This window comes from Acanthochromis polyacanthus, chromosome 5 (genome assembly GCF_021347895.1).
Source record: "Acanthochromis polyacanthus isolate Apoly-LR-REF ecotype Palm Island chromosome 5, KAUST_Apoly_ChrSc, whole genome shotgun sequence".
Classification (NCBI taxonomy): domain Eukaryota; kingdom Metazoa; phylum Chordata; class Actinopteri; family Pomacentridae; genus Acanthochromis; species Acanthochromis polyacanthus.
In genome coordinates, this window is record NC_067117.1 from 2323353 (window position 1) to 2467531 (window position 144179).

General features: G+C 39.3%; 1 protein-coding gene and 1 long non-coding RNA gene across 6 annotated transcripts; one reads left to right on the forward strand and one right to left on the reverse strand.

Annotated features, from left to right (window-relative positions):
• Positions 1-5156: 5156 nt before the first annotated feature.
• dag1 (dystroglycan 1) lies at positions 5157-89946 on the reverse strand. Its single transcript, XM_022206100.2, has 5 exons — positions 89809-89946; positions 54435-54490; positions 40349-40852; positions 12439-12900; positions 5157-10320 (listed from the first exon to the last, which is right to left on the reverse strand). Exons 3-5 carry the CDS (start codon positions 40694-40696, stop codon positions 8494-8496), a joined length of 2637 nt encoding a protein of 878 aa, XP_022061792.1. The 5' UTR covers positions 40697-40852; positions 54435-54490; positions 89809-89946; the 3' UTR covers positions 5157-8493.
• On the forward strand, positions 60856-62997 carry LOC127534122 (uncharacterized). Of its 5 annotated transcripts, none has more exons than XR_007942087.1 (5): positions 60856-61026; positions 61539-61602; positions 61667-62050; positions 62307-62370; positions 62499-62997. It is a non-coding gene; the product is annotated as an uncharacterized LOC127534122 (long non-coding RNA). The 5 variants fall into 5 exon arrangements; XR_007942091.1 differs by having other exon boundaries at positions 61987-62050; XR_007942089.1 differs by lacking the exons at positions 60856-61026; positions 62307-62370 and adding an exon at positions 61046-61218.
• Positions 89947-144179: the final 54233 nt, after the last annotated feature.

A 144179-nucleotide genomic window follows, 5' to 3' on the forward strand; every position in this document is an offset into this window, starting at 1 on the left:
GCCGACCTGAATTTCTGTCACCAAAGATCAGAAAATATCTGTAAAATTAATCGCACGCTATCTCAGCCAGACTCAGAAATACTCATCCAGGCTTCTGCAGCAGCATTTTTATCTGTAAAAACCCTCCAACGGCTTCAGTTCGTTCAGAATACAGCAGCCCGACTGGAACCACACACAAAAAAATAATAGTTCAGCCACATCTCCACAGTCCTCAAACAATTCTCCAGCCTGCCTGTTCATTACTGGACTGACTTTAAGCATCGAAGGCTGAATTTTTTTTATATTTGACAGTTTATCAAACATCTCTCAGGTTACAGGACGGCCGTTACCTGCAACTTCCAAAAGCTTCAGTCAAAAAACTTTCACCACAAAACCCGACCTGGTAAATTCAAGCTGACAAGCTGAAGACATTTCCATTTCCGATGCCAGTCTGACATCTACTATGTGACACAAAAAAAGCACAAAAAGATGTCTAATGTCTAAAACGAGAAATAAAACAACCACAAAAACATGTCAATTGACTAAAATTAGACACAAAATAACCTCAATGGATGCTAGACTACCAAAATATGACCCAAAACAAACAAAACCAACAAGACAAAGGTGTCAAATACCTAAAAGTAGACATAAAACAACCATGAAGGATGTCTAAAGGCAAACATGACTGAAAACAACCACAAAAAGATGTCAAACACCCAAAACTAGACACAAAACATCCTCAAAAAGATGCTAAACTACCAGCATGTGACACAAAACCATCACAAAAAGATGTCTAATATCTAAAAGTACACACAAAATAATCACAAAAAGATGAAAATTGACAAAACCAAGACACAAAACGACCACACAAAGATGAAAAATTTACCAAAATGTGACAAAAAAAACACATCAAACAACCAAAATTAAACGTTCTAACTTTGAGAAGTTGTAAAAGGACCAACATGTGACACAAAACAACCACAAAATGATGTCAAACGACCAACATTCAGGATTCATTTTCTCTGTAAAGCGCTTTGAATCGAGACATTTTGCCCAAAAGCTAAACTTGTGTGCTATTTATTGACAGATATTTATTGACAGAGGTCATGTGTGCAAATTATTGGTCAGCAACACATCAAATCATCATGTGACATTTAGCCAACAAGCATCACTTCTACAAACCATTCTGTCGTCTTCTCATCTCACATTTCTGCTTAAACTCATCAGAATATTTCAACAGTCAACACATACGCATGGTAGGAATTAGAACATGATCAAAATCGCAACATTGGAAAGTGTAAGATAAAAAATAACTGAGGTGCTACAGAGAAATCCCAGCAGATAAATCACATTCTCCACCAAAAATCTGATTTTTCATGAATATTCCCTGTAAAACTGTGACTCACGCTGCAGTGTCTGGCTGAATTAAAAACAAAATGACAGTGTTAATGTGTTCCCAGCACCTGAACCCAACAACAGCTGATCAACAACAACACAACGATCAGCGTGTTGAGCATCAGACGGCTGCACTGCTCAGTGAGATTAACGGGTTAGTAGGAGTGCAGCGTGAACATTTAGACTTCTCTGGAGCTGCTGCTACGAAGCCAGGTCGCCATGGTAACCGATGCTGGTCTGGAGGAGGTTCTGTTCAGAGCTTGGGATTTAAATCAGCTGGAAGACGCATCTTCATTTCACCAGTCCTGTCAGATTCTCAGCTGTGGATTTTATCTGTGAACCTGTTGACTGAACAATGTTGCTTCAGTACCGCCACTCTCAGCGCTGTGTTGCCACGGAAACCAACACGATGCTTAAAATACAATATCTATAAAAAGTAGAGAAAAAGTACAAATATCCAAGTTCACCGTGGTCAAACTGTACTTATTTACTGTGTTTAAATCAACAAAAACATTGTTTTTTTACAGATATTTGCCATGAAGAAAATCTTGAATACTGATGATTAAAATATCACAAAACTGTACATAATGACACTACTAAAAAGTATTTTTTAAAAGATAAATATATAGATACATAAATGGATACGTTATTTATGGTATCCAGCAGCTCACACATATTTCATTTATGAAAAATAAGGAAAATTCTGACTCTAAATTCAGATTCTCGTGTTAATTGTCGATTAACTGAGGTTGTAGGATTTATTGAGGCAGTTAGCATTAAGATATGTTAAGGTTCAGCGGCCTGTGGGCGGACCGTTTTGATATCTGCATGAGCATTTTTCGAAATAGAAGGACACTGCCAACGCGATGATTCAAACACTATACACCGATAGAAAGCTTAGATTCTCATGAATCCGCTGGTATAAACCACTTTCAGATGTGATTACCACAGCGGGTAATATAAACACATTTCTCCAACAAACAACAAAAATTTAAAGGGCACATAAAGGGCATAACTCACCTTTGGACGCTCTTTTACTGGTCAAAGATGAAAATAATCCATAAAAACCAGCCAGAATCCAAGCTTCGGTATCCAGACAATACTATCAAGTACAATATTTTGTCCAAAACATGTCTAGAAATAAGTAAATAATCCACAAATAGCTCGGCTCCATGTGCGCACACACAGCGCTGCACGTTTCATATTCACCGTATTTATGCCCATATTTTTATTCAGCGTGCAGAAATCCATGTGGTCTAGGACTCAAAATGGCGACTGAAGTCTTACCTTTATGTTTACACCGCGTTTCAACCAATCAAGTGACTCTGGCCTGCCTCCGAGCCCTAAACGGCCAACCGTAGCCGAGACTGACCGATCTGGATCCACCTCATGTCGTCAGTAAATTCTGAGCAAATCACGTCGGAGGAAACGTTTGACTGACAGGGCTGGTAGCCAATCAGCCTGCTGAATACCAGACTATAAATACAGCCTCTGCCAGCAGGGTTGTGTGACGTTTCACACCTCGGCTCCGGCTGCAGATGGAGCCTCTCTGTCTCCCTCCCAGTATCTGCTTCTGATCCACACTGAAGTGCCTTTTTTGAGTTCTTTATGAGTTTTTGGAGTGAAAATAATGTGAAAACGGGCTATAAAACGAACATATACCATTTCTGCCCAGGGTGTACAGAGGGTGTCCAAAATTGACAGCGCCTGGCCATAGCAGTACAAATACATGTGTGAAACACTCATTTCTTGTAGTATTGCTCTGAAATTTTGACCTGAACTATGTAAGACCCCAGGCTGTTGCCTTTTTGTGTTTTCAAGCTGTCACAGTGCTGCCACACTTATTTTCAGGTGTTTTATTAGGGAAAAAATTTAGGCGAGAATAAAAGTCATCCTAATTCAGTGTGTTCCAACATAAAATACTCTGTGCCAGTAGCACCCAGATTAATTCTGACTGCACTGGGTGACAATTCAGGTTGTCAGCTTTCAAAGGAGACCCCAACCATGCCTGTACTCCAAACAGTTCAAGAACAGCATTCAATTTACTTTCCGTACATCTTCAGTAGAAATTTCGGGCGGAAATTGCCTGTACTTTATGGGGTTGATATTGAGCTATTTTCATAGGAAACCCCTTTTAATGAGTTTTAAACACAGATTTAGGTCATATTACTCCTTACATTTACTGTTTGTGTCGCGTGGTTTAATTAGCACTGTTAGCTTCTTATCATTTCCAGCATATAATCCACTGCGGGCTAACATGTTTAGCTATGCTAGCTCACACAGCTAGCTAAACATACAAAACGCCGTTTACAGCTCACACGTAAAAGAGTAAAAAACAACTAGAATCCAGAAGATTAACTAAGCATTTAACCAGCGCTTAGTGACTCTAACTAGCGATAACCGTTAGCACTTGTACCTGTTTATGCTAATCGCCGATGCTAATTCGGTTATGCTAACCGCTAACGCACAGTTCCAGCACATAGCCACATCCCAGCTTTGTTCTGACCGAAAATACCAGCAACCAAAACACATATTTCAGCACTTCTGAGCAGAATTCTTACCTGTGCTTTGATTTCTACTCATGCCTGTGTTCCTTTGACAGGTGTACTTTTCAAACTATGATACATGCCATAATGTTCATGTTCAAAGATACACTTTTCAGTCATCTAGGACATTCACAAATGTTTTTTGACAGTTTTAATGTGATTTTGGTTCATTTTTAACTTATTTGGGACAATTTCTGAATCATTGTGAACAAATCGAGCCATTTTAAGCCAGTGTAAGTCATTTTGATCAAGTTTTGGGTGTTGGGACAATTTTGTCTTCATTCTGGGAACACTTTCATCATTTCTGGAAGCTCTCAATGTAGTTTGGATAATTTGGAGGTATTTTCGACTATTTTAGGCTCATTTTGGACAAATACAACACAACAAAACATCCAGGGTACCAATGCTTGATTTGATGACTTAGTTTTGTTGTTCAAACTATGATATGATATGAACAATATTGTGCATGATGATTCCATTTTTCCCCCAAATTTTGTCAAACCTTTATGTTTTCTATTTTGATTATTTATGACTTTCTGTTGCTTCATTCTGCACAGGAGACATTTCTGGGTTCTCTCTCCTTATTTTCATGGTTGTTCTGTTTCCATAAAGGTTCAGGACTTTATAAATGCAGTAAAAAATGAGCAACAGTGAGGAGAAATGTGATCGGAGCAAAACCGCCCAGAAACCGCTCAGAGTTCAGAGGGTTAAAGATCCACATGAACAAACATTTGCTGCATGTTCTGGCTAATCCACAGGGGATCCGCATGAATAGCACCGTGAATGATTTCATTGGTTTGGTTAGTCTGCTGCTTTCCATCACCAAGTTATTCTGAAGGCCCAGATGAAATGAATTCAGTCCCCTGTTACGTTTCTTCATTTGTTAAACCTGTAGTTGGTTTTCGACGTATTGGTTCAACCTTTATCAGTGTGCTGCTGGTTTTCATTTGGAACCCCAGAGTCGTGTCATATCGTCAGCAAGTCGCCTCGATCAAACCCAGATCAATCCTCCATTAATCTTCGTCATCGCCGCGATCCGCTTATCCGTTTCAGCAACCGGCGACGTCCCGGGAACGCATCCATCATCGGCTCCCCTGCCTCCAAATTAAACCCTGTCGTGAATTATCATGGCGGTGCAACAGAGCCGGCAAATTGTTTACATCTAATCAATAGCCTAAGCAATCAATGCAAATTATCTGCATGCATCGTGCGGAAAGACAGACCGAGCTGAGAGAGTGTTTTCACAGCGTAGACTTTTTAATGGGCAGAGCTTTCAAACTGAATCGTCCAACTAGTCATTCAATAGCAGAATAATTTAGTACAAAAAGGACAGCAGTGCAACCGTTCCAAAGGACACCGGAGACGGTTGCTAGGCAGCAAGCCGTCGGCGGAGGTAAAACCTCTCGTGGACCTCGGACAGATTGATTTATCAATTCAAGGCTAAGTGGGAGCAGTAGAAAAGTGACAGTGACCAAAAACCTCATCCATAAACATCAGCCGGGGTTTGATCGGCGACTATGACAGGATGAGGGAACTCCCGGCGGAACCAGGAAGTCAAATCAGACATGAATGAAGACGGGATGGGGATTCTGCTGTTTTAAGGTACCAGTTGGTTTTATTATTACAATGCACACTCGATAAGCAAAAAAGCCTTGGCATCCTGCAAAAACCAACAATATTATGACAATACGAGTCACTCGCTTGAGCCTGCATCGGCCGGTCGCTGAGCGGACCGCGCCGTTACATTATTATTGCAAAGGGTCACTTTCAAGTTGAAACTCATCAGCAAACGTAAAAGGACATGAAAATAAAATCAGTGATTACATAAAGTATGGGTCGTTCCATCTTTGTATGGTGGGAGATACATTTGTAAATGCAAACACACACAGTAAAATAAAACACTGGAAACATGTGACCCATGACAAACAGAAAATAAAACCCAAAAAGAATACATAATTGAATCATAATCTAGGCTAAAATTTTACAAATCACAGAAGACTAATCATTAATCGTGTTTTATTGTAATAATCAAACAATTTGAGGCTGTATCAAAAACTTTGTAAAAAAATTAGAAGGAGATTTTCATCGAGCTACAATATACAGCAGAAGTAAATACATCCCGGTGCAATGTCACTTTAAATATTTAATGATTCACACTTGTACCACCTGCAGAACAACTGCATTCATTTTCAGTTGAACAGTTGAAGCTTTGCTCGCATAAACAATAATAATAATAAACTTTAGAAAGACTACTGAAAATCAGACCCCGAAACAAAAGTGAGTCCACCTGCATGAACATGGTTCTAAAATGAGCTCTGAACAGCAGAACATACTAGTTTTGGACCTGTGGACTGTTTATGTCAGCATCATGGCTCCAAGTGGAAAAGAGTTGAACAGAGCAAGTGAAAACTCTCACTGTAAGACTTCACAAAGATGGAAAAGGATCTAAGGAACTACAAATCAGTGATGAACCAGAGTTATAGGAGTGATCAGGAGGTACAGAAGGAGTCACAGTACCACTAATCATGACTGCAGCAGTCATCCTCCTGAAATAACCTCACCTACACTGAACTACTTTTACAATCTAGCAGTAAAAAACAGACTGCTTCAGACTTGGCACAGGAGTTATCAATGAAAACCAGAGTTGGTGTGAAGCTCAGGACACTTCAGAACATCAACCTCTGTGGACGGAGGACAAGAAACAAAACCTTTGCTTCTCCTTTGGCACAAAACTGCAAAATGAAACTCTGCTAAAGAACAATAAAATAAGCCTGATGCATGTTAGAAGCAAACTATTTGGTCAGATGAAGGTAAATTAGTTGGACTCAGATGGAGTCTAACCTGACCAGCACTACCACAGTGAATGCATAGTCCTGACAGTGAAGTACGGACGGCTTTTGTTGGTTTCGGTGGTAGTTTCGTCTCTCCTTGTGCTAATTTTTTTTATCTCTTTGTGTATATTTTATGTCTTTGTGTACATTTTGCGTCTCTCCAAGTCAGGACTACCACAGTGAATGCATAGTCCTGACAGTGGAGCACGGAGATGGATGAGTACAAAAGACATTTTCAAAAGTCATCAAAAACAAAGGTGGACACACTAATAAAATATTTTAATCTCCGTAATTAAAGGTTGCATTAAGTTCCTTCTGTGGGGCTTGAATTTTGAATACAGTAAATCTAAACATTTGAGGATTTTGAATCATTTGACACTTCAGTGACATTACACAAAGATGTCCTCACTTCTGTTATACACTGTAATTATTGGAAACTCATTTTTTTCCATCCGAATCTCTGTCGCCATCTCATCCGCGATCCTCTCCTCAGTGACCTCTAAAACGTGAACATCTGTACATACAGTCTCCATGGCACACAATGTGTCAGACTGGAGAGACGAACTGCCTCGTTACATAAAAAAATAATTATCCCTGGTCCAAAATAAACTGCAGGGGTGTTCTTCCTGCCGTGTGCGTGTAGAAACCTGGTTTTTCACTGTAGATGTGTGAACCGCAAGCATCCATCCGAACCGAAATCAAATCAAATGAACTGAAATTCATCTAAGCTATACAGTTTGCATCCAAATCAAACTTTATCTGGTAATAAAAACAGTAGTTTTCTTGCTGCTTATGTCTGCTGATGTAACAGAAGGTCCATCCGATGTGCTGTGATTTAATGTTCATGTAAAACAGGAATAAAAACCTCCCGCAGGTTATTTTAGCGAGGCAGTCCCCCCCCCACCCCGATTTCTTCCACCACCAAAAAAATATAACAATCTATCAGAACGTCATCCAGATATACAGTGAATTTTAAAACCAATGAAACAAACAAAATATTTATTATTCATCTCTAAATCTTTTTTTTAGGCTACCTTGTTATTCTCAGCTTTACTAGACATTGTGAATAAGGATAGAAACAGACAACAAGTGTTAAAAGGCAAACCGTATTGAATCTGAATAAACACACTCACTCATTCACACAACTCCACCGCCCATTCTCTTGTGTCGTCTGCAGGGGTGATTGGAGATCCGTGCGATAGTAGCTTTTTCTTGTATTCGAAGGGATCTCACTTTTAAAAACTGCTGCCTGCAGTGGTCTGATGACAGTTCACTGGATTATTCAAAAGCAAGACAGAAGAAGAGTTGTTAGGCTTCAGTCCAGAGAAAAATCGGGGGAAAAAAGCTAACAATCTCGGGGTAAAGATGGAAAGGACAAAAAAAAAAAATCAAAATCAACTGAGAGAAAAATGAAATGCTGGGAAGGGAGAGCTCATCTCCCAACTGTCGCTTCTGACCAACCGGTCAAACCGAAAGCCAGTGTGACGAGAATTTGTTTGTCTTAGGCCACTGTAGTCGCTGGGCTACCGCTGAAACAGTAGTCCCTCCCAGCTGTGTCGATCGATCGTCCCATCCCAATTCATGACTCCCCATCCCAAACCAAAGTCCCCTGTAACTGTGTTGTACTTTAGCACCTCTTGTTGTCGCTCCCTTTAAATGTCCAGACAGACAAAACACCAGAATGGAAACAGTTCCTCAGGCGTCCTCACCCTCCGCCTGACCAGCAGAGGGGTAAACAAGTCTTAGGGCGGCACGTAGGGAGGTGGAGATCTGTAGGGAGTCATGTTCTTGGGACGGGAACCTTTGCCCTCCATGGGAGTGGTGAAGGGAGGTGGTGGCTGGTAGGGAGGCGCGTTAGGGTCCTCGTCTCGTAGGGCCGTGTACTCCCCCAGCAGCTCCTGGTTCAGGGGGGTGGTCTCCGGCGTGGCCATGTTGGGGTACTCTGGAGGTGGAAGAGGGGGTTTCTCTTCCTGCAGAATCAGGGGCATGCTGGAGGAAGGAGGCGGCTTTGAGTCATCAAGTTCGTCCGCAAAGATAATCGGCACGCCCTTCTTGATGAAGGTGGCCTGGTCCTCGATGGTCAGCTTGCCCTTTCGCTTCTTTCTGTAGCAGATCATCGCGATGATTCCTGCTATTAACAGGATCGCAGCCACCACCACAGCAGGTATCACCGTGTGGAGGTAGACGTCATCTGTGCTGTGTCTGCTCGATCCCAGACCCGGAGTGACCGCCGGAGGTTCTGGTATGTTGATCTCCTCTGGTGGGATGAAGGAATACGCTCTGCAGCTCGCACGACCCTTCACACTGACGCCCAGTGGCCTGAACTCAGGCTCCATGGAGTACCTGAAGGTCTGAGAAGGTCTTCCATCAGCATCTGCGAGTGTCCTGCTCATAATTTGCAGCTGTTCCTTCGGACACGGATGCTGTGGGAGGCTGGTGTTGGTCCACTCAACCACAATAGATCCTTTGGTGATGTTGCGTAGGCTCACGGTGCTGCTGTTGCGGTCGCCCAGTGCGTAGGCCAGCTTTTTCACCAGGAGGATCTTCTTGTGGATGTCGCTTGTAACCAAACGTGGCTCGCCGTCGAACCGGGCTCTGAATATCACAGGGGTTTTGTCATTCGCTGGCCAGCGGTTCACATGGACCTCGATAGCATCAAATACATTCAGGCCACCTTTGTCGGTCGCCTGCATGAAGTACTCATGTTTTCCAACATGATCGACATCAGGCAGGCCATAGAGGAGCTGGCTGGTGGTGTTGAACTGGATCCACGATCCGTCTGCAACCACCTCATTGTGATTGTGTCTCAGGGTCAGACGCAGCTTATCTGTAGTTCCATCCTCCTTATCGAAGAAGGTATCCGAAGGGATCTTGACCTCGAAATAAGTTCCCACCAGCGCGTTGACCTGATCGATGGGGTTCCTCAGGACAGGCTTCTCGTTGTACGGATCCGGTACCAAACCAGGTGCTGGTGTCGTGCGCCTTGGCGGCTTGGCTGTGGAGGTCTTTGGTTCTCTGGACACCGGTGTAGTTTTGGGTCTCTTGGGTTTCTTGGTGGGCCTTCTGGTTGGTGAGGGTGGCGTGGCGGTGGCTTCCACATATGTTGGCCTGGTCATGGTGGGCTGGATGGGAATCGTGCTGGTGCTCTCCAACACCTTTGTTGGTTGGGGAGGTCCCAGGGTTGGGGTGTGGGCAATCGGGTCCCGGACTCTGATGGTAGGCTTGCCTGGAAGGGGTACCGGGCCTCGTACAGGGGGAGCGGAGCTTTCGGTTGGTGCAGCGATAGAAGGTGAGGAGAGGGTCGGGATGATCCTCCCCGGCGGCTCCACCACAGTTGTTGGAGGAAGCACCGCCAGAACAGGCGTCGGGGTGTTGTTTAACTGCCGTCTGACCCGCTTCGGGACGTGGGGTTTCTTGTTGGCGATGTGCCAGCCCACCACTGGGTATCCCAGCATGGCCGACATGGCGCCTTCCTTTGCAGGACCCTGGACGCTGTTGATGTTTGGGACGGTGCTTTGGTCCAGCGAGCAGCCGAGCTTCCAGGACAACAGAGCACCGTTCTCCACCACCTGGACAGACAACAGATATCATTAATTTGATTATACAGCATCAATTTGCGGTATCAACAATAAATTTTTTCTTAGACCTCGTTAGACTCATACTAGAACTAAAGATTTACAGTAGACTTCTATTCAAATTCCTTTAAATCAATTAGTGAAGTACTAGAATTCGAAGTCAACACATTCATGTCATTTTGACCACTTGCAATTCTAACTAATGATATCAACTAATACATTTTCACTAACTCAAAATGTTCATGTTAATTCTTCACATCAACAATTAATTCCTTGCGTGTATAAATGTTATTATTGATAATCAGGAATTTAAATAGAACTCACCAACCTTTACCATAGACTTCTATTCAAACTATAAACTCTAGTTCTCATAAATGACATCTGTGACACACTTTGCCTGTCAAACTATTTAAGATTTCTCTACTCTGATAACTATGAATCAATTCTGACTATTTCTTAAAGGAACGGTAATTTTTATCAGACAAAAGCTTTAAAATATCTTCAGTGACATGTCTCAAATTAGTACTGTAATTAGTCCGACATACCCAAAATGTAAATATTTCAGTCACTGACAAAAAACTACATTGAAAATTATCAGCTGACAATCCTATCTTTTACGACAAAAAAAAAACAAAAACTAAATTGACGATTCATTAATCAATGAAGAAAAACTATACAACATTTTTAATGAACTAACGAGTGTCTTAATGTGTTTTTTTAATGAGCTGCAGCTCCTGGATAATGCAGTTATGCAATGTGATAATAATAAACAGCACAATGAAGCAGAAGAACACCTGTCACCATGGCAACCGCATACAAACATGGCACATCTGTGGCCTCAAGTGTTAGATGACATAAAAACTAAAAGAAATGATTCCAAAAAAAAGGCACTGATGAAAACTAATAACAAGCACATGACAAAAACAAACTAAGAAGAAATAACGTTAATGTGTCAGACGTATCGGAAATGCAACGTGTGGGAATTCAGATGCAGATATCTGTAATTTTTCTGGTGCGAAAGGAAATTAGTGATGTTTGTGATTAAATTAAAGATGTTCATAAGTCAGTTTGGTGATCAGTTTCTACTTTGAAATGTGTCACAACAGGTTTACAGATATCCTAAATCTACATTACGCCATTATAGATAATTGATATCGTAATGTCACACACAATAAAATATACAAACCGTTGTGAATCTCAGCCCAATTACCAAACTAATTTCAGATATGTCACTGAAGATATCTACAACTTACTGGAAACTTCAATTCCAGCTTTAATTTGTCAGAATTGATTTACAGATATCAAAAATGGAGATATTTGATCATAATTGTTTTGTGTATTAATGCACTTCTCACTCGTTCTGACATTCACATCTATATTAATAATTACATTTTGAGCTGTCATGGCTGAATGTTAAATGTCATTCCATTTATAATATCTGCAACGTCAGAACGATTGTTCATGTCAGCAATTTACATTTTGATTAGTGACTAACTGAGCTGTAGATACTATTTTAAAAAGCGCAGCTGTTCATTTTGATGTCAAATTCCTGTTTTTGATCCCAAAATGTTAGTTTGGACGAAATAAAGCAAACAATAAAGTAGATATCTTCAATATAACTGTTACTACTGCAAATGCATTTCTAACTGGAGCTGTCAGATTTCAGAGATATGAAACTAAATTCTTACTAGTTACAGTTTTAGTGAAAATATTTCTTAGAATTAGTCAAAATGACATTATGGACAGGTCAACTTGAACTCCAATTACAGATATATGAAATTAAATTTGAGTGGAAGTCAATGGTAACGGATGATTAGCTGTAATTAAATTCAGGATAAAAATCAACCAAAATCCAGAGAAATTCACTGGATTTTGTTTGACTTTTTCCTGAATGTTCTTAAAGAAACATTTTTTTAGCATTTCTTTTTTTTCCACGAAAAAATGTTCAAAAATTTCCCAAAAATGTGGACATCAGAAGTTTCACAGGGAAAATCTAGATATTTTTTCCACATTTTTAAACTTTAAAACGGGTCGACACCAGGGCTAAACTACCGCTCAGCTCCACTGATTGAATGCTGAAAGCCCTCATTGGTAGTCGGCCCCGTCGCCCACCTTCTTGGCGTTCCCAGGCCCGGCCATGAAGGCAGACATGTCGAACAGTCGGTTGTTGACCACCGGGAGGATCTTCATGTGCTGCAGCTCGACGCCGGAGAAGCTCCTCATGCTGTCCAGCAGCTCCACCCGCTGCTCGGAGCTCATCTTGGTGAGGTCGGCGTCCAGGATCACCGTCAGCACCGTCACCGGCTCCTCGTTGGCGCACATGAAGGGCTGGACGTCGTCCTCGGCCGACGCCTGGTTGGACGCCGTCTGGGCCGAGTCCACGTCCGGGTGGTCCTCGGGGTGCACCTCAATGGAGAAGACCTCCGAGGAGGACGAGGACTTGGTGTGGTTGGAGATGGAGACGGAGATGTAGTGCACGCCCTTGTCCTCGTCCAGGGGGAGGCCCTGAAGGATCCGGCTGCCGGCGTCCCAGTGGAGCCAGGAGGGGAGGGAGTCCTTCCCCATCTCCGTGATCTGAAACAAAAACATGGAGGGAATGAACCAACGCTGCCACATGTAGGAGGACAGCTGATTGTTGAAGAAATGCACAAATAAACCTTTAAAAAATGATTCAAAGGCAGATTGAAGGGAAACCGTGGCCATGGAACACACTTAGGAACACATTAAAGCTCACTTCAGTCATTTCCTGTCTTATTTTTGTAATACTTTGTCTTGTTTTTGTTGTTTTTTGTCGTTTGTCTCATGTTATTGTCGTTTTGTGTTTCATTTTTGTCTGGCTTGTGTTTTTTCATTTTATTTTTGGCATTTTGTGTTGACCTTTATTCATTATTTTTCCTGTATTCTATTTGTCATTTTGTTTCACACCTTTGTCTCATTTTTGTCTCATTTTTGTCGTTTATCCATTTTCTGTGGCTATGCAACTCTTGTCTAATTTTTTGTCTCTTTTGTTTTGTTTTGTGTCGTTTGTCAAATTTTTTGTTGTTTGTCTCATTTTTAGAATATTTTGTCTTGTTTTTGTTGTCTTTTTTGTCTGACTTGTCGTTTTTCTCGTGTTTTTGTCATTTTGTTTCTTGTTTTTGTCATTTTGTTTTCTTTTTTCTCACTTGCATTTTTGTTGTTTTGTTTCCCGTTTTTGTCTCATTTGTCGATTTTTTTTGTCGCTTTGTAACTTTTTCATCAAATTTTTCACCTCATTTGTTTTGCTTTGTGTTATTTGTCTCTATTTTATCATTTTGTTTCTTGTTTTTGTTTTTTGTCTTTGTTGTCAGAATTTTGTCGTTTGTGTCATGGTTTTGTTGTTTTGTTTCCTTTTCGTCTCTCGTTTTTTTATCTAATTTTGTAGTTTTGTTTCTCGCTTTTGTCGTTTCTCCGCTTTATAACTTTTTTTGTCTAATTTTTGATCTCTTTTATTTTACTTTGTGTCGTTTTGTGTCTTGTTTTTGTCGTTGGTCCATTTCTTGTCGCTTTGTAATTTTTTTGTCTAATTTTTTATTTCTCTTAATTTACTTTGTGTTGTTTTGTGTCTAGTTTTTGTCATTTGTCCATTTTTTTGTCGCTTTATAACTTTTGTGTCTAATTTTTGATCTCTTATTTGACTTTGTTTTATTTTGTTTCTCATTTTTGCCGTTTTGTTTCTCATTTTTGTCGCTTTGTGTCTCATTTCTGTAATATTTTTTCTCAGAATTTTGTCGTTTTGTCTCGTCCAGTTATCCTGCCGGGGACGTCCTCGTGGTGGCGGGAGGCTGACGTAGAGAAATGGATCTGCACACATAAATCCAAAAACAAGAACAAATGCTTCGCACTCTCGGGCCTCCTGCAAGTTAATTCTGCGGCTAATAAATCGCGGTTGATAAATTATGTAGAGGCAGCGCTCCCCAGACGCATCATTAATGCTCTAACCAGCACACAGGCAGCGCCGGGGGAAAACACACACTCATAAACACACAACCAGGCGACAAAAAGCGACAACACGAGGCCACACATCACATCCTGGATCACGCGAATCACACGGCCTCACAAACCTCCTCAGAACCTCACAAACTGTCTGGTGATCGTGTTTCTGCCGTTTCCTCCCCTCCTTCTTCTTCTTCTTTTTCTCTCTGCTGTCGTTATTTCTAAAATGTCATCATCAGAAGCCGACAGTCTCCTTTCACCGCCAGATTAAAGCTCATTTCTGGGGCGAGACGTCACGATTCCAAACTCAAATCTGCTGCAGGAGGAATTATTTACACATCAGCCCACCTGGATAATCACACCTTCAACAACAACATCCCATCATCTCCTCGTATCCGTTATCCACCTCCAGGAAAAAAAAATGTTCAGGCGGAGGCTCGTCTAACTGAGGCTGATTTCATTTGTCGCCTCTGGTTTTGGTCGTTTGCATTTATTTTGGACACTGAGTGCCTTTTTGTCATTTTGCATCTTGTTTCAGCCACACTGCATTTCTTTTTGGACATTTTGTGTCTGGTTTTAGTCATTTAGAGTGGATCTTCAGTCATTTTGCGCTTCTTTTTGGGCATTTTGTACCTTATTTTGGTCATTTCAAGTATATCTTCTGTCATTTTATGTCTCATTTTGCTCATTTCGCATTTCTTTTTGGACATTTTGTGTCTAATTTTAGTCCTTTTAAGTGTATCTTTGGTCATTTTGTGTCTGGTTTAAGTCATTTTGTAGTCATTTTTGGATATTTTGTGCCTTATTTTGGTAATTTCAAGTATATCTTCGGTCATTTTAAGTGTATTTTTGGTCATTTTGGGTCTGGTTTTAGCCATTTTCCATTCTTTTCAGACATTCTGTGTCTTGTTTTAGTCGTTTTGCAGTTGTTTTGGGGTATTTTGTGGCTTGTTTTGGACATTCTCAGTGTTTTGTGGTTTTTTTTAGCTATTTTGCATCTTGTTTCGACATTTTGTGCCTGGTTTTAGTCATTTAGAGCGTATGTTTAGTCATTTGATGTCTCATTTTGCTCGTTTTGCATTTCTTTTTGGACATTCTGTTTCTGGTTTTAGTCATTTGCATTTGTTTTTGGTCAATTTGTGGCTTGTATTGGACATTCACAGTGTTTTTTTTGTTTTTTTAGCTATTTTGCATCTTGTTTCGGCCACACCATTTCTATTTGGGCATTTTGTATCTTACTTTGGTCATTTCAAGTATATCTTCTGTCATTTTATGTCTCATTTTGCTCATTTCGCATTTCTTTTTGGACATTCTGTGTCTGGTTTTAGTCATTTTGCATTTGTTTTTGGTTAATTTGTGGCTTGTATTGGACATTCAGTGTTTTTTTTTTTTTTTTTTAGCTATTTTGCATCTTGTTTCGGCCACACTGCATTTCTATTTGGGCATTTTGTATCTTACTTTGGTCATTTCAAGTATATCTTCTGTCATTTTATGTCTCATTTTGCTCATTTCGCATTTCTCTTTGGACATTTTGTGTCTAATTTTAGTCCTTTTAAGTGTATCTTTGGTCCTTTTGTGTCTGGTTTTAGTCATTCTGTAGTTATTTTTGGATATTTTGTGCCTTATTTTAGTCATTTTGTGTCTAATTTTAGTCCTTTTAAGTGTATCTTTGGCCATTTTTGTCTGGTTTTAGTCATTTTGTAGTTATTTTTGGATATTTTGTGCCTTATTTTAGTCATTTTGTGTCTGGTTTTAGTCCCTTTAAGTGTATCTTTGGTCATTTTGTGTCTGGTTTTAGTCATTCTGTAGTTATTTTTGGATATTTTGTGCCTTATTTTAGTCATTTTGTGTCTAATTTTAGTCCTTTTAAGTGTATCTTTGGCCATTTTTGTCTGGTTTTAGTCATTTTGTAGTTATTTTTGGATATTTTGTGCCTTATTTTAGTCATTTTGTGTCTGGTTTTAGTCCCTTTAAGTGTATCTTTGGTCATTTTGTGTCTGGTTTTAGTCATTCTGTAGTTATTTTTGGATATTTTGTGCCTTATTTCGGACATTGTGAGCACCTTTTTTGTCGTTTTGCATGCTGTTTTGGCCATTTTGCGTTTTTTCAGAGGCATTTTGTACCTTATTTTAGTCATTTTGTGTCTGATTTTAGTCTTTCTACTGACTGCAAAGTATTTACTTTATTGATCGCTGACGAGTTTCACTAAAAGCGCCTCTGGAGTTCACCGCATACGGCAGTTTTAAAAGCTGTGACATCAGAAAAACAAGCGACAGAACGTACGCAGAGGCAACAAACAGGAAAACAACAGCAGCATCGTCATCCACTGCCAGGCCTGTACATCAAACAGCAGAAACGTGCGTTCAGACGGAGGCTCCTCCAGCTGAGTTTGATTTAATTTGTCGCCCGGCCTCCGAACTTCAAACCCAGCGCCTCGTGACAAATGAAATCACGGAGAGACAATGAAGGACGAGCGATCTGTCAGGCGGTAATCATCGTCATCGCTGTCATAATTGGTCTGCGAATTAGTGGATTTACGTCCCGAGCGCTCGGAGCTGCAGATTAAACACGGGGGAAAAATAAATGACGATTACATTCATCAGGTCGGATGAGGTGCAAATGAATCACCGCCCCAAAATGAGGTTATTTATAAGAGGAACAGTCGAGTTTGAACAATCAAAAACAAGAACTTTAGAAGACTGGATTGAAAGTTCAGGCCCCAGAATGGAAATCTAACAAAGTCCACCGGTGATTTCCAAGCAGAAAAACAAACATTTCTCAGTTTGGGATCTATGGACCGTGTCTACGTCTGCATCAAGCGCTGCCACAAGAACCGAAAAGTCCAATTTAAGGATCCATGAAGATCAACTAAAAGTCAGTCAAAGCAGCAGGAATCTGGAGATCCAGAAGGAGACGTAGCACCACTAATCATGGCTGCAGTGTAGAAGAAGTCATTCAGCCATTCTGGGACATTTTGTGTCTTTTTTTGGACATTCTGAGTGTTTTGTTCATCATTTTGCATGTTGTTTTGGCCATTTTGCAGTTGTTTTTGGACATTTTGAGTCTTGTTTTTAGTCATTCCGAACGTATCTTTGGTCGTTTTGTGTCTGGTTTTAGATGAGAAAGTCTTCATTGTCCCAATTTGGGCAATTTGATTTGATGTTTCGGTCATTTTCCATTTCTTTTTGGACATTTTGTGTCTGGTTTTACTCATTCATTCGTTCTTTTTGAATATATTATGTCTTATTTTGGACATTGATTGCCTTTTCAGTAATTTTGCATCTTGTTTCGGGAATTTTGCATCTTCTTTTTGGACATTTTGTACTTTATTTTAGTCATTTTAAATGTATCTTTGGTCATTTTACACTTCTTTTTGGACATCCTGTGTCTCGTTTTAGTCGTTTTGAGTGTGTTTTTGGTCATTTTATGACTGGTTTTAGTTATTATGCATTTCTTTTTGGATATTTTGTGTCTTATTTTGGATACTATGAGTGCCTTCTTAGTAATTTTGCGTCTTGTTTCAGCCGTTTTGCATATCCTGTTGGACATTTTTACCTTATTTTAGTTGTCTTAAGCGTATTTCCGGTCATTTTGGGTCTGGTTTTAGCCATTTTCCATTTCTTTTTGGACATTCTGTGTCTGGTTTTAGTCGTTTTGCAGTTGTTTTGGTTATTTTGTGGCTTGTTTTGGACGTTCTCAGTGGGTGTTTTTTTGGTTCTTTTTAGCCATTTTGCATCTTGTTTAGGCCACACTGCATTTCTTTTTGGACATTTTGTACTTTATTTTAGTCATTGTAAATATATCTTTGGTCATTTTTTGTCTTGTTTTAATCATTTTGCGTTTTTCTTTGGACCTTTTGTTCCTCATATTGGTCATTTTATTTGGCGTTTTGGTCATTTTGCATTTCTTTTTGGATATTTTGTCTCATTGTCGTCATTTAAAATGTATCTATTGTCATTTTGTGTCTGATTTTAGTCTTTTTTCCGACTGCAGAGTATTTACTTTATCGATCGCTGACAAGTTGAACAAAAACGCCTCTGGATTACAGCGCATACACGAGCTTTAAAAGCAGCGAGAACAGAAAAACAAGCAACAAAATGTATGCAGACGCAACGAACGAGAAAATAACAGCACGGTTTCCTGCCGCGATGCGTTTCCCCAAAGCTTCAGACCAAAGTCGACCTGGCGGCTGAGAAAGTCCTCAGTCTAGCTTCCTGCCTCCCTAAAAAAAACATGAAAAATACATCAAATCCCCCCAAAATGTCAAGAAAACATTTCATATCTCCTCCCTGAGCTGGATGTTTGGCCCTAAAGGTTATCGAGTGCTCTCACAGACTCCTCCAGCTTTCCTTCGCCTCCCGCTCACCGCTGGCAAGGTTACGGCCTCCGAAAACAGCCGGGGAAACGCCGCCTTTTGGAGGATTTATTTCAGAACCCGCTGCTTTCCCAGGAAGCCGTTCGAGGCGGCGGAGGTAAGGGCGACTCAGGGCGAAGACATACCGCTCAGACGCAACAATCAAAGTTAATCTCCTCCCAGAGCAGCGGTTAAATGCCTTGCTCAAGGACTTCACAGCTAATTTTGGAGGTTCTGAGTGCCTGTTTAGCCATTTTGCATCTTGTTTTGGCTATTTTGAGCTTCTTTATGGACATTTTGTACCTTATTATTGTCATTTTAAGTGTATCTTTGGTCATTTTGTGCCTAGTTTTGGTTATTTTCCTTTTTTTTTTTTTAGACATTTTTAATACCTTTTAGCCATTTTGCATCTTGCTTGGGACATTTTACATTACATTTAAGGCATTTTGCGTCTTATTTTGGTCATTTTGAGTGTATCTTTGGTCATTTTGTGTCTAGTTTTGGTCATTTTCCATTTCTTTTCAGACCGTTTGAGTGGCTTTTTAGTCATTTTACATTGATTTACATTGTTCTGACCATTTTGATGATTGTGTTGACCATTTTGCATTTCTTTTTGGACATTTTGTACATTTTGTAGTCATTTTGAGTGTATCTTTGGTCATTTTGTACCTAGTTTTGATCATTTTACATTTGTTTCTGGTCTTTTTTGTCTGTTTCAGTCATTTTGCGTTAAATTTTGGTCATTTTGAGTGCATCTTTAGTCATTTTGTGTCTTGTTTTGGTAATTTTCCATTTCTTTTTAGACCTATTGAGTTTCTTTTTAGTCATTTTGCATCTTGCTTTGGCTATTTTGAGCTTCTTTTTGGACATTTTGTACCTTATTATTGTCATTTTAAGTGTATCTTTGGTCATTTTGTGCCTAGTTTTGGTTATTTTCCATTTTTTAGACATTCTGAATGCCTTTTAGCCATTTTTCATCTTGTTTGGGACATTTTACATTACATTTAAGGCATTTTGCGTCTTATTTTGGTCATTTTGAGTGTATCTTTGGTCATTTTGTGTCTAGTTTTGGTCATTTTCCATTTCTTTTCAGACCGTTTAGTGGCTTTTTAGTCATTTTACATTGATTTACATTGTTCTGACCATTTTGATGATTGTGTTGACCATTTTGCATTTCTTTTTGGACATTTTGTACCTTTTTGTAGTCATTTTGAGTGTATCTTTGGTCATTTTGTATCTAGTTTTGATCATTTTACATTTGTTTCTGGTCTTTTTTTGTCTGTTTCAGTCATTTTGCGTTAAATTTTGGTCATTTTGAGTGCATCTTTAGTCATTTTGTGTCTTGTTTTGGTAATTTTCCATTTCTTTTTAGACCTATTGAGTTTCTTTTTAGTCATTTTGCATCTTGCTTTGGCTATTTTGAGCTTCTTTTTGGACATTTTGTACCTTATTATTGTCATTTTAAGTGTATCTTTGGTCATTTTGTGCCTAGTTTTGGTTATTTTCCATTTTTTAGACATTCTGAATGCCTTTTAGCCATTTTTCATCTTGTTTGGGACATTTTACATTACATTTAAGGCATTTTGCGTCTTATTTTGGTCATTTTGAGTGTATCTTTGGTCATTTTGTGTCTAGTTTTGGTCATTTTCCATTTCTTTTCAGACCGTTTGAGTGGCTTTTTAGTCATTTTACATTGATTTACATTGTTCTGACCATTTTGATGATTGTGTTGACCATTTTGCATTTCTTTTTGGACATTTTGTACATTTTGTAGTCATTTTGAGTGTATCTTTGGTCATTTTGTACCTAGTTTTGATCATTTTACATTTGTTTCTGGTCTTTTTTGTCTGTTTCAGTCATTTTGCGTTAAATTTTGGTCATTTTGAGTGCATCTTTAGTCATTTTGTGTCTTGTTTTGGTAATTTTCCATTTCTTTTTAGACCTATTGAGTTTCTTTTAGTCATTTTGCATCTTGCTTTGGCTATTTTGAGCTTCTTTTTGGACATTTTGTACCTTATTATTGTCATTTTAAGTGTATCTTTGGTCATTTTGTGCCTAGTTTTGGTTATTTCCATTTTTAGACATTCTGAATGCCTTTTAGCCATTTTTCATCTTGTTTGGGACATTTTACATTACATTTAAGGCATTTTGCGTCTTATTTTGGTCATTTTGAGTGTATCTTTGGTCATTTTGTGTCTAGTTTTGGTCATTTTCCATTTCTTTTCAGACCGTTTAGTGGCTTTTTAGTCATTTTACATTGATTTACATTGTTCTGACCATTTTGATGATTGTGTTGACCATTTTGCATTTCTTTTTGGACATTTTGTACCTTTTTGTAGTCATTTTGAGTGTATCTTTGGTCATTTTGTATCTAGTTTTGATCATTTTACATTTGTTTCTGGTCTTTTTTTGTCTGTTTCAGTCATTTTGCGTTAAATTTTGGTCATTTTGAGTGCATCTTTAGTCATTTTGTGTCTTGTTTTGGTAATTTTCCATTTCTTTTTAGACTTATTGAGTGCCTTTTCAGTCATTTTGCATCTTGTTTGGGCCATTCCGCGTTTCTTTCTGGGAATGTTGTGTCTTGCTTTAGTCATTTTGAGGTTATCCATCGGCAAGGGCGACTCAGGGCGAAGACATAACGTTCAGACGCAACAATCAAAGTTAATTTCCTCTGAGTGGTTTGATAAGCTCCCAGAGCAGCAGTTAAATGCCTTGCTCAAGGACTTCACAGCGAAGTGGCAGTCGAGCCTTGTTCACCTCTGAAAACAAACTTTCAAGGATGAACACGGCGACTTCTAACGGCCGCTCTGAGACGGCGGCATTATGGGAGCCTTAAAGAGGAAAGTCTCGTCTTTTGAGCTCTGGCTGTCAGAAGCAGCTAATTAAAACCAAATAAACGATAATCTCATCAAAGTTAGGGTTTGTTTCATCCTGTTCTTTCCTCCGCTGACACATAAAGCCACTGTGACTATCAGCTCCACAAACGCATTTGAAGTCGACGTGAGCGACGACCATGAAACGCTGCCAGACGTTATCGCCGATCGAAGGCATCGTCCTCATTTTCCTGCATCGTTTCCTCCTCGAGTCTGGAGTCAGAAAAAGTCCAGAGAAGCAGCCGCGGTGCCGAAGGTTCACCTTACGGACGGTGAGTTCAGGGTCCGCGCTGAGTGGAAGAAGCATTTCCATCCGGTTTGAAAGCTTTTGAAGGATACGGTCAATGCGTCTTCTGAAGTACTTTGACCTCATTGAATTTCAGTGGCGGAATACAACAGTTCTACTCTACATGAGCACAAACAGTAGAAAATCACCATCAAAAGTAGCAGACATGGCACAGGGTGAGCTACTTGGAGACATTTTGCCTCTTGTTTTAGTAATTTTGATTGTATATTTATGAATTTTTTTTGTCTGGTTTTGGTCATTTTGCATTTCTTTTCGAACATTTCACGTGAGGTTTTGGTCATTCTGAGTGTCTTTTTGGTCATTTTGGACCTTATTTTGAACATTCAGAGGGCGTTTTTCATCATTTGCTTTTTGTTTCAGTCATTTCACATTTCTTTTGGTCATTTTATGCCTTGTTTTAGTCATTTTTGTTGTATCTTTCATTCTTTTGCGTCTGGTTTTGGTCATGCTCATTCTCTTTTTAGTCAATTTGCATCTTGTTTTGGCCACTTTGCATTGTTTTTGGACATTTTGTGTCTTATTTTAGTCATTTTTAATGTGTCTTTGGTCATTTTGTGTCTTATTTTAGTCATTTTACATTTCTTTTTGGACATTTTGTCTCTGGTTGTGGTCATACTCGTTACGTTTTTAGTCATTTTGCATCTGGTTGTGACCACTGTGCACTGTTTTTTGGACATTAAGTGTCCGGTTTTAGTCATTTTGCACTTTATTTTGAAGATTCGGAGTCCTTTTTATATCCTCTTGCATTACTTTTTGGACATTTTGTGTCTGGTTTTAGTCATTTCACATTGCTTTTTTGTCATTTTGCACCTTATTTTGAACATTCTGAGCCCCTTTTTGTCATTTTGCCTGTTTTTTCAGTCATTTTGCATTTATTTTTTGTCATTTTGCACCTTATTTTGAACATTCTGAGCCTCTTTTTGTCATTTTGCCTATTTTTTTCAGTCATTTTGCATTTCTTTTTGAACATTTTGCGCCTTATTGTCATATATACGACATTCTCAGCACCTTATTAGACATTTTGCTTCTGGCTTTGGCCATCTTGCGTTGCTTTTTGAACATTTGCAGCGGTATTTCACTCGTTCAACCTTGATTTAAACTCAGAGTACATGCAGACATGAAGGCCTTATTTGCAGTGGAACCGAGCAGGACAATAAAGGACGTCAACACACAAAAAACAAACTCAGATAGCAACAATTACCATGTTAAAACAAACGAGTGAAGAGCTGTTGGAAGTAAAATGCAACCTGGAGAGAATCTGTTCCACCCAACGCCGTCTTTGCTTTTATTTCCTGTTTCTGTACAGTGCTGGCTTTATCAGCAGGAAAAAAAAACATTCCTTTATTATCCGGAGAGACGTGCAATCACAGAGTTCAAAGAGTGGGATTTAGATCCACGGAGAGCGAGACGGAGGGGCAAAGAAAGAGGGAGGTCAAGCAAGAAGAATGAGAGGGAAAAACAGAATGAGATATTTATTACGAGGAGGCGTCTGCGGAAATAAAGCATCTCATTGTGGCGGCGAGAGGAGAACGTGGAGAAAGGAGGGCATTGTTGGAGACAACTCGACCGACAGCCTCCGATAAGACTCATATTCTGGAGGAAGGATGAGGAAGAGGAGGAGGAGGAAGATGAGAAGATGCTCAGATATGAAACAGAGGTGAACAGAAAAATGAGAAGAGAAAGCCAGCATGAGGTGAGAAAAAGTCCGAGAGAAAGAGAGGAGGAGAGGATGGATGGATGGAAGGATGGATGATAGATGGATGGATGGATGGAAGGATGGATGATAATGGGTGATGGATGGATGGATGGATGATGGATGGACAAATGATGATGGATGGATGGATGATGGATGGACAAATGATGATGGATGGATGGATGATGGATGGACAAATGATGATGGATGGATGGATGATGGATGGACAAATGATGATGGATGGATGGATGATGGATGGACAAATGATGATGGATGGATGGATGATGGATGGACAAATGATGATGGATGGATGGATGATGGATGATTATAGATGGATGATGGATGGATGAATGATAATGGATGGATGGATGGATGATAATGGATGGATGATGATGGATGGATGGATGATAATGGATGGATGGATGGATGATAATGGATGGATGATGATGGATGGATGGATGATAATGGATGGATGACGGATAGATGTTTATAGATGATAATGGATGGATAATAATGGATGGATGACAGATGGACGGATGATTATAGATGGATAAATGATAATGGATAGATGATGGATGATAATGGATGGATCACAGATGGATGTTTATAGATGGATAATGGATGGATGGATGATAATGGATGGATGGATGATGATGGATGGATGGATGGATGGATGATGGATGTTTATAGATTGAGAGCTGAAGGGTTTCTATTTTCAGATGGATGTTTATGAGGGGAAATCCGTCTCTCAGCCTATTCTCTGCCGTTAAAAATTCATTGGTGGCGTCGGTCCACGGCCTCACGGCGATCCAGGAGGGAAATATATGAGCTGCAGGATCTGAAATGTCGCCGTGTTCACAGAGAAAAACAAGCAGCTTTTTGTTTGAAAGTGGAAAACTCCTCCTATCTGAGTGCAGCTCCAAGAAGAAAAGGCAGGAAAAACCAAAACATGGCTTCAAAATCAGAGAAGTTCACGTCAAGATTCAATCAATCCTTCATTATTTAACATCTAAAATCATTTTTTCTGTTAATACACTCCTAGAACACCATAAATTAGCTGTAGTACCTCTTAGTCTTTAATCCTATGAGGCAGAGAGCATTAAGGGAGTTTTGTGAGCAAACGGGCACCATGACAACGTTTTTGTTAGGATTAATGACCTCCAACTAGCGTACTCATGCTAATCTAGAAAAAATTGTGATTTTAACACTCATTTTAGCCACTTTGAATTTCTTTTTACTCATTTTGTGCCTGGTTTTGGACATTCTGAGTGTCTTTTTGATCATTTTGCTTCTCGTTTTGCTCATTTTGCATTTATTTTTTGCACATTTTGTGCCTTATTTTAATCCGTTTAAGAGTATGTGGTCATTTTGTGTCGAGTTTTGGTCATTTTGCTGTTCTGTTTGAATATTTTGCGCCTTATTTTGGACATATTCAGTGCCTTTTAGCCATTTTGCATCTTGTTTTGGTCATTTTGCATCTTGTTTTAGTCGTTTTAAATGTATCTTTGGTCGTTTTGTGTCTGGTTTTACTCATTTTCCATTTCTGTTTGGACATTTTGTGCCTTATCGTCAACATTCTGAGTGGCTTTTCAGTCATTTTCCATCTTGTTTTGGCCATTTTGCTTTTCGTTTTGGATGTTTTGTGTCTCATTTTTGTCATTTTGAGTATATCTTTGGCCACTTTTAGGTTGTTGTTGGTATAGATGCTGTTCCAGGTTCATATCTGTCCTTTTTTTTGAAGATGCAGGTGGACTCCTGAGTCTTGTAGGTCGTTTAGTCTGTGCTACTCGCTGCATTAGACTACATTTATGGGTTGTTTTCTTGCATCATTTGGACGTTCTACATTCAGATTAGAACAAAGGAAGCCTCTTGGATGAAACCCCTTCAAGAACCAAAAGAAGAAGTCCTTCTCCTGAAGCTTTATGAATCTGATAGATCCTTAATCTTCAATAAAACCTGCAGTTATAAAATACCGACACTGTAAAGCATCGCCATAATTACGCTTTAATGGATCCTTAAACATTAAACCAACAACGCAGATCCAAAGCCCTGAAATAAAGAGCACAGCGGTGGAACCTGAGATTTCCATTTGATCGCAATAAAAGGTTCCCAGAGATGAAAAAGGTTCCAGGAAAAACATACTTCTGTTTCTATTAATAGGTTCTGCTGCAGGACGGAGAGGCAGCGGCATCAGGAAGGCATTAAAAAAAGTCATTAAACAAAAAACTGTTTGCGACTGCAGAAGTTTGCGGGGGGAAGCCGAGCCACGCGCGCGCATTAATTCACGTGCACGCTCGTAACCGCAAACACAACCCCTATTATGCAGTCATTAAAGCCCGATGATGGAGAGGCCTCTTAGCCGTAAAAACCTGCGCTGAGGCGAGCAAACACAAACCCCACGGCGGAGACGGCCGCCAAGGCCTGCAGCAAACCCAGAAAGATCCTCTCTGCTCAAACCCAGAAAGATCCTCTCTGCTCAAACCCACCACTCTTTTTCCTGCTGCAGTCCACAACGACCAGCCCAGCCAACGGAAGCCGTTTGAGTTTTTATCTAAAAACGGAAAATTTTGGAATTTTGGAACATAGGTTTGGATTGGATTCATGTAGTTCCACTTATCAAAGAGCAGCTTCAACGATAAAATGCAGAAAAGTAATTAACTATTTAACATCTGATACCATTTAATTGGATAAAGCACATCTCAACTTTAGTAAATTAGCCGTACACTGGAAAAAATGCCCCTCTCAAAGCAAGGAAAAAAAACTTTTTTCAAGGAACTTTTACCCTGAAATAAGTGAAAAAATCTGCCAATAGAACAAGAGAAAAATGGATTGGTGAGATTTCTAGAAATAAGATATGAAATTTAGAATATTGAGATCTTAAAATTAGCTGGAAAATTTATTTTAATTTATATTTTACCAGGATTATCAAGCTTAGGCGTATTAACTCTCTTGCTGAATTCATTTACGGCACCAAAAAATATTGTTTCCTTGTCTGAAAAAATACAATAAATTCAGCAAAAAACTCTTCAAATTTATAAAATTTTGCAAAATCTTCAGGAAGAGAATTCCTTTGAAGTTCCCCTTAAAAGTTTTTTTTTAAATCCTCAAATTTGGCAAGAAATAAAAATAAAAAAAAATCGATACAAATTTAAAATATTTTCAAAAAAATGAATAAAAATTTTCCAAAAAAATCCAAGAAATATCTAAAGTGATTCCATATACATCAGTAAAACTTCTAATATTTTCTTTAAGAACATTCAGAAAAAAAAATAAACATTCAAATTTTTTTCCTGAATGTTCTTAAAGAAACATTTCTTTAACATTTCCCTTTTTTTTGCCATCAAAAAATGTTCAAAAATCTCCCAAAAATTTTGAAAATGTAGAAATTTTCAGTGTGAAAATATTTTTTTTCCACATTTTGAAACTTTAAAACGGGTCAGTTTGACCTGCAGGACGACACGAGGGTTAAAACGAGATAATTTCAAGATTGTTTGATTTAGCAAAATATTAAAGATGCATTGTCTTAAAACAAGTCCCTCCATCTGCTGAAATGTCACTTATTAAGTGAATTTATCTTAAATCAAGTGTGATGAGACATTTAGACTAAAAATAAGACAAACAGATTTGGTAAGATTCTGAGTTTTTGCAGAGTTGTACCTCTTTTTAAACCTACAGCAACCAGAAAGGGAAGGAACTTTGGCAAGCAGAGAGCATTGAGGTGGTTTAGCTCGTAAACGGGCACCATGACAAAGCCTTCTGTGATGCTTAATGACCTCCGACAAGCTAAATCGAGCTGGAAGAACCAGAATAGTGTTCCTAAAAGGGCCACGTACAACTTAAGTAAGGATAAAAGAAGAAAAGTTAGCAGTTTTTACGTCTGCAAAGCCGAAATCGGCAGCATTTAGGTGCAAAAAACGAACAGATATTCCAATTATTTTAACCCTCCTGTTATCTTCAATTATGGGTGCCATAAAATATTGTTTCCTTGCCTGAAAAATATCCAAAAATTCAGCAAAAAATTCCCCAAATTTCAGAAAATTTGCAAAACTTTCAGGAAGAAAATTTCAATAATTCCTTCAAAGTTTTATTTTTAAAAAATCACCCAAATTTGGCAAAAAAATTCTCGAAAAAAATGAGCAAAAATCTTCCAAAAAATCCTTTTAAAGCATCTAAAGTGATTCCATATTTATCAGTAAAATTTCTAATATTTTCCTAAAGAAAATTCACATAAAAATCAACCAAAATCCAGCGAAATTCGCTGGATTTTGGTTGATTTTTATGTGAATTTTCTTTAAGAAATACGTCTTTATCCACCAAAAAAACATTCAAAAACGTCCCAGAAATATTTAAAACGTGGACATCGGAAGTTTCACTGTGATTATACATATTTCCTGCTGCGGTTCACAATGACGATGAAAGCAAACAGAAGCCGTTTGATTCCAGCTGAGAAAGCGAGAAGCTTAACGTGTGTTTTTTGCTACGACGAGGACGGCTGGAAGGAAGGCGAGCGAGGAGACGAGCGCTCGGCTGGACGTCCGCTGAGCTCGTCTGGACTCGGAAAATCCGCTTCCCGCCGCGGCAGCAGGGAAATAAAGCCGAGCGTAAACAGAGTCCCACCGAGACAGATGTGTGTTTGGGCTGCAAGGGCAAACAATAAAGTGAACGACTGCACGCACGCACACACACACACACACACACACACACACACACACACACACACACACACACACACACACACACACACACACACACACACACACACACACACACACACACACACACACACACACACACACACACACACACACACACACACACACACACACACACACACACACAGTCCATGTTTGTGATCCATCCCTACGTGCTGCTGCTGCGTTATCTCAGTCAGTTTTTTTTGCAGACTCTGACTAATGCTGCAGCCCCACCAGAATTACTCACAGCAGAAAATGTTCTACTACGTCTTTACTCTGCTGTGCACCTTTTTTTCTTGTCTATTTTTTTTATTTGCAGCAGCAGAGCCACACAAATACAGCTTCTTCAGAATAAACGCTGCCCTAAATTTCTGCTGAGACAAACCTGCCGTCTGAAGTCGTCCTCTAAAAGCGACAGACGAGCAAAGTCAGGATTCTCTTTTCTGCTTCTGTGATTTCTTTGTTAAACGTCTCCTAAATTTTGCACGAGGCTCCGTTCTGTCAGCCGCATTTAAACGTCTTCATCGGCCCGGTTTGTCTGTGCGACTAAAATACGTCTTTTTACCAGTTTTTAAACTTTTTTCTCGTTCATAAAACTGTCTGAGCTGCTGGTGGAGACTAGAAGCTTCTCTGTGCACCAGAACACTGGAAAAAATGCGTCTCTAAAAAACAAGGAAAAAGAACTTATTTCAAAGAACTTTTACCTTGAAATAAGTGAAAAAATCTGCCAATAGAACAAGTGGAAAATGGCTTGGTGAGATTTCTTGAATAAGATCTGATATTTAGAATATTGAGATCCTAAAATTAGCTGGAAAACTTATTTTAAGCTGTATTTTAGGTGTCTTAACCCTCCTGTTGTCCTCATTTACAGCGCCAGAAAATATTGTTTCCTTGTCTGACGAAAATCAAAAAAATTCAGCAAAAAAATTCTCCAAATTTATAAAAAAAAATTGCAAAATCTTCAGTAAGAAAATTCCTTAAAAGTTTTCCTTAAAAAATTAATTCAAAAAGAAAATCCACAAATTTGGCAAGAAATAAAAATTTAAAAAAAATCTCAAAATTGTAAATATTTTCATAAAATGAGTAAAAGTCTTCTAGAAAAAATAAATTCTAAAAATATCTAAAGTGATAACATATAAGTCAGTACAAAATATTTCCTTTAAGAACATTCGGGATTTGCTGGATTTTGGTTGATATTTTCTCCCGAATGTTTTTGGAGAGACTTTTTTTTTACGTTTCTTTTTTCCACCAAAAAATGTTCAAAAATTTCCCAAAGAGTTTGAAAATGTGGAAGTTTTCACTGTGAAAAAAATATAGATTTTTTCCACATTTTCCATATTTTTGCAGTGAAGCGTTTCGGACAAATTTAACAACAATTTTAGCGAAACTACTCGAGTCAAAGCGTCCACATGAGGCTCTCCGTCCACCAACACAAAGAAATATGTCAAACAAACAGTAAAGAACAAGAGTAGCATTAACGTTCAAAACTAAACGCTATAAAAGAAAAAAAACGCCTCCTAGAAACGCCTATTTGAGCATCAAAAGCAGAAAGAAGAAGCACTGATCACCTAAAGGACAGGAAAAGTGCCGTATTTACTGCGAATTAGAATTAAAGAACGTTTTAATGTGCCGTGAAGTGAAAATTAACCAAATCTAAGCATAAAAACAAGATATTTTACAAGTTTGCTCAAAATAAATGATTTACATGAACCAGATTGTGCAAAACAAACAAACAAACAAACCCAGAAGTAGAAAAAAATCCTCATATTTTAATCTTTCAAACCATCTCAGAGTTTATCTTGTGTTATTTTGGGTTTCATCTGGAAAATCAACCAAAATTTAAGCCTAAAAACAAGACTTTCCAACAAAATCGCTTCATTCTGCACGTTTAAGTTCACAAATGCATGTGAAAAAACTGTTTGCATGAACCACACTGTGCAAAACAAACAAACCAAGAAGCAGAAAAAATCCTCATATTTCAATCTTTCAAACTACACCCCCTGTCAAAAGTTTTAGGACGCTTCCTCATTGAAATGAATGGGAACCTGTCCTAATACTTTTGACAGAGGGTGTATCTCAGAGTTGTGTTATTTTGGGTTTCATCTGGAAAATTAACCAAAATTTAAGCCTAAAAACAAGATTTTTCCAACAAAATCGCTTCATTCTGCACGTTTAAGTTCACAAATTGATGACAAAAACTGCTTGCATGAACCAGACTATGCAAAAAACAAACAAACCAAGAAGCAGAAAAAATTCCCTTTCAAACTATATGCGAGTTTGTCTCGTGTCATTTTTGGTTTCTTCTGGAAAATTAACCAAGCTTAAGCTTTTTTATCCCAATAAAATCTCTTAATTCTGCATTTCTCCTTTAAAAATCCCCTAAAAATAACCTGTTTACTTGCAGCTGATCACATTCCTCCTAAACCAAACTGTATTTTTGGCTTCAGCGCGGCGTGTTTTCTTCCTGTGAGGACATTGAACACACTCTGCTCTTTAAAGGATCATCCGTCCTCCTGATGAGCAGCCGAAGCCCTCCGCTGTCCCCAGGTCAGCAATTATCCACTTTCTTTTTTTTCCTCCCTCTCCTGTGATGCGGCGTGAATAAAACATCGACTATCTTTATCCTCTAACGAGCTGCAGCGGCGACACAAACCATTAAATCTTAAACACATCGCCGGGGGATGATGAGAGACGAGGAGGACGAGAGGCCGGTTTGAAGTGGCCTGAAGACGAGACGGATAAAAGAGGAAGATCTGAGGAGGAACCGATGCTTCGCTTTTTGTTCCTGAAATCAGTGGAGAGTCTCTGAGTAACAACCTGCTGCAGAAGGTGATGAATTATGGGATGTTTGTCGCATTAATTGAGTGTTTTAATTCAGTCAGTGGATACTAAAAGCTCAGTGTGACTCCGTTAGTGAACTCTGTCGCAGTTTCTGACAAGAAAAACAACAAGAAAACAACTTCATAAAGTGTCTTGTTGCTCATTTAGTCGTGATTAAAAGTCGCTAACTAAACCAGCAGAAAGAGGAATTTACACGTTATCTACAAAACGACAAAACTTTTAGTCACAGGAACTGAACAATGTGGTGTTTTACTTTAAAAAAGACAAAAAACAACAAAAACAAGACAAAATATGACAAAAATGAAACACAGAGCGCCTAAAATGAGACGCAAAACGAAAAACAAAATGACAAAAAAAATCAAACAAACAACACGAAACAAAACAAGAGAAATAAAAAACTAGACAAAAAAGTTACAAAGGACAAAAAAACTGATAAATGACAAAAAATACACAAAAAAAGACACAAAACAATGAATAAAGTGAAAAACAAAATGACAATAAATGAGACGGACAACGCAAAACAAAACAACCGAGACAAAAAATAGACAAAAAAGACACAAAACAATGAATAAAGCAAACCACAAAATGACAAAAATAGGACAAAAAACCAACAAAAACAAGACAAAATATGACAAAAATGAGAAACAAAACAACAAAAATGAAACAACACGAAACAAAATGAGAAAAAAAACTAGACAAAAAGTTACAAAGGACAAAAAAATGACAGAAATGAGAAACAAAACAACAGAAACATGAAGCACACAACAAAAGTCTCACAAAAAGACAAAAACAAGACAAAATAGTACAAAAATGAGTCACAAAACAACCAAAAATGAGACAAACAACACGAAACAAAACAAACAAGTAGACAAAAATTACAAAGCGACAATAAACGAGACAAAAAATGACAAAAGGGAGAAACAAAATGGAAAAACATGACAACGACAAAAAAGGCATAAAACGACAAAAAACAAACAAAACAAAAAGGGACAAAAATTAGACAAAAAAGACACAAAACAATGAATAAAGCAAAACACAAAATGACAAAAATAGGACAAAAACCAACAAAAACAAGACAAAATATGACAAAAATGAGAAACAAAACAACAAAAAATGAGACAAAACACGAAACAAAATGAGAAAAAAAAACTAGACAAAAAGTTACAAAGGACAAAAAATGACAGAAATGAGAAACAAAACAACAGAAACATGAAGCACACAACAAAAGTCTCACAAAAAGACAAAAACAAGACAAAATAGTACAAAAATGAGTCACAAAACAACCAAAAATGAGACAAACAACACGAAACAAAACAAACAAGTAGACAAAAATTACAAAGCGACAATAAACGAGACAAAAAATGACAAAAGGGAGAAACAAAATGGAAAAACATGACAACGACAAAAAAGGCATAAAACGACAAAAAACAAACAAAACAAAAAAGGGACAAAAATTAGACAAAAAGACACAAAACAATGAATAAAGCAAAACACAAAATGACAAAAATAGGACAAAAAACCAACAAAAACAAGACAAAATATGACAAAAATGAGAAAAAAACAAAAAATGAGACAAAACATGAAACAAAATGAGAAAAAAAAACTAGACAAAAAGTTACAAAGGACAAAAAAATGACAGAAATGAGAAACAAAACAACAGAAACATGAAGCACACAACAAAAGTCTCACAAAAGACAAAAACAAGACAAAATAGTACAAAAATTAGTCACAAAACAACCAAAAATGAGACAAACAACACGAAACAAAACAAACAAGTAGACAAAAATTACAAAGCGACAATAAACGAGACAAAAAAATGACAAAAGGGAGAAACAAAATGGAAAAACATGACAACGACAAAAAAGGCATAAAACGACAAAAAACAAACAAAACAAAAAAGGGACAAAAATTAGACAAAAGACACAAAACAATGAATAAAGCAAAACACAAAATGACAAAAATAGGACAAAAAACCAACAAAAACAAGACAAAATATGACAAAAATGAGAAAAAACAAAAAATGAGACAAAACATGAAACAAAATGAGAAAAAAAACTAGACAAAAAGTTACAAAGGACAAAAAAATGACAGAAATGAGAAACAAAACAACAGAAACATGAAGCACACAACAAAAGTCTCACAAAAAGACAAAAACAAGACAAAATAGTACAAAAATGAGTCACAAAACAACCAAAAATGAGACAAACAACACGAAACAAAACAAACAAGTAGACAAAAATTACAAAGCGACAATAAACGAGACAAAAAATGACAAAAGGGAGAAACAAAATGGAAAAACATGACAACGACAAAAAAGGCATAAAACGACAAAAAACAAACAAAACAAAAAAGGGACAAAAATTAGACAAAAAGACACAAAACAATGAATAAAGCAAAACACAAAATGACAAAAATAGGACAAAAAACCAACAAAAACAAGACAAAATATGACAAAAATGAGAAACAAAACAACAAAAAATGAGACAAAACACGAAACAAAATGAGAAAAAAAACTAGACAAAAAGTTACAAAGGACAAAAAAATGACAGAAATGAGAAACAAAACAACAGAAACATGAAGCACACAACAAAAGTCTCACAAAAAGACAAAAACAAGACAAAATAGTACAAAAATGAGTCACAAAACAACCAAAAATGAGACAAACAACACGAAACAAAACAAACAAGTAGACAAAAATTACAAAGCGACAATAAACGAGACAAAAAATGACAAAAGGGAGAAACAAAATGGAAAAACATGACAACGACAAAAAAGGCATAAAACGACAAAAAACAAACAAAACAAAAAAGGGACAAAAATTAGACAAAAAAGACACAAAACAATGAATAAAGCAAAACACAAAATGACAAAAATAGGACAAAAAACCAACAAAAACAAGACAAAATATGACAAAAATGAGAAAAAACAACAAAAAATGAAACAACACGAAACAAAATGAGAAAAAAAAACTAGACAAAAAGTTACAAAGGACAAAAAATGACAGAAATGAGAAACAAAACAACAGAAACATGAAGCACACAACAAAAGTCTCACAAAAAGACAAAAACAAGACAAAATAGTACAAAAATGAGTCACAAAACAACCAAAAATGAGACAAACAACACGAAACAAAACAAACAAGTAGACAAAAATTACAAAGCGACAATAAACGAGACAAAAAAAATGACAAAAGGGAGAAACAAAATGGAAAAACATGACAACGACAAAAAAGGCATAAAACGACAAAAACAAACAAAACAAAAAAGGGACAAAAATTAGACAAAAAGACACAAAACAATGAATAAAGCAAAACACAAAATGACAAAAATAGGACAAAAACCAACAAAAACAAGACAAAATATGACAAAAATGAGAAAAAAACAAAAAATGAGACAAAACACGAAACAAAATGAGAAAAAAAACTAGACAAAAAGTTACACAGGACAAAAAAATGACAGAAATGAGAAACAAAACAACAGAAACATGAAGCACACAACAAAAGTCTCACAAAAAGACAAAAACAAGACAAAATAGTACAAAAATGAGTCACAAAACAACCAAAAATGAGACAAACAACACGAAACAAAACAAACAAGTAGACAAAAATTACAAAGCGACAATAAACGAGACAAAAAATGACAAAAGCGAGAAACAAAACGGAAAAACATGACAACGACAAAAAAGGCACAAAACGACAAAAAACAAACAAAACAAAAAAGGGACAAAAAATTAGACAAAAAGACACAAAACAATGAATAAAGCAAAACACAAAATGACAAAAATAGGACAAAAAACACGAGCGAGACAAAAAGCGACACAACCACAGAGTCTGTCGTTCTTTAAACTTTGCCCACAGCTTCACGGCTCAAAAGTCGACTTTATTTCAAAATAAAATCACGTTTTCCTTCAAGAACAAACCTGAAAACGGAGTTTATCGGAGCACAAACGTTTTTTCTGCGGTGCTTCTTTACGAGTCCAATTTAAAACCGCAGCTTCTAAATATAAACCTGGAAACCGACGGAACTCCACTTCCTGGTTCGGGTGACAAACGGGTTGCTAGGCGACCGGAGGACAACAACACTCCACTAGAAGCTGTGGAAGCCGAAGGATCTCCTCTCTGCTCTGTGAGGCTGTAATTACGGAGGTCAGATGGAAATTACGCCCTGAAATCTCTTTTTTTTAAGCTTGTTCTCAGCAGCAGAATGAATGAATGCGAAGTGGAGCTGCTGAAGCCAGAAGCCTCGCCCGCTCTACGTCTAATTACACAGCAGCACCACGGTGACTCATATGTTCTGGAGGTTTCATCGTCCAGGTTTCCATCGAGGCGCTGCCAGAAGCTCCAGAAGCTTCAACATGCAGGACGGGACTCAGCAGGAAAGCAGAGAGAATCAGCAGGAAAAGTTTGTTTTCATTTAAATTTAGAGAAAAGAGGCTCTAATGACAGGATTTAAACCAGCCAGCAGGCTTTAAAAGGACAGTTAGAAGAGAAAAAAAATCACCAAAATGACTCCTTTAATCAGAGACAGAAACAGAAAAAACTGAAAAATTTATCAGGTTTTCACCTATCTGGTGGTTTGAGGGCTGACGGTGTGAGAGTTTTGGTTTCTTCAGGAAAAATAATTAAATTTAAGCTAAAAATAAGATTTTTTTTGACAAAATCGCTTCATTCCACATCTTTTGTTTTCCCTAATCACATTACAAAATGACATCTTTTAGCAGAATACTGAATTTAAAAAAATAAAAAAATTCATCAGATTTTCAACTATTTCTCAGCTCTCAAGTTATCACTGGTGATTTTTGGTTTCCTCAGAAAAATTTAGCAAATTTCAGCTTAAATATTAGATTTTTAGACGAAATTGCTTCATTCTAAATGGTTCATTTTACAAATAACCAGATGTTACGGATATTTTAAAAATCACCAAAATGACACATTTTATCAGAGATAGAAACTGTAAAAAATATAAAATTTATCACATTTTCAGCTCTTTGATGGTTTCTCAGCTTATAATGTGAGGTTTTTGGCTTCTTCAGGAAAATTAATCAAATTTAAGTTGAAAAACACGATTTTTTCGACAAAATCGCTTCATTCTACATGTTTTGTTTTACAACTTTCCAAATCAGATGTTATCTATTTTTTTTAAAATCACCAAAATGACTCTTTTCATCACAGCCAGAAACAACAAAACCCAAAAAATTATTCAGATTCTTAGCTATTTATTGGTCTGTGAGCTTATTATGGGACATTTTTGCTTCCTTCAGGAAAATTAACCAGATTGAAGTTCAACAACAAGAAATTTTGACAAAATTGCTCCATTCTATGTTTTATTTTACAAATTCCTAAACCAAATGTCATAATTTTTTTTAAAAGTCATCAAAATTACACCTTTTTATCAACAAGAAACTGCAAAAAACAAAAAATTAATCAGGTTTTCAGCTATTTATTGGTATCTGAGCTTGTAAGAGTTTTGGTTCTCTCAGGAAAATTAACCAAATTTAAGCCTAAAAACGAGATTTTTCTGTTTTCTGCGTCAGAAATGTTCGACCAGAGAGTAAAAATGTGAAACTAAAAAACATCCAGAAGCTTCTTTACTTTCAGACGGTTAAAACGAAACATTTAGACGAAGCAAACGGAAAGAAATAACAGAACGACGGCTTCAGACGGTCCGAGAGCCTATCGGACGGAAAACATGGAAGGAATCCTCCAGAGAAAGACAGAAGAAGAAGAATAGCTGCTGGCGAGCAGCTGAAAGCAGAGAAAAGCTTCAGAGGATAAAGAGCTGAGAGGAAAAACTCAGCAGGGAGCAGAACAAAGTGACTTTTCCCACCAAAACGCCCCCGAGGGGGAATCAGGCCTTTACAACGCCGGCCACTGTCTGCATTCAGCCGCAGTAACCCCGACACAAACACGCAGCACAACAACGTTTTTCTGTTCCGTCAGATCCATTCTGCTGCAGGAAAACCAAACAAACGTCCAGAAAACGCATCAGGAACGACAGAAAACCTCCTGCAGCAACAACCGCACATTTTTATATCACTGTCGCTTCATTTTCACTCCAGCTAGAGATTCTCACCACCAAAGCCTCTTTTTGTTGCTAGCACAATGCTAACGCTGCAGCTAACGACTCAAAATGTTGATTCTAAATCCATACAAATATCATCAATTTTCCAAAATTTTAGCCTGAATTTTACATGAGATCATTTTTATTTTTTGAAGCAGCAAACCTACGTGATTATAAGTGAAATAAAGTCATCGAAATATACGGTCAGTGTGCAGGAATGTGCGGCACTGGAAAAAATGCGAATCTCAAAACAAGGAAAAAAAATTTATTTCACAGAACTTTTACCCTGAAGTGAGTGGAAAAAAATCTGCCAACAGAACAAGAGAAAAATGGATGGTGAGATTTCTTGAAATAAGATGTGATATTTAGAATATTGAAATCTAAAAATTAGCTGGAAAAGTCATTTGAGGCTGTATTTTACTGTACTTTCCTCATTTACAGGCACCAAAAAAATAGTTTCTTGCTCTGAAAAAAAATCAAAAAATCCAAAGAAATTCCCAAAATGTATAAATATTTGCAAAATCTTCAGGAAGAAAATTCCTTAAAATAAATTGTATTTAAAGAAGAGAAGTAAAAATTAAAAATATTTTCGAAGAATGAATAAAAATCTTCCAAAATATCCTAAAAATATCTACAGTGATTCCATATATATTTCAGTAAAACTTCTAATATTTTCTTTAAGAACATTTGGGAAATTCCATTTCAATAATTCCTTAAAAGTTTTGCTAAAAAATAAAATAGTCCTCTAAATTTGGCAAGAAAATTCTTCTAAATATATTCAAAAAATGACTAAAAATCTTCCAAAAAAATCCTAAAACATCTAAAGCGATTACATATTTATCAGCAGAACTTCTAATATTTTCTTTCAGAACATTCACAAAAAAATCAACCAAAATCCAGCGAATTTCGCTGGATTTTGGTTGATTTTTTTGTGAATGTTCTTAAAGAAACATTTTTTTAAGATTTCTTTTTCCATCCAAAAATGTTCAAAAATTTCTAAAATAAAATGCAGAAAATGTGAAAGTTTTCACTGTGAAAATAGATATTTATTTCCACATTTTCAAACTGTAAAACTGGTAAATTTGACCCACAGGACGACATGAGGGTTAAAAACAAGATAATTTCAAGATTGTTTGACTCAACAAGATATTTAAGATGCGCCGTCTTAAAACAAGTCCCTCCATCTGCTGAAATGTCTCTTGTTAAGTGAATTTATCTTAAATCAAGTGGGATGAGACATTTAGACTAAAAATAAGACAAACAGACTTGGTAGGATTTGGAGTTTTTGCAGTGAGATTATTGTAATATTTTTGATAAAGCATGAACTTTTCCTGCCCTCCTGTACAACGTCGTCCTGCAGATGTTGGACCTGTGAATCCTCCTACTGTATCCTCCGTCTACTTCCTCGTCTCTCTAAATGTCGAGGAGCTGCTGAAGACGCCGTCTGAATGGATAAACGGCTGAAAGGTGAGCGGCTGTCAGAGCTGCTGGCAGATTTTCATAAGGAGGCGGCGCTAGCGAGGCGACGGCGGAGCAGCAAATTGATTTGGCCTTTTCTTTTCTCGGCAACCTTGAGGTGGACCTTCGCTGCACCTGAGGGGACGAAACCAGGAGGAGAACGAGGACGACCAATCAGAGATCTAATCTGTGACCTTTGATTTACTGACCTCCACCCAGTTTTTAGGTTTATTTTGTCCAAACTGTCGCCTCTAATAGAAGCTGCAGTGAAATGTTTAAATGCTGATTTAAGACGAAGGAAGGAGGTGGAATGAATATGACGGGAGTTTCTGCAACAATTAGCAGAAGATGGAGAAGGAAACCTGAAATGTGGAGGAGGAAGAGGCTCCAGGAGGCCACGTATCTTCCATCTACAGATTACATCCAGATATAACACCCGTATATTACAGTAAATTGGCTGCTGTAGAAAATGCGCCGCAATTAAAAAAGGTCAGATTTCAGCGGCGGCTCGGAGAGATCGTCGCCTCGGGGAAACTTCTGACTAGAATCATTTAAACCGATGGATTTTTAAGGAAACCGGCTCCTCTCTGGTTCTTCCTGGAGGACGGAGATGTAGTAAACTAACAGAACACGACTTTTAAAACCAGAAAAATTACGTTTACTAGCCACAAAAAAACCCACAAAGAACTATCCAGACTTCAGCTTCTCAACGATGACATTTCCTCAAAACTCCGATGGAACAAAATAGTTCCTGACTCCAACATTACAAATATTATACGTGGGATGAAATAACAGACAAATATTGATTGAGAGAGCATTGTGGTGTTTTAGCTGGTAAAGGGGCACCATGACAAAGACTTCTGTGGCGATTACTGACCTCTGACTAATTCATGATGGCAAACAGAGGGCATCTGGGGGGTCTAGCTAGCAACAGGCACCACGACAAAGACTTGTGGCGATGAATGACCTCCAACTAGGTCCTATTACCAAGCAGGGGGAATTTTGGAGGTCTAGCTAGCAACAGGGCACCACGACAAATACTTCTGTCTTAATTAATGACCTCCAACTAGGTCCTATTGCCAATTAGAGAGCATTCTGAGAGTTTAGCTTGGTAAAGGGGCACCATGACAAAAACTTCTGTGATGCTTTATGACCTCTGACTATTTTATGATGGCTAGCAGAGAGCATTTCAGGAGTTTAGCTGGAAAAGAGGCACCAGGACAAAGACTACTATGGTGATAAAAGACCTCCAAGTACGTCCCATTGCCAAGCAGGGAGCACTGTCGGGGTCTAGCTAGCAACAGGCACCATGACAAAGACTTTTGTGGTGATTAATGACCTCCAGCTAGGTCCTATTGCCAATTAGAGAGCATTCTGAGAGTTTAGCTTGGTAAAGGGGCACCATGACAAAAACTTCTGTGGTAATTAATGACCTTCAATTCAGTCCTATTGCCAGGTAGAGAGCATTACTGAGATCTAGCTAGTAAATGGGCACCACAACAAAGACTTCTGTGGTGATGAAAGACCTCCAATTAGTACGTGATGGCAGAGAGCATTGTTGGGGGTTAGATGGCAACAGACACCATGACAAAGACTTCTGCAGCCATTAATGACCTCCAAGTAGCTCATATTGCCGAGCAGTTTGGTGATGGACGTAAACAGAGGATCAAGCTTTGGTTCTCACCAACAAACCGCCTCTATCATCCAAAGTTCTCTCAGTTCAGAAGACGTCTAATCAACAAAAAAGTGAATTACTCCAAGTTTCAAACAACTCCAACAGCCGACTCACCTTGACGATGTCGCCCAGCAGAACGTCCTCCATCTTGTTGGGTACCTTCATCTGGAAGATCCTCCCCACCACCGCCGAGGAGTCCGGGAAGGCGGTCGGCGTCGACGGGTTCTGCCGGGCCGTCGCCACGTCGGCCGCCTCCATCGGCCGGATCCCCTCGGCCTCCTGGAACTCCCCGAGCAGCGAGGAGGTCATGGAGGCCTCCAGCTCTCCGCCCAGCCGGTCGTCGGCCTCCACGAACACCATGTCTCCCAGCAGGTCCACCTCCACGCCGCTGCAGGCCGCCGCCGCCAGCAGCAGCCCCAGCAGCAGCGCTCTAGTCCTGGGCAGCCTCACTTCACCCGGCATTCTTCTGTCAGCGGTGGAAAATAAAAAAGGAGGATGTCCGAGTGGTGGAGGGGAGCATACAAATCCCTCCTTTCAAGCCGCCGCCTCCTCCTCAGGAATCCTTCGTCTTTTGTCCTCCTTCCTCGCGGCCTTTTGTGCTCAGAGCCTCATTGTGATCTGCAGGAGACAGAAGAAGTTAAAACACTCGAGTCAATCCTCCGACGGTTCAGAGCCGTAAAAGCTTCATCCGTAGCAGTAATCTGATTACTTCTATCGCTGTTCAGCCTTTAAACTCCCTCAGATGGTAAATTCATCCAATACTGAGGGTTTTACTAAAATAATACATGAAAATAAGTTCTCATTAGAAAATAGTCGTAAAAGATCTGTGGAAATAAAATCAGTCCTCAGTGAAGTTCATCTTTGGACCAATTAGGAGTCCTGTTGACCACGTACTGACTGCCTTTGGACACATTTTTGTTATTTCAGACAAGTTTGGAGTCATTTTGGAAAGATTTTAGTCACTTTGGGAAAGTTTTGAGTTGTTTCATTTGAATTTTTGTCATTTTAGACAATTTCTAAGTGATTGTTGACAATTTTTTGGAATTTTGAGCAAATTTTAGTCATTAAAAGCATGTTTTGATTCATTCGTGACACTAGAAAACATTAACACTAAAAACTACGTCTCAGACACCTTTATGGTATTTTAAACAACTTTTGAGTAATTTTGGAGAAGTTTCTGTCTTTTTGAACAATCTCATTTTTTTTGTCAACTTTTGTTAATTAAAACAACATTTGAGTTATTTTTTTACTTTTTAAACATTTTTTTGTAATTTTTTTAAGTCATTTTGAACAATCTTTTGTGATTTTACACATTTTTGAGTCATTTTGCACCATTTTTCTCGTCTTTTTAAACATATTTTGGATCAATTTTAAGTGAATTTGAACAAATTCAATCCATTTTGGAATGTTTTGAGTCATTTTTGATAAGTTGTTGTCTCTTTGGACACTAGAAAACATCTTAACACTAAAATCTCAACATAAATTTGAGTAATTTCAGATATTTTTAAAAAATGTGTTTAAACATTTTTGTAATTTTGGATCGTTTGTGTGAATTTAAACACATCGACGCCATTTTGGACAACATTGGAGATATTTTGAACATATTTTTGTCTTTTAAAACAATCTGAGTCGTTTCAGAAAGAAAACGCGTCTTAGTACTAGAAAGTAAAAACAATAGAAGAAGAAATGAAATCATTTGTCAGAAATCATTCTTTTTTGCGTGACGGCACGCGTTGGTTGGTGACCATCAGCTGTTCACTACTTCTTTGCATTCTTTCAGTCACTATTATGGGATGGAACCAAACATCTGGACAAAACGCCCAAATGAAGACCTGCTGGGTTTACTGGTGGAACAACTGGAGCTAACTGGAAACCAGGAGAACCAGAAGAACCGACAACACCAGAGAACAACGATAAAATAATGAGGAGAAGGAAATGGAAGCATAATGTTCAGTGTGTTATTTAGACTGTAGACTGTTTTCAGAGACTTTAAAGAGGAGGTGATCTACGGTGGGACCCTGGATGATCCAACAATAGCTGCTGGAGCCGCTAATGAATGCAGAACCCTCCTTTGTGGACGAGGTCAACCCGAGGCCGACGCTGGACGGATGAAGCTCCGTTTGTTATTCATGCCGCTCTTTCATGGAGGAGAGGATCCCTCCTGAGACGGCACAAACCATTTCCCCCCTCCAGGGCTTTTTGAGCGGAAAGAAAGAAAGCAGAGGAGGGGAACCGAGCCGAGGACCCCCGCCGAGGCCCGGTCCGGCCCCGGAGCAGGAGGAGAAAGTGGAATCACGGCAGGACAGCAGCAGCCGGCCTCCCAGGTAGCCTTCAGCCGCTCGCCTCACCTTTTGGACACGAATCTGTTTTTAATCACGCCGGAGTTTCCCGCTGGCGAAGCTTTTATCACTGGAGTCGACTTCAGGAGGAGGAGAGGAATGTTTTCAAGTTCAGCAAAAAGACAGAAAAACACCTCTGCTGTCCGAACAAACGGCTTTCAGACTCCGTTTGGCTTCACGTCTGCGGCAGAATCAGTCAAGAAAAAGCAAGAAAAATAAACAACTAGACTGTTTTATGGAATTATTATTTATGGAATTATTATTTATGGAATTTCAGCCACAAAATGGATGCTTCTGACCAAAAACACGTTTTCAGATCATGTTTAGGGAGAAAGCTGAGACTCAGAACAGCAAATAAACTCAAAAGCATCATGAAACAATATGTTAGGAAAAGTTCATCCTCTTCATCATAAATTAGGAGTACGTTACTGCACTTTATTTTCTTATTTCTTCTTAAATGTAACACCTGCAATCTATGGGAAATGAAGAATTCTCCCAATGATGAATAAAATATCTGTTTATCTACAAGAGAACTCTGTCTGATAAACTATCATTTACTCAATTTCAGGGTTTTTCAAGAGTTTTCTTGAGCAAAATGAGTCAAGAACTGCAGGAGAACATTGAAAAAGTAAGATTTGGTTACAAAAAATAAATAAAAAACTGTTTTATGGAATTATTTAGCTAAAAATTTGGTCCAAATTACATAAAAAGTTGCCAAAAATTATTTTAAAAAAAGGTCTAAAATGACAAAACCCCAAAAGAAATGACACAAAACTTGCCCAAACTGACTAAAATCTAAACAAAATGAAAAAAAAAACTCTCAGAAATGACTCAAATTTATCTAAAATTACAAAAAAATGACTCAAAAATTGTTCAAAAAAACTGAAAAAATGTCCAAAACTACTCAAAATGTGTATTTTTGAACTAATTCCAGTCATGTTGGACACATTTTGAGTCACTCTTAACAGATTTTAGCCATTTTAGACACGTTTGAAGTCATTTTGAAATATTTCTTGTCATTCTGGGCCAGTTTTTGCTTTGTTGAACCACAGCGTGTTCCTTCAGAGAGAAGTCTGAAATTAAAGTGAATTGAATTTAAAACTGTGAGAATCCTTCAAAACTTCTACGAAAGGCGGCAAAATGACCCATTTATCAGCCAGAAATGGTTAAAAAAATGTTTTTCATGAACCAAGAAGGACTTTATTATGTGGACGGTTCTTGATGTACTTCATGTGGTTCTTTAAAATACTGAAGGTTCCTTTGTGGTTTTTATTGGAGTTACAGGCATGAATCTGAATCGGAACAAAATATGCAATAAAATGAACCAGTATTTGATTTATTTTGGTTCGAAATGTACACGATACACTGTAAAAACACGACAAAATGAGTTTATTTGTTGTATTTGTACATATTTATCTGTAAAATCATATTTTACAGCTTTATTTTACACCCCCGGGCAAAAGTTTTCGGACACTTTCTCATTCAAATAAATGAGAACCTGTCCTAAAACTTTTGACAGGGGGTGTATCTTTACTTTTAACCCGCAATGGGCAAATTTCCCATTAAAGTTGCTCTTTTACAGAAGTTTCATTGGAGCTTTTTTGTTTTCCTGAAAGTCAAGTCGTCTCCATTGAAGCCGCTTTGAGATCGTTTCCGAGTGGAAACTTTTCAAACTAGTCCAAGATGGCCGCCGTGGATAAAACTCTGCTTTCATGTCGGATACCTTCACCGGCGTCGCCCGCGGCAACGTTCCTCCTCCTTCCCTCCTCTGTTGTTCCATCTGCCACGAGCTTCTCCTTTCTTTCTCTGCTGGTTTTCTTCTCGTTCCTCCTCCAGAGGTTTGAACACCTTCCCCCTCCTTCAAGGCCGTTTGTTTTTTTTTGTTTTTTTTTTGCAGCCTCACCTACCAGAAGCTCGGCTCGTCTATTCACAGCGGGACAATGAGAGGACGGAGGAGGAATGAAGGATAAAGAGACGCTGTCAAAGCCGCTGAAAGAAGCGACGCGATCAGACCAAGAGGTGAACAACCTCCCACTCAGACAGCCGCTATTACCCAAACACAAGCTCCGCCCACCAGAAGAAACGGGCAATTTCTGCTTCAAACGCCTCCGAATAAAACCTCAAAGATTCAACCTCGACGGATCATCTTTAAATATGGAAAGAAATGAAGTGGAAACTAGGCGACTGTTTTAATGATCGATGACCGAGTCAACAAAAACAGACGCCATAAAAACACTCCATTATTTTCTACCAAATAGTTGTTCATTTTCACGATTTAAACTTTATTTTGGATGTTTGCAGTCTGCGAAAAGTTAATGATTAACATAAATATTGATGCTGATGTTTTTTTTTAAAGTGTAAGATTATGATTGTTTTTTTAAATTATCAATCAGGATCTTAAAGACAAAAATATTGCCCCACAAACACTGCAATAAAAAATGATTGTCACTTTCACTGCGAAATATCTCAAAATTGCATGAAGCTGCTTAAAAAACAAGATGAATAAACCTGTTTCTGTCGATGTGTCGCTATCTACCCAGAATTGTTCGGTTTCCACAGAGGTGCAGGACTTTTTATTGTAGTAAAAAAAAACAAGCACGGTGAAAAAAAAATGTCAAAAACGCCCAAAAATTACTTGGATTTCATACAGAATTTAAAAAACTGTTGTCAAAACAGAACATTTTAGAATTGGGCTGTGCTAAATCTATATTTTCTGTCCATTTATCTACTTACAGATGTTTCATTTAAATACATAAGACACTGGTTAATTATTAATAAAAATCATCATATATGCAGATGATGGAATGTTTTATTCACAACTGTTGTGTCCTATCAATGATTCCATACATTAATAAACCACATTTTTCCATCTCTCTCCATCCAGTCGTGGTTGTTCTCTTTCCACAGAGCTGCAGGACTTTATATTGTTAAAAACGAACCACAGCGAGGAAAAAGAAAAACGCCTCGGCTTGGAACGAGGACAATAATCCCACAGAGAGACACCAGATGAAGAGGTTTGTTTGTGTCCGGCTCCAGCCAACAGATTCCCAGTTTGGTTTTACTGGGGTTGTCTGGAACCAGCTGATCGTTGTCATGGCGACACCTTTGTTAAGTTCCTGCAGTTACTGAACTGACCGGTCAGTTTACTGCCAGACGATGGACGGCTTTCACACACGTTGATCGTGTTCTGGAATTTAAAAAAAACAAACACTCGGATCTTTGATTTTAACTGATCCAGGAGCTCTGCAGGACCAGAAAAACCAGAATCTGGTCATAAAATTCTGTAAAATGTAGTTTTCTTGCTACATTGCTATGAGCAGTGTGTTCCTGCAGATGTTTTTAACCTCGAAATTTGAAGCTGTGTGGCAGCAACTTGTCCCATACACTGTAAAAACTCATTCAAAGGACCTATTCCTCAAAAAAAAAAACTCTATTTTTGAGTTACAAACTTTATTTTAGATGGGTTACATCTGCATAATTACATTGTGTCGACTTGATACTGTGTGTAACTTAAACTCAAATATAAAAAATTAATTCTAAAAAAGTGGCACATCCAAACCAACAAATTAAATGCACGATTACAACAAACTAGCTTCACTTCCTGTGTAGTGTTGTGTCCCTTTAGTGTTTCCATACATAAATAAAGTAGCTCTCTGTCCTTGTCGTGGTTGTTCTGTTTCTAAAGAGGTGCAGGACTTAATATTAAAGTGGAAAAATGAACCACAGTGGAGACATGCTGGGCAAAAAGAAACTATTTGAGTTCAGACATCATTTAAAAAGCTGTGGATCTGCTGTCAAAACAGGACATTTAAAGACTAAACTGTGCAAAACGGATATCTTCTGATCTTTTATCAACTTACAGATGACATATTTCATTTTAAAAAATAAGACACTGGTTAACTAAAAATAAAAGTCATCATATATGCAGATGATGAAGCGTTTTATTCGCTTGTAGCTACACTTTAATTTATCCCAGTTTTACATGAAATAATGATGTACATCAACGTCTAACTTCACTTCCTGTGCAGTGCTGTGTCCCTTCATTGCTTCAAAACACAAAAAAAGTGATATTTTTTGATCCGTCTCCTTTTTCGTGGTTGTTTTTGTTTCCATAGAGGCGTAGGACTAACCTACAGCGAGGAAAAACGTGAAAAACGTCCAGAAACTACTTGGAGTTCAGACAGAATTTAAAAAAAAAAAAAAACTGTGAATCTGTCCTTTAAAACTGTTGGCAAAACAGGACGTTGAAGGGTTGAACTGTGCATTAAAGACGGGCAATTTAATCATAAAAACATCATATTTGCAGATGATAAAAACTTCTTCTGAACTTATTATCCCATTTTAGCAAGAACTAACTTGATTCCTGCAGCTTTATGCTCCTTCAGTGTTTCCATATAAACAAGCAGCAGAGTGTAGAAGATCCTGTCTGAACCTGTGAGGAAATTCCTCTGCTGGAATTCCCCTCAGCGACCAACGAGGACCCGGAAAACGCAGCTCAGGGGCCAATTAAAGCAAAGAAACCCTCCCAAAAAGGCAGCTAATCACACAGATAGCATCTCCAAACGTTAGCGCTTCAGTGGCAGCTCCTCCCTCCGTCCTCCACCGAGTCGCCTTCCAGTCCCGGCGGTCCGAGGCTCTATTATTGGCCCCAGAAACGCCAGGAAGTCTTCTAAGAATGGAAGCTCCAGACTGACGGGTGACACCGACGCCGAGCAGGGCACAAAAATTAGCACAAATATTAGCACTATTCAAACCTGAAGCAGCAGCAGCAGGTTTCCCCTCCCGACCAAAAGCCGCAGGTTGTGTTTGTGCTGCAGCAAAACTCCGGATTATACCGCGGTTTACCTTTACAATAAGATTTAGATACTCAACACGGAGATTAGGCACATTTTAGGTGTTTAGCCGGCGCTGATCTGCAGCCTGTAAACAGAGATTTACTCTTCCGGTGTGAGGATGGAAGAGCATTGTCTTTCATAGCATCTGTGTGGGAGAAAGAAAAAGGGAAAAAGAAAAAAAAAACAGACTCTCTGGGATAATTTAGACCTCATTACTGGATACTTATGGACGAATTTCAGACGCGGCAGCATCAAGAGCAGAACTGTGACCTCGGCAATCTGCGCCGCCTCCGTTGGAATTAATCTGCATTTCCCCGCTCGTAATTACATTTGGAATTAGCTCCTCCCGTAATGCAATACAGGCCCAGAAAGGCAATCAATCACCATGCAAATGCACCATCCGGCCGCGGCTCCGCTAGCTGCTGCTAAGGCGAGCGAGGGGCCATATGTGGGGAACATAAGGCGACGAGGCGAGAACGGAGGCCTGCCAACGCCGAACCGAGCAGCCAGCCTGGAAATCACTGAGTTATGACGAGCAGGAGGGAATTTACGGAGTTCTTCTAACCGCTTATGGTGCACTGGGGATGTTTCTTGGTTTCTAGTGTGGATTTATGGGAACCTTTGTTCACAGAATCCAGCAGGAGGAGGCTGGGGTGGATGGAGGGCATGTGAAGTCAGATCATGTGATTGCTTTAGTCAAGAAAGTCCCAATTTAAATCACATCTCCGCTTTTTAAAGCAAAAAAGTTAAGTAACTGCTTAATTCAGTAAAGAATGACCGAATTTCAGAGTTCAGACAGCAATAAGGAATGTACTAGGGCTGGATCCGAATATCCGAATATCCGTTCGCTACGGCGGTATTACTGTCTTCCCTCCACCTTCGGCCCACTTCGGCTCATCCCGTCGTGTTCGGCTCATCTCGGCTCCTCCACTCCTGTTTCTTACCACCACCTGAATGTCCGGGTTGCTGCCGACTCTGACGTCACGCTTCACTTCGTTGCATAAACACAAGACAAGATGCTGAAGACCTCCACTGTTTGGGAATTCTTCAGTTTAACTGAAGACAAAACGAAGGCAGAATTTGGACCCAGGAGACCAGACGAACGGATCCCAATATTCAGGCCGTCTCCACCACAAGCCGCCCGCCCCCCCGTCGGACATTATGGAGCGGAACTAATATTCGGATATTCGTCTTTATAGGGCCCGAATATTCAGAGGCCAGAAACCACTATTCGGGCCAGCCCTAGAACGTACTGAGTTCTTCTACCACTTACGGTGCACGGGGGATGTTTTTTGGCTCCTAGTGTGGATTTATGGGAACTTTTATTCACAAAATCCACCAGAAGGAGGCTGGGATGGATGGAGGGCGCTACATTTGCATTCACAAGAGTGGAGATCTGGTGTTTTTGGACAAAAAAAGGTCACAGTTTGAATAATAATTCTGCTTTTTTAGTCCAAAAATTAAGCAACTTAAGTTTTATTAAATAAACTCCATCAGGAGGAGGCTGGGGTTGATGGAGGACGACTAAAGTCAGATCATGTGTTGATTTCATTGGTCAAAAGAGTCACATTTAGATTCACATTTCTGCTTTTTAAAGGCAAAAAATAAGTCATTCCTTCAAAAGAATGAACCGACTTCAGTGTTCAGAGAGCTGAATGGAATGTACTGAGTTCTTTTACCACTTATGGTGCACTGGGGATGTTTTTAGTGGATTTATAGGAAGTTTTATTCACAAAATCCACCAGGAGGAGGCTGGGGTGGATGGAGGGCGCTACATTTGCATTCAAAAGAGTGGAGATCTGTTTTTTTCAGGCTTATAAGTCACAATTTGAATCACAATTCTGCTGTTTTAGTCCAAAAAATTAACTTTTATTTTACAAACTCCATCGGGAGGAGGTTGGGTTGATGGACGGTGTTAGATTTGCATTCAATCACAATTGTGAGAATGAAGATCATATGTTCAGATTTTGGTGCAAAATCATTTCCCTTTTTCACATAATTCAGTCATTTATTTGAATTGTACCTACATGGACACAGCTGATCACTTTTGTGTGATTAATAATTGATTAATTGCACATCTTTTTCCTCGATTATAATAATAAACTGATGACAGAAAATACTTAAAAACACTCTGAAGTTCCTAGAGTCCTGTGATACATCCAATTTTCCTGATTTTTTTCCGTTTATTTCACAGAGGATGAATAAAAACGGATAATATTCCAATTTGTTGAATGAATTCCTACTTTTTTTTGCAGTTTTGTCTCCATTAAAATGTGCTTGCTGTTGCATATTAGTTTTTTACGAGGGAAACTGAAAGAAGAAGTGGTTTAAATAAACAGCGGAACTCTATTTTCTCCTCATCCGTCCTTGACTAATCGATCAATCGCTTGAAAATCTATCACAACAAATCTCTTATTACATCTTATTTTGCTTAATAAACATCTTAAAGCTTCACTTTCTCAGTGTACTGTGACAGAAGACAGAAAAAACAGCAAATGTTCCCGTTTGTTGGATGGATTAATGATCTAATCTCCATTTAATTCCATTGGCTGCTGCACATTAGCTGCATCTGAGCAGATCTGTAACGATTCGTGTTGTTTTTCTTCAACTTTGGAGGTTACGAACACAGAACACTCCTTGGTTTGTTCATTACTTTTACAAAAAAGGGCAAATAAAGCGGTGGGCCGTGATGACGGGTCGGTCATGGAGCAGATCTGTGGGAGCTCCAACAACAGACACGACTGATCAAATAAAAACACGGATTTCTGGGAAGTTCCGTGAACAACACCACAGATCCAGCTGGCAGGAATAACAGCTCCCGGCGGAAACTTCCGGCCGCTCCTCGCTTTTGATATCGGAGTTTCTGCAGAACTGTGATGGACGGCTGGAAGCAGATGTGAACCTGCTTCATAAAACAAAGAGCTCTGAGGGGAAACATCAGAGCTGGAGTAAATACCGTCCACGAGGAACATCGGATGTCGCCGCACAGATGTTTCAGAAACCTGAGCCGGTAAAACGAGCTAAAGGTAGCGCTCCGTTCGTGGCCTTTAGCTGCTAAATGCACCATCGCCTTTCCTGCCTCGCTCCTGCTGCTGCCGAACCTAAAGAGCAGAGAACAGACCAAGTTTTTTGGATTTGCTCTTCCGGACCGCCCAGCTTTTCCAAAAACACACCGAAGGGAAGGTTTGTGTCGTTAGTTCAACAGACGGACGACCCGCAGCCACATTTATGATCCAAAAACACGATTCTCATCTATCAAACAATCCTCTGAGGGGAAAACATGAACATTCGACTGTTTTCTGTTGTTTCAACTGTGACTTTAGAGGAATAAATGAAAGAACAATGTGACCTCCAGAGATGAAAGCAGGAACATCAGCCTCCTGCCGTCTGAAAACACCGTTCAGATCCACGCTTTAGGGAAACACGTTCAAATCTGGATTTTTACTCATAAGAATCACGTCTTCTTAAATTTTTTACCACAATTGACCATAAAAATTACGTTATTTTAAAGACAGAAGGATTTACATACGCAAAAATATTATTATCTAACAGATATTTGCCATTTTTGAAAGAATTATTTGTATACATTATAATAATAATCAATCAATCATGATAAAATCATCATATATGCAGACGATGAAACGTTTTATTTGCTTAAAGTTACACTAAATCACTAACGGTTCTGATAATAATTGCCAAATATATATTTTAGTCATTTTTTTAACTACAGACTGGGATTTTTTTCCACTATTTTCTGACATTTTCTCAACCTATAGATGAAATATTTCATCTCAGAAACAAATAAATGGTTCAATAAAAACAAAAATCATCATATATGCAGATGATGAAACGTTTTATTCACTTATAGGTTCGTTTTAACAGCAGTTCATTCTAGTTTTACACTATTTTTAAATTATATGGAGTTCAGACAGGATTTTAAAAACTGCAAAGCTGTACTTTGACCGACTGACCAACCAACCGACCGACCGACCAACCAACCAACGAACTGACCGACCAACGAACTGACCGACCAACGAACTGACCGACCAACGAACCGACCGACCAACCAACCGACCGACCAACCAACCGACCGACCAACCGACCGACCAACCGACCAACCAGCCAACCGACCAACCCACCGACCAACCGACCAACCAACCAACCAACCAGCCAACCGACCAACCCACAGACCAACCAACCGACCAACCAGCCAACCGACCAACCCACCGACCAACCAGCCAACCGACCAACCCACCGACCAACCAACCGACCAACCAGCCAACCGACCGACCAACCAAAGAACCAACCAACGAACCAACCGACCGACCAAAGAACCAACCAACGAACCCACCGACCAACCGACCGACCGACCAACCAACCAACCAACGAACCAACCAATGAACCCACCGACCAACCAACCGACCGACCAACCGACCGACCAACCAACCGACCAACCAACCGACCGACCAACCAACCATCCGACCGACCAACCATCCGACCAACCGACTGACCAACTGACCAACCAACCGACCGACCGACCGACCGACCGACCAACCATCCGACAGACCATCCGACCAACCAACAGACCAACCAACCGACCAACCAACCTACCTGATAACAAGGGTGCCAGAAAAAACCTATTTAAAAAAAAAACGACAGAAATACAATGACTTTGTTTAAAAAGTGAAAATATCTGAAAAAAGTGAAAACATCTGTATAATAATTATATTTATCGTAGATTTAAATAAAGAAAAAATGTTTATTTTGATACACTGTAAAATCAAAAACAGTATGATTATGATTATTGTTAATATTGTAGCTTGTTTTGTCGCAACCCAGTAAACATGTAAATCCACACATTTTTCTGTGATTTTATCAGATATTATCTGTAATTTAACAAACCAGACAAATTATTCAGAACACCACCATTTTTCAGTCCTTATTATTGAGACATGTTCTTTCCCACACCTGCAGATAATCCTTTAATGGTCCACCCAGTCGGCGTTTCACCCAAACATGAGCCTTGTCCTGTTCTCTGCCGTGACTTCAGAGAATAAATCAAAGCCCGTTGTGACCTTCAGAGATAAAACCAGAACGTCCTGCCGTCTGAAAACACTCGGCTGCCTCCAGTTCAGGTGGAAGGTTTCTGTTTCCTGCGGGCCTTTAAGTTCCTCAGAACGAGGATTTAATTTGAGGCGAGGCTCTTGAAAAAAAGTGACAAATAAATAAATAAAGCGGGACTGAAAGCGGCGGGGCGGGATGGTGGGAGTCGAGCTTCTTTTGCAGATGCAGCCAAACACGGCGGGTCCGCTTTGATTAAAGCTGCGTTCAGGCGTCAGCGTTTCTGCAGCGTTTAGCAGGAAGTGTGTGTCGGAGGATAATTGGAACGCTGCAGCGGCGGCACAAATAGAACATGAAAGAAGGAAGAGTCGGAGCGCAGAAACAACACGGCGTGATTATTACCGCTAAAGAAACTCGGCTTTCATTTCACTGCTGAACTCATTCTTTTTATTAACTGCAGTTGAACATTCGCTGATCAGAGCTTCAAGGTCGGCTCTGTTTGTTCTGGAGAGTTTAGAGCCAAAAACGTGATAAAACAAAGGCTCAGCATGTTGACAGAAATCTGTTTAAATGTGACGTTATATGTAAAAAATGAAAATTGAAGACAAAATAAGAACTGAAATTTGTTTATTTAACAGTTTTTTTGGCTGTTTTGTTCGATTAAATAAAATATGGACTCAAAAATCATCAAAAAAATTACAATTTAGAAGAATATGATGAAAAAACAAACAGTAAAAAATGCTAAAAATCTGTAATTTGCTCTTTTTCAACAATTGACTGCAAAAATATAATTACAATAGCAAAAATGTCTTTATTTCAATTATATTTCAAAAATAAAAATTACATAAATTAGGGAATGTAAATGGTGTTTCAGCAAATATTTTACAGATTTACATCACAGAAGAAAAATATATACTTATATTTGTGATAGTCTGTTAAAAACAAAAAATAAATGGCTTTCAGAAAAATGAATAAAACATAACTGCAACATGTTTTTATTATTATTGTTACTATTATCATTATTAACAATAATAATAGTAGTAAAAGTAATTATTATTATTATAATCATCTTAAATTTGAGAAAACTGAAAAGATCAGCAAAATAACATTCTAAAAATTCTTAAGAATTTTTTAAATATTTATAATATAAATATATGTTCTGTCAAATAACAGCAAATATCTGTAAAATATTATATTTCTTGTGATTTAAATATAGTAAAAACAGTGTAATTTTACAGTCAAATGTTATAGAAAAACTAATTACTATTAAAAATAGTTAAAACTAATATTAAAAATACAAATTTTTGATGTGGACATTATTTATAATTTTTGCCTATATTTTTTAATTTAATCTTTTTTTGTCAGATTTTACAAGATTTTATTTTAAATTTAACAGAAGAAGAAAACTCAGTAGAAATAAATGAGATTTTTTCAGTATTTAATAAAAAGATTTTTTCTTTCAAGTAACTACAAATATGTTTAGCATCACTTAAAATATATATATATTTTTAATACATGAATATAGAGGTTTGGTGTGGACTTTTTGTTTATAGTTAACGTTTAAATAAATAGTTTTTTTTCACCTGATATTATGTGTAATTTCACAAAATAGGGAAAAATCTGTAAAATTGCAGTAAATTGCTCCAAAAATAAAGTTAAAATTGCTTGAAAACTTTGATCTTCTTTATTTTTTATCAGTCCTTGCACTTCATTTTAAAATCTTTTAAATGACAGCGGGAAAGCTAAAAACAGAATCTGTAAAAGTTTGTTTCCTAAAACTGGAGAAAACAGAAAAGCGGCGTTCCATCTAATTGATCTGAGACCTGAATCCTGCAGCATCCAGACTTAACGAACACAAAGCAGCTGATCCGGCCTCAGCAGCAGAATTAAGCTGATTTTAACAACCTCACAGCTACTTAAAGGGACACATTCTAATTCTGTCAGAGTCGCTGAACGTCTGCTCACCTCACGCTCCGCTGACGTCCGTCTGGAAAACAAATCCCGGTGACGGAACTCCGAATCTGTCAAAGAGAAACAAAGAAAGTTACTCAGACTGATCGACGATAACTTGACAACTCAGTCAACAGCTGAAGTGCATTTTCAGCTTTTAATCAACGTCTTTTCTGTTCATCTGTCGCTTCATTCAGCCAACCAATCGGATAAGAGATGGACACGTCACCGTGGTAACACAGGAAATGGAGGAGACCAAACAAACTTCTGACATGTAAAACCGTCGACCAAAAAACGCAAAAAATGGTCCTAAACTGAAGCAGAAAACCCACGGCGCCTCGACTGTCATAGCAAGAAGAAGAAGGAAGAGATGAAGAAGAAAAAGTTGGAAAGATGAAGAAACAGAAGAAGAAGAAAAAGAAGAAGAGGTTGGAAGGCACAATAAGGAGGAGGACTTGGAGAAGGAGAAGAAGAATGAGCAGGAGGAGCAGCTGGAGGAGAAGAGGAAGAAGAAAAAGTTAGAAGTAAGAAGAAGTTTGAGAAGAAGAGAGAGGAGGACTTGAAGGAGAAGAAGAAGTAGTAGTAGTAAAGAAGAGAAGAAGAAGGTGGAGAGGAAGAAGAAAAAGAAGAAGATAGAAGTTGGGGATGAAAAAGGACGAGAAGAAGAAGTTTGAGAACAAGAAGTAGTAGTTGGAAAAGAAGAAGAAGGAAGAGGAGGAGGAGAAACAGAAGAAGGAAAAGACAAAGAAGAAGAAACTGGAGAAGAAGGAGGAGGACAAGAAAGAAAAAGAAGAAGAAATTGGAAGGAAGAAGTTTAAGAAGAAGAAGTGGAAGAAAATAGAAAAAGTTCGAAGGAAGAAGTAGAAGTAAAGGTTGGAGAAGAAGAAGGTGGAGAGAAAGGAGAAGAAAAAGAAGAAAGAAGTTGTAAAAGAAAAAGGACGAGAAGAAGAAGTTTGCGAGGAACAAGAAGAAAAAGTAGTTGGACAAGAAGGAGAAAGAAGAGGAGGAGAAGAAACAGAGAAGAAGAAGTAAAGAAGAAGGTTGTTTCTAATCACGGACGTTCCCAGACTGATAATCCACAACAACGATCTTTGGTAATTAGTTTTAATTTTAAAACAACAGTGACATGAGGACAAACTGCCACTTTAAGGATGAAACAATCAAATGAATCAAAACTGAAACTAAACATTGACAGAAACTCGTCGATCGTGGGGCTCAAACCTCTGAGAATAAACTTTAGTTCTATAGAAACAGACGTTGGTTTCCTGTTGAAGCTAAATGCTCCTCCAGAATCACAGAAACTGAGCGTCTTCGTTTGAACTTTGACTGATCTCAGCTGTCTGAAGATCTCATTTTAACACCAGTGGAGAGGAGCTGAGTTCAGGGTCTGTCAGGACGGCGGTGACCCCGGCCCCTCCAGGGACCACCAGCCAAGACTTGAGAACCGCTGACAGCTGGGGGCAGCTGGTTAACGGGCTGACAGCTGCTTCAGTTACCGCCGAGACGGAAAGCGACAGCCGGGCCGAACACGTGGCCTCCTGGACCTCCTCCTTAACCCTCAACCTTCAGCCAATCGGAGCTCTTTAATCCGAAGCTTTGGTTCCTCAGCTTTCCCTCCAAATTCCTCCCAAACGTGTCGACTTTCCCTCCCTCTGACGGCGGTAAACAACCCCACAGTCACTATTTTTAGAGGTCCTCTCAGTGCCAACATCTAGAAAAAACACTGATATTGAGGACAACCTGTCTGACCTTCGCTCTCCTGTTTGGAAACACAATCGACTGCTGGGTTATTTCAGCGGATGAGTGAAGCTCTGGTTTATTTCTGGGCTGTGAATCAGTTTACAGCAGCGGTAGGTGTCAGAGTGGGAGTTTACCAGCGTCTCGTTATAGATTAAACACTTTTTATTCTTCTGCTGCTGCTACTGGGTGGCAGGGTTTTTTTTTTATCCTGCCTCGTATTTGACAGATTAACACATTTAAAACACTATAACACCGCAACCGATAAACTTCTGAACCCAGAAATTCAGCACTCCATTTAAAAGGCATGTTTTCATTTTTCAGAAAGGCCAGAATGATATTTATCATTGTAAGAACCTGCAAAAACACAAAAAATGTGCAGTTTTTAAAATTCATGACGGTTCTTCCACATACAGTCGGGAAAATCAACTAAATCTGAGCTCAACCAGTTAATTCTAGATGTTTCATTTGCATTTTTAGGAAAAATAAACCGTTTACTCCATTAAGAAACATATTCTCCATGACTGACTCCAATGTGACCGACAATGAATAAATCAGAGCTTTCAGGATCATTGGAGATCCACTGAGCATGGAGAAACATCAACACAAAAAGTCTTTATCGACCTACAGGAGACATATTTCATCTCATATAAAGAGACGGGTTCATTAATACTAGGAAATCATTCTCTATGCAGATGATGCAAACGTTTACTTTGCAAAATAACAACTAACTTCATCTCCGGTGTAGCGTTCTCTCCCTTTAGTGTTTCCATACACAAATAAGCTGACATTTCTGATTTCTTATTACTTTTAGTAACTGTTGTGTTGTTTCTATAGAGGTGCAGGACTGAAAAATGAGCCCACAGTGAAGAAAGACGACCAAAAACCGCTTTGAGTCTCGGGCTGGCCCGAATAGTGGTTACTGGTCTCCGGATATTCGGGCCCTATTAAAGACGAAAATCCGAATATTCGTTCCGCCCCGTAAAGTCCGACGGGGGGCGGGGCTTGTGGCAGAGTCGGCCCTAATATTCGGAGCCATTCGTCTGGTCTCCTGGGTCTGAATTTCCCAAAGAATTCCCAAACAGCGGAGGTCTTCAGCATCTTGTCTTGTGTTTATGCAATGAAGTGAAGCGTGACGTCAGAGTCGGCAGCAACCCGGACATTCGGGTGGTGGTAAGAAACACGAATGGATGAGCTGAGATGAGTCGAACACGACGGGATGAGCTGAAGTGGGTCGAAGGCGAAGGGAAGACAGTAATGCCACATATTCTTTCTGCCCAGTAACGTCCGACCTGGGGGTGGGGGGGTGGGGGGGTGGGGTGAATATTCGGATACCAAAATTAATATCCGGATGCCGCCGTAGCGAACGAATATTCGGATATTCGGGTCCAGTCCTATTCGAGTCATCAAAATCCTTCAGAAAAAAGCAATATTTACTGTGGGTTCATTTGCAAACAGCCATCATATGACATGTTGTGTTGTTGTCAGCAGCTGTAGAAACATTTTTAATGGTAACAAAAACAAAAAAACATTCGCAGGTCCACCGAGGAGCTCCAAAGCCCAGAACAGCAGCTGAAATCTGGTCTGTGAGGCCTCCAGAGTTTGATTCAGCTCCCTGCCGGCTTCCTCTAGCTCCTCTAAGATAAACAGGCCTAATCTGGGTCAGCTGTGTGCAGGTACACCGATAATAAAGCTCCGTCGTACCGCAGTGACCTGGAAACGAGGCTGCAGCACGTCGTCCTCACGGATTTGTCTGCATGCATCGGCATGTTGTGTTGTTGTTGTTGTGTTGTTGTGCTGCGGTGATAGACATCTCCTGCCGTCCCACAGTGATGCAGGTCATCAATTCTCATCTCCTTCCTGTCCGGCCTTCACCGCAGAGTTATAAATACACCAGCAGGCAGCAAACCCACAAGATACCTGCATCTGCTTTTATTGGATTTTTATATTTTATTTATTTACATTCTGCTGCATGCGTTTATTAACCGAGGGGTCAGATAGAATTTACGATAAAAGCTGTTCCAGTCAGTCGTCTCATAAAACTGCACTACAATTATTCTGCTAATTACCATCAGGATGAAGTGATTAGTCCAAAGATATTCAGTTTACTGCAATCAAACTGGCATTTAAAGAGCTGCAATCCTAAAAATAAATGAAAAAATACACAACAATATACACTACTGCTACTACTAATAATAATAATGACAATAACAGCAGTTTTGAAACTGATGGGTTTTTAAGAAGAAGACTTGAATGAATTTTTGACACTGATATTTTTGTCCTTAAATACTGCTGATCACTAGCCTAGCCGCACTAGACCCATGTTTCTGAAGGCACAAGGGTCTAGGAACGCTCGACAGGGAGGGAGGCGGGCTTAAAGGTTGTCTTTCAAATCACTCTGCAGCAATTGGGTAGGTATACAACCAATCAGTGCAACGAATAGGCTGACGTAGTTCCTAGAGCGCCGGCGGATTGTGGCTAAGTCCCATTAGCTTCCCAACCAGCGGAGCCAACTGGTGTATTAAGGATTTGCCATATCCCGTCGGCATAAGTCCAAATACGTCTTTCTTCTCAATGAAACACTTCAGTGCCGTCCTTTGTTTATCTTTCAAGTTGAATTTTAGCTTCAAATCTTTAAGGGCTGTGGCCAAAGCCGAGTCCAAAGATAACTGTTTATTGTGCGCCGGTTGTTTCTGTCAGAATCGTCACGCCTCTGTCGTCACTTCGTTACGCCCGCCTTCTGACTCTACACTTCATGGTGATTGGTCCGGCCAGTTTTAGGAGCATCCAGCCTCGAGCCTTATGGAGGGTAACTAGACCCACCCTGGCAGAGAATTAAATTCGTTGCCGTGGGTTGTCTCGGGTAGCTGATCACAGCTTTTCATATATATTTTTACTGCTGTGTTTTGGTGCAGTTATTTTTGCCTTTAAGGTCTGAAATTGATGAAAAATCCTGTTAGCATTCAGTATGCGGAGAAAAAAACCTTTAGTTTAAAACAAGAGCAGTATCATGGAAGAAAACTGACATTTAAGGAGGAAAATCCTGAAAATAAATGGAAAAAAACCAATAATAACCACAATTGTCATAATCCGGCATGTTTTCATGCTAGTTTAGACTTTAAGGTCCTTAAATCAGCTTCCAGTGTTTCTGTGAACATTTCTGACACCGATACGTCTTCGATCATCGGTCCAGTCCGTCTGTCAGCAGCTTATTGGCTCAATCAATCAGTCAGTCAGTCAAACAACCAATCAATCAGCCAGCAGGTTGTAGCATCTCTGATCCAGACGGTAAATCTCATCTCCTGTCGTCCCCTGGGTGTTTAAACCAGAATCCAGCCTCTAGAAGACAATAAAGGACCAAAGTGACCTGAAGATTCCTCCGATCTGCTGAATCCATCAGCGTCCAGCCGACACTCATCACAGCAGTTCAGTTTTAACCTCCAACGACAGAAACGTCAAACATGAATCAAACCTCCAAAGTGCTGCAAATGAAAACACGAGGCGGTCGGTGTTACGGACAAATAAACGGAATAAAACGTCTGTCACTACCGCAGGAAATAAAAGGAAACGACTGAACACGAAAGCAGAAGAACCTTTAATGAGTGAAGTTTGACACAAAAAGAAGCCCATTTCCTTCCAGCCGTCATACGTTTCTGGGTTTGTGAGGAGCACAGTGACGCTTTGACGCTAATCAGTCAATTAAAACCTGATTGTATTCAAACAGCTGCTTTAATTTCAGAGCACGAGTCGAAGGGAAGCTGGAAAACAGACGAAATAAAGGGAGAAAAAACAGCAGGAAGCGATAAGAGGGAAGACTGAGTGACAAACCGAACCGGAACCAGACATTAGAGACTGGAAAAGTCAGACAACAGGATTTTAGAGTTAAATTAACAGTCTGAGCAGGGAAAAGAAGTGAAAATAAGGGAGGAATGTAGCCAAAACAAGCTATTAGCATGTTAGCATTGGAGCTAGCTGAGGAGGGATTCGATTATGGGTTATTATCTGGATCAATAAATCAGCTGTTTGGTCAATAAAATAGAAGAAAACGGTGAAAAAAACCCAAATGTTTTTTGGTCGTTTGTGTCTATTCTGTCTAATTTTTGTCGTTTTGTGTCGTAGTTTCATCATTTTTTGTCTGTTTTAGGTCACTTCATGTCTCATTTTGGAGTTTTTCTGCATCTCTTTATCATCAATTTTATTTTAGAGAGAGTGAGTCTCTTTTTGGCCAAGTTGTGTACGATTCTGGTCATTTTGTGTCTCGTTTTGCTTCTTTTGCACCTCATTATAGCTCTTTTGTGCCTCATTTTGGTCCTTTTGTGCCTCATTTTGGTCAGTTTGCAGCTATTCATTGTCGTTCCTGTTCTTTTCGTCTTACTTGTCCATTTTGCATCTCTGTCTTTATTTTGTTCATTCTGTGTTCATTTTGGTCTTTTAGTATGAGTTAGCTGCCGTTCTGCATCCCTGTGTTGACATTTTGTCTTATTTTGTTGCTTTTCTTTGTCTTGTTTTGTGCAAAAACATTCAGTTTACTGTCACATAGGAAGGCAGGAAGCAGAAAATATTCCATTTCAGAATCCTTTCTTGTCTCTCTGATTAGCGGGAGGCGACACCTCGTATTAACTGGCTGACGACGGACCCAAACCGTGAATAAACGGCCGGACTGTAATGATTTCAGTGTTGGAGGCAGAAACAGAATCCAGCGGCTGATAACGGAGGAAAGAGCAGCTCTGAGGGAAGGGAAACGTGACGGCGTTAATCTGCAGCAGCAGGAGGGAACCTGAAGGGACTGAAAGCTCCTGCAGGCCTCTGGATAATGTTAGCGTCACCTGCACACACATGAACACTCTGCAGCCGGAGATACCCAGAGCAGGTAGAAGAGCATCCTGAACCTCTGATAGCAGTGAGCTAACACCAGCCGACCAGACCGCTAGCAGGTGGAAGAGCATCCTGAACCTCTGATAGCAGAGAGCTAACACCAGCCGACCAGACCGCTAGCAGGTAGAAGAGCATCCTGAACGGCCGATAGCAGTGAGCTAACACCAGCCGACCAGACCGCTAGCAGGTAGAAGAGCATCCTGAACCTCTGATAGCAGAGAGCTAACACCAGCCGACCAGACCGCAAGCAGGTAGAAGAGCATCCTGAACGGCCGATAGCAGTGAGCCAACACCAGCCGACCAGACCGCTAGCAGGTAGAAGAGCATCCTGAACGGCCGATAGCAGTGAGCTAACACCAGCCGACCAGACCGCTAGCAGGTAGAAGAGCATCCTGAACCTCTGATAGCAGCCAGCTAACACCAGCCGACCAGACCGCAAGCAGGTAGAAGAGCATCCTGAAAGGCTGATAGCAGTGAGCTAACACCAGCCGACCAGACCGCTAGCAGGTAGAAGAGCATCCTGAACCTCTGATAGCAGCAAGCTAACACCAGCCGACCAGACCGCTAGCAGGTAGAAGAGCATCCTGAAAGGCTGATAGCAGTGAGCTAACACCAGCCGACCAGACCGCTAGCAGGTAGAAGAGCATCCTGAACGGCCGATAGCAGTGAGCCAACACCAGCCGACCAGACCGCTAGCAGGTAGAAGAGCATCCTGAACCTCTGATAGCAGTGAGCTAACACCAGCCGACCAGACCGCTAGCAGGTAGAAGAGCATCCTGAACGTCCGACAGCAGCGAGCTAACACCAGCCGACCAGACCGCTAGCAGGTAGAAGAGCATCCTGAACCTCTGATAGCAGCCAGCTAACACCAGCCGACCAGACCGCAAGCAGGTAGAAGAGCATCCTGAAAGGCTGATAGCAGTGAGCTAACACCAGCCGACCAGACCGCTAGCAGGTAGAAGAGCATCCTGAACCTCTGATAGCAGCAAGCTAACACCAGCCGACCAGACCGCTAGCAGGTAGAAGAGCATCCTGAAAGGCTGATAGCAGTGAGCTAACACCAGCCGACCAGACCGCTAGCAGGTAGAAGAGCATGCTGAACCTCTGATAGCAGTGAGCCAACACCAGCCGACCAGACCGCTAGCAGGTGGAAGAGCATCCTGAATGGCCGATAGCAGTGAGCTAACACCAGCCGACCAGACCGCTAGCAGGTAGAAGAGCATCCTGAAAGGCTGATAGCAGTGAGCTAACACCAGCCGACCAGACCGCTAGCAGGTAGAAGAGCATCCTGAACCTCTGATAGCAGCAAGCTAACACCAGCCGACCAGACCGCTAGCAGGTAGAAGAGCATCCTGAATGGCCGATAGCAGTGAGCTAACACCAGCCGACCAGACCGCTAGCAGGTAGAAGAGCATCCTGAACGTCCGATAGCAGCGAGCTAACACCAGCCGACCAGACCGCGAGCAGGTAGAAGAGCATCCTGAACGGCCGATAGCAGCGAGCTAACACCAGCCGACCAGACCGCTAGCAGGCAGAAGAGCATCCTGAACGGCCGATAGCAGCGAGCTAACACCAGCCGACCAGACCGCTAGCAGGCAGAAGAGCATCCTGAACGGCCGATAGCAGTGAGCCAACACCAGCCGACCAGACCGCTAGCAGGTAGAACAGCATCCTGAACGGCTGATAGAAGCGAGCTAACAACAGCAGAACAGAACATGCTAGCAGGTCTGCAGAATAACAACAAAGAGTCACTGCGCTTCAAAGAGCAGCTCGTCTTCCGTCTTTGGAATTAAGAGGAACAAAACATACGTTTGTTTTTTATCTTTCATCTGACAATTCTGCATTAATAAACTCAGTAACAACATCAGATCTGCAGCGCCAGCGTGAGGTGCGTCTCATTTTGGTCCTTTTCCTATTTTTGATGGTGGTTTTGTCTCCATTTAGTTCTTTCATTCCGCGATGTGACTGTTTATCACTGCTTTCTTGGCATTTCGTCTCTTGTTTTGGTTCTTTGGCATCTACTTTTGTTCTTTCATGCTTTAATTTGGTGATTTTGTACCGCTTGTCTTACATTTTGTCAGACATTTTAGTCCCTTTGTGTCTCATTTTGGTGATTCTCCATTTATTGGTGATGGTTTTGTCTCCATTTGGTTCTTACATGCCTTGATTTGTTCATTCTGCATTGCTTTCTTCTCATTCTGTGTCTCATTTTAGTCCTTTTGAGTTTCATTTTGGTCCATTTAGTTCTTTCATGCCTCAATATGCTCATTTCGCATGGCTTTCTCATCATTTTGTTTGTCATTCTAGTATTTTGGCATCTCATTTTGGTTGTTTTTTGTCTCATTTTGGCCATTTTCCATTTTTTGATGGTGATTGTGTGACCATTTTGCATCTTTCATGCTTCAGTTTAGTCATTCTGCATTGCTTTCTTGCCATTTTGTCAGACATTTTGGTCTTTTTGTGTCTCATTTTGGACCTTTGGTGTCTCTTTTTGGTCATTTTTTCATGTTTTGGTGGTGGTTTTGTGACTATTTAGTTCTTTCATGTCAGTTTGGTCATTTTGCATTGCTTTCTTGTCATTTTGTCTGTCTTTCTGATTCTTTTGTGGTTCATTTCGGCACTTTTGCAACCCACAAACTTTTTGTTGCCATTTTGTGTCACATCCCCGATGAGTTCTTAAACATCTTCCATGCCTGTTTTGTGCAACAACAACATCAGATCTTCTGTAGTGTGAGGCGGCGAGGCTTCAGACGGCATTCAGATGATTCCAGCCGAGCCCAGCTGATTACAGGTTGAGCAGAGAACACCTGGTTCGAGGTGAAACTTCAAGAGACGTCTCCGGACCAGAACGCCTTCAGGCCGAGACGCTCTTTCATTTCTCCCGACAAGCCGATGCATAACTCACTCCGGAGGTTAAGAAAACATTCTCCTGAGGGGGCGCTGCTGCTGTTTTTGGAGGTTTATTGGACACATTTCTGCTCTAAATCCACCTGAAGCATGTTGTCTTTTCACTGGGAGTCACAGGCAGCGTGTTTGTATAAACTAGGGCGAAATAAGGAAGGAAAATGATTGTTTAACGTAATTTAAACAGAGTCCTCAAACAGGAAGAAAGACTCATTAGTCACACTGTCAGTCACTGGAGAAGCAGATGAAGTGAAGAAAGATGAGGTGAAAATATGGACACTGGTGTTCAGCAGTCCAGCCAAAAGTTAGCATGTTAGCATCAGAGCTAACTGGAGATTGGAGAAAATAGTGAAAAATGTCCGTTAGTGGTTCCCAGAGTCCAAAATGTTGTCTCACATTGGTGGTTTCAAGTCTCATTTTGGTGATTTTGTTGGTCTTGTTCCACCTTTTTTGGTTAACGCTGTCTCTTTGATCCTTCTGACTTTCATTTAGGTTGTTTTCTCTCTTATTTTGGTGATTTTTACGTCTTGTTTTAGTCCCTCTGTTTGGCGTTGTAGCCGTTTTACATCTAGTTATCTACATTTGGTCCTGTTGCCTCAAATGTTGGTCCTTTTGTGTCTCATCTTGGTCGTTTTGCGTCTTTTTGTCTTGTTTGGTCAATATGTGTGGTTCTTTTGTGCCTTGTTTTGGTCATTTTGCATGTCTCAGGTGATATTTTTGGTGTTTAAACTTCATTTTTTTAATATTTTCTATGTCCCCTTCTATGTTTGTTTGTCTTATTCGGGCCATTCTCTATCTTTGCCTTTTCGTGTCTTGTTTTTGTCATTTTGCGTGTCTTTGTCTCTCAATTTGGTCCCGCTGTCTCAAATTTTGGTCCTTTCCATCTTGTTTTGATCATTTTGCGTCTATTTGTTAAAATTTTGTGTCTAACTTTAGTCATTTCAACTCCAGTTACGGTGATTTTCTGCGTGTTGTTTGGGTGATTTTGTATTTTTGTGTTTTTGTCTCTTATATTAGTTCTACTATGTCTCAGTTTGGTTGTTTTAGATTGCTTTCTTGCCATTTTGGTCCTTTCACGTCTTGTTTTGGTTGTGGTTTTGCGTCTATTTAGTTCTTCCATGCCTCAGTTTGGTTATTCTGCGTTATTTTCTTGCCATTTTGTCTCATTTTAGTACTTTTGGGTCTCATTTTGTTTTTTGTGTGTCTTGAAACCATCTCCTGCTGCATTTTTGGCCACATTTCTGTCGTAAAATTCACTAAATTCTTTTCATTTTCATTCAAACACAGTGCCTTTATATAAAATGGAGCAAAATGAGAAAAATAACCTGCAATCCTGTGCTGGTGAGCAAATCAAAGCAGTTGTAATGAAATCTCCAACAGCTTTCCTCCACAAAAGACCTCAAAGAGTCTTCAGGTCAGAATAAGAAATTCACTTCACATCCACGATGGGTTCAAACAGAAAGCAGACTGAGAAACATCTTCCATCATGTCTCTGCAGCTCAGTAACAGTTTGTGAATGAAACCTGCACCGACGCCGTTGTTTTACGACGGCGTTTCATCGCCCGTTTTCTCCAGACTGCAGGCAGCCGTCACCTACAGTTAAGAAATGAGGTTTTATCCTTTTAATAAAGGAACGCCGACTGTTCTCAGCTCCACTCCGTTCAAACGGCTTCATTCGAGCCTCGAGGGGCAATTTACAAACACAAACACACATAAACTACTGATTTAAACACACGGAGAAGTGATTTAAAAATACATTTATGAAGGAAGTGAAGCAGCCGAGGTGAAATCCAGCAGCGTGGAGGAACGTTTATCGTCCTGCAGAGACGCTAAACTCATCAAATCAAATTTAATTTTAGCGTACAGGCAAACTAAAACACATTAATGGTATTAAAGAAGTGGCAGCAGTGGTGAGTGACCCACATGGGGTTTTACATGGATGAGGTACTGGCTTTATTATATCGGATAAGACACAAAAATAAAACAAGTGAGACAGAAATCCACTGAACTAATGAGCATCTGTATTGTTTATATGCTGAGCTGCTGTTTTAACACAACCAGCAGGTGTGAAAACCACATTAATCTGTCTTTTTTTTCTTAAAAAAAAAAAGCAAGATTTCACCATTTATCACTCTGAAACTGTAAACTGTCAGTCCTTGAACTACTCATCTGTGATGTGCAATTGAGAAAATGAGCGAAATTTAAACTTAAAATCATGATATTTCATCAAAATCGCATTATTCTACACGTCTCATTTTAAAAAAAAATCGCCCAAAATAAACCGATTACTCAAACTGGACTCTGTAAAAAACTAAAAATTCTGCGTTTTTCAGCAGAAACATGAATCCATCAGTGACTCAGCTGCGACCTACAGTTACATCACTAAAATTCAGTGACCTGGTAGTAAAACGTCTATAAAATAAAAGTTCTACATGCAAGTTTGCTCAATTTCTGTCAAAGACACAATTAAACAAATCTATTTTTCTGATTTAGATCACTGGAACTGTGTCAAAAATGTGTGACTGGAGCAAAGAATCATTCAGCTCAGAGCTCAGAGGGTTAAAAACTCAATAACTAATGAGTTGTAAATGACTGTTATTGGTAATCTTGCAATTACATCTTCAAAAGCTCAAAAACTTTCAATAAGAGGCGTAAAGCTGTCAGTTTTCCCTCAGTCTGCTGTCACAACACAGCTCAGAGGATCGACTGAAGCTACAACGCCGTTTTTACCGTTTACAAGCGTGAAAAACACCCAAACGTGACGTCAGATGAGTAAAAGTGCGTCTCTAATTCGTCCGCCCAGCTGCTGGAGTCCATCGAACGTGCTGGAGCTCGATAAGAACAACAGAACGGAGCTATTTTTGAAGCGATCTAATTTTAACTTCAGATGATTCCTGGTTGTGATAAACAGCTTGAAACTGTGGAAACAAGCTGCAGTCGGTCTGAGATATGAGCGGCGGGGATTCGGGTGTTCTGCCGCATCACAGTTCATTTGCCCTTCAACGTTATCGCCTGTAAAAAACCCTCAACGCTCTCTAAAGCACCATCTAACCATCTATACTCATGAGCGAGAGTTTCCATCCACTTGTAAAGACTAAATATATATCAGGGCCGTTCTGCAGCTCCCAGTGACTCACTGAACTCTAAACTTTCTGTAACGGAATCATTGAAACACACGTCACAAAAAAACAATCCAACATTTTGGTTCTTCAAAGGTCTTCTGGAAATATGACTAAGCCTCCCGGGTCAAAAATATACGTACAGTAATTGAATTATCAGTTTTGGCGATGTAGAAAGCTGTCTTAATCAAATTTTCTTAATAAGATGGCCTCTTAACTTCTCGTGAGTGACTGGAGTTGACTACAGCTGATGACTCCACTCAGACTCAAACACTACAGTGGGAAAGTCTGAGGAGCTCAGAAAAGAGCTGAAAAAGCAAATCATTGACTTAAACAAGACAAGAAAGTCGCTTTGAGCTGTTTCAAAGCAGCTTCGGATCCCAAAATCATCAACATTAAGGATGAAATGCATGTTTTTCAAAAGAATCAGAACCTTAAAGCTCAACTCTACTGCTGATGACATGGACAAAGAAAAGACCTTCTGGAGGAAAGTTCTGTGGCCAGATGGAAGAAAAACTGAGCAGAAATATGTTTGGAGGAGAGAAGCCTACCATCAAGCATGGTGGCGGCAGTATTATTATCTGGAATTTTCTAGAATTCTTCTGGACTGGTTTCAGACTGTATTCTGATTGGTTATGGACATTTTTTTTGACTAGTTTAGGTTTGATATTGGTCCTGATGCAGACCTTCTATGGACTGGTTTAGGACTGACTCCCCAAAGTCCTGACTTAAACCTATCAAGTCTGAGTCACAAACACGATAAGTTTAGTTAAACTGCACCAATTCTGTCCAGATGAATCAAAGATAAACCAGAAGATTGCAGACGGAAACCAAAAAGGACAAACTTAGCCAAATATTATTGTTTCTGTATGGATATTTATGACCCAACAGATTTTGTTGTAGTTCCAGAAGACCTTTAATAAATCTATGAAAGATCTAAAATGCATGATTGTTTTATTGAGACAAACATTCAAGTGTTTCAATGATTCCAACATTGAAAACTCTTTGGAAGCCAGGATTGCCCTAATAAACACGGTCTTTACTAGTGGATGTAAGCTTTAGTTCAGGACTGTATAACAAACAACCTCGACTCTCCTCCTGAGGTCTGCAGGACGTCCTCACCTGTCCTCCCTCCTCAGCCATCCTCATTTTCTCTGCAGCTTTCACTCCCCTGCTTTCCATTAACCCCGTTTCTCTCTATCTCCTGCTGCTGCTGCTGCTGCTGCTATTCCCTTTCTGCCGTATTTCTGCAGTCCTATCAATCAACACATCCCATTACTACATCCACCGTTGCTCCCGGATCCCTGCTCCGTCCCCAGCGGCTCGAAAACACACCGATACCAACACACCGACCACGAACACACCGACACCCCGACACCAACACAACGACACCAACACACTAACCACCGACACCAACACAACGACACCAACACACCGATACCGACACGCCGACACCAACACACCGACACCAACACACTAACCACCGACACCAACACGCCGATACCAACACACCGACACCGAACACACAGACACCAACACCCCGACACCCCGACACCAACACACTAACCACCGACACCAACACGCCAATACCGAACACACAGACACCGACACACAGACACCGACACACCGATACCGACACACCGATACCGACACACCGATACCAACCAAAGATTTAAGCAAAAAAAAGAACCAAAATCGACTTAATGACCAATCGTCAAGAAAAGAAGGCCATAATCTGTCAGTTTCAGCTGCTCTGGTGGAAAAAAAAACGCGTTTTCTCTGTTTTCTGTTACTGTGAGCTACATATGTTGGACTGTAGGTCAGCCAAAAAGAAATATATTTGATTATCTAAACAAATTAACTCATTATATGGCATAGAACAACAATAACTACACATTATTGCTTTGTAAAGTCCAACAAAAGGTCCAAACCAAAGATTTCAAACCAAAAAGTATGTAAAATCAACACAAATTACCAATTATCAAGAAAAGAAGGCCTTAATTTGTCCATTTCAGCTGCTCTAGTGGGAAGAAATGGCAGCTTTTCTCTGTTTTTTGTCACTGTGAACTGAATATGTTGGACTGTAGGTCAAAGACAAAGAAAAATATAACATATCAGTGTCAGATACATCAGATCATCTCAGCAAATTGGTAAATTAATAGGAAGAAAACAACAATAACTTGATACTAATGCTTTACAAAGTCCAACAAATGGTCCAAACCAAAGACTTCAGACAAAAAGAAGCAAAATCAACTTAAACAAAATATCAAGAAAAAAGGCCAAACAAAAAGAAATATATTCAATTATCATTATTAAAGAATAATGATAACTTCACATTAATGCTTCATAAAGTCCAACTGATGGTCCAAAACCACAGATTTGTTCACTTTGCCACCAGAGAAGGCAAAAAGAGAAGCAAAATTCAACAATTATTTTGTCAAAATGGATGCAAATTTCCAAAAACTTCACTGCAGTGATTGATTTGCATGAAGCTAAATTTACCTCCAACACCTTAGCATGAAAATCTGTAATTTTCTGCTGTTTTTAAAGAGTTATTCTGTTTATTACGTCTCATTGCACAGATTGTACGAGCAAATAAAACGGCTAAAATAAAACATTTTTTGAATTGTATTAGAGCTAATGCATCAAAAGGCTTCTATACGTCGCTGCACACCAACTCCAACGCACCGACGGCGTCTCTGGGACGTGAATCATCAGCTGGCAGAATGACTGGCCGTCATAAAAGGCAGATTGACGGATGAATGGGCGGGGTGAATAACCGTCTTGATGGCTGGATGAATAGGGAGATGAATGGCCGGGTGAATAACCAGATGAATGGGTGACTCACTGCATCCTGATCCGCTACACAAATCTGCAAATAGGCTCAGAGATGAGCATTCATTCCCTCCCCCGCCCCGAGTGTTTACTTCCTGCGGAGGATTCGTCGGTTTATTTCGCTGCAAAGTTAGTTTTTTTTTTCTAAACCCGACAGGAGAACATCTGGTTCCATTACAACCAGTGAAGCTTCACTCATGCGGGGAGATAAAGATGTGCAGGATAAATAATCCATACATGCTGGAGCCAACGGAGAAAGCAATTCATTTTAACGCTAAAGCAATTAGAGCGGTCGATGCTATTGATAAGGGAAAAATCACTGAGGTAATTATCAGGAAAAGAAGGCCATAAGTCACTGCTTTCTGTTGCTGTAGTGGGAAGAAACTGAAGCTTTTCTCTCTTTTCTGTCACTGTGAACCGAATATGTTGGACTGTCGCTCAGAAGAAAGAAATATATTTGATTATCTAAACAAACTGACTCAATACATGACAAAGAACAACAATAAATTCACATTAAGGTTCAGTCGATGGTCCAAAACCAAAGATTTGTTCACTTTGTTACCAGAGAAGGCAAAAATAGAACTAAAAAATTGACTTAAATGACCAATTATTAAGAAAAGAAGGCCATAATTCACTGGTTTCTGCTGCTGCTGTGGGAAAAACAGCATCTTTTCTTTGCTTTCTGTCACGTTGAACTGAATATGTTGAACCTTGCGACAAAAAAACACGGTAAATTGGTAGATTTAGTGGCAGAAAATAATAACTTGACATTAATCCTTTATAAAGTCCAACCAATGGTCCAAAATCAAAGACTTAAGACAAAACAGCAGCACAATCAACTTAAATGGCTAATTATCAACAGTTTCAGCTGCTTTGGTGAGGAAAAACTGCAGCTTTTCTGTTTTCTGTCACTGTGAGCCCAATATGTTCAACAACAAAGAAATACATTTAATTATTTAAACAAACTGACTCATTATATGACAAAGAATAACGATAACTTCACATTAATGCTTGATTAAGTCCAACAAATGGTCCAAAACCAAAGATTTATTCACTTTGCCACCAGAGAAGTCAAAAAGAGAAGCAAAAATTGACGATTTAATCCTCAAAATTGATGCAATTTTTTTTTTTTAAATCACTGTAGTCATCGATTTGCATGAAGCTAAATTTACCTCCAACACTTTAACATGAAAATCTGTAATTTTTCTGCCGTTTTAAAGAGTTATTGAGTTTATAACGTCCAAAATGTGCCATTTCTAGTCATTTCTGAATTTTATTTGAGCATCAAAAGTCTTCTTTATTTTGCTGATGTTGGTCCGTGGAAAGCTGCAGTAAAACCTCCTCATTCTGACTCCGTCCTGCTGCTGGAATGTGGTGCTGTTTGCGAGTCCGGACCTGCAGAGTGTGAAGCATTCACCGCTGAGTGGTGTGTGTGTGTGTGTGTGTGTGTGTGTGTGTGTGTGTGTGTGTGTGTGTGTGTGTGTGTGTGTGTGTGTGTGTGTGTGTGTGTGTGTGTGTTCTTGTACTTGCTACATTGTGAGAACCATTTTCTGCATTTAACTGTCAAAGTGAGGACATTTTTACAAAGTGAGGACATTTTTACAAAGTGAGGACATTTTGGCCGGTCCTCACTTTGAAACAGCCATGTTTGAGGGTGAAGACTTGTTTTTAGAGAACAGGTATGAATTGAGGTTTGGTTAGGGTTAGGGTAAGGATTAGGGTTAGGTGATCAGTTGTGATGGTTAAGGTTAGGGTAAGGCTCTAGGAAATGCATTACGCCTATGGATGTCCTCACTAAGATAGAAGTACAAACATGTGTGTGTGTGTGTGTGTGTGTGTGTGTGTGTGTGTGTGTGTGTGTGTGTGTGTGTGTGTGTGTGTGTGTGTACGCCTCAAATGGAGCACTTGTGTTTTCTTAAACGTGTTATGTATAAATAAAGGTGACCTGACTGATGTACGGCCCTCTGAACAATGTTGCCCATTGAGAAAACGCAAATAACACACACACAGACACACACTCTAACACACTAACACACACACTGTGGCGTGTGACCGTCAGATTTAACACGTCGGCCTCTCAGGTCTCGTTTCGTCGGCAGGCTGCTGTATTTGTGAAAAGCTGCCGACCAGGTGGAGGTCAGGCTGTTTGCCCGAGTCAACACAACACACACACCGGCACACACACAGAGACACACACAAGCACACACACACTGTGGCCTTTTGAAATGGAGACAAACAGTTTGAGGTCCTGAAGTCAAACAGAACTAAAACACTCCTGCCATGAGAGCAGCAGTGAAGGCCTCATGTTTAAAGCAGAAAATACGCTTTTATTGCCTTTGTTGCTGTTAGAATCTTGTAGGTGTAAAATAAAAGCAGTGAGAATATTCCCAGCTTTACAAGCCAGAAAGACATTTATCATTTTCAACATAGAAACTAAGGAACCAATAGAAGTCCAGCTCTGTATAGCCCCGCCTCCTCGCTGCTTCCAGGTGAACCAATCAGAACGAGCAGTTATCCATCAGTCCAGCAGGTCACTTTACCTTCTACAGCTGCTTCTGTTACGTCTAAAATGTCTGAGACTCGAACAAAACTCGCCAAATGCTTTGCTGTAAGAGTGAACACAAAAGTCTTCAGAGACTCTCAATCTTGGCCCAAATGTCCAGAATGACTTGAAACGTGTCCAGAAAGACTTGAAACGTGTCCAGAAAGACTTGAAACGTGTCCAGAAAGACTTGAAACGTGTCCAAAATGACTTGAAACGTGTCCAAAATGACTTGAAACGTGTCCAAAATGACTTGAAACGTGTTCAAAATGACTTGAAACGTGTCCAAAATGACTTGAAACATGTTCAAAATGACTTGAAACATGTTCAAAATGACTTGAAAGGTGTCCAGAAAGACTTGAAAAGTGTCCAGAAAGACTTGAAACATGTCCAGAATGACTTGAAACGTGTCCAGAAAGACTTGAAAAGTGTCCAGAAAGACTTGAAAGGTGTCCAAAATGACTTGAAAGGTGTCCAAAATGACTTGAAAGGTGTCCAAAATGACTTGAAACATGTTCAAAATGACTTGAAACATGTTCAAAATGACTTGAAAGGTGTCCAGAAAGACTTGAAACGTGTCCAGAAAGACTTGAAACGTGTCCAGAAAGACTTGAAACGTGTCCAGAAAGACTTGAAACGTGTCCAGAAAGACTTGAAACGTGTCCAAAATGACTTGAAACGTGTTCAAAATGACTTGAAATGTGTCCAAAATTACTCAAATTTTGTACACAGTTACCCAAAACTTGCTCATCATGGCAAAAACTTGTCAAAATGGTCCAAACCACTCCAGAAAATTGGCGCAAACAACTCAAAAACTCTCCAAAATGAGGTCAAATGTGTACAAAATGACAAAAAAAGCCAATATGAGTCTTCATGCACTCAAACTAGCCTCAAATGAGTTAAAAATTAGTCCAACATGATTCAAAATGTGTCCAAAGATCAACTGCTGTGCTATCATCGCAGAGACAGTCTTCTTCCTGAAATTAACAACACTAAATCCAGGAGTTTGGAGCTGAAACATGCTGAGAACATGCTACACTTTCATTAATTTGCTGAAAAATTGCACAGTATTGGACATGTATCGTACAAAAGCTGAAAAATCAAAGCTAATGTAACATAGATTGTGCTGCTGAAGTGGATCATCTTTAAACATTTAGTGGAGCTGTAAGTATTTGTTTGATAATCTCTCCAACATGACGCCCACACAAAGCTTGTCCAACAGCCCAAACTTCAAAAACGACCACCAAATGACGCCAGAAACGAAAAATAATTAAAGGAGGAAGCAGAAAATGGCTGGAAGCAGGAAATGTTTGGCAGCCTGGTTCCTTTTTCAGCTCAGATGGTGAGATATGAACAGAATTACTGATATTCATTTGTAAAGCTGTCAGATGAACGTAGAGGGGTAAAAGTGGAATATTTGTAGTAGTAGCAGAGGAGAAAAGTGGCACGAAATGCCGTAAACCAGCGGTGTCCAACTCATTTTAGATCAGACCAGTAAAATCACAGCAGAATAACCAGAACTACCAATGGTTCCTCTGTTTTAGTGCAGAAAAGTTCACATTTAAGGAGTTATCTTTTCACAAAACATTATGAACAACCTGAAATTCTGAAGAAAAACACATTCAATTTCAGCAGCATTAAGCCTCAGTTTATCATTTATACGTTAAAACGTGCAGATACAACAAAAACAAGACAAAACATTACAAAAACGAGACACAAAACGACAAAAACGAGAAGTAAAACAACACAAACGAGACAAAAACAGACAAAAATATTACAAAAATTAAACAAAACGACAAAAATGAGGAACAAAATGACAAAAATGAGAAGTAAAACAACAAAAATGAGACAAAATAATGCAAAAATGAGACACAAAACAACAAAAACAACAGACAAATCGACAAAAAAAGACAAAAATATTACAAAATTTAAACAAAACGACAAAAGTGAAGAACAAAATGACAAAAACGAGAAGAACAAAAACGAAACAAAATGCGAAAAGTCAGACCAAAAAACACACAAAACAACAAAAACAAGACAAAATAATACAAAAATGAGACAAAACAAAAGACAAATCGGCAAAAAAGACAAAAAGATTACAAAATTTAAACAAAACGACAAAAGTGAAGAACAAAATGACAAAAACGAGAACAAAAACTAAACAAAATGCGAAAAGTCAGACCAAAAAACACAAAAAATAACAAAAACAAGACAAAATATTTTTAAAAAATGAGACAAAAGGGGAAAAATAACCCCAAGAAATATGACAAAACAAAAACAGAATTACAAAAAAGTAAAACAACAAAAACGAGAGACAAAACGACAAAAGTCCGATAAAAACAACAAAAACAAGACAAAATAATACAAAAATGACACAAAAAAGCGACAAAAAATTAGACAAACACAAGCGAGACAAAAACAACAAAAACAATCCTCAAAACAACAAATAAAGCAAAACACAAAAAATAAGGCAAAAAAACACAAGCAAGACAAAAAGGAAACACAAAACGAGAAAAAAAACTGACAGAAAATTAGACAAACGACAAGAAACAAAACACAAGAGACAAAAAAATTTACAAAGCGACAAAAAAAATGATAAAAACGAGACAGAAAATGTCAAAAAAGACATAAAACTACAAAAATAAGGCAAAAAACACAAGCAAGATAAAAAGGAAACACAAAACACAAACAAAAAAAAACAACAAAAACAAGAAAATATTACTCAAAGCAAACACAAAACAAACAATCTAGTATTTTACTTCTACATCTAAACGTCCTCTCTGTGAGCCTCTGACAGGCGAGGGGGCGGAGCCAGGCGTCTCCATGGTAACGGCGGCAGCATGCCTTCACATTGTTTGTGGTGAAGCTGAATCCCTTCAGCTCGCCTCCACATGCGGCTTCAAAAGGGAACATCAAGAAACGGCAAATCGAGGACGGAAATTCTCTTTCAGCGAGTGTCAGGGTTTTTTTTCTTATTCTTTCTTTGAAACGAGTGAAAAGGGCTCCGGTATTGTTCACCGAACTACAAGAAGACGCATTCAAAACCCTTAAAATATTCAGTTTTCAGTCAGACAGGGCAAAGAAAAGCATCAAATCATCACATATGAAGGATTCAAACTGGAAACATGAAGCTTCTGATTGGAAATCTGGCATTAAAACGTTAGAAAATAGCGAAAAAGGGCCTCCTGCTGCTTTAAAAATGTCAAAATGATGTAAACTAATCACCTGTTTTAGAGGAGAAAACCCAAATATTTGGTTTTCCATTAGAAGTGGAGCAAATCATAACATTTAAGGAGGTTTAACCCGTAAATATTTAGTCTCTGACTGGAAACTTGTAAATAAAATGTCAGAAAACAGTGAAAACAGTCACTATAATTCCACAAATCACAAGAAAACCTAACCAAACAGCTTTTTTTACAGTCTAAATCTTTACTAGATTTGGTTTTCAGACACATATGACAAAGAAAAGCATCAAACCATCACATCTGAAGGGCTTTCACCTGTAAATATTTAGCTTCTGATTGAAAATTCGACAGTAAATGGTCCGAAAATAGTGAAAACAGACGCTATAATCCCCCCAATGTCAAAACAAAGCATTCAAATCATTTATTTTACAGTTTAAAACTCAAATATACCCAGCTTTGAGTCACATACAACCAAGAAAAGCATCAAATCATCTCATCTGAGGCGGCTTAGCCAGCGAATATTTGAGGAAGGAATCTTTTTAATGTCGCTGCTGGGATGGAAAACCACCGGACGACCAGCGGAACAAACACAAGAACAAAACGTGCTACAAACTGCAGCCAACCGGGTGAAATTCCTCCTCGTTTCTGAGACGTTCGGGGTCATAAAGTGGAGCGAACTGAAGCCACGTCACAATCAGCTGTTCTCCGGGTTCTGCTGTGGGAATCCGTCCACGGTCCAGCAGGCGACCCGGAACGCCGTTTGGCTCCGTGTCCAGGAGGCTAACCAGCCAAACAACGGGGCTAATAAAACCGTGCACCGATCAGCAGTTAATGCCCCAGAACTAATTAGTGCCCCGACACACAGCGTGTGGAGATCGGAGCTTCATCTGGACATGAACAGACGGTGGAACGTGTTCGGAAAACGGCTGCTTCACTTCCTGTTTACAGTCGTTTTGGTCCCACTTTGGTCACATTCTGTCTCGTGTCGTTTGTCTCATTTTTGGAGCATTTTGTCTTGTTTTTTGCCTTGTTTTGTCTGAATTTTTGTCGTTTTGTGTTTCCTTTTTGTCTCGCTTGTGTTGTTTGTCTTATTTTTGTTGTTTTATGTTTCACATTATTCGTCATTTTGAGGATAGTTTTTGTCGTTTTGCACGTTTTTTTTACTTTTTTGTCATTTTGTAAATTTTTTGTCCAATTTTTTTTTACCTGTTCGGGTTTTACGTCATTTGTCACATTTTTGCCGTTGTGTCTTATTTTTGTAGCATTATGTCTTGTTTTTGTTTCGTTTTGTGTCATTTTGTGTCTCACTTTTGTAGTATTTTGTCTTCTTTGTCTGACTTGTCATTTTGTGTTTTTTGTTGCCTCGCTTGTGTGTTTTTTGTCTTATTTTTGTCGTTTTGTGTTTCGCATTATTCATTGTTTTGAGGATAGTTTTTGTCGTTTTGTATGTTTCTTCCTTTTGTCATTTTGTAAATTTTGTCAACGTTTTTTGTCATTTTGTAATTTTTTTGTCCAATTTTTTGACCTGTTCTTGTTTTACATCATTTGTAACATTTTTGCTGTTGTGTCTCACTTTTGTAGCATTTTGTCTTGTTTATTGTCTTTTTTTGTCTCATTTTTGTCGTTTTGTGTTTCCTTTTTGTCTCGCTTGTGTTGTTTGTCTTATTTTTGTCATTTTGTGTTCCGCGTTATTCGTCGTTTTGAGGATAGTTTTTGTCGTTTTGTGCGGTTTTTTTTGTCATTTTGTAAATTTTTTGTCCAATTTTTTTGACCTGTTCTTGTTTTACGTCATTTGTAACATTTTTGCCGTTGTGTGTCTCATTTTTGTAGCATTTTGTCTCATTTTTGTTTTTTGTGTCATTTTGTGTCTCACTTTTGTAGCATTTTGTCTTGTTTTTGTTTTGTTTCGTGTCATTTTGTGTCTCACTTTTGTAGCATTTTGTCTTGTTTATTGCCTTTTTTTTGTCTGACTTTTGTCGTTTCGCGTTTCCTTTTTGTCTCGCTTGTGTTTTTCTTATTTTTGTTATTTTGTGCTTTGCTTTATTCATTGTTTTTTTACATCATTTTGTCATTTTGTGTTTTTTCTTGCCTCACTTGGGTTGTTTGTCTTATTTTTGTCATTTTGCGTTTCGCATTATTCGTTGTTTTGAGGATAGTTTTTGTCGTTTTGTGCGTTTTTTACTCTTTTGTCATTTTTTTGTCAAATTTTTTTGACCTGTTCTTGTTTTATGTCACATTTTTGCGGTTTTGTGTCTCATTTTTGTCACATTTTGTCTTGTTTATTGCCTTTTTTTTGTTGGTTAATCATGAACAACCCCCATTTATGTCGTCTTTTCTGTTTTTACGTCTTCTTTTATCGCTGCCATCGTTTCACCGCGTTTTCTTCGGCCTGTCTGCTTTCTCCGTCTTTGAGGATCCTTGTTTTTGCTTCGTCAGTCAAACTCGGAGCGCCGTACGTAAACCCGTTATTATAAAACCCAAAGGAAACGCCTGACGCGGCGGGGAACAGCTTGAGAGGTGAAAAATGGAAGCAGATATGAGCGATATAAACTGAGGAGGGTTGTTCCTGTTGCCGGGCGGCTCAGTGAGTCACGGTAAGAATCCGCCCACGGTCAGATCACACTTCACATTTGTCAGCGAGCACAGCTGAGCTCACAGTGGAGGAGAAAACACATGTCCGGCCAGAGTTCTTCACACGCCGGCGTTTACTGCAGCTGCTACCACCAAGACGAAGCTTCTGCTCTGAAACGATCCTCAAAATCTATCAATGAAACATCGGAAATTCGTGAAAAGGGTCCAATATTCATCAAAACACTACAAGATGAGGCATCCAGACAGCTGGTTTTACCGTTTAAATCTCTAAAATACGACCAAGAAAAGCATCAAATCATCTCATCTGAGGAGCTTTAACCAGGAAATGTTTAGTTTACACTTCGACATTAGTTGGTTTTACGGTCCAAAAGTCAAGAATATTTACTTTTCACTCACATATAACCAGAAAAGCATCAAATTATAACATTTTAGGAGGTCTAGTCCGCACAGGTTTAGACTCCGATTAGAAATTTGCCAATAAATTGCATTAAATACTGTAAACAGCCACTTTAATTCCCCTAAAGGATTTGGTTGAATAACGTGTTTTACAGCTGAAAACTGCTAAATAATCAGTTTTCAATGAGATGTGACAAAGAAATGCATCAAATCATAACATTTGAGGAAGTTTAGCCTCCAAATGTTTGGTTTACGTTGAAAAATTGTCAATAAAATGTCAGAAAACATCAAATTAATTCCCCAAATTACCAGATGATGTATTCAAATAGCTCGTTTTACAGCTTAAATCTGTGAAATATTCCATTTTCAGCCGGATACGACAAAGAAAACCAACAAATCACCACATCTGAGGAGGTTTAGCCTGTAAATGTTTTATCTTTGATTAAAAATTTGTCAATAAAATGAAAGAAAACATGAAAAACAGCCACAATAATCCACCAAATTAAAAGAAGACGTATTCAGTTATTCAGTTTTAGTCAGACGTGACAAAGAAAACCAACAAATCACCACATCTGAGGAGGTTTAGCCTGCAAATGTTTACCTTAGAATCAAAAATCTGTCAATAAAATGTCAGAAAACCTTAAATTAATTCCCCAAATTACCAGATAATGTATTCAAATGGCTCGTTTTACAGTTAAAATCTGTGAAACATTCCATTTTCAGGCAGATACGACAAAGAAAACCAACAAATCACCATATCTGAGGAGGTTTAGCCTGCAAATGTTTAGTTTAGAATCAAAAATCTGTCAATAAAATGTCAGAAAACCTCAAACTAATTTCCCAAATTACCAGATAATGTATTCAAATGGCTCGTTTTACAGTTAAAATCTGTGAAACATTCCATTTTCAGGCAGATACGACAAAGAAAACCAACAAATCACCACATCTGAGGAGGTTTAGCCTGCAAATGTTTAGCTTAGAATCAAAAATCTGTCAATAAAATGTCAGAAAACCTTAAATTAATTCCCCAAATTACCAGATAATGTATTCAAATGGCTCGTTTTACAGTTAAAATCTGTGAAATGTTCCATTTTCAGGCAGATACGACAAAGAAAACCAACAAATCACCACATCTGAGGAGGTTTAGCCTGCAAATGTTTAGTTTAGAATCAAAAATCTGTCAATAAAATGTCAGAAAACCTCAAACTAATTTCCCAAATTACCAGATAATGTATTCAAATGGCTCGTTTTACAGTTAAAATCTGTGAAATGTTCCATTTTCAGGCAGATACGACAAAGAAAACCAACAAATCATGACATCTGAGGAGGTTTAGCCTGCAAATGTTTAGTTTAGAATCAAAAATCTGTCAATAAAATGTCAGAAAACCTCAAACGAATTTCCCAAATTACCAGATAATGTATTCAAATAGCTTGTTTTACAGCTTAAATCTGTAAAACATTCCATTTTCAGTCAGATAGGACAAAGAAAAGCAACAAATCACATCTGAGGAGGTTTAGCCTGCAAATGTTTAGTTTAGAATCAAAAATCTGTCAATAAAATGTCAGAAAACCTCAAACTAATTCCCCAAATTACCAGATAATGTATTCAAATAGCTTGTTTACAGTTAAAATCTGTGAAATATTCCATTTTCAGCTGGATAGGACAAAAAAAAAAAAACAACAAATCACATCTGAGGAGGTTTAGCCTTCAAATGTTTAGTTTAGAATCAAAAATCTGTCAATAAAATGTCAGAAAATGGTGAAAACAGCAGCTTCCATCCCCTAAAGACGTATTCAAACAGCTCATTTTATGGTTCAGAATGTTTTTTCAGACGTGGTGGTTATTTCAGTGGACAGGTGATGATGTGGCTCCAGTCCAACGTTCACAACCGTCCCAAAGTGTTAAATTACAAATGTTTGACTCGATTCCTCCAAACCGACCTCTGGAGGAACATCAGGAAACCGTCTGAAGGCTTCAACCGGACCAAAGCGTGGAAGTGGTGCAGCTTGGGGTTCGGCATTCAACTCTGCGTTCTCATTGGCCTCTATCTTTAAGCACGCTGAAACCATGACAACAGCAACAAAAACTTGAGCAGCTCTCCATCCCATAACGCTCTCAGACCTCCTGCTAAGAATAGCCGCCGTCCCACACCTTCTAAAGAACCGCTCTGGTGACTCACGGAATCGGAGCTGGAGACGTTTCAGACCACGAACCCTCCAGGAGACGGATCCAAAGCTCACCTACCAGAGACAAAAAGACAGATTTATCTGTCCTGACGTCTGAGCGGCGAGAAGGAGAGTTTCTACGACACGAAGACTCCATCCCGGTTCACATTAAATCGATTTAGCGGAACAGTGAGGCAGGAAGAGGAGTGGAAGATGACCGACTACGATCTGCTGCTGGGCTTCCATGAAGACCTCGTGATGAAACTGAAAGCCTCGTCGGATTTACGGAGAAAAGACGGCCACTTTAACTCGCCAAATTAAAAGAAAATCCATTCAAACTGCACGTTTTTATGGTGCACAACTCCAAAATATACGATTTTCAGTCACAAATGACAAAGAAAAGCATCAAATAATGACGCTTACACTGGAAAAACGCTCCTCTCAAAACAAGAAAAAAAATTATAATTTCAGGGAACTTTTACTTTGAAATGAGTGAAAAAAAATCAGCCAATAGAACAAGTGACAAATGGATTGAAATAAGATGTGATATTTAGGATATTGAGATCTTAAAATTAGCTGGGAAACTTATTTTAATCTATATTTTACCAGGACTGTCAAGATTAGGGGTCTTAACCCTCCTGTTGTCCTCATTTACGGCACCCAAAAATATTGTTTCCTTTTCTGAAAAAAAATCTAAAAATTCTGCAAAAAAATTCCCAAATTTATAAAAATTTGCAAAATCTTCAGGAAGAAAATTCCTCAAAATTTTTCCTTAAAGGTTTTATGTAAAAATCAAAAAACTGTAAATATTTTTTTTCAAAAATGAATAAAAATCTTCCAAAAAATCCTAAAAATATCTAAAGCTGTAATATTTTCTTTAAGAACATTCAGAAAAAAAATTAACCAAAATGTTCTTAAAGAAACTTTTTTAAACATTATGTCACCCAAAATATTGTTTCCTTTTCTGAAAAAAATCCCAAAAATTATTTTAAAAAAAATTGCGAAATCTTCAGGAGGAAAATTCCTTTAAAGTTTCCCTTAAAAGTTTTATTTAAAAAAATCTAAAAATTGTAAATATTTTTTTTTAAAAATGAATAAAAATCTTCCAAAAAAATCCTAAAAATATCTAAAGCTCTAATACTTTCTTTAAGAACATTCAGAAAAAATCAACCAAAATCCAGCGACTTTCGCTGGATTTTGGTTGATTTTTTCTGAATGTTCTTAAAGAAACTTTTTTTAAACATTTCTTTTTCCCCCATCAAAAAATGTTCAAAAATTTCCCAAAAAATGTTGAAAATGTGGAAGTTTTCACGGTGAATATTATTATTTTTCCCACATTTTTAAACTTTAAAATGACAGGAGGGTTAAAACAAGATCATTTCCAGATCATTTGTCTAAGATATTTAAGATGTGTTGTCCTAAAACCAGTCCCTCCTTCTGCTGAAATGTCTCTAGTTAAGTGAATTTATCTTAAATTAAATGGGATGAGACATTTAGACTAAAAATAAGACAAACAGACTTGGTCAGATTCTGAGTTTTTGCAGTGTAGCCTCTAAATGTTAAGTTTTTGAATCAAAATATGTCAATAAATGGCCAGAAAATGGTGATAAACAGCTGCTGTAACTCCCCAAAGTACTAAAAGATGGAGTCAGTTAGGCTGGTTTTATGGTTCAAATCCCCCAAACTTTCCAGTTTTCAGTCTGACATGACACAGAAAAGCATCAAATCATCACATCTAAAGATGTAAATGTTTAGTTTCTGATTGGAAATTTGTCATAAATTGCCATAAATTAATAAAAACAGCCACTTTAATTCCACAATTAGGAGAAGATCCATTCAAATTGTTTGTTTTATGGTTTTAAACTCAGAATGTTCTGTCTTCAATCAGATACGACAAAGAAAAGCATCAAATCATCACATCTGAGGAGATTTAACTTGAAATTTCCCAATAAAATGCCGGAAAATAGCAAAACGGGTCCATATTGTTCAACGTGTTGCTTGTTTTATCGTTCAAAATGCAAAAACATTTAGTTCTGAGTGAAACATGAACGCTTGTTTTACGGTTTAAACCACAAATGATTCAGTTTTCAGCAGAAATGACAAAGAAAACAATCAGATCACCACATTTTCTACCGTTCAGCTCCTTCTTTAATCCATCAATAATCGATGACCGATCGATGAATCTCTGCAGCTCTTTGGCTCAGCGGTTGCTCAGCGCTTCCCGGATTACGTAAAACTACGAGACAGAACCAGCGCAGGATTCCAGGGTTTCCTCCAGGAACCGCAGACATCCACCCACCGCTGGAAGGGAACTAAAACCTGTGCAGCCTCCAAACGCACCTTTTAGCCAGAATGAGGCGTTCAGAGGCAGAAACACAGAAAGTAGAGCGCCGGGGTAGAAGAAACCGTCGTTTGTTTAACCCTAAAGGCACCGGCTCTGTAGAAACGCTGCACAACGTCCTGAAACACCGCCTGAACCCTGAAACACCTCAACAAAAGGACTGAAACGAGACACAAAAGGACTGAACGAACACAAAACTGCAAAAACGAACACAAAATGACTGAAACGAGACACAAACTGCAAAAAACGAGACACAATATCACTGAAACGAGACACAAAACTGCAGAAACGAGACACAAAAGGACTGAAAACGAGACACAATATCACAGAAACGAGACACAAAATGACTGAACGAGACACAAATCACTGAAACAAGACACAAAACTGCAAAACGAGACACAATATTCACTGAAACGAGACACAAAACTGCAGAACGAGACACAAAATGACTGAACGAGACACAATATCACTGAAACAAGACAAAATCACACGAACGAGACACAAAATCACAGAAACGAGACACAAAAACTGCAAAACAAGACACAAAACTGCAAAACAAGACAATATCACTGAAACGAGACACAAAAACTGCAGAAACGAGACACAAAATCACTGAAACGAGACACAAAATCACAAAACGAGACACAAAACTGCAAAAAACAGACATAACACTGCAATATAGAGACACAATATCACTGAAACGAGACACAAAACTGCAAAACGACAAAATCACTGAACGAGACACAAAACTGGCAACGACACAAATCACTGAAACGAGAGACAAAAACAAGACAAAACTGCAAAAACGAGACAAAATTACAAAAACGAGACAAACTGCAAAAATGAGACACAAAAATGAGCAAATCGAGACAACTCTGCAAAAACAAAACACAAAAATGATTAAAAGGAGACATAAAACCACCGAAAGCAGAAGGGGAAGCCCTTTCCAAAAAGTCTTTTTTGCACATAAAATGTATTAAGTTGTGTTGACCGGCTATTTGACGTCATCTTTTAGAGGCTACACTGCAAAAACTCCACATCTTACCAAAGTCTAAAATCCACTTAATCCACTCCACATGATTTTAACAGCAGCATGTCCAGAACAGGCGACGTTCCCCAAACACCAACGAAGAAGAAACGCATCAAACCATCACATCTGGAGGTTTAGCTCGAAAATGTTCCCTTTATGATGAGAAAACTATAAATAAATGTCAGAAACTCACAAAAATCCCCATTAAAATTCTTATTTAGCATCCAAAAGTCACGATACAGATTTTTTCCCCACATATGACCAAAAAAGGGTTCAAATTACAACATCTGAGGAGGTTTTAGCCTGAAAATGTTTGGTCTGTGATTGGAAATTTGTCAACAAATGCCAGAAATAAGTTGGAAATCAGCCATGTAATCCCCAAAGTACAAAAGATGCAGTCAAACAGTGTAAAGATGCATTTCGCATGGTGAACAGCTCTACAATGTAATGTTGACGAGTTTCAGTATTCCTGGACAGTTTCTCAAGATTAATTTGGACGATTTGGGCGGACTTTGAGGAGTTCAAGTATTTTAGACGAGTTTTGAGTCATTTGGACCCTTTTTAGGTCATTTTTTGACATTTAATGTGACTTTGGTGATTTTTAAATTATTTGGTCAACTGTTAGACAGAAAACTCAAAGCTACTGCATGAATCAGCACGGCTCAGAAACAGTGACAGAGGAGCAAGGTGTGGGATCCCATTCAGCATTGGAGGAACATCTTCAAATGAGCAGAGAGGAAAAGTCTGAGAACTACTGTACAATACAACAGCATGAGGAGACAACATAAACACAAGCTGTGCAAGTGTTGCAAAAACGAGGCATACAACTGCAAATAGAGACACAAAATCACTGAAACGAGACACAAAAACCGAGACAAAAAATCATCAAAAAACGAGACACAAAATCACAAAAACGAGGCATAAAACTGCAAATAAGAGAAAAAATCACAGAAACGAGACACAAAACTGCAAAACGAGGCATAAAACTGCAAATAAGAGACACAAAATCACAGAAACGAGACACAAAACGGGCAAAACGAGGCATAAAACTGCAAATAGACAAAATTACAAAATCGAGACACAAAATCACTGAAACGAGACACAAAACTGCAACAACGAGACACCTCTACAAAAACAAACACTAAAAAATGACTAAAAGGAACATAAAACCACCGAAAGCGGAGGGGAAGCTTTCAAAAAGTCTTTTTTTGCACATAAATGCACTTTTTCCAGTTTGTACGAGTGCATTAGAAACTTTAAACCCAGAAATAATGAAAACAATCAGCAGCAGGTTCCTGGAATAAACCAGCGATTTCTGAGCGTCTGAAACACGTTTTAATTCACAGAGAATGAAAGAACGGCTGATTGGAGGGACACCGAGATTGAAGTCGTCTCACGCCGGCCGATCCACGCTGGAGCTCTGAGGAGGAATCGATCCGACGGGAAAGCAGGTGGAGCTGGAGGACAGAGAATAATGGCACCCATGGGACCAGTGCGACCCTCCAAACAGCCCATTACTGAGCGCCACAGTCCTTTCATTTATCTGCTGCCATGACATTTAAAGGAACACCTCTGGAACCCGAAGCACCGCGACCCAAAGCTTCCAGCTCGAAAAACATCAGGAGAAGCTTGGAGAAGCTCCAGCACCCGCTAAAGAGGCTCGATTTAAACGTACAGAAACCTGAAAAATCCAACTAAATCTGACCTCATTTCTGCGTTCTGCTGGTTTTATGCAACGATCTGTGCCTTTTATGCAAAAAAAAGCAGAAAATAATGACGGTTTTCTGCATTTTTTTAGTGTAAAATGGTTTAAAAAGCTCAGAATGTGTTGCTGAAGAGGTAAGAAACCAGAAAATATTCACTTTTTGCCAGCTAAGGGGATTGTTCTGCACCAACTTGTTCCTTATTTGCATTAAGGAGGCAAATAATGACTATTTTCATTATATTCTGGTTATTTGATGTGAAAATATCAGAAAATGGTGTAAAAAGTTGATCATGTCTTGCTGGGGAGGGAAGAAAGCAGAAAATATTCACATTTAAAAAGAGTTTCTACTGGTTGTCAAAACAGGCGCCAACTGATGGAATTGTTTTGGACTCACTTCTGCAAAAAAACAGCTGCAAATAACGACTAATTTCATGATTTCCTGGGTTAATCGGTTAATTTTTTGTTCAGAAAATGGTGAAAAAGCTCCTCCAAAGGCCAAAATGACAGAAAAATATTCACATTTAGGCAGTTCCACTGATCGATCGTCAAAACAGGCACCAAATAATCGATTATTTGTTGCAGCTCCTGTATTTCTGCATCTACAGGAGTCATTTTAGACCAGTTTTTAGGGTTTCTATTGGAGGAGACCAATCCTTGTGTTCTAAATGATCAGTTAGATGAGGCATTAAGACAGCCTCGATTACAGGAGAGAACCCCAAAATACTCAGTTTAAGGCAAAGAAAGCATCGAAATCATCCCATCTGTGGAGCTTTAACCTGAAAATGTTTAGTTTCTGACTGAAAATGTGTCATAAGGGTCTGCTGGTGCCTAAAAATACCAAGACGATGCATTCAGATGGCTCGTTTGACAGTTCAGAACACAAAATATCCAATTCTGAGTCACATTTAACAGAGAAAACCATCAATTTTGGTGCAAATGGTGTAAAAGAGGTCCTCTACAGCTCAAAATGCATCGATTTGTCCAGTCTCTGCTCAAAAAGTTGACAATAAACTGCCAGAAAAAGTCAAAACAACTGCTACAGTTGCTAAAATTACAAGATGAATCAGTCAAAAACAACAAAAAAAGCATCAAATCAGCCCATGTGAGCAGCTTTAGCCTGTAAATGTTTAGTTTCTGACTGAAAATCCGTCAATAAAATAAAATAAAACAGTGAAAATGTCCCGTTATTTCCCGAAGAGTAGAAGATGATGCTTTTAAACTGCTCATTTTCAGTTTTAAGTCAAACACGACAAAGAAAAAGCATCAAATCATCACATCTGAGGAGCTTTAACCTGTAAATGTTCAGACACTGATTGAAAACACGTCAACAAAATGTTAAAAGAGTCACAACGATCCCTCAGATTACAGCATGACGTGTTCAAGTAGCCTGTTGGGAGCTCTAACCTGTAAATGTTTAGTCTCTGATAAATAATTGGGCCATAAAAGGTTCCAAAATAGTGAAAACAGACTCTGTGACTGCCCAAAAATAGAAGCTGGAGCAGTCCGAAACACACTAAATACTCAGTTTAGAGTAAAATATGACAAATCAAATCATCAAACAGACGAGCTTTAACTTACAAATGAGCGTCCTGTTGAAAAAGCTTCCATTAAAACGTCCAAATAGAGTAAAAACAGCCACTGTAGTAGCTCAAAACTGCAAAAATATTCAGATTTCAGTGAAATGACAAAGAAAAGCATCAGATTGTCACATTTGGGGAGCTTAAGGTGTGAGCGTTTGATCTTTCCTTGAAAATTCCTTCAGAAAACGACCAAAAATGGTGAAATCCAATAAATTCATTATAAATATGAATTATATATCCATTAAATCATCACGTATGAGGAGATTTAACCTGTAAATGTTCAGTCTTTGCTTGAGAATTCCTCAACAGAATGATTAAATATTGAAAAATCAGCCACTATAGCTGCCCACTACTCCAAAATACACAGTTTTCTGTCAGATATGACAAAGAAAAGCTTGAAAATGTGCCAAAAACCATCAGAAAGTAGTGAAATCATCCAATGTAGCTGCTCAGAATACAAGATGGAACAGGTCAGAGCACACCAAATACTCAGTTTACTGTAAAATGTGACAAAGAAAAGCATCAAATCATCACGTATGAGGAGATTTAACCTGCAAATGTCCAGTTTAGGCTTGAAAATGTGTCAATAAAATGATCAGAAATAGTACATTCTGCCAGTATTACTTCACAAAAACACCAGCTGATCATTTAAGCAGCTCGTTTTCCTCTGAAAACCAACTAAATAATCATGGAAATCCTCAGATCAGCCCATTTATTAGCCTGTAAATGTTCAATTTATAGCGAAAGTGGGCCTTAAAATGCAGAAAATGAAATCAGACACAATAACAGCTCAAAATACAAGATGGAACAGTCCAAAGCACCCACAGTACTCAGTTTACAGTAAAACATGACAACAGAAAGCATCAAATCATCACGCATGAGGAGATTTAACCTGCAAATGTTTAATCTTAGCCTGTAAATAGTAAAAATGCACCACTATAACTGCCAAGAATATACAAATATGTGTGAGATATGGCAAAGAAAAGCTTGAAAATGTGCCTTAAAATGCAGAAAATAGTGGAATTAGCCACTATAGCTGCTCAAAATACAAGATTGAACAGTCCACAGCACACCAAATGCTCAGTTTACAGTAAAATGTGACAAAGAAAAGCATGAAATCATCACAACAGAGGAGTTCTAACCTGCAAATGTTCAGTCTTTGCTTTAAAATACCTCCACAGAATGACCAAAACCAGTAAAATCAGCCTCTACAATGGACCAGGCTACCAGCTGAGGATTAAAGCTGCTGTTTAACTCTAAAAAACTCATTTATTCATGGAAATCCTCAGATCAGCCCATTTATTAGCCACCAAACTCAATTTATAGTTAAAGTGTGCCTTAAAATGCAGAAAATGGTGAAATCAGCCATGGAAACTGCTCAAAATACAGGATGGAACAGTCAAACCACACCAAAAACTCAGTTTACAGTAAAATATGACAAAGACAATCATCACATTTGGCCTGATTTAACCTGCAAATGTTTCATCTCTGCTTGGAAATAGGAAATTCCGCCACTGGAACTGCCCAAAAACACCAGCTGGTGATGAAAGCTGCTTGTTTTACTCTAAAAAACACTAAATATTCATGACAATCCTCAGATCAGCCCATTTATTAGCCTGTAAATGTGCCTCCTGCTGCTCCCCTGTCCTCCTGGAGCTCCTCACCGGGGCTCGGATCAACTCTTCCCGGCCGGAGGAGACGCACCGCGGCGGCCGTCAAACGTCTCCATGGCACCGCGGACGTGAGCGGAATCACGACGCGGAGCCTCCGGAGCTTCACCTCCGTCACCTCCAAACCTCCCGCGGCTCGAGGAGCCCACAGGAGCCCCGAACCGTCCGACCCCGGTCCCGGTCCACCTCCAGCGGCACTTTAACCAACTTCCAGCCGAGCAGAGAGCTCCGCTGGCCGGGCAGAGGGCGCAGCAGCAGCCCCGGAGCTCCGAGGGGCCAAAATAAACGCTCTTTCTAAAGAGGCCCCCGGGGAGTGTTTGGGCTGTAAAATGCACCTGTTCGGTGTCGGGGCCGGAGGAACGAGCCCCGGTGCGGCTCCAGCTGTCCGGACGGAGGGGAGAGGAGGCGAGGAAGGAGGCGAGAAAGGAGGCGAGGAGGGAAGGAGGCAGGGACGCCGGGGCGAGCAGCCACGCAGCGGGCAGCTAATAACACCTAAAAATATCCCCGAGTCACCGCGGAGAGCTGCGTCTCCAAAACCCGGCGATGCGTCACCGAACGCACCGGATTTCACGCCGCGGCTCAGAGCACAACAATCCGCGGACCGACAGTTGGAATGCGCGTTTCCACAGCAGCTGCGGCGGAAAATGAAGCCACGGATCCAGCAAACAAAAGCACAAACAACAGAGGCGAGAATTAAAGAGAGCAAACTGACCGTCAGCTCCTCCGGTTTATATCCTCTCGGTAAATCCTCGGTGGCGGCAGATCGGTTTTCCTGCTTTCCTTCTCCCAAATATAGGCTCGGTGTCGGATCTCCTCCAAAGTTAGAGCCAGCGGAGGGTGGAACTCTCCGGTGGAAAAATGTTTTATGAGGAAAAACGCCAGAAGAAGAAGCAGCAGCGAGTGGAGAATCCCGGAGCGTAAAAAAGCGGATCTGCGGCGGTGGAAACGGAAAACGGGAATAACGGGAGCTCTGCAGCCGCTCTCAGGCTGCTGCTGTCGGACCTCCGCGGCTCCACACGTCCCGCTCGGCCGAAGTCCTCCACGCAAATGTCCGCTGCCGAGTTGAAGGATGAATCTCCAGCCGGAGGAGGAGGGAGGAGGAGGGAGCAGCCTGGCATTCTCTGAATTACTCCCCCAGCCCGCCTCCCCCCTACACTCCCTCCACCTCCACCGCTTTCATTCACTGTCCTGGATCCTCCCTGCTTCTTCTTATTTCCCACCAGCACCTCTTCTGTCCCCGATCAACCGCCGATCAATCGATCACGTTTTGAGTTACGATGATGCCCATGCTGGTATCCATACCTGAGCGCTGCTGTCATTCTCATAGGTGGTGACGTGAGATCTGATTGGCTCTGAGGGAATCATGCATTCATCAGGGATAACATCATGTCTGACATTTGCATTTGTTCTTGTTCAGTTTAGTTTTAGTTTATGTGTTGAGAAAAACACTCAAACTGCATGAAAAGGATTCGACAAGTCAGGTTTGGCCCTACGGACTGTCTGTGTCTGCATCATGGCTCCACATGGAAAAGAATCAAACAGAGGGGATGAAAATCTGACTGTAAAACTTGACAAAAATGACAAAGACAATAAGTCATAGTACCTAATTAGAGCTGCAAGTATAGAAGGAGTCATAGTTCCACTAATAAGGAGGTATAGAAGGAGTCATAGTTCCACTAATAAGGAGGTATAGAAGGAGTCATAGTTCCGCTAATCAGGAGGTCTAGGAGGAGTCATAGTTCACCTAATCAGGAGGTATAGAAGGAGTCATAGTACTGCTAATCAGGAGGTGTAGAAGGAGTCATAGTCCACTAATCAGGAGGTCTAGAGGAGTCATAGTACCACTAATCAGGAGGTCTAGAAGGAGTCATAGTCCACTAATCAGGAGGTGTAGAAGGAGTCATAGTTCCACTAATCAGGAGGTCTAGAAGGAGTCATAGTCCACTAATCAGGAGGTCTAAAAGGAGTCATAGTCCACTAATCAGGAGGTCTAGAAGGAGTCATAGTTCCACTAATCAGGAGGTCTAGAAGGAGTCATAGTCCACTAATCAGGAGGTCTAGAAGGAGTCATAGTAGCACTAATCAGGAGGTCTAGAAGGAGTCATAGTACCGCTAATCAGGAGTCGAGAAGGAGTCATAGTACCGCTAATCAGGAGGTCTAGAAGGAGTCATAGTTCCACTAATCAGGAGGTCTAGGAAGGAGTCATAGTACCGCTAATCAGGAGGTCTAGAGGAGTCATAGTCCGCTAATCAGGTCGTCGAGAAGGAGTCATAGTACCGCTAATCAGGAGGTCTGGAGGAGTCATAGTACCGCTAATCAGGAAGTCTAGAAGGAGCCATAGCACCACTAATCAGGAGGTATAGAAGGAGTCATAGTTCCACTAATCAGGAGGTATCGAAGGAGTCATAGTTCCACTAATCAGGAGGTACAGAAGTAGTCATAGTTCCACTAATCAGGAGGTCTAGAAGGAGTCATAGTCTCATTAATCAGGAAGTCTAGAAGGAGTCATAGTACCGCTAATCAGGAAGTCTAGAAGGAGCCATAGCACCACTAATCAGGAGGTATAGAAGGAGTCATAGTTCCACTAATCAGGAGGTATAGAAGGAGTCATAGTTCCACTAATCAGGAGGTATCGAAGGAGCCATAGCACCACTAATCAGGAGGTGTAGAAGGAGTCATAGGAGCACTAATCATGGTTGCAGTGGTCGTCCTGCTGCATTGACTACCCGGACAGTGAACTGCTTCCACAATCCAGCTGTGAAAAACAGCACATATACACAAAACATGAATGAGAACAAAATAATTTAACGGTATTTCGAAGATGATGTTATTGTAAATCTACACAACACAAAATTAGCACAAAGACACACAAAATCCCCTCAAATTATGTAAAAATTTCCCCAAAGACAAGCAAGAACAAAAACAAAAAGATCACAAAACAGTACAAAATGAGCATGAAGAGTCCAGCATGGTTGATGTAAACCTGACCAGACCTACCACAGTGAATGCACAGTGCTGACAGTGAAGCATGGAGGTGGGAGTATGATCCTGCCCTCAGTAATACCTGCATAACATCAGACATTTAACTTTGACTAAATTCCAAGTTATTCAGCTCATTTTTCAACCAGCAATTTATTATTTATTGTCAGCACAAAGAGGCCCTTTTCAGATTCGAATCTTTGTTGGGTTAAAAGCTCATATTGACCGTTAGGACACAATGACGGCACCGCAGTGGTTTTAATGTGTTCAGCGTGAAATAAAGGCTTGATTGGATTTCAAAGCTGTAAGAATTCATAAAATAGTGTTTTTCTATGTGTGGTGGAAGCCTCCAGAGAAGAGGTTGTAGCCTCCTGCTGCAGGCCTCAAGCTGAACACAAACAGACCTTTGATTTGTGGGCAGGAGTGGGTTTTTTTTTTTTAAACCAGTTCTTCACAATAAAACGATGTGAAATCAGAGTTCTGACTGGAATCGGTGGCCCAAATCTCAGACTCGACCCCGAACGGAGAATGAAAACCACCCGGCGAGTGGAGCACTTAACACGCAGAGACGTGAGAAAACACAACATGATGCCGGCCGACGATCAACGCTAAACGGACCGCATTTGTAGGAGAGCTCTTCAGAGCACTTCACGGTGTCTCTCATTTACCCAGAACACAAACACCGGTTTAGTGGAGGCGAAGAGGCGCCGACCTGCTCAACAGCCGCTCAACGTTCCCTGAAAACCAAACGGCAAACACTTCATCCTGCAAAGCCAATGTTTTCCAGCTAATTTCAAGGCAGTTTGCTTCACAGTTTTCTAAAAATTAGCAGGTGTTCAGGTGCGAATTACACAGATATTTACGTGCAGTTTGCTGTGAATTATAAGCGGAAGCGAGATTGTGTAACACTTAAGATAGTTATATACGAGTGTTAAAGAGAAAAAACACCGAGAATCTGTGATGAAGTTTATTTTCAGAGCAAAACTGGAGCTGCTTTACAGAAAGAGCAACAATAAAGCTTTAAAAAATACAATAAAACCTATTCCAAAGGTTCATAAAATGTTTTTAGCCGGTTAAAAGTTCCCAAACAAATGGACCAGTTTGGACGTCAAACACCTTCTAGTAGCTTTCATCGTCCATTCTGATCACTAACGAACAGAAAATAATCACAATAATGTCAGTAAAATGAATACATTCAGTGGAAACTCTGAAATATGTAAACATAACAGTTTGAACCAAACCACGAGCCTTTTCTGAACTTTGTCATTTTATGTGGACTGACTGATGATTTATGCTTGTAATTTACAGCTAAATACCAAATTCTATTTAATGTAAGTTTCCAGCTGAACCTGCAACATTTCTGTCCGTCTGCATCTTCCTTCATTCCTGTACAGATGTTTTCCTGCAGAACCAAGCGTCTGACCGTCCTTTAATCACATTCTGCTGAATGAGACCAGCGAAGGCGGCACTTTTAACTGAGTGAAATGTGGATCTGCACATTGAATTAGTTTCATTTAATTTAATTGGGAGTTAAGGCAAAAAGCAGGAGTAGTGGAATAAAAACCCGGCTGTGTTTCTGCTGATATTCAGTAATTGTAAAGAAAATCAGTGAGAAATGCTGGAAGGTTTTTCTACTCAACCCTCCTGCTGTCCTCATTTACGGGCACCAAGAACATTGTTCCTGGGTCTGAAAAAATAAAAAAAATTCAGAAAAAAATTCAGCCAAATTTCTGAAAGTTTGCCAAAACCTTCAGGATGAAAATTCCAATAATTCCTTAAAATTCTCCCTTAATAGTTTTTTTTTAATCCCCAAATTTGGCCAAGAAAATTCTTGTAAATATTTTCAAAAAATTAGTAAAAATCTTCAAAAAATCCTAAAAATATCTCAAGTGATTCCATATATATCAGTAAACCTTTTAATATTTTCTTTAAGAACATTCACGTAAAAATCAAACAAAATCCAGCGAATTTCGCTGGATTTTGTTTGATTTTTACGTGAATGTTCTTAAAGAACATTTTAAACATTTCTTTTTTTTTCGCCCATCAAAAATGTTTAAAACTTCCTAAAATGTTTCACTGTGAAAATATTTTTTTTCCACATTTTCAAACTTTAAACTGGATCGATTTTGACCTGCAGGACGACACGAGGGTTTAATGAAGAGACAACAAAAGTCCACAAGTAGAGACAGAAATTTGCCAAAAAGAGACAAGAAACTACCACTTGACCCGTGGTTGGTTCACACCAACATTCTGGACTCTTTGTGGTCATTTTTGTTGCACCTTTGAGATAATTTTGTATAGTTTGAGGGGATTTTGTGCCTCATTTTGTGTCTTTTTTGTAGTTGTTCTTCCCAGCACTGGCTCCAAATCATCCCACGTCTGTGCTTCACTGTCAGGACCACGTACTCACTGTGGTACTCCTGGTCAGGTTCTCTCTCTTTGCGGTCATTATTAACTAACAAACTGCATTTTGTTGTTTAAGGCCACTACTATGTACATTTCTCAGGTAAAGTCACGTCTTAAACAGCACCAATTGTGATGCTAATTGGATGGAGGTGAACCATCTTCAAGAACCTGTAAGATAAATGTCTTTTGAAGAATCTACACAGACATAAGGAAAAGTTCGGATGTACAGCGTGTTGGGTACAATCGTTCATGTCATATCTGTACATGAGAAAAGGTCTCCACAGTCTATCGTTAGCCTTATTTCTTTCTCTATGTGCTTTGTTGTTGTTTGTTTTGGCTTCATTGTATGTTGCTCGCTACAACTGTGAATTTTTCATGCTGAGGGATCGATAAAGTCTGCCTCGTCTCGTCTTATTTTATCGTCTTTACCGTGTTTGTGTGCCTATTTGTGTTTTTCAGGAATGTTCTGGGCCACAAACAAAACTCCTCGAGCTGGCCTAATACTCCATCACGGCGGCCTGAATGTGCTTTTATCCTAAAAGCGTACAGTCTAGAAGAAGACGGTGCCAGCGGCCGTGACCGAGATGTGAATCTGTTGTATCGAGTGTTGGTCTCGCCTCATGCGGTCCGACTCTGGAGCCGATCCTGGGAGAAAAAACGCTCCACAGGAGGGAGTCTGAGCTGGACGACGCTGCAGGGAGTCCGGATCATCTGGAGGAGGGCGGAGCGACGGACTGAGGGTTAGCTTACGGTGTGACAGCGGGCTCAGGTTGTTGAGATGAGGGAGGAAGGAGGTGGGAACGTGCTGAGGGTAGAGTGATGCCTGCAGATGGAGCTGCATGAGGCTGGATGTGCAGGAATATGCACAGTTTATGTCCTCAAAATGAACGAGACGAGCCCGCAGTAGATGGCAGAACCACGCCCATGCCATGATACTCTGTATGAGTTTTGATCATCCTACGTATCTCCCTCCCTACTTGATCTGCCTGACCTGCTAACTCCACAACTGAGCAGGGGACCTTAGACTGATCTTCAGTGCCAAGTTTCATTATCCTGACTTCAGCACTTGCAGAGATATCTGACCGGACACACACACACACACACACACACACACACACACACACACACACACCACACACAACACACACACACACACACACACACACACACACACACACACTTACCCAGCCAGATACCGAAGCAAATGCCAATGACTCCACTGACGTACGTCAGGCGTGGTTAATAAACCAACAAGCAACGAGGCTGATATTTCAGATTTGCATTATTAAAACATGTAATATATGAAAAATAAATCAAACTAGGGATAACTGCTCCTGCAATTGAACCATGCAGGTGAAAACATGACAGAAATGACTGGCATTTAGGCTGCGAGTCATCAGTAAAGTTAGCTAAATGCTAACGTTAGCCACATGCTAACTTTACCCTGGTAAGCTAGTGACTTGGCATGACGTCTAGTGATGCTGGAACTAAATGTTACAGGGCTGCCAACTAATGACCAGACCTTAGAGTCAGATTTGGTCTGTGCGTGATGCTGACGGGGTCTGGGGGTCCTCCCTCAGAAAATTTTGAAATTATTGATGCCTATTCCTGCGTTCTGGTGTAATTTAAGAGCATTTTGCCCTTTAAAATCTTATTATAGAGATAACATGAAGGAACAATAAAAAAACACATTGAGCTTAAAAAAAAAATCAGAAAAAAAACAGAGCGAGGGCAGGCAGTACTGGAGCTGAATTTGCGGATGCTAACAACCAAACGCTGAAGTTGCTAACGGTGATACTGAGAAGTCTCCTGCAGATGACTGTGTGGAATCAGGATCAAGAGGTGTTTTAACTTTGCTGCAGATTGGAAAAGATAAACAGTGAGTCCCAGAATTCAGCCGCAACCAAAAGGACTGAGTCGACAAAGGAAAGCTACAAAGATAAAGAAGCTGAAAGCAAAGTAAATCTAACAGGAGGGCAAAGTTTCTGCTTGTTCCTGATAAAGTGGAAAAGATCTGGACTTTGCTGCAAAAATATGCAAAGTATTGATCCACAGCTAGCTTAAATCTGCACATCTGGGTCGACATCTGCTCTAGTTTCACTGGTAAAAAAAACAAACCCTCCTTCAAAGATACAAACACTTCTTCTGACACATAGCAAACAGGATATTAATGAGAATTAAAACGCGGTGCTGTTTTTTAAATACCAGAGCTCACCATTTCTAAGATTCTAAGGTTGAACGGTGGTAAATTTATTCACATTAGTCAACGATAACAGAGTCCAGAATCAAATGTCACACTGCCTGTCTATGTTCGAGAGTTCTTTGTTCTTTAGGCCCATAAATTTATCTAAATGTGATTTCCTGAGAGTCAAAGGTCTGTCAAAGGCTTCCAGAATCTGACATAAAGGTCAGTTTATCTGGTTTCGTTGGTGCGAGCTTGTGATTGTCGGTTTGTCATTAAGTTCTCAGTCAGATCCATCATTCGATTCAATAAAACAAAATGATGACGAGTGGATTTCAAACTTGAGGCTTCAAAATCTTAATCCACAAACCAACTGTTGATGTCACAGGTTGGTGGGTCAGTTGGTTGGTTGGTGGGCTGGTTGGTTGGTAGGTCAGTTGGTACTTTATTAATCCTGAGGGAAATTCAAGTGTTCAGCAGCTTACATACAACAATGAAGACAAAACAAGTCGTCCTATAAGTCACCATGTAAGTCTTTTATATCCACTGCAGGGCTCACACTAAATAACATGCTGTTATTTTATAGGTACACACGTGGACAAAATTGTTGGTACCCCTCAGTTAAAGAAGGAAAAACCCACAATTCTCACTGAAATCACTTGAAACTCACAAAAGTAACAATAAATAAAAAATTTATTGAAAATTAAATAATCAAAATCAGCCATCACTTTTGAATTGTTGATTAACATAATTATTTAAAAAAACAAACTAATGAAATAGGGCTGGACAAAAATGATGGTACCCATAACTTAATATTTTGTTGCACAACCTTTTGAGGCAATCACTGCAATTAAACGATTTCTGTATTTGTCAATGAGCGTTCTGCAGCTGTCAACAGGTATTTTGGCCCACTCCTCATGAGCAAACAGCTCCAGTTGTCTCAGGTTTGATGGGTGTCTTCTCCAAATGGCATGTTTCAGCTCCTTCCACATATGTTCAATGGGATTCAGATCTGGGCTCATAGAAGGCCACTTTAGAATAGTCCAACGCTTTTCTCTCAGCCATTCTTGGTGTTTTTGGCTGTGTGTTTTGGATCGTTGTCCTGTTGGAAGACCCATGACCTGCGACTGAGACCAAGCTTTCTGACACTAGGCAGCACATTTCTCTCCAGAATGCCTCGATAGTCTTCAGATTTCATCGTACCTTGCACACTTTCAAGACACCCTGTGCCAGATGCAGCAAAGCAGCCCCAAAACATTACTGAGCCTCCTCCACGTTTCACCGTAGGGACAGTGTTCTTTTCTTCGTATGCTTGGTTTTGAGTCTATGAACATAGAGTTGATGTGCCTTACCAAAAAGCTCCAGTTTGGTCTCATCTGTCCAAAGGACATTCTCCCAGAAGCTTTGTGGCTTGTCAACATGCATTTTTGCAAATTCCAGTCTTGCTTTTTTATGAGTTTTTTTCAGCAGTGGTGTCCTCCTTGGTCGTCTCCCATGAAGTCCACTTTGGCTCAAACAACGACGAATGGTGCGATCTGACACTGATGTACCTTGGCCTTGGAGTTCACCTTTAATTTCTTTGGAGGTTGCTCTGGGCTCTTTGGATACAATTCCAACGATCCGTCTCTTCAATTTGTCATCAATTTTCCTCTTGCGGCCACGTCCAGGGAGGTTGGCTACTGTCCCGTGGGTCTTGAACTTCTGAATAATATGAGCCACTGTTGTCACAGGAACTTCAAGCTGTTTAGAGATGGTCTTATAGCCTTTACCTTTAAGATGTTTGTCTATCATTTTTTTTCGGATGTCCTGGGACAATTCTCTCCTTCGCTTTCTGCTGTCCATGTTCAGTGTGGTACACACCTTTTCACCAAACAGCAGGGTGACTACTTGTCTCCCTTTAAATAGGCAGACTGACTGATTATGAGTTTGGAAACACCTGTGATGTCAATTAAATGACACACCTGAGTTAATCATGTCACTCTGGCAAATAGTTTTCAATCTTTTATAGAGGTACCATCATTTTTGTCCAGGCCTGTTTCATTAGTTTGTTTTTTAAATAATTATGTTAATCAACAATTCAAAAGTAATGGCTGTTTTTGATTATTTAATTTTCAATAAATTTTTATTTATTGTTACTTTTGTGAGTTTCAAGTGATTTCAGTGGGAATTGTGGGTTTTTCCTTCTTTAACTGAGGGGTACCAACAATTTTGTCCACGTGTGTAGATCCAGTCTTGCCTTGCCAGACCAATCTCCACAGCACTGAGAGTACTGGAGAATGGTCTGACCACACCTCACTATCAATATACTATTCTGGAGAAAAATTCTGTTTTGATTTAATTTCTTTAAAACAATCGTAAAGGTCTTGGATGGTGCTCAGCCCAGGATGTAGGGATGGTGCCCCTACAAATAGTGATGAGTGTGAGCACTGTCAGGAAAATGGGTAATTTATCAACAAAAAACAAAAAAACAAGCAAGAATGCCTTATTGCACTATCCAGATCCACAGTTACATGCCAGATAGTGGAAATGGAGGAAAAATTTACATGAAATGAGTAGAAATGGAGTCCAAAGTCTACTGCGGTGGGTCAAATAAGAGTAGATATGATAAGAACTGTGCTAACGGCTTAGTTTAGCATGTTAGCATGCTAACATTTGTTAATTTGTGCTAAACAGAGACGATGACGAAACACCAAAGTCTTCACACTTCATCGTCTGGATGCCATAAGTGTCTGTATCTTATTTCTGGACAGTTTATCCAATAACTACTGAGATATTTCGGTCCGGACCAATGAGGTTTTCCGACCAGCAGACAGTCAGACAGACAGTCAGACTGAGCCACATAGCTATCGATAGAGTCATGCTGCTAGCATGGCTAAAAATAGAGGATGACTTGGATTGTTAGCATTCACAGTGAAAGCTGAACAGAGTCTCCTCTAAACTTCCTCAAAGGCAAAAGTGAGGAGAACAAACCGTCAGTGGTTAAATCTGCTGGTAAATACAGTTTAGTCCTGAAATACATCCTGAACACTCCATTCTTTCAGGTGAAAACGCTCAGATTTTTGTCTCGTGACTTTTAGTTGCAGTTGAGTCTCCAACAGCTTCACAGCTGTGGTGAGCAACACAGAATCTTTTTTTTTTTTTTTTTTTTTTTTTTTTACAGAATCTGTTTAAAGCAAACCGTTTATTTTTGGAAAATTCTTCAGGACTTTCAATGCAATCTTGCAATTTTAAATTTGACAGAATGGCAGGATCTGGCTCAAGCAGTTTATTTTGGGCAAATTTTCAAATGAGAATTTTTTTTTGATGAAATATGATTTTTAGGTTAGATTTGGCTCTTTTTCCATTAAACTCAAAGTCCCATATCATTAGTTCAAATGAAATCTTTGTTTTTGGTGAATTTTGAACAGATTTTGATAAAATATCACAATTTCTAGCACAGATTTGGCTCTTTTTCGATAGAACAGTACATCACGTCATAGAGGATTCATTCAAGTGCTGTTACAAAGATGAAAATATTCAGCCTCTTTCTGTTTTTACAGTTTCTGGCTGGTAAATGGTGTAATTCGGGTGATTTTTATACTGTATCATACATTACAAACCCACCGACCAGGTTTTGAGGCTCAAAGGTTTATATATTTTGGCTTTTAAATTATTACTAGTGTGAAAACTGTGCAAACTTCTCACATTTTAGTACATTTGTAAGTTGTTCATTCATTCATCATCTTCACTTTAATAACATTTCTGTACAATTATGCACAACAATCTTGGTGAAACATCCATCTTGGCTTATCTATCCACGTGATAGGTGTACACAGTCTATTAGTCATGTTGTTTTATTTGTTTTTGTACTTTTTTGCGACATTCTCCAGTGACGGATCAATTATCTTGACTCACTGGCCCATGATAGCTTTATAACTTTCATGTACAATCAGACACACCATGCGTCCTAGAGTTTGGGTATCCATCATGCCACATCTGTACAAGGTGTTTGACAGTTTTTATCTTTGAACATTCAATGGAAATTTTTTTTAAAATGTCAAAAAACCCCAAAGATTCGAGAGCAAACAGATGAGTGTTGTAGCAGCAGCAGCGGTGGTCACACAGATAAAAGTGGACGTCCAGTATCTGCTGGCCTCCCTCTGCAGCTCTCAGGCTTTATAGGCTTTGACAGGAGGGTCAGCAGATTGTCTGTGAACTCCAGCTGTACCTAACATAATGGCCTACCAGCCCATTCCCCGCTCGCTGCACCACTCAGGCGTCGGAGCAGAAAGCCCGGCTGCCGGGGGAGGCATTCGTTCCCGCTAACGTCTTGAGACAGGCCGGGCCTTACCGAGGGGGGTGGCGTTTCAATATTCATGACGGTACATGACAGCGGCGTCGATGAGAGGGGAAGTCGGAGTAAACCGACGCCGCGGAGGGAGACTGCAGAAGGGATATCGAGGCTGACAAACAGGGAAAAGCATGCAAGCCGAGAAGGAAGGGAGGATAATACTGTGACCTGCCAGAGGAGACGGGGATAAACCGTAGTACTCCTACATGTACAGCGCCTCAAACAACAGATTTTACCCACACAAGTCCAGTTTCATCTTTGTTTATATGGGGATCTTTACAGTCCTCAGTGGAAATAGTGTTTTACTGTTTGTGCTTCCATTTTGGCTTCAGGAATACAGTAGGTTTGGGGAAATATCCTAGTAAAATAAGGTATGACTAGAGACGGGAATGTAATATGTGGTTAAAGTTTGGGATACAGTTTAAAATACATCCATCTATCCATTTGCTTAGTCTGTTCATGGTTCCACAACACTTTCCTGTTCCTCCTAGGAGATCTCGAGGCATTCCGAGATGAGATTTGATTTATAATCCCTCCAGAGATTTGAGGGTCAACCCCTGGGTCTCCTCCCAGGTGTCAGGAAAACCTCTAAAGGAAGACGGCCAGAGAGCATTCTAATCAGATGTTGGAAAACCTCAGCTGGCTCATGAAGATGCAAAGGAGCAGCGACTCTTTGGATGTCCAAATTCTTCACACTACACCATAACTGAACCCTGAAACCCCAAATAGGAATCTTATAGTCTACCTAATCAGATGTTGGACCACCGCCACTGGCTCCTTAGGATGAAAAGAAGCATCGACTCTTTGGATGCCCCAGTTCCTCACCCTGTATCCAAGAGGAATCCTGAAGGTATCCTCATCAGATGTTGGACCTGGTATATTGGTTCCTTTCAACAATCTGTATCTGGATGTCACTCTACCTTCAACCCAGTGGAGGAAACCCATTTTGGCTCCTTGCAATGCTGAAGGTATCCTAATCAGATGTTGGACTACGTCAGCTGGCCTATTTTGATTAAAAGGATCAGCAACTCTTCGGATATACAAGCTCCTCACCATAATTTCTAAGACTGAACCCTGCAACCCCAAGGAGGAAATCTTGAGGCGTCCTAATCAGACGCTGGACAACCTCAACTGGTTCCTTTCGATGCAAAGAAGCAGCAACTCTTTGGATGTTCAAGCTCCTTACCCTACCTCTAAAACTGAGCCCTGAAACGCGAAGGAGGAAACAAATTTTGGTTCCTTGCATTGCTGAAGGCGTCCTAATCAGATGTTGGACCACCGCAGCTGGTTCCTTTCGATGATCCAGATGTCCGATCTGGATGTCATCACACCTAAAAGTTTAACCCCTTCAACTGTAAGGATCAAACCCATTTTCGCTCCATGTAACCCTGAAGGTGTCCTAATCAGAGCTGATTGGACCACCTTAGCTAGCTTCTTTCAAGACAAAAGAGTCATGACTTTACGGATGTCCAAGCTCCTTTTTCTATATCTAAATGCTCATTTATGCTTGCTGCATCATCGTCCACCAAAGGTCTACAGTTTTCTTGCCCATAAGCAGTGCAGTGTTTTCCACACTTTTTGGCTTGCTGACTGGTGTTTTCACGGCGAGTTTGATACGCCCGTCCACCATCCCAACAGCCACACCCTTAATTTATCAATTACAGTCACTTTACTGCCTTCCTGGAAAAAAAAAACTGAAAATGTGTGATGTTTTCCACATATTTATGGCAGTACCACTTCTCCCTTCTCTCTTTTAGTTACACCTTCAAGTTCGGCCTTTCAGAGAAGCTAAATAAGCCTGTCCACCACCCCAACATCCACACGACTAATTACAGTCACTTTATTGCATGTTTCTTCACTGTAATTTCTGTAATATTTGGAAAATTCTACCTTCTTCAAACAGCAATTAGTTAGCAGTGCAAACTTGTCTTATTCTTTGTGAAATTTAAATGCCTTCGAGGTGTTTTCTACACTTTTTGACTTGTCGACTGGTGTTTTCGATGTGCGTTCGATACGCCCATCCTCCACCCCGACATCCACACCCTTAACTTGCCAGTTACTTCTTTGCAGTTACTTGTTTTTCTGCATTGCAACGTCTTTAATATTTGGAAAATCGCACCTACTTCACCTACGTCTTTTTAAAATTCGAACACCTGAATGTTTTCCAGTAAAAAAACGACATAAACATGCGATGTTTTCTGTATTTTAAGCTGCTGCCACCTCTTCCTTCTCTCTTTTCACTCCACTTCCTTTCAGAGAAGCTAAACACTTTTTTTGCCTTCGGATACGGTTGAACTCTGCAGCAGAACCGCGACCTCACGACATACTTAATTGGCTGCAAAATGGCATGAAAAAACAGAAATTTAAGCCCACTAATCAGATATTTACCAATTAATTCATGTGCTCATGCTTTGATGCTCCAAACATCACCACAAAACGACTTATTTTCCCCTAAAATAAGCGCTGCTCCTGGTGCATCTCTGCAGACTGAAACACCAAAGGCAGGCTGTGCGGCGCTGCAGACAGATGTAGGACATGTGGCGTTAAAATAACACATGCACACAGATGCAAAAAACACCAACACAGAGCAGAGGAGGGGGGGAAATAAGGAGGTAAATCTCTGCAGCTGCACAGTGTGAAAGCAGGGGAAGGCGTCAGGCGAGCCGGGCCTCATCCCTGCGACTGTATCTAATGAAAAGTGACAACTCCCTTCTCCCGGAGAGCCTTCCTGTTTTGCTAGGCTTCAAATCCTATTTGCTTGCCCCACCACCGCCGCCGCCACCGCTCTCTGCTCTCACTCCTCTAATGAGAAGCTCCCCACTCTCTGGAAAATGTGCTGCCAACGTAGCCTTATTATATTTTAAATATTGTAATTGTGCCCCAGGGAGAGCAGAGAAGATGGAGTCTTAAATGCGTAATAATGCGGCTGAATGGCAGCTGTTGGGAGGGGAAGAGAAAGCCGGGCGGTGATAGCTGCAGAGATGAATTGATTATTGAATGGCAGGTATTCGGAGCGCGTCAGATTAGCTGATGAGCGTGTGATAGGAAAACTTCACACTGTACTCAATCAATCTAACAAGGGAGATAAAAGCGGCGCTGCGATAAGGCGACTCAACGGCTTTTGGAAATAGCTTCAGCTTCGATTGAGAGCAGAGAGAGCATTTAGGGTAGATTTTTTATTTTTTAAAATCACCAGATGATTCTGTTTTCAGACATGACATGTGGAGCTGCTCTGATCTCAGTCACTAAAAGGTGCAAAATTATTAGAAAACAGATGTAAAGTCACCACAAAAATGGCAGAAAAAGAAGCAGAATCAATGCAGGGAGAGACAAAATCCCCACAAAAACATGCAAAACCACCACAAAATGATACAGTCACAACAAAATCACCGCAAAAAGAGACCAGACCAGCACAAAATGATACAAAATCACCACAAAAACGTGCAAAATCAGCACAGAAAGACACAAAATCACCACAAAAACGTGCAAAATCAGCACAGAAAGACACAAAATTACCACAAAAACGTGCTAAATCAGCACAGGAAGACACAAAATCACCACAAAAACGTGCTAAATCAGCACAGAAAGACACAAAATCACCACAAAAACGTGCTAAATCAGCACAGGAAGACACAAAATCACCACAAAAACGTGCTAAATCAGCACAGAAAGACACAAAATCACCACAAAAACGTGCTAAATCAGCACAGAAAGACACAAAATTACCACAAAAACGTGCTAAATCAGCACAGGAAGACACAAAATCACCACAAAAACGTGCTAAATCAGCACAGAAAGACACAAAATCACCACAAAAACGTGCTAAATCAGCACAGGAAGACACAAAATCACCACAAAAACGTGCTAAATCAGCACAGAAAGACACAAAATCACCACAAAAACGTGCTAAATCAGCACAGAAAGACGCAAAATCACCACAAAAACGTGCTAAATCAGCACAGAAAGACGCAAAATCACCACAAAAACGTGCTAAATCAGCACAGGAAGACGCAAAATCACCACAAAAACGTGCTAAATCAGCACAGGAAGACGCAAAATCACCACAAAAACGTGCTAAATCAGCACAGGAAGACGCAAAATCACCACAAAAACGTGCTAAATCAGCACAGGAAGACGCAAAATCACCACAAAAACGTGCTAAATCAGCACAGGAAGACACAAAATTACCACAAAAAGGTGCAAAATTACTGCAAAGGAATGCCAACTCATCACAAAATCAACACAAAAAAGCAGAATCACAATGCAAAGACAAAATTACCAGACAAAAATCACCACAAAACGATACTAAATGACCACAAAAAGATGCAGCATCACCATACAAAGACAAATTACCACAGAAAATGCAAAGCCGCCACAAAATCATCATAAAATGACACAAACTTTCTGTGAGATGATACAAACTTGCCACAAAACACACAAAAGAAGTAAAATCACCATAAAAAGATACAAAATTATCACAAAATAGATGCAAACATGCCACAAAACATATAAAATTACAACAAAAGGATACAAACCGGCACAAAATGATTCAAAATGACCACAAAATAGATGCAAACTTGTCACAGAAACGTACAAAATCACCACAAAAAGACGCAGATCACTATAGAAAGACGAAAAATGATCACAAAAAGATGCAAAACGACCATACATAGGCAAAATAATCACAACACCACACAAAATCACAAGAAATAACCAAAAAACATGCAGAATCACCACAAAATTACCATAAAAAGACACAAGATTTCTGCAAAACGGATACAAAGTTGCCATAAAATACACAAAAACAAGCAATATCAATACAAAACCACACAAAATTACCACAAAATGGATGCAAACTTGCCACAAAACACACAAAATCACCACAAAAAGAAGCAGAATGACCACATGATCGCGTTAAATCTGGTCTCCTGTCGGTCTGTTGTTGTCATTTTTATTTCGAAGTGTGTCGCTGAGGTTTGCTTGTTATCTCTCTGGATGCTCCTTGTGGTTTCCTTCATGTCTTTTTATTTATTTTTTCTTTTTTTGATGAATATATGGACCAGGAGTGGGTTGTGTTGCATCCAAACCAAACCAAAGTGTGCTTTTTTCTTCTTTTTGCCGCTTCCTTCCTGTTCGATGGGAGCATCCAGTATGTGGGTTAGGGTGCCGTCCTCCTCGTTAATATTTCATGCCGGCGCTGGCAGGAAGAAGTGGAGCAGAGGAGCCTAATGTGAGACGGGATGTGAGGATCTTTATGTTCCCTGGCTGGTTATTTTTTATTGATTTGTTGTTGTGTGCAGAACGTCTGTTCTTTGGATAGTAAACGCTGTTCGATGCCGTTTCTGAGACGCTGTCAGCCGCCCTGCACATGTACAGTAAAGATATTTATAGAAGCTTCAGGCTGTAACTGGGTTATAGTAAAGTTACTGAACATGTGATGGACGACTACCCACGAGCTGGACGTTGACCAATCACACATCTGCACAACTTTAGCATCAAAAGCTGCAGATTAAAAGTCTGATTCCAGTCGAAAGGTTCACTAAATGTAGAAAAATGACCACAAAAAGGTACAGAATCGTCATAGAAAGACAAAATGACAACAAAATCACACAAAATCACTGCAAAGCCATTAAAAAATCATCAGAAAAAGAAGCAAAATCATCAGAAAAAGAAGCAAAATCATCAGAAAAAGAAGTAAAATCATCCCAAAAATGGTAAAAATCATCAAAAAAGGAAACAAAATCAGCACAAAACACACAAAATTACCACAAAAGATGCAAAATTACTCCAAAAAAAGAAGAAAAAGCACCACAAAATGACACAAAATGGATGTAAATGGATGCAAAGTGGCCAGAAAAACACAAAATCCCCACAAAATGACACCAAATCAGACCAGAAAGACAAAAACTGACAACAAAAAGATGCAAAATCACCATAAAAGAAGCAAAATCAGCACAAAGACACAAAATTATCTCAAATGTGCAAAACTACGACAAAACTGATGGAAATTCGCCACAAAAACATAGAAAATCACCACAAAAAGAAGCAAAATCACCACAAAATGAAGCAAAATAATTACAAAATTGATGCAAACTTGCCGCTAAAAGATGCAAAAATCACCACAAAACACACAAAATCATCACAAAATCACAAAAAAAAAATCACCACAAAAGATGCAAAATGACCACAAAGGGTGTTAAATTCCTACAAAATGGAGGCAAACTTGCCATAAAAACGACAAAATGCAACAAAATCAGAACAGAAAGACACTAAATCACTACAAAACGATGCAAAATCATCCTAAGAAGACACAAATCAACAACAAAGACGTGTGAAATTATGTCAAACAAGCTGTTGGTGAAAATGTGAAAATCCTCAACGACCAGTTTAGTATTTCTAATAAATCCTGTGAATATTTACATCTGTTCTGGTCTCAGTTTGTTTTCATGATTTCAGTAGAAAACCAACAGATTAGGATGATTTAAGAGAGGTTTACAGATTCAGGATTCATTCAGGATCCATTTAAAACCTCTAGAACCAACAGAAGATGTTCTTCAACTTCAGGACCGCATTCAGGTCACTGACAACAGTTTCCATGGAGACGACCCCGGCGACCGGCCGCTGTCTGGGAATGTGAACAGTTGACTCCAATCTGATGAATCGACCGACCATCTCCTACCGCAGGAGGGAATGCTGAAGTTATTTAGATGAAAACCAGCTTCTCTTATTTCCTAGACATCCAGGATGGAAAGGAGGTTAGCGCTCATCCCACACAAACCTAGCTATGTGTTACTTTAGCTAAATTATGATTACCTTTAGCTAACTATTTATTACTTTCTGTTAACTATTTATTACCTTTAGCTAACTATTAATTACCTTTAGCTAACTATTTATTAGTTTTAGCTAACTATTACCTTTAGCTAACTATTTATTATTTACTACCTTTAGCCAACTATTTATTACTTTCAGCTAACTTATCATTACTTTTAACTAGTTATTTATTACTTTTAGCTAGCTATTTATTACTTTCAGCTAACTTATGATTACTTTTCGTTAACTATTTATCACCTTTAGCTAACTATTTATTACTTTTAGCTAACTATTTATTACTTTCAGCTAACTTATGATTACTTTTAGCCAACTATTACTTTTAGCTAACTATTCATTACCTTTAGCTAACTATTTATTACTTTTAGCTAACTAACTATTTATTACTTTCAGCTAACTTAAGATTACTTTTAGCCAACTATTTATTACTTTTAGCTAGCTAACTATTTATTACTTTTAGCTAGCTAACTATTTATTACTTTCAGCTAACTTAAGATTACTTTTAGCCAACTATTACTTTTAGCTAACTATTCATTACCTTTAGCTAACTATTTATTACTTTCAGCTAGCTAATTATTTATTACTTTCAGCTAACTTATGATTACTTTTAGCCAACTATTTATTACTTTTAGCTAACTATTTATTACTTTCAGCTAACTAACTATTTATTACTTTCAGCTAACTTATGATTACTTTTAGCCAACTATTTATTATTTTTGGCTCAATTTTTGTTACTTTTAGTGAACTCGCTGTTGCGTTTAGCTTGGTGTTTATTACTTTCAGCTAACTATTTATTAATTTTAGATAATCATTTATGATATGGACTACTTTTAGCCAGCTGTTTGGTACGTTTAGCTAACTATACCATTGTTTTAGCTCATGATTTGTAATGTTTAGTTAGCTATTTGCTCCTGTCAGTGGTCAAATCACTGTTAAAAATAAGAATGCACATTTTTGACGTGTATGCTATATAAATATAAAAAATAATTAATATAATTAAATGAATACATTTTTCTGTGATTTTTATGAGTTATCTGTAATGTAACAAAACAGTAAATACAGTAAATTGTTAAGTTGCTATCGAATACGACTTTGTTACAAATACTTCATTTAGATGTTTACAATTTTTAGCTCAAAATAAGCCATAGATGATTGTCTTCTTTAAATATAAGCTTAAGAAACATGAAGAAATGCCGCTCGCTGCTACATTCTAAAGACTTTCCGAGTATCTGAGTGTAATTTTTAGCATGACGGCTGCTCAGGACTATTAGCTTCTGGAGAATAATCATATCGCAGCTATAAAACGGAGCTGATTCCCTCTGAAGTCTGGGCTCTGTCACTCGTTAGTCATTCCCATCAACCTAAAATAATGAATTTAACGGCCTTCCGTCACGTCTTTTTGCGTGACGAGCTAATGGCGGTTGTGCTGATGATGATGCCGCCGCCGCCCTGCAGGACTGTCGATGAGTTTAATGACCTGAGAGATGGCAGAGGCCGGTACCTCCGGGCTGAACGTCAGACTTATCTTCTACCACCGGCTGAAAACTCATCCCCTCCATCCCTCCTGAATCACTTCCCCTCATATCTGCCTCCTCCGACCGCCTATAATACGCTCTTATCTGGAACTTAGCGAGTCCTTTCTGTCCTTTCATTCCTCTTATTTCACTCTCAAGCTGCTCTGTTACATGGTAATGCTGTCGGGTCGTCGTGGCAGAAAAACGCCTCCAATCTCTTTTATCCTTTTAAACAAGACGAAGCCAGACGTTTTAAGTTGTTGGTTTTATTCTTATTTATGTGATTCTAACAAAAGTGTTTTCCCTGTTACTGCAGTTATCTGTAATTTACCAAAAGAGGACAAATCTGTTTAAACTGGAAGCACATTCAGCCTGAAAATTATGAATATTTTTCTCTATTTTCTCTGTTCATCTAAAGGAATGAAGCTTGAACGGCCTCACAAACATTTTATTTCCATCTCATAATTATTTATTCCTTAAATAAAAAAGGAACTATGTGCAATTTTATTCTTCAAACTTGTGATGATAATTAAACTGAAACCTACTCCTAAGCAATTTTCACTAAATTCTAATTATCACCTTCAATGATATTGATCAAACTATTAACTTGTTTATTTTAGCCTGACTTTGGCTGCCGTCTGAATTATATTTTCAGATTCTTAGTATTGATTTAGGATTAAAGTCGGTTTGCTTCGTCAGAAATGTGAAGCTGCAGACCTGGATTGAGAAATTAAAATGTTTTTTTTCTGGTCAGATTGAAAACTCCACCTCAATTTAAAAAAGCATAACAGCTGACCATCTCATATTTGTCAGATTTTGTTCCGTGCGTACATTTATTATTAAATAAAACATGTAAAATCTTGGGCAACATTAATTTTTGAGTTAAAAATTGGGATCATGGTGATTTTGTGCAGTTTACTTCGACATAAACGTGGACAAAATTGCTTATGGAGCTACTTTAAGAAAAGATTGAGGATTAAAGTTTGCTCTCATTGTGAGAACATGCTGCTCTAAGCCTGTTTAATGAAGCCAGATAACTAAAGATATCCTGGATTTGTGGAACTTGGATTGACCTCAGGTTTAACAGACTGAGATCTGATGCCGTTTGTTCCAAGTCAGACTGAAAACACAAAGTGATCCGTGTAAAAATCAGTTTTGTTTTGTTTGGAAGACTGCAGGAAACTCTACAAAATCAGTGTGCATCCAGCAGCTGAGGCGTCATGCTAACTTTGATTCCGTCATAGAGATTCGAGCAAGCAAAGAGTGCAAAGTTAGCATGGCCTCATCCTGGACTGACCCCAGATATCCTAGATGCAATTTTCAAAATGTCCTCTGCAGACGGCTAATTTGTGTTTTTCCTTTGACTGAAAACACAAAATGATTCATGTAAAAATTGGCTCAATTCTTTCTGCTAAACTCAGCTTTCATTAATCTCTAGGAATCAATCAAAGAGTATAAAGTTACCGTGGAACAACATTAATGGAGGATTTTAAAACCCACATGGACTCTGAAGGTTACTATAATTGCAGCACTTTTCCTGCAGATTTTTTTTTGTCCCGCTTTCCAGCTGGGATTCCTAGAAGAAGGTGAGTCACGGCGGTAAACAGTAAACTTGTCCTCGCTCGTCGGCAGCAGAGTGAATCTGTAACATTCCAGTTTGTGTCCTCGCACCGATGCCAGCGGCACAAATACCTGCATGTGGGTGTATCTTTTGTGTGTTTTTACAGGTAAAATGAGCTGAAAATGCTCAGAGACTGAAAATAAACCACTCAGACCTGCAAAAAGAAAATAAAAACACGCCGAGACACGACTTCACACTCTGTCTGGGAATGATCTTGTAAAAACAGATAAGCATCTCCATAGCAGCCTGTGGAAACAAACGGGGGTCTAATCAGCAAATTAAAGAGCCGCAGATCAGGCGGAGGTTTGATGGATGAGACGATAGGTTGCCGGTTAAAGCCCCAGCAGACACACTCAGGCGCAAACAGAAGCATTCCTGGACTCACTCTGGTGTTTTTTCACCACCTGTTGCTTGATCAATAACTGTTTGTCGACGCTATAGGCTCCCAGATCCCCAACCTAATTACAGCCTGCAGAGAAGCTGCTTTATCCTGCTTTTGTATTTGTGCACATAATGGATGTACACATGTGTAGATCTATACTGGGTCTGCAGCTATCAATGAGTCACAGAGGAACATGGAAAGACACGTCATTGATGTGAAGCTGGAGGAGAGTCCCATCTGGATCCCTACCGAGGTGTTGGCTTCATTCAAGTCAGTTTTTAGACTTTAATTCTCACTTTTCTTAGTGGAACCAGGCACTAGAATAGTTTGATAGCAGAAGTTTGGAGCCAAATAACCTGACATTAAGTCAGACTACCTGAAATAAAACCGGATTATTTGACAAATTCACTTTCTGGAGTGATTCCTTTCATGGTTTACCTGCAGCTGGAGCGTCCTATCTGGAATCGGGCCCTGGAGGCTCCGTCGGCTGCAGGAATGTGAAAACAGAAGACGTCTGCTTTGGCAGCCGGGGGCTCATTGATCAGTTCTGTAGGAAAATAACGTCACTGATCTTAACTCCGTCATTAAGTGCTGAAGTTAATGAGGTGAGATCCTTGACGGGGTGTGGTGTCGAGCAGAGGTCTGATTTTATCTCCATCCTTTCAGGCTTTGAAGACGCCAAACTCTCTCTGTGTTTGTGAGAAAATGAAAAAGCTCGAGACAAACTGGCAGCAGAAACGATTCGCCAAATGTGAGAAAATGGGAACTAAGAGGCGGCCAAGTCGACAGACTTTGCATTTTTAATGTCTGAAAGCGAGTCAACAGGATGCGCTTTAATAACAACAACTAAAAAAAAGGCAGAAAGGGTTCAGTAATGAAGCCGAAAGTTTGCAATTTAGCGTTGTCTTTTAGCATTTCAAGTTAATTAGGTGAAGCCCCGAGGGGTGAGGGTGTGGTGCTGCAACTTTCTAAACACTGAAAACTTTCTCAGATCTGCAGAAACAAAGAAAGGAACCCAGTGGAAAGAGAAGTTCTCTGGATGGCGGTTTTAATTAATTACTGGATGTTTTTAGTGGAGGCTACGGGTCAATGCATCACGGTGTCAGTTTTTATTCATTTACAGACGGTAAAAATCAGAAACAAATGAGAGTAAAAAGGAGCAGAGCTGTGGAAAACCAAAGAAGTCATGAAGACTCTTTAACCAATCGATCAGCAGGTTGTCTGTTAGCATTACTAGCTTCAATGAACTCTACAGCTACAAAAACAGCCAGTAGTTGCAGCAAATCAAATCTTTTAAAACTGAAATCATAACAACAGACATATTTTTAATGATTTCTGAAAACAGAACTACAGAAACTGGTGACCCTGTACAAGAACCTCGACTGTTTGGACCTTTATCAAATTAGGTTTATTAGTTTTTATTATTACTTGGACTTTAATTCCCATTTTTCATACAGAACAGAACCCAGATTATCTTCCCACCTTAAGTTTCCAGCATAAATTACATTTATTGCCACCAAGGAAACCAGACAGGAAGTCAGACTAACTACATAAGCCTGACTTGTTTGGTTATTGTTGAATGTTTTCCCACTTAACTGTGGAGAATTTGGTGGGATGAGAGCCTGTAAACCAACTGATCCGTCGGTCTAGACTCGAAGACTGAAGAAGGATCAGTTGGTGGTTTGGAACAAACTTTCACAGCCTCATCCCAGCTTCATTCCACTCAGGGGTTGGACTTAATTCAGACTTTTTCTAGTACGCTTTAAGGAACAGAACCCAAGTTACTTTCTCAGCATTAGTTTGTAGCAAGAATCTGTTTTGTGGAACCAAAATAACCTGACAAGAAGTCAGACTAACTGAAATAATCCTGGATTATTTGGTTAAGTCACATTATTTCTTGAGTAGTTGTTGAGAATTTGATCAGATTTAAGCGTACCGACCAACCAAACCCACCAGTCTGGATTCTATGGCTTTAACCCTTAAAAAGTCGGGACCGAACATTCTCGGCTCAACACGTGTGACTTGTTTATGATTGCTAATTAACATAAAATATGCACACACCCGTATGTTTAAGTCGACCAATGGTAAGATGTAAACATTGGCCCCAAATTTGCTTATTTCAAACGATAAAGCCGTATGACCCATTATAACGAAGCCGCAATTACGCAACTTTTATCAGGCCGTGTACCGTAATAACACGGCCGAAATTCACAATGGTGAACGTCTACGACAACGCGACCTCGCAAGACTTGATCGATATTTTTATGGATTAGGTGGTTTTTTAGTATATGTTTTAGTATATGTACTTCTCCAGAAACTTGGCCTTGTAAGGGTTAAAGGAATCAGTCGATGGTTTGGAACCAAAATAACCTGACACCAAGTCAGATGAACTGAAATAAGCCTGGATTATTTGGTAAACTCACTTTATGGAGTGATTACCTTCATCATTTATTACCGTTTCGCTTAATTGTTGGGTATTTGCTCATAAACCACGGTTTAATCACAAAATTAATAGAAAATAAGCTGAAGAACATTGTCTCCACTTAGAATTGTATCAAATTATCCTGATTTGAAGAACTTAAACAAACTTTTATGGCCTTTTAACAACTGGTTTAGCCCCGACGGAGGACTTAGCTTCATTCAAGTCAGATATTGAACTCTTCTTAGTGGAAGAGGCCTTGGATTAGTTCCATAGCATAATTTAGCATCAATTAGCTTTATGGAACTAAAAAAAACCTGGTAAATTCACGTTATGAGTCGTTATTTCATTGTTAGTTATGAATTCAGAGATTATTGACCAACCAGTCCACCGGTCTACAACTGGACTCTACGATCGATGGTGTGGAAAAGCTTCTGTAGAGCCTGAAGCACCAGGGTGATGTAGAAACTAATAACTGGTGACCCAGTTACCATGAAGACAGACAATAATACAGTCTGGACGCTTCGCTGCAGGCTCTACACACTGCTGGTGTTTTTAGATAAGAACATCCACAGAAAACACAGAAGAAGAACAAGCTTCGTGAACCCGACTTTCACCTGTTTTGGCGACACTTTAGTCATTCAGTGTCAAAAATCAACGTAAGAAGAACAAATGTCCTGAGCTGCTGAGGCGGAATAACAAGGCGCTGCTCTCTAATGCAAACAATATTTACAGAAACGCATCGGCACAAGAAAAGCCTTTTAATGGCTCCAAGTATTCAATTTAATGCACTGGAGAATGCAGTGAATGAAGGGATTATTTGCACAGCGGCTCCATCACACAAGCAGAGGGACTTTCCTGCTTTAAGGAGGCGAAATGAGCCGTTGTTGCTCCGCAGAAGCAAACAGGAGCTTAAACTGGTCGTGATTCAACCTGCAGAACACAGAAACAGTTTCTGTGACTCATCGCCACGAGATGGTATCTGTAAGATTTCCAGAGATTTAATTAAACCGGGGATAATTACTCAAGCAGGTTCTCACGCTGCTTCTCTGGAGGCCGTTTCTTCACCTGGACGTGTTTTTTACTGGTGTTTAAACGAGGCTGTAGAAGTACAAGTTCATGGACGACCAAGAAAAAGAGGCGTATACTCGGAGAAGTCGTCTTTGTGTATCGACAGAATGAGTTTTTTGTCTTGTTTTTGACATTTGGTGTCTTGTTTGTGTTCTTCCGTTTCTGGTTTTTGACATTTTTTTGTCAATCTTTGGCTGAATCCAAATCTCTGGACTTCACCGCACTTGCGAACTTGCGAACTTGCGGACTTTGCGGGCACGTTCACGGGAAGTCCGGGAGTGCTGAGGGCTCTCCAAATCCACGATTCATCCAGTCCACAAGGGGCCTCAAGCGGACTTTCTGCAGACTTCCAGAGAGTCTGCTTGGGGTGCAGACTTCTGCAGACTTCACCAGTTTGATTTCTCCCAATTTATTGCAATACGGACGTGACGTTTAAATTTTTCGATTTTTTTTATTGCGTCTGGCCTATAAAAGCTGTGCAGTCTGAAGCCGAAATCATGAGCTGAGAAAAATAATGGCGGAAAAAGGACGAAAGCAAGTCCTCCAATGTAAGTAATACCCAAATTAATTCATATTATAGCATATACGTGATAGTTCTTCAAACAGTGTCACAGAAACGACTGAAACGGACTCCAGGTCTGTCTATTAGCTCCATTCATAACGCTGTAGACTCCCGCTCTTGCAGACTTTACGTGATGACGGTAAAGACGTCACATTACGTATGACTGAAGTCCACGAGGGCTCAGTCTGCAAGTCCAGAGGGTGGAGATATGGATGCAGCCTTTGCATTTTGTGTCTCGTTTTTGTCATTTTATAGATGAATTTTATTATTTTTGTCTCATTTTTGACATTTTGTGTCTCGTTTGTGTTGTTTTATGTCTCATTTGTGTCACATTTTGGTTTTGTTTTCTGTTTGTGTCATTGTGTATCTGGTTTGTGTTGTTTTGTGACTTCTTTTTGTCGCTTTGTGTCTCATTTTTATTTAGTTTCTGTTTTCTTTTCTTTTTTCTCTCCTTTGTGTTGTTTTGTGTCTCATTTATGTCCTTTTGAGTCTCATTTTTGACATTTGGTGTCTTGTTTGTGTTCTTCTATTTCTGGTTTTTGACATTTCTTTTGTCAGTCTTTGCATTTTGTGTCTCGTTTTTGCCATTTTATGTCAGATTTTTGCAGTTTTTTGTCCTGTTTTTGACATTTTGTGTCTTGTTTGTGTTGTTTTATGACTTGTTTTTATCTCTTTTGGGTCTCATTTTTTCTGTTTTCCTATTTTCTTTTTTCCTTTATGTTGTTTTGTGTCTTATTTATGTCCTTTTGTGTCTCATTTTTGTCCTTTTGTGTCTCAAATTTCTTCTATGGTTTGTTGGTCTCCTTTTGTGTCTATTTTTGTCTTTTGTCCATATTTGCCATTCTGCATCTCGTTTTTTTATATTTTCTGTCTCTGTTGTGTCATTTTGTGTCACATTTCTGACTTTAGTGTCTCATTAGTTGCTTTGTGTGTTGTTTCAGTAATCTTTCTTGTCATTTTGCGTCTTGCTTGTGCCGTTTCGTCAGATTTTATGTCATATTATGTCTCGTTCTCTGTCACACTGTCATCTCATTGTTATGCATTTTGTCCGAGTCCTTTTGTGCGTCTTTGTTTTACATTTTTGTGTCTCGTTTTTGATGTTTTGCATCTTGCTTCTGTTGTTTTGTGCCTTTTTGCACCTTGCTTGTGATGTTTGGTCTCATGTTTTTGGATGTTTTTTGTCTTTTTGTGTGAATTTTGCGTCTCAGGTTTTGTTGTTTTGTGTCTCATTTTTCGTGTCGGTTGTTTTGTGACTCGTTTGTGTCCATTTTTCTCCTGTAGTTCCCTCCATCCGCAGCCTTTCAACTCCAACAAAAACTCAGATTTTACATTTTTCACACCGTATTTTCTTGCACCAGAGGCCTGCCGTTTGAAGCGTAGTGTCCACACCTCGTCTATGTCTTCTATTCTTCAGAACGTTGCTGCTTCTCTGTCTCTTTGTGTCTCTATTGTGTCTCCATTCGCCGTCACACACACCGGATCAATGCTGTGTGTGTGTGTGTGTGTGTGCGCTGATCAATGGTGATTACCTGCAGCCCTCTGCTCTTTGTAATTGTGAAGTGAGGAGTGATTGGCACTGAGCCATCAGGAATGCACACACGCTCGCTTTGCTCCACTTCTGAGGACACTGCACTGACTCACATTCATTTCCTGGACACTTAAACCGACCGTAACCATAGCTACCACTCACCCAAACCCCGTCTCCAACCTGAATCTCAGCGGTTTGTGTCAGTGGATCTTGTTTAAAGTGAGTGGATCCCTGCAGTGTGAGTGTATAACGGCTTATTGTCCTCACAGCGTCAGGGATCTGAGCCCACACACACACTCAGGCTGGCTTCCATTGTTATTTCAGACTCGACGACGTACGTGTGCACGGCCGACTGAATGCTAAAGTAGAAACACAGCTATTTGAAACGGTCGATCCTCCTTCATAGCTCCATGTTTGCTTTAATAGTGGAGGTAGAAGACACAAAGAATCACCCGGTGGACCGAAATCTACAACAAAAGCTACTAAAGCTACAACACAGACCAGTCAGCTGCTGTTTAAAGACGATCTAAATGTTGGATGTTGAGCTGCTGATTCACAGACTGCTGCTTGTGAAGTTTAAACTCCACTTTTTTGACCGTTGACGTCTAAAAATCTCCAAATCTGGAGAGAAAATCTCAAAACTCTGCCTCCATCTTTATTTTTATCCAGCCCTTTAGCTAAACAACAGAACAAGTCTTTGCTACATCAGAACTTACTCAGTAAAGGCGTTTCCATCTTCCAAGTCAAATACAACCTCAAGTGAACATAAAATATGTTTTTCTGCAAAACTGTGGAAAATGTATGAAACTTTTCCTTTTCCGTAAACTTTTTAGCACAATATTTTGAAAATACATGAATGGAAACCACATTTTTCGCTCAGTTTTTAACCAAACAGCTGATGGTGAAACAAGAGTAAATGCCTTCAGTTAAAGTATAAACTCATCACTCTGCTTGTATTTAGCTCCATGTATGTCAGAATAAATTTGGATTTACAAACCAGTTTAGTGTCATTGGACTAATTACATTGGTTTTAAGGCATTTTTAGCCGCTTACGTGCATCTTTACAATGGAAAAGTGAAATTAACAAAACACTGCAAAAACTCAGAATCTCACCAAGTCTGTTTGTCTTATTTTTAGTCTAAATGTCTCGTCCCACTGGATTTAAGATAAATTCACTTAACAAGTGACATTTCAGCAGATGGAGGGACTTGTTTTAAGAGAATGCATCTTTAATATCTTGTTAAGTCAAAGAATCTTAAAATGATCTTGTTTTAACCCTCGTGTCGTCCTGCAGGACAAATTGACCCGTGTTAAAGTTTAAAAATGTGGAAAAAAATATATATTTTCACAGTGAAAACTTTGAAATTTTCAAAAATTTTTGGGAGATTTTTGAACATTTTTTGGTGGAAAAAAAGAAATGTAAAAAAAAAAATGTTTCTTTAAGAACATTTTGGGGAAAAAAATCTATATTTTCCCCCAAATGTTCTTAAAGAAAATATTTGAAGTTCTACTAATATAAATGATATATATATTATTAAGATTTTTTTGGGAAGATTTCTACTCATTTTTTGGAAATATTTACAAGTTTTAGATCTTTTTTATTTTTATTTTTTAAATAAAACTTTAAAGGGAAACTTTTAAGGAATTTTTTCTTGAATTTTTGGATTTTTTTTTTTTCAGAAAAGGAAACAATATTTTCTGGTGCCTTTAAATGAGGACACCAGAAGGGTTAAGACACTTAAGTTTGACAGTCCTGGTAAAATACAGCTTAAAATAATTTTTCCAAGCTAATTTTAAGATCTCAGTATTCTAAATATCACAGCTTATTTCAAGAAATCTCACCAAGCCATTTTTCACTTGTTCTATTGGCAGATTTTTTTCCACTTATTTCAAGGTAAAAGTTTTTGGTAATAAGTCTTTTTTTCTTGTTTTGGGAGGGGCATTTTTTCCAGTGAACAAAACACTACAGGATGTCCAGCCAACTGAGTTCAGTCCAATTCCTCTATACTTCATCTCTGCTGTTTGAAATATCACACGGTAAGCGGTTTAGAAGTCACGAATCAGGATGCAGAAACATGTCGTCCTCTTATACCTCCCGGTCCGTCTCTCATCGTGAACTAAGTCTTGTTGTAGCTGCAGCTCAGTTCAGACCAAAGGCAGTGATCTGGAGGTCACTTACAGCCAATCCTCTTACACTCTCCCCCCTCCAATCCCCATTTAGCAGCTTGACTGCTTAAGCCTGAACCGCTCTGCATGAAGCTGCCTCCCAGCAAACAATGCCACCATCGCCTCTGCCGTTGTTTCAGTCCACAGGCTAATTACGATGTTTGGTTTCACATCCATCTCTCTGCTTTTTATTGCATTGCTTCCAACGCTGCAGTTTTGGCCGGCGGCAGCTAAAGGCTTCAGGGAGGAAATGAATTATTAAATGGTGAAAAGGCAGCGACAGTGAGAATCCATCTTTGTTCAAATTAATTTCAACACTTTGAAATGAAGGTTTGCGGCTTCATCTTTTCTTAAAAACTGCTTTCAATCTGGAGATAACGAGTGAGAATACGACATAACTCCATAAAAATGATTCTCAGCTTCACATTAGACTAGCCACCACCACCTAAAGCACAAATTTACATTCTGGTAATGAATTCAGAGCTCCAGAAAGTTGGTAAAAGGTGAAAAGGTGAGAAGTTTGGGTAAACAGAGGGGGCGTCAAACATATTTGCATCCTTATGTCTAGTTATTGCAGTATATTTGCAGCCTCCTTAAAGCCACGATGGGGTGAAACCATCGACTTTGTGTTTATGTAAGGTTCTTTCAATGCTACTTTGCAGCCAAGTCACAACCAAACGCTCCACACAGTCCAATAGCAAAGTAAACATGTACGAGGTTTGATTTTGACTGAGGAACAACGTACAGGAAGTTGGTGTTTTCATATTTCATGTGTTGTTTTTGTATAATTTCCTTATGACTTTTTCAGACTTGAAGATAAACATGAACAAAGATCTGAGTTAAATCCATAACAGTCTCCATGTATACCTTCAAGAATGTGAGAGGAAATTACAGGAAGTTTTCATATTTCTCCCCTTGGAGCTACAAAAGACTTCATATTTCCAATTGTATACAGCGCAAAAATAAGATGTACTATGTTTAAATTGATAAACTTTATTGTTTGTTTTTTTTTTAGCATTACTTAGCTTTCCAGGTCTTTTGATGCACCTATCCCGACGTTTTTGAAAGATGTTTCTGGCATCAAATTCAGAAAAAGTAAACATTTAAAAAGATTATTACAGTACAGCTGAGGTGAAACATGAAACATGTCTTTAAACTGTTTTTAATTGAATATATGTCTAACAAGGATGAGGAAACAATGTATTAAAGGTTGCCACAGAGACTGGGATTCCATATTTGAGGCAAATTTGAGATGAATATTTCAAATGATGCAAAAATAATAATAATAATAATGAAGATTCGAATTAGGCTTCTTCCTATTATTGCTTTGGAGCAAATAGTCTAGGTCTAAGGAGAATAAACCAGAAACAAAACCAGTTGTTTTCCAGCTGTGAAAAAGCCTTGAAGAAGATGAAGAAACAAACCAAACGTCGTCCATCCTGAGATGTAAAGACAGCTGAATAGTGTTGATTTAAACCTTTGCTGTGTCAAAACTTCCTCAGAAAAAAAAAGTGTTTCCAGCCTCCATGAAAAGTAAAAACATCAAGAAAACATGATTTATTTCTCTTTGCAAAACTGGGGATGTTTAAATGTTGTTTCTGCGAACTTTTAAAGCAATATTTCAAAGATATATTGATGGAAACAACTATTGTTCAGCTGATGATGGTGAAACATCAGCAAACACCTTCAGTTTTAGAGCGCATTCACAGCTCTGCATGGACTCATCTCCATGTATGGCAGAATAAATACAGCACAGCAGAGGATTTCTGGATTTAAAAACCACTTTGGTGTCACTGGACTAACTAGATTGGTTGTAAAAGCATTTCTAGCTGGTTACATGTAAATGAAACCAAACAGAACTGTTGTGAAAATGACAAAAAGTCAACTGTAACGCCTCAATAATCTGCTGCTGAACGACATCCAGCCAACTGAGCTCAGCCTTTAAACTTCATCGCTCCTGTTTGCTTCATCACGGGGTGGGACGTTTAAAAGTTAAGAGTCTTTGGTGGCAGATAAATTAAATAAACTGAATTAAGCAAGTGTGCAACACACCACCAGTTGCTAAATCTGAGCTGCACGGCGTGTGAGAGAGAGGCTACAGCTAATCTGGATAACCACAATCCCTTTTAAGTCCTCTTGTTTACAGGAGAGACGAGTCACAGCTCCCATCGGAGGCAGCGCTGGCAAGGTTACGCTCAGAATGTAAGCTGGCATCGGCGAGTGTTTATCTGCCTCAGACTGCACTCGGAAATGTGATCTGTGGGATTACTGTGAGCAAACGTGGGAATGAAATCGGTTCTTTACCTCGATCTGAGGTCAGTTCTCAGAGATTCTTACAACCGCACGATGTGAGACATTTGGCTGGAAATATAACGAGGATTCATCAGCGGATGAAAGAAAGGAGCATCTCAGGGCAGTTATCGGTCTTAATATTCTAACGCTGGACACGTAAAAATGTAATTAGCGGCCTGTGAGTGGTGATTTGTTGACCTGGACTCAGTCAAAGTCACACGATTCAGGTTCAGTGGAAACGACCTGCTGGACTCAGACAATCTAGGCCACCGAGGAAACAAACGTGACGCCTCTGTGATTAATAATCTCCATTGAGAGAACAACTCTCTAATTGGCCCATTTCTGACTTCCTGTTTCCATTTTAGTGTAGGATCCAACTCCAATTGCACCAAAAATACCAACTAATAGTCACTGGATGCAACGTTTTTTACATATTTACAATAAAAAACCTAGTGAGAACCTTTTCCAATACTTCTGAGGAGTTCTGCATTAAGATCAAAAGAAGTAATATAAATAATTCATACAGCAAGTAAGATCTTACATTCTTTTAGCCTCCTGTTAGCTTTGTTGCTAGTGTTAGCCACGATTAGCAGACCCGAACGTCCTTGAAAATGTTGTATTTCTTTTGTTCTTCTGTGTTTTGAGAAACAAAACTTCACACAGGCTCAACTTAATGGATATTTTATCAAACTTTAACTCATTCTGTGCAGCTTTTAGTCCCCCCAAAAAAGTTCCAGTTACACAAACAGCTTTACAAAAATGAACAAAGAAGCCCTCGATCCAACGTCTGAGTGGAGTTTTGGTGGTTTTCTTCCAACCAACCAGAAACCATAAATCCAGATTCACACGAGAAACTACAGAAAAGCTCTAATTTGAATTATATCTGTGTAGATTCTCAGTCATCCAAGTCACTCATGGTAATCCTTGGAGCTTTGGTGTTTTGGTCTCAACACTGATTGGATAAACTCACATTAGACAAATATTGATTGGATAAAATCAAAGGGGACAATAAGTAGTTAAGTAGCAGTCTTCTTCTCTCAAACATCTTCATCAAGAACTCCAAATTCAACTCATAGACAAACATAAAACTCCTGTTTTCAGTTTCCTAAATGCTCATAAAACTGGAGTTCCTGAATGTAACTTGTAGTTGTTGTTGGTTTGGTGCATCCAGAGTTAATGTTGTGGCTAAAATTGTTGGATTCATGGAAAGTAAACGGCTTTAAGGCCTAAGTAAGGGGTTGTTCTCAGGAACTTTTGCCCCACCTGATACCTGCTATAAGTTCCTGTGGTGGAAAGCCAATTTTTACGCTGTTCATGGAAACGTTAGAGACTAAAAGAACGCTAGTCGACTTTAATGGTCCCAGCAAGGAACCTGTTTGGGAATTTCTCCTTAACTGTCGTTGCACGGTCCTTAAAACACAATTATTTAGTGTATTTAGAATGGTATTATAATAGTAGCAATATGGCACATTGGTCAACGTTTACGAAAATGTAATGGATTGTGCAAAAAGTACGTACAAGTTCAAGGTGTTTGAAAACACCTTGAACTTCCCCACGAGCCAGTCAGAACTAAAGAAACCTCTTCAGTGTAGTTTATTTGTGTATTTTTGCAGGGACAGTACACAATTAAAAGTAGGATTAGCGACTGGCTAATTAGCATCTGTTGTCTCTGAACAGGTACAGAAAAAGAGAAGAACCACGGAGCAACGAATACATTACAGAAAACAACACTAAATCTAAAAGTCTGCCAGTGACAGAAAATGAATAAAATCAGTAAAATCGATAAATACAAGGACATGAGTTGATTTAAGCCAGATGTTGAGGTTAGTTTTAAACATAGAGCTGTTGAGATGAAAGTGAAGCATCTTCAAGAACCAAAAACAGAAGTTAATTTTTTACTGAAGCACTGAAGATTAAAACCTGGTAAAATTAAAGAACATGAATCGGACGACATCTTCTGACTTGTCTATGTTGGTAGGAAAACAGGGGGTCCTCAGTTTACGACGTCCTCGACTTACAGCGCTCCGTTGGAACTGGTTACGTAGAACTAGTTGGCAAACGGAGCGGATGAATATGTCATCATGCGGCGCTATAAGACGGCTTTGTTTACATTTTCAGGTTGTACTCCACCTTGGATTGTGCTACATTCACTAACTTTTTGCCCTTCATTATGGCTCCCAGCATAAGTCAGACTGTTCTTGTTGTATTCTTATTCTGGTTTTTATCTTCTTGTAAAATGATTCATATATGTATGAAAGTCGTTGGTATTCATGACTTTTCCGAAGAATTGATGGATATCGTGATGCATGTAACATCTTCGTTTACATCTTCGCCAGAGTTCCGACTTAGAATCGACGTCGAGGACCCCCTGTACAGCGGCATCCAGAACTCCTTTATCCGGTTGGTAGGAAAAGTCTTTGCTCTTTATTTGGCAAAAAGGTAACAGATAGAATGTCTTCCACAACACTGGAAAATCCAATTTAAACACATCCACTGTGTTTTCTTGCCAAATTATCAACAAAATACTCACAGGGAATGCCATCCTTCCTGCTACTGGTCAAAGCTTCAACATGTTCAGGTCAGAAAAGGGTTTGTTCAGCTTCCTACTGCTGCAGCGGGTTTCTTTGAGGAGGCAGCTGGCCGCCGGCTATTAGCCAGCAGATCATGTACTGGAGAGACTTTCAGCTTCCCGCGAGGCTTCAGACATTTCCCTCAAACAAACTAGAAAAAAAAAAGGAAAAAAAAAGCAGCTGCATGGTAGCAAATCAGCTAATAGCTGCATTGGTTCTCATCACAGGCACAAAAGTGACAAAAAATGACAACTAAAAGTGTAAAATTATCAAAAAATTACACAGAGCTAACTAAAAAGCGACAACGTGACCATAAAAAGCAAAAAGTTGCAAAAAAGATCTGCAAAGTGAACAAAATGAGACACAAAAATGACACAAAAGTACCACAAAAATATGTAAAATGATCAAAAAAATGATGCAGAAAGAGCTAAAACCACAAAATGACAAAAAATACCAACAAAGGCATGCAATATTAACAAAATATGACACAATATGAGCAAAATGTCACCCAAAAGCGGCTCACAACGATCATGAAAACATGTAAAATAATCAAAAAGTGATGCAAAAAGACCTCAAACATGTCAGTATGACTAGAAAGACATAAAACAACAACAAAGACCTGCAAAATGAACAAAATGAGACACAAAATGACCCAAATATGACACAAAATGACAACAAAATGGTGTAAAACAATCAAAAAGTGATGCAAAAAGACCTAAAACCTGACAACATTACCACAAAATAACATAAATTAGCAGCAAAGTCATGCAAAATTCAGACAATGAGGCATAAAATGACAACAAAATGGAGTAAAACAACCAAAAAGTGATGCAAAAAGACCTAAAGCGTGTTAATATGACTAAAAAATAGACATAAAATGACAACAAAATGGTGTGAAATGATCAAAAAGTGGCGCAAAAAGATCTTAAACCTGACAAAGAACCACAAAATGACAAAAGAATAACAACAAAGGTACGCAAAATGCACAAAATGATCCAAATGTGACACAGTATGAGCAAAATGTCACACAAAAGTGACACAAAATGACCATAAAAAGATGTAAAACAATCAAAAAGTGATGCAAAAAGACCTAAAATATGTCAATATGACTAAAAAAAAGACATAAAATGACAACAAAGACCTACAACATGAACTGATTGACCCAAATATCACTCCAAAATGGTGCAAAAGAGTTCAAAAGTGACACAAAAAGACCTAAAATCTGACATTACCATAATAGTCATTATAGAGCTTTTCTGACCTCTAAAAGGTAGAAATATCACAAAGTCCTGATTGTCATCCTGTCGAGGCCTCGATAAATAATCATCCAAAACATTGATAAATGACTCCAAACTGATGGATCAATAAATAGAATAATGTAATTAGAAGCAGCTGCGTGTTAGCGATCAGCTAATAGCCGCATCGGTTCTCGTCATCGTCCTCTGATATATGCTGAAGATGTCGCCTTTCGTGATAAATCCAACCGCTACAGATATTTATATAATCATCAATCAGTGCTTATTAAATTCCGCCGGTGTAGGAGGCCTGTTTGCCGTCAACGCACAAACACACAACTGATTAAGAATAGCAAGGAATCAGCATGTATTAGCCCGACGTGGTGTATATCGATCCGTGTGTCGGGAGAAAACAGACATGTGTAGCCTCTTAATGGTGTTTAATTAAATCTGACTTCACAGAAAAACATAAACAGGACCGTAAACGACCCGAAAGATGCAGCTTTAGTGAGGATTTTCAGATTAATTTAAAGGTTGAAATCTGGACAGACGTCAACGTGAATCCCGCTGCTGCTTGAATCGACTCTTCGATTCACACTTTGTGTGATTTCACTTTCTTGCAACAGACAAATCACTTTGCAACAGATGCTGCTAATTTGCAAATCCCACTTCCTGGAGCGCCCCCCCAAAACCCAAATGGGATTGAGACCGAATCAAGAACGACAGCAGACGACAATCAGGAAACGTCGTTCCAAAAAGACGCAAAAGTAATCAGCAGGAAGTCAGCAAAGACGATCCAAGCAGGAGCCTTCGACTGGTCACCGCCAAAGATTTAAGTTTGAAGACCAACACCTGATACACGGACAGGTGAAACAAAGATCCTTTACTGTATTAAAATCCAAACATCTGGTTTAAAAGAAGATAGACTGAACAAGCTGTTTCTGAACATGACTTTGGCTGAGACGCAAGTTGGCCAACCTAAGCTACAGGACCAAAACATGACCAAAATGAGACACAAATATGACACATAACGACAACAAAATGGTGTAAAATCATCAAAAAATTACACAAATATGCCTAAAATGTGGCAAAAATGACCATAAGATAACTAAATAATGCCAAATTCATCAAAAATGAACAAAATGAGACACAAAAACAACACAAAACTACTACAAAAACATATATCAAAAGTTGTCAGTCATTTTTTAGTCACGTAAACACTTTCTAGTTGGTTTTGCGTCACTTTTTGATGATTTTTTTTGATAAAATAAAAAATTGTGATCGGCTAATAGGCGTGAAACTATTTTATTAGAAGTTGTCTGAACTAAAAGAGTCATGCAAACTGTTGGCGGCTTTGAATCTGGGACGTTTCCCAGCAGCTCTGAGGATCTGAGACGTTTGGATGTAAAGTAGAAGAAAGAAACCAGACGTGTTGGTGGCCGTTTAGTGAACCTGAAAATCAATTCCGTGTTCGTCGCTTTCCACTCGTCACTCACAGCTGGAACCATCTGACAGATTTCCTGCAGAAAAGCACCAAATAAATTCTAAATAAAAGCTCCTCTTGTCGTGTTTCCAGTCAGCAGGCAGGAAGTCAAAGGTCCCACGATGCCGTTCTGCTTCTTCACGGGTCGACGGAGGGCACAAAATGGCCGCCGGGGTTGTTTTAAAAAAAAAAAAAAAAAAAAAAGGATTCTCCCACGTTATCCGGTAAACAAGTTCATTATCCCGGAAGGTGACACCATCGAGGAGATAATCAGCTTCCATTCTCCTCTCCGGTTTCTAATCTGTGGGTTTACGGCGACACCTCCTGAACCCGGCCGACACACAATGGCCGCCTAACGAGGGTCGCTGATTGGAGAGGCTCAATAAGGAGCTGATTAGGCCTCACCTGGACCCGCAATCACAGCCGGAAACAAAATAAAGAAGCAGAGTTCTCCTCACAATTAACCAGTCCAATTAAAGGGGAGGAATAATGAAGGGATGTACTGACTATTATGTGGGGAAAAAAAGCATAAAAAGAGGATTTATTAAGACATAAATATGAATAATGAGATTTAAAGTAGCAGCTTGTGAATATTACAGAATAATACAGACACTGTGCAGTGATTTCTATATCAGATGTAGATAAAATTAAATATTTGTGTGTGTTTTGTGTTACTTTTGTGACACATTTTGGTCATTGTCCCTCATGTTTGAGTCGTTTTGTTCATTTTGCAAGTCTTTGTTGTTATTTTGTGTCAATTTGTTGGTTTTTTGTCACATGTAAGATCTTTTTGCATCACTTTTTAATCATTTTACACCATTGTATTGCCATTATGTTTCTCATTTTGTTCATTTTGCAAGTCTTTGTTGTAATTTTATGTTAATTTGTGGGGTTTTTTTGTCACATGTTACATCTTTTTGCATCACTTTTTAATCATTTTACACCATTGTATTGCCATCATGTTTCTCATTTTGTTCATTTTGCAAGTCTTTGTTGCCATTTTATATCTTTCTGATCATGTTGACAATTTTTTGTTTCTTTTGCGTCACTTTTAGATCATTTTACAACTTTTAATGGTCATTTTGCATCGTTTTTGTGTCCTACTTTGGTCAAATTGTCTCATATTTGGGTCATTATTTGTCCCATTTTGCAGGTCTTTGTTGCTATTTTCTGTCTTTTCGTGGTCATGTTGACGCTTTGTTTTGTTTTGATCATTTTACACCATTTTGTTGCCATTTTTGTCATATTTGTGTCTCATTTTGTTCGTTTTGCAGGGCTTTGCTGTTATTTTATGTCATTTTTTTCAGAATGTTTTTGCTTTTCGGAGCTACAAACTTTCCGATCACATCTTGCAAAATATACAAAAGAAAGCTCCTCTTTATCTCAGATGAAAGCACCTTGGGTCGACTTTTATAGTTTTAAACAAGTTCTAAAAATGACTCATTTTAAAGAATCGTGTTTGAGCTACAAATCCTAAAACTACAACAGTTTATTTAGCAAACAGACTGAATTAAATGTCTAATAAGTGGAGGAAGAGGGAGGAGCTGCTCTGTTTCCTGGAGGTTTCTGCAGCATCTTTACATCTCAGATTCTCCTCTGGGAATCGAACCTTCAACCTCGGCAGCATCGGCGCCTCGCTCCACCGTCACAGAGCTGAAACCTGGAGGAGCTCTGCTGTAACAACGGCTCATGTGTCTGAAACAAGAGCGTTTCCTCCCACACAACAACAACAAGAAGGACGGATATAAACGCTGCTGCCTCTGAATGAGACGCGTTTGTGGACGGAAAGGTCGCATTGTTGGTGTCGCGGCTAATAAAGGCTCCTGCGGGAATTATCTGTCCTCTGATTATCGGAGGTGTTTGGAGGCGGCCGGTCGACTTGTCGCTGAGTGTTGGTGAGCAGAGCGGCAGATAAGCAGGAAGCAGCCTGGTGGAACATATTGGTGGTGTGAGGTTAACAGGCGACTAATGCACGGTGTGAACACAGCGATGCGTTTATTAAACCAAACAGACGTCTTCAGATGGAGTCTGTAGATCCAGTTAGCTGGAAATAAGAGAAACCACCGTTTTACTGAAGCTAAAGCACAGGAATTAATGCTGCTTCACTGAAATTATTGGTTTATGCTGCAAATACGGAGCCAGTTTCAGCTTAATTTATGGCAGTATATTACATCTTGTATTATATATCATATATGTACTGGTACATAGTATGCCAGCCATATGTGCGGCTGCTCAGCTCAAAAAGATGTAAAGCCACCACAAATAGTCAATAGATGAAAAAAATCACCATGAAGAGACACTAAATCACTACTTGGAGTCAAAATCACCCCCAACAGGATAAAAATGCAAAACAAAAAACGACCAAAAACAGGAAATCACCACAAAAAGACGCTATATCACCATTAAAAGACGCAAAATCACCACAAAGAGTCAAAATCGTCTCAAAACGACTAAATATAGACGACAAAAACCTAAATATCACCACGAATAAACAGGAAATCACCACAAAAAGCTGCAAACACACCATTAAAAGACGCAAAACCACCAAAGACTCAAAATCACATGAAAAAGACCCAAAAAAATCACCATGAAGAGACGCTAAATCACTACTTAGTCAGAATCTCCTAAAAAAACAAGACAAAAAAACTAAATATTACATCCCGAAAAGAGGAAATTGTCCACATGTACACAGAACCAAATACAAAGATGTGACAAATGAGGAAACAGAGCCTGATTTAATGGAAACCAAAAAAAAAAAACAAATCTTGAACATATAAACCAACAACTAGATCCAAAATGGCTGCAGAGATGCAGAAAATGACCAGAAAAAGATGAACACAAACGGACATAAAACCAATGGAAAAAACAGCTGCAAAGACACAGTAACGGGTGAAAACAAACACCGACTAACTGACGTCCAAGAAGTGGTTGGTGTTTCTGGATTTCATCTACAGGAACTGAGGTTATCTGGAGCAGCTGATAATGTCTGTGAAGGCGTCTAAAAACAGCAAAGACTTGACTCAGACTTTCCCAAAATGACCCAAATAGTGTTCATAATGACTAACATGATGTTAAAAATGGTTAGAACTTGATCCAAAATGACTCAATCTTCTCTAAAGTGACACAAAACCCTGAAATGACTCAAATTTAGCCCAAAATAACTCAAACGTTTGTCAAAATGATTCAAAATACATCCAAAATGACTCAAGCATTGTCTATAATGACTAAAATGGTGTCAAAAATGATTGAAAGTTGTCCAAAATGACTCAAAGTGTGTCCAAAATGATTCAAACTTCCTCCAAAATGACTCAGACATTGTCTATAGTCAATAAAATAATGTGGAAAATAATTAAAAACTGTCTAAAATAACCCAAAGTGTGTCCAAAATGACTCAAATGTTTGCCAGAATGATTCTAAAATTGTCGAGAATGACTCAAGCATTGTCTATAACGACTAAAATGGTGTGAAAAATGATTAGAAATTGTCTAAAATGACTCAAAGTGTGTCCAGAATGACTCAAACTTTGATCAAAATGGGTCAAGCTTCTTCCAAAAGGACTCAAACATTGTCAACAATGTGCACGAACTATGACAATGCTAGTGCACGTATGGAGGAAAGAGTGCATGTGAGCGTGCACGTGTGAGCTGCAGCCACGCCGGTCCCTCAGAGGGGGAATACTCGCCGTCGCCCGGAGCGCACGGCAGCAGCTGTTCCACATTAGAGCCAAATGCTTCCTCCTAATTGGAATTCCCAGGACCCCGTTCGGCCCTAATTGGCGTACCTGCACCCTGATTGGTCACCTGGTTGTAATTGATTAGCCGGCTCAGCTGGCCCTGGGCACGACAGGTAAATTGTACAACCGACCACCGGGGCTTTAAGAACGAGGGGCGATGAGGAACCTCATTTAAATGGCGGCTCTTCTTAACCCGTGCTCGACCTCGTCTGCTCATTAGCATTGCCCACGTCGCCATGGAGACGACGGCTCTACACCAGGTTGCGCTGACATTTAAACCACGCTGGCACGATTAACCCTCTCTCCACCATCTCAGGGGCTAATCAGTGCGATCTGCGTAACCGATAATGGCACATTTGCATCACCGACGATTAATAAAAGCTGTTCTCAGAGCAGCTGCTTCAGAAAGTCCAATTACATTCTATTATTCTCATGTAAAATGAAGCAGGAGGATTAATTGGAATTTAAATTTGGGTTTTGTTTGTTGATGGGGTTGCCGATCAAGCTACCCTTTTCATGTCTGGGCTTTGTCATTTCCACGGTGCACAATAGTGCATGTGAAGGCCGCAGTAATTACAGCATTTCTGAACTGAACAGTGGAGCATTCATTCTGGTGAAAAATTAAAACATATTAAAAATTCAGGCCCCACAGTAGGAACTGAAAGCAACACTAATCAGTCCACCTTTCATTAGCGAGGCGAAAAATCTTTCATTTTTTCAATATTTCACATGTTCATCTCCATTTTTGATAACAGGATCAATCCTCCTCAGCATTAAGGATATCAAATTACTGCAGAGATGGACTAAATATTCTAATACTATTATAATAAATACCCACATGTGTTTTATTGGTTTTAAGTCAGACTACATTCGAGTTCACATCATACTTCTTTTTCCCCCTTCATATCATGCTGGGATATTCTACCACAACTACCACAAAGAGACACAAAATAACCAAGAAGAGACATAAAACAGCCACAAAGATGTACGAAATGCATCCGTGCTTCACTGTCAGGACCATGCATCCACTGTGGTAGTCCTGGTCAGGTTCTCACCAAACATGCTGGACTCCATCTGAGCACAGCAACTTTATCTTGATCTGACCAAAGAATGTTCTCCAACATTCTTTGCTTCTTTTTATATATACCTGCAGCTCTGATTAGTGGCACTATGACTCCTTCTATACTTGCAGCCATAATTAGTGATACTATGACTCCTTCTATACTTGCAGCCTTAATTAGTGACACTATGACTCCTTCTATACTTGCAGCCATAATTAGTGGTACTATGACTCCTTCTATACTTGCAGCCTTAATTAGTGGTACTATGGCTCCTTCTATACTTGCAGCCTTAATTAGTGGTACTATGACTCCTTCTATACTTGCAGCCATAATTAGTGGTACTATGACTCCTTCTATACTTGCAGCCATAATTAGTGGTACTATGACTCCTTCTATACTTGAAGCTATAATTAGTGGCACTATGACTCCTTCTATACTTGCAGCCATAATTAGTGGTACGATGACTCCTTCTATACTTGCAGCCATAATTAGTGGCACTATGACTCCTTCTATACTTGCAGCCATAATTAGTGGTACTATGACTCCTTCTATACTTGCAGCCATAATTAGTGGTACTATGACTCCTTCTATACTTGCAGCTATAATTAGTGGTATTATGGCTCCTTCTAGACCTCCTGATTACTGTTGCAGCTGATTTTTAGTTGATCTTCTTGAATCCTTTCCCATCTTTGTGAAGTCTCACAGTCAGATTTTTCACTTCCTCTTGTTCAGTTGTTTTCCATATGGAGCCATGATGCAGACAGACAATCCATAGGTTCAAAACTGAGAAAGTTCTGCTGCTCATAGCTTATTTTAGAACCATAGGTGGACTCAGGTAAGTTGCATTTTTAATGTGGTCTATCTAAAGTATTTTCTATTGATTGTTTGTGAGAGGAAATACTTAAGTGTTTAACTAATAAATTATTGAGAGGTGGTAAAATTTAGAATTACTTGACATTTTAGCGATATTGCACAGAGTTGCACTCACTTTTGCTGCACACTGTTCCTCTGTGCTTTGGTAAACGGTGGTAAAACTGCTTTACAAATGTCATATTTTGCTATTATTTGTGTTTCGCTTGCACACAAATCCACAAAGCTGGAGCTGCTACAAACCTCATCCCATCTGCTCATTTACTGCGAGCAGACCTGGACTTAAGTGTTCTGAAGCACAAACCAACAGCTGATGCATGAAAGTTGAGCCAATCTGCAGGATTTCACGTTTGCTATCCAAACTAAGACGCGAGAAGGAGAGAGGACTTGATGATACCATTAATACACAAGACACACAGGGACTTATACAGACTATAAATATTGATAATAAGGATGAAGATCGATGAACTTGAAAGGACGTCCTGGAAATGAGCGCTGCAGAGCTTCAGCGATCTATACATATACGCATTAGCATTAATATGCACACGGATGACACACACACATGTTTACGTCACGGATAAATGGACCACACGCTGAATTATCCATCAGAACGGTGGATGTTGGGAGTTAATGAGCCGAAGGCCGACGTCCGAGAGAGGCTGGAGAAGAACTTCAGAAAATAATCAGACTGAAAAGATGAACCTGTGCCCAATAAATCAACTGAAACATGAAGAAAAACAGCAGAAATCCCTCCAGCCCGTCTGCTAACGAGCATCACAAGTCACGCTTCATTTACATTTCCTGATGTTTGTGTTGTCAGAGCAATCAGAAAATAACCGTCTGATTGGTAAATGCTACCCGTGGTAAATTCTTCACCAAGATGTCGATTGTTATGGTGCGATTACAAAGTCACGTCACAAAAATCAGTGATTGCAGCTTCACGGCAGCAGCTGTGCATCGTGATCAGATGTTTTCCAGAAGCTCAGTTTTCCATCGTCCACAATGGAACAAGACCTCAGTGTTTAGCAGTAAACCCACACCTGGGAAGTTGATCTAGTGAAACAGCTGCTTTCTGTTTTCTAAAGGGTGAAGATTCCACTTCCTGTTTAACCCTCGTGTTGTCGTATGGGTCAAATTTATTTGTTTTAAAGCTTGAAAATGTGTGGGGGGAAAACATCTTCACAGTGAAACTTCTGATGTCCACATTTTCAACATTTTCGGGAAATTTCTGAACATTTTTTTGGTGGGAAAAAAAAAGAAATGCTTAAAAATGTTAAAAATGTGCTGAATTTTGGCTGATTTTATGTGAATGTTCTAAAAGAAAATATAAGTTCTATTGACATATATGTAATCACTTAACATTCTTATGATTTTTTTGGAAGATTTTACTCACCTTTTGAAAATATTTACAATAATTTTCTTGTCAAATTTGGGGGATTTTTAAAAATAAATCTTTTAAGGGAAACTTTTAAAGAATTATTGGAAATTTTCTGAAATTTGAGGAATTTTTTTGCTGAATTTTTGGATCTTTTTCAGACAAGGAAGCAATGTTTTTTGGTGCCTGTAAATAAGGACAACAGGAGGATTAATATCAGGTACATGGTGGACATCACTGCCAAAAGAAAGTCCGGTGGTTTTATAGAACCACAAAGTCAGCAGAGAGGAGGTCGGGGTGGATGGACGGGTCAGTTAAATAGTTCACATTTTCTGTTTAAACTGACAGTTTTCCAGAGTCTGACCCACTAGATGAAGGCTGTAGGTGTACAATCACCTCCAGGCAGCTACCGACATGTTAAAGAGGATTTGGACGATGTAAGATCTTGAAACTCTGCATTTTCTGACACTGCTCTAAAGTTGCTCCACCATACTGTATCCTCCAACAACTTGCTCTTTCTCTGTAAGTTGTGCACCTGAAAACTAACAGTTGATTTGGTTGTGGCTTGTTGTTTGCGCCGAGGGTCACAGAATTTTTCACTTTTTACAGAATCCGGTGCAAACTGTTTATTATTTGAGAATTCTTCAATGAGACGTGTAGAAATAAATACTTTTGATGAAGTACTACATTTTTAATCTCCTGTTTTTACAATTTTTAGTTGAGGAATTATGAAATTTTGGCAATTTTTTGGTCAAGACATTAAGCGCTTTAAAGGTTTTTGGACTTAGAGAGTAATATCGGTGCAGCTTTAGTCAAGCTTGTGGTACTATGGCTCCGTTTTATATACCTGCTGATTACTGCTAACACTCTGATATTCCCTGAATTTTAGCTGATCTTCCTGGATTCTTTACCATTTTTGTGAAGTCTCCAACGATTCTCAGTTTTTCAAGGAAAAGAACATCATCAGTCCATCTAATTCTGGTTACCAGAGCTGCATATAAAATGTGGTCATCAGAAATGAAAGTGTAAATGAAGTGGACTCCTGAAGATGAGAGCAAACACAGTCGACTACTTCCATGTTCTCGTACATCCATTCTTCTGTTTGGACACGTGGAGGCTTCATGTGCTTCACTCCACCACATTATCTTCCCCGGTTTGAAGATTTACGAGGTCCTGATCTCATTTTGATCAAATCCAACGTGTTCACCAATCCAATTTCCAAACAGAATTCCTCCTTTGAAGTGTGACTAATTTTGACTCGCAGCGTTAATTTGGCGCGAGGCAATTTTTAGTTTTTTTCTTTAATCGCCGCACCCCAAACCTTCCTCCTCCCTCTGTCATCTGTTTTCTTATCTGGATGTCTGTGCTGCATGTCTCTCCTGCTGTTTCACTGCTTTACTAGAAAAGCAAATAAATTGATTTTAAACTAAACTCTGGTGGTGATGCTTTCTCAGATAGCTGCTGTAAATCAGTGAAGAGAAAGAGTTAAAGGAGGCAGAAACAGAGATGAAAAGTAAGACAAAGATCAAGAGGAAAAAATTATCAAACAGCAAGAATCTGTTATAGATTTAAAAAAAGAAATTACACAAATAGAAAAAAGGCGTACTGATGCAGAGACATGTCCTCACTGCTGCACGTCAAGGTGTTTATTGAGATTTGAAACGCTTCAAACGTGAAAAGAAATGACAAAATTAAATAGAAATTCAGATACAGATGGGATTTTATGCTCCTGAAGTGGAAACTAATTGTCTCTCGTGCAGAAATGATGCAACGAATGGAAACTAAACAACGCTCATGTTGGTTTCTTGTTCCTAATCTGCTCTGTGTGGATATTTATGGTTTGTTGGATGTTCCAGTGCAACAGGCTGCATTACAATCTGTATTATTTTAATCACAATAAAGCCCTCACATCTATCCCACTATAGTTTAAATTCTGGTTTTTGGTAAGCGCAGAAGGACAAATATTACTGATATCAAGATGTTTTATTTCTAGATTGCATCATTTTTCATGACGGCACTCTGTTAAAGTACACTTATTTTTCTTGAACGATGTAATGAGAAGTTTTCTATTCCAAAAACCAATGAAAAAACTGTCTAACAGTGAGCTAAAAACAGTCTACAACCTGTCCAAAAAACAAATTTTAGACAAGTCCAAAACCAGTCAAAAACCATTGTAAAACCAGTCTAAAATGTAGTTCAAGACCAGTCCGAAAACCAGTATAAATCAAAGTTAAAGCAGTCAGTTTAAAATCAACTCCAACACCAGTCTAAAACTAGTGCAAATCAATCTAATACAGATCAAAAAACAGTCTAGAACTGATCTAAAACCAGTCTATAACTAGCACAAAATTACTCTATAACCTGTCCAAAAAACAAATCTGAAACGAGTCCAAAACCAGTCCAATAACAGGCTCAAAACCAGTCAAAAATCACTGTATAACCAGTCTAAAGTGTCGTTCAAAACCGCTCTAAAATCAGTCTGAAGTTCAGTTTAAAGCCATTAAAATAAAATCTAGTTCCAATCTAGTCCATTACTGTCCAAAAATAAAGTCCTAAACCAGATCTTCTGCAGTAGCTCTACCAAGACACTGCAAAACCAGTCTAAAATCAAGTCTACAACCAGTTCAAAACCAGTCTACAGTAAAATCAAATCCATAACCAGTCTAAGAGAGTTCAAAACCAGTCAAAAATCCATTCAGTCAGTCCAAATTCAAGTTTAAAATCTGTCTAAAACAGATCTGACACCAGTCTAAATCTGGTGTGAAACCAGTCTAAAACTAGTCTGGATTATGTGACTGACAGAAGACACTGAGACAGACTGAATCCAAACACTCCTTCACCAGCTTAAAACCAGTCAACAACCAGCTCCAAACCAGTCTGGAGTCAACTTCAGTCTAAAACAGAGCGAAAAGCTGCTGTAGCTCCAGATGTTTGTGGTGTTTGACCCATGTTAATGAACGAATGAGTCTGACTGGTTCATCTGAGACTGCAGCCTTCACTCAAATCTGTTCGAGTTAAAGCACAGAATCACTGCAACGTAATTACATAAAATCAGCTACAAATTCAAGTGTCACTTTCCATTTGCTTTCTCTGGCGATGCCGCTGCAGGACGTTCTGAAACTTGTTTTGTGGCCATGAAAGAGGCAGAGTTGCTCCTTTCAGCAACGTATGAATGCTGGAGAGGTTTATCAGCTGTGACAGATGGTTTCTCCCCTGTAGGCCTCATCTCAGCTACAGAGCACATCCCAGTTAACCTCCAGTGAACTCTTCATTAAACTTGTCATTAAAAAACAGATCGATATTCCACTCCAGACGTAAGAGGAGCAAAGGTTAGGGCCTCGGTGTGCTTGCATTATTACTGTGCCCATAAAACAATCATGTAGAGAGAGCAGCTACAGTCCGACGAAAGGCGGGAATTCAATTAACCAGGAGAAGAACTGCAAAAGTTCTGATGAAGAAACTGCCGAGCTCCATGTGGAGAAGAGAGACGACCACGCAGAAGTTAGAAAAATATAAAAATGTTCAGAAATACGTCAGCGAAAATGAGCTGAATGCAAAATATAGACACACGTTTATGTTTAGATGTTTCGATTATCCTCCATGATACTCTCAGGAAGTCTGAAACTAGTCTGAAACCAGAGCAAACAGTCTGAAACAAAGCCCAGAACCAGTCTAAAACCAGATTAATCTCCAGTCTGAAACCAAAGTCCTTTACCAATCAAACACCAGTCTAAAACGGAGCCTGAAGCCTGAACAAACACCAGTCTAAAACCATTCCGAAACAAAGTCTAAAACCAAACTAGTTTCCAGTCTGAAGCCAGTCTAAAACTTATCCAGAATCCAAGTCCAAATCCAGTTCTGAAAGCAGCAAAAACAGCCTAAACCAGCCTAAAACCAGTCCAAAGCGGCCTTTCCCTCAGTAACACGACTCAGCCTTCATGAAGACTCTGAGGCTGAATCCACAGCAGAACTGTGAAAGTTCTCCAAGACTCTGAACATCCTGACAGGTACTTTGAAGAACTGCACATCAGACAAGATGCCGTTTCAGTTCAGACTCAGTTTACTTTCTGCACTTTGTCCTTTCTTGACTTTATCTTTGGAAGCTTCCTCACTTTGCTCTCAGTGCAGGAAAAACAAACTTTCCTGCAGAACTACAGTGTAAATCAGCACAATTATCCGCTGTGGGTTCTGCTGATTTAAAAGAGCCAAACTAAGGAGCTTTAATTTGTCGATCGCTTCGCCTGAGAAAGCAAACGCTATTGACCTCTTATCTCAAATAAAAGCATTTAAAACCCAACTGAGACTTCCTTTCTGTTTTGTTGGACGGGATTTTTCTTCCTAGTTTGCTTCCTGCAGAGCAAAAGCCCCTCGTTCTGACCGACTGTTCGGGCGAATCCCAAACCATCAGATATGAAAGCCGTGGAGCCGGAGTGGATGAGTCGCTGAGCTGAAAACACCGCTTCATACCTGTTAGTGTGCGAGTGCTCGCTGCAGGGGTTTTGTTTGGCTTCGCCGTTGTAATCCGCTTTACGGCGTGACGAGATACAAGGACGAGAAAACCCGGCAACCTGTGGGACGTCGGAGCCTCCAGGAGCGTCTTCAGGTAGCAGCTAGTTGAGAAAAATGTTGTTTGGATTCGCCCTCCTCTGTCACGCTGTCTGGCTTCCACTCCGTCACGCCGCTTTCCGTCTTTCTCCTTCGTATGCCGTCTCTATCTCTGCCCTCCATTTGTCTCTCTGTGCTGCTTCCAGGACTAAATGACTGCAGTGAAGGTGAACCTGACAGCGATAACCGCTCAGTTTATACTCAACCCTGCAGCTGCTTCATCTAGATCAAATCAGAAAATACACACCTGTATGTCTGAGTGTTTAGACAGCGAAGGTTAGCCTCTGTCAAACTCCAAATCAAAGCCAAAGAAGAGTCTGAAATCAGATCCAAAATTAGTCTAATACTTGTGTTAGACCAGTCTAAACTCAAAGTCAATCTAAAACCAGTCCAGCACGAGGCCAAGACCAGTCAGAAACCAGAACCTGCAAATACACAGCTTTATGTTCATTTTAACACCAAATGTAAGTCTTTGTAACACTTCAAATCAAAGACAAAGAAGAGTCTAAAGAGAATAAAATTAGATCCAAAACCATTTTAAAGCCTATCTTAAACCAGTCTAAACTCAAGTTCCAATTAAATTAAACATCAAGACCAAAACCAGTGCTTAAGTCCAAAACTAGTCGAACACAAGTCCAAAATGTGTCTCAAAGCAGTTCAAAACTAGCCTAAAACCAATCCAGCACTAGGATAGAACCAGTTTAAAATTAAGATCACAGCAGGTCAAAAACCATAGCCTGCAAATACACGTCTTTATGTCCATTTTAACAGCAAATCTAAGTCTTTGTAAAACTTCAAATCAAAACCAAAGAAGAGCGTAAAATCCCAACGAAAACTAGTATAATCCCATTTCCTAAACCAGTCTGGAAATATATAATGAAAACCAGTCTGAAATCAGTCCAAGACTCGACTAAAACCAGCCTAAAACCAATCCAGCACTAGGATAGAACCAGCCTAAAATCTAGACGAAAACCAATCCAATAACATCAGAAAAGTATAACATCAAATCCAAAACTAGTGTAAAAATGTTCTACAACCAGTCTAAAATCGAGACAGATTCAATCAAACAAAAAAACAACAAGTCCAAAACAAGTCCAAAACCAGTCTAAAATCAACAGCAGTTCAACTGAAATTTCAATCCAAAACCAGTCAAAAACTTTCTAAAAAAAACACACAGATAGGAATCAAATGCAAAATCAGTCTACAACCACTCTAAAGTGAGGTCAAAAGTTGGTCTAAATCAAGTACAACACTAGACCAAAACCACTAGACCAAAACCACTAGACCAGTCAAGACTAATACAATCTAAAAAACAAATGTGAAATCAGTCTAAAAACAGTCCAAGATGAGACTAAAACCAGTTCAAAACGAAAACCCTAAAACAAATATGAAGTCCAACAAACCAGTGTAAAATCAATCTGCAACCAGTCTATAATCTACTCCAAAACCAGTCCATAACTGGTCTCAAATATAGGACAAAAATAGTCTAAAACCATTTTAAAGTCAAGTCTAAAACCAGTCTAGAACTGATCTAAAACTGTTGGTGTTGGTTCCACTTCAACCTTCACAATCATTTTCATACATCTGTGTTAAGATATCTGGACATTTAGCAAACACTGCAGACTGAATCTCTCTGAAAAACAACACCTGCATAATTCCAACGAGCGCTACGCTGCACTATAGTTGACTTCTTCCTCACTACTCTCAATTTATTGCAATAAGCATCATTCAGATGTCACCTGAGGATGCTGTGGATGCTTTAACACTCAGTCTGCCCACATGTTTTCCTCCTCCTGTCCTTGTTTAACCTCCTCCTCATCCTCGGATGAGGTGGTTTTCCCCCACGGCCACGAGGCTCATTAATAAGACATGTTCAGAAAGGCTTGACGGAGTCTAGACCGAGCCGCGACACATCCACCATGGAGGACGGAGGCAAAAAGGCTAGGTTTCTGGAGAGTGGAGCAACAAAACAGAGTAAAGTGTCGGACAGCAATTCAGATGGCTCATGAAAGAAATGCAAAGAAAGAAGGCGTGCACTGGTCCTAAAATCGCTCCAAAACCATCAAAAACCAAACCAGCATGAAGCCAAGAACATTCAAAAACCAGAACCTGTAAATACACTATTATACAATAGAGCAATACAATAATAAAGTTATTGCATTAGACAGTTTTACATCCATTTTAGTAGCAAATGAAAGTTGAAAAACTTCAATTTAAAGCCAAAGAAGGTTCTAAGGAGTCTAAAATCAGATCTAAAATTATTTCAAAACCTACTTTTAACCAGTCTAACAGCAAGTTCCAAATTAGTTTTAAAGTCAAATCTAAAACCAGTAAAAATTCCGTTTAAAATCAAGACCAAAACCAGTATAAAGTCAGGTCCAGAACCAGTCTACAACCTGTCCAATGGCAGTCTAAAATCAAGTCCAAAACCAGGCTAAACTAATCTCAAAAGCAGTTCAAACCCAGTCTAAGGCCAAAATAACATTTAGATAAAATCAGTTTAAGATCAAGAGCAAAACCAGCGTACAATCGAGACCAAAAGCACTCAAACCCTAAAACGTTCTCAAACCTGTTTTACAGCAGTTAAAAATCAAGTTTAAAACAAGTCTCAAATCAAATACAAAATCAGTCTAAGACCTGTCTTCAACCAGTCAAAAACCATTTCAAAAACTATTTAAATCAAGTCTAGAAAGATGAAAACCAGTCTCAAGCCAGAACCAACAACATTCAAATATCAAGTCCAAAACTAGTCTAAAATCAAGACAAAGGTGTCCTTTGAAAAAAGTCTTAAAACCAGTAGAAAACTGATTTAAAATCAAGCCCAGAACAAGTTTGAACTCACCTTGATCCAGTCCAAAACCAGTCAGAAATAATGCTGAAATCAGTCTTAAACTAGCCCCAAAACCAGTCTGAAACCAATCCATCTTAAATCAAGACAGAAACCAGTCTAATATGAAGACCAAAGCAAGTCCAAAACCAGTAACCAAGTCAGTCCAAAATTAGATCAAAATCAAATCCAAAACCAAGACAAAGGTCTCTGAAAGAAGCTTTAAAACCAGCATAAAGGCTAAAAGTCTGCTTCTGCTGTAAAGGATAGTCAGTGCACGTGGAAGGCACGCATGTCGACCAATAAAGTGTCTGAGAGCAACTGAGGCTCATAAAAGCATGTGCTGATCTTAAAATCATTCAGTTTTCTATCTCTCATGGGGGCTGAAAGTTGTTCCTGGTATTAGCGCTCGGCTGTAGGTCTGACCTGGTCAAACAGAAGACGAGGCAGAGATTAAAATTTAAAATTAAACACTGTTTGATTAAACTCAACCCAGCAGCAGCGTGTCGGAGCTGAGGGCCGGCGGAGGCAAAGATGCCCTCCGGCACAGTTTAGTCGGAGTAAATAACCGGCTTTAGAGGCGCCGCGCTGGAAGTCGTAAACCTGGAAATGACTTTAACTCGGCCTGGCAGGTATCTGGGCTCGAGCTTCTGCCGACTGCAGATCAATAATCTGGAGGGGAAAAAAATCAAACGTCCTTGGATTCAAATGGCAGGTTTTTGTTTTGTTTTTTTGTTTTTTTGGTGGAAAACAAAACAATAATAATAAAAAAAAGAAGTTCCCTGGTCGCTGTTTGCTTGGCCTCTGGTGTCCTCATTCTGAACACGAGCCAACGCTTTGAGTCCTGTGCTGTTTGTCGAAGCCTTCAGGTGTGAAATTTAATGGTTTATTGCAGCCTGAGCCCATAAATAAATAAACTCTCATCCCAAAAACCACCAGAGCTGCTGAGCCTCTCACCTCGACCTGTGAAGCACCGAGGAGAAAATAAACAGCCAAGGAACAGACGGTAAACAACATGGATGTACTAAAATATGGAGGAAAAGTGCAATAATCTTCTAAAAAGCTCCATCCAGAGTCAAATATTCTAGAATATTACAGGCATCTTGTTCTTCAGCCATGTTTTCCTGGTAGTCCGAAATCAAATCCAAAGTCACTCCAAAACCATCCTAAAACCAGTCTACAATCTGGTCCAAAACCAGTCCAAAAATCAAGATTAAAATAAACATAAAACCAAGACTAAAACCTCTCCAAAATCAAACCCAAACCATTTTACAACCAGTCTGCAATCTTGTCTAAAATCAAGTACAAAACCAGTCTACAACTAATCATTAACTTAGCCCCAAACCTGTCCAGAATGAAATGAAAAACTCGCCTAAATCAAGCCTAAAACCAGCCCATAGCTGCTCAGATATCATTTAAGTCCAAAACCAGTCTAAAATCTAGTCTAGACCAGTTTATATTTAGTCCAAAAACTGTCCAAAATCTGTCTAAAACCAGTAAAGAATTTTTAAAATTTAATTTCACAAAAAGCATAAAATCTAGTTTAGACCAGTCTAAATTAAGTCCAAAACCTGTCTAAAACCAGTTAGTTTTATTCCAAAACCAGTATAAAATTCAGTCTGAACTGGTCTTAAAACCAATCCAAGACTGGGCTAAAACTAGTGTCAAATAAAATCCAAAGTCAATGTGTATCCTGTTTTTAAAATGTGTGTTCTAAATCATAATAATTGTTATTCTTTGGGTTGCCATGGTAACTGGTTTTCAGTAAAACACAAAACAAGTACCATTCAGCAGAAAACCCTTTATCTTTACAGTGAGAAGCAGTTTCAGTGGTTTAGTGGAGCTGCAGACGGACTCTCCGTGTTCTTCATCGTTATTTAAGTCTTTATGAATTAATCATTCTTTAATTGTTGGTTTGTTTTCAGAGCCTCAGTCCTCCAAACACCCAAACTAAAGGCTGGGTTCCCCCTCGTCTCCTTATCTTCCTCTTTGGTCTCTTTATGAGTCGGTCCTCCCCTCAGTTCCGGTCCGTCCTCTGGAACATCTGGAACCATAAACGTCCCTCAGACCTCGGAGTCCTTCAGGATCCTCCTCTGGTCCAGACCTCCTTTATTATCAAACCCTCGTCTTCTCTCCACCTTCCTTTATTGTTTCACTGCTTCTAAAGGACTCCACCAGCTGTCCCTTCATCTGTTGTCTTTCAGTCTTTCTTCACTTTTCTTGTCTTGATTCACAGATTTTCCTTCCTTCCAACCAGACGACCTCTGAGCAGACATCCAAACATCTGCACTCTAACTGCAGCATTATTGGCCTAAATTAGTGATAAATCTACATTTAAAGCCGGTGTTTGCAGTGTCTGTATTGGATTTGTGTGTTTCTGGTAATTTTTTTGCATCTTTGCTTCCTGGCTGTTGGTATTTGTTTTGATACTTTTTGTGTCTTTGAGGTTGTTTCGTCTTTTTTATGTTCATTTAGCATCTTGTTTTTACTGGTTTGGGTCTCTTTGTGGTTGTGTCTTGGTAGATATTTGCGTCTTTATTGCTGTTTGTGCAACTCTTGGTGTTAGTCTTTGAGGTTGTTTTGTCCGTTTTCCATTGTTTCATGTTCATTTTGAACATCTTTTAGGCACTTTTAATCCCTTTCTGGTCTGTTTGCATTTTGTTTTATTGCTTTGCGTCTCTTTGTGATGATTTTGTTGGTCTTTGTCACCGTTTTCCATCCACTAGTGTCTAAGAGGTGTTTTTTTTAATCTCCATTAATTTAATTTTGCATCCGTTTTTCTTTGGTTCTGCAAAGAAAATGTGGAGTGCGTCTTTTTCCGACATTTTTGCATGGCTTTGTAGTGTTTATAATCACTGTTTTTGGTGACGCTTGTTTGTCTCGGTGACAGTGTATGTTCTTTTTGTGTCTTTTTCATTCAGTTTTAATCCGTTTCTGATCAGTTTCCATCTTACTTTGATCGGTTTGAGAAAGTTCATCATACCAGAAATAGATTTTCCAGATAAGTGGTGGCAAAATTTCTCCTGGAGGGGTAATGCTTTAA

What these genes read in the sequence shown, in the direction of transcription:
- dag1 (XM_022206100.2), bottom strand. Translation starts at nt 40,696, where the DNA reads ATGCCGGGTGAAGTGAGGCTGCCCAGGACTAGAGCGCTGCTGCTGGGG. An exon ending in TGCTGGGCGACATCGTCAAG is followed by an intron (nt 12,901 to 40,348) that starts GTGAGTCGGCTG and finishes TTTTTGTTTCAG; the next exon opens with ATCACGGAGATGGGGAAGGA. An exon ending in GGCCTGGGAACGCCAAGAAG is followed by an intron (nt 10,321 to 12,438) that starts GTGGGCGACGGG and finishes TTGTCTGTCCAG; the next exon opens with GTGGTGGAGAACGGTGCTCT.